This window comes from Cynocephalus volans, chromosome 18, assembly GCF_027409185.1.
Source record: "Cynocephalus volans isolate mCynVol1 chromosome 18, mCynVol1.pri, whole genome shotgun sequence".
Lineage (NCBI taxonomy): Eukaryota > Metazoa > Chordata > Mammalia > Dermoptera > Cynocephalidae > Cynocephalus > Cynocephalus volans.
The window spans coordinates 9,011,622-9,155,800 of record NC_084477.1 but is presented as its reverse complement, the minus strand read 5'-3'; the positions used below and the strand labels follow the sequence as shown (position 1 = coordinate 9,155,800).

Below are 144,179 nucleotides of genomic sequence, written 5' to 3'. Positions count from 1 at the left end.
TGTTCTGATTGCCTCTTGCCTCAGTTTAACCACATATAGTTTGGGAACAAGGAGGGGCCTGGGCAGCTGTCATGTTTCCCATTCGTGGCAGCCCTGGAGCCGAGCCTCCTTCTAGCAGAACAGAAGCCCTGGCCCCAGTGCCACTCTCAACCTGCACCATGCTATTCCAGAGGGCAGAAGGGTAGACAGCAGGGGCCCACTCGCATGTCCTGAGTTTCTGGTACAAATCCTCTTTCTATTTGGATTTAGCTGGGGACCTCGTTCACCAGCCCCTCTCTTTCTCTGCCTGGATTTGCCAAAATGCCAATCACCCGGATCTGGAGCCCACGGTCCACCCTCCACCGCATTTCCCCCCTAAAGTGGGAAGAGGTGCACACACACATGCGCGTGCGCGCGCGCGCACACACACACACACACACACACACACACACTCACACAATCCGGATGCACACACCATTTCCCTTCTCTCCGGGGTCACAGGCCTGTGGATCTCTTCCTCCCAGGGTCCATGGGCTCAGCACCCCCCACCCCACCAAAACCAGCTGTGCTCATCCCCAGCGTCCATAGCTGGGACTTCTGTGGGACAGTGTTGAGGTGGGCCTGCCAGAGAAGAGGGGACAGTGTTCTCTTCCCAGGACTGCAAACAAGCCTACCCACCTGCTCCAGCCAAGGAACCAGTGAGGAGAGAAGTGGGAAGGTCACGTTCACCCCACTTTCTGGGTTAGCCCTTGATGGGAAGTTTCAAGCAGGGAGATGGGGTGACGGTGGCTGGAACAGGCTCCTCGTGGGCATTGTCACCCAGGAAGGCCTGGGCACCCTGTGAGATCGTGTGTCTGGCCCTTTGCATAGGCTAACCTCCCTGCCGTTGTACACGGTGCCGTTTTTTAAAACAACAGATACAAAAACAAGAAAACTGGTTCTGTGTGTATCAGCCAAATTTATATATGGATGAGTGTTCTGTGATGTGCAGTGTTTTGATACCGTGATTGGCTTTGTTTGGGTCCCTCTTCTTCCTGTTCAGTCAATTGCTGTACATTTTCACTGTTCTCAGACCAGCTCACTCTCTGATCTTCTGGGGCTTTCTGGTCTCCTTTCTACCCAGACCTGCTGGGAGCCTACCCCACCCCAATCCAGCCGAGACGGTATTGCCAGTCCATTCCAACGACTGGAGCCCTTCTTGGATGAAAACTTCTAATGTCGAAGACCTAGGGAAGCTTCCAGACTTGCCCTGGCCCAAACCTTGCAGCCCGGGGCCTAGGCCTGCCTGTGGCTTAGCGTCCCAGCACCCTGGGGACCCAGGACTGTGCAGTCCAGGCCTGCTGCTGCTCAGGGGTCTCCACAGCGCCCTCTAGGTGCTTTGTAAGGTTCCGATTTCTCCAGCCTTCTGCCAGCTTTAAGAGTCTTTACAACAGCAGCATTACTGTACATGTAATGGAAAATACTATGTATGACCATAAAGACCTGTGTACATATCTCCGTGTAGATATTTATATACACACACGTGCTCCTGTTATAAATACATGAAGCATGTCATCTCTTTGGCATTCCAAATTTGTGGTTTTGTAAATCCTTGGAAATATGGCTTTGGAAATCTTTTCTTTCCTTCCCTCTTTTCTATGTAATAAACATTCACGTGACCTTTCTGGTGGTTTCTCAAATCCCTGCATCCTCTGGGTTTCATAATCGGACAGATCACTGGCTGGCACAGCATGCCCGGCCCCCCTCTCTCCTCAGCCTTTACTGCTGGTCTCCTTTCCAGCACGAAGGCTGCTCTTCTCCAAGGCGGGTCGTGCCCTCTTCCAGACCTCTTCCCGCATTCCCCTTCTCCTGGAGGCGTGTACAAGTTACTCCTCAAGTGGCTGCATCTTGGGTAATTTGATCCCTTTGTAACCAGGAATTTACTTCATCAAGTATCAGGACCCAGATTGGGTTTACCGAGAATAAGTGTGCAGGTGCAGTTCATTTTTTCTCTTGATGAGGGAGATGTGTGCGACATGCACATTTGACAAAGTCCCCTGTGTGAATGAGGATCTGGGTAAGACTGGTTGGGAGAACGTTTAACTAGCTGTTCAAGGATAACAAGGGACTGGTTGAACCTTGGCGAGAAGTGCAGTGCACTGTCTGCAGTCTAGCCAAACCCTTCATGAGTCATCGGATGAAGACCTAGAAAACTCATCAGATTTGTGGATGAAAGGGATAAGGATATTAGATGAACACATCAGAGTCCAAATCTTGACAGGTGGAGGCAACCTAACGAGGTGAAACCTGACAGTGTTAAACGAAAGAGTCGTGCGTGCTCGGAATTAAGAAACTTCCATGCTTTCTGTCATGCCTGGGGACCTGCTTGACAGACAGGTTGGTGTTCGTCAGCAGCGCGACGTGGCCCGCAGAGCAGATCATCTGATTTCAGATGCATGAGTTGCTGCAGCCTGGGGTCTAGAGTGAGGCCACCTCTGCAGCATCGTGCTCGGTGCATGGGGGATGAGCGCTGGACGGCAAATGTCCAGGTGTCATCCCCGCCCCCTGTAGCCCGAGGGAAGGGGCCCACCTCTTACTGATAGCTCAGGACCGTTGGGGACCTGCCATCCTGGACCACTCACCCAAGAGATGCTGCAATCTCAATGGCCTTGACACTGCTGCTGCCCTAAAGAGTGATTCCACTTCAAAGTGCCCTTTGGTGAGATTTTGAGCTCAACTGCAATGACCCCTTCCAGGCCCCAGAAGTAGCATGTGTGCCAGGGTCGACTTCAGTCACTGCTAAGACCAGGACTCAATGCCCAAGGCAGCATCATGACCCAAGTCATTCTAGAGAGCTTCTGATCCTGCGCACCTTCCGAATACTCAAAGTGCTCAGATTCAGCTGGAAATCCCAGCCTGAGAATTGTTTCTGCAGAGTCGACCAGCTGCAGGGGGGCTGTCGGAAGGCGGGATGGGAGATGAAGTTAGCAGCACCCCCAGCCCCACCAAGCGAAGGGCAAAAACCCCTCAAGTGCACCGAGATCCCCTCTCCTCTCACAGTCCCAACCTCTCATCCTCAGGAAGGGTGACATGGGTCAAGCCAGCCAGTGCCTCTTTTGAGGGTGATTATGTGTCCCGCACTGGGAGAGATCTGTATTTGCCTTGCCTGTGGCCAGTCAAAGGAAGGGACACATGAGGATGCACTGGGGACGAAAGGTGGGTGGAAGTGGGAAGGCCATGGTTGGGTATGGGGACTGGGATGTCAATCCATTCCTTAGCCCTCGGCCTTTGAGGAGGCGTGGAGCCCAAACCTGGGGCAGGGAGGGTCCTGGTGGTGAACCCGGGAGGAAGGGCCATGCGGGCTGTGTGCAGGGCCACCGAGCCCAGAGGGCCAAGACAGACCATTTCTGGGTTCCTACTTAAAGTCAGCCCCTGATTAAAGCCTTCAGGGAATGTTTATATAACCCAAGATTCAGTTTATACAACACATGTTAGGAACAAGTTGGGTGACAGTAGTAATAGCCATTGTCATTCGAACTGTGCTATATTGTCTACGAAAAACTTTCCTCCTTCAAGAAGAGACTCCAATTGAACCTGCATTTATTGGGTGTCTACCAAGTGCCAGGGATGCTCACGAGTGCTGTTTTAGCTTCACAAATCTATAGAATGGTTGAGATTGTTGTCTCAATATCTGAAGACACAGGCTCAGAGAGGTTAAGTAACTTGTCCAAAGACACACAGCTGGTTCGTGAAACAGCCGTCTTTAATCCCACCCTTGACTCCTCATATCCAGTCCCTTATGTACCATGGGACCTCTCGGTCAGGGACTCTTCCTTTCCTCCCTTCTTGAAAGACACCTTCTTGGACCCCTGCCTGGGAGACCCTTCCAGAAATGGTGGTTGCAGGTTGTTCGTCCTCTGTGAGGACAGGAGTAGGCAGTCCCTCCACCTGTACCATCATCTACTGCCCTTAGTACCTGCTCTGAGCAGACCCGCCTGGAATAACAGGGAGATGCCAGGAGGCAAAATCATGCACATTCTCTGCACGGGATAGGCTGGGTGTCCCTGGCACATAAGCAAGGACAGGAGGGGACGGGGGCCCTACTCCCACGTATGCACAGCTGGGGAGGTAGGACAGGAGGGCCACCACCCAGCCTAGCCCTCATGCCCCGTCACTGCTTGTCTCCCCCGCTAAGAAACAGGAGCAGACAGTGGCGAGCGGCCACCCGCCCACGTGTATGTCACAATGCCGCTGAACCAAGAAGACAGTGAGCCTGCTGTGTCCCCATCTGAGGAGCACCTGGATACAGACCTCTGCCCAGGAAGTGGTGGCCGGGCTGCTCCTTGAGTAGTAGACGTATTCCATGCACTGGGCTCCAGGTGGCTGTCACCGGGGCCACAAAGACCCTTTCCCATGTGACCGTTATGGGCTGAATTCTGCCCCTCTCCAAATTCATGGACTGAAGTCCTAACCCCCCCACCCCACCCCACCCCCCATAGCTCAGAATGTGACTGGACTTGGAGATTGGGCACTTAGAGAGGTAATTCAGTTAAAATGGGGTCATTAGAATGGGCACTAATCCAGTATGACTGGTGTCCTTATAAGAGAAGGAGGTTAGGACCCAGACACATACAGATGGACAGCCATGGGAGGCCACAGGAAGAAAGTGACCATCTGTAAGCCAACGAGTGGCCTCAGAGGAAATCAACTTACCAATACCACGATCTTGGACTTCCAGTCTCCAGAACCGTGAGAAATAAACTTCTCTTGTTTAAGCCACCCGGTCTGTGACACTTTGTTATGGGATCTCTAGCAAACTAATGCAGTGATGTAAACCAGGAATTACTGAGACGGTCACTTGGCTGGCAGCAGGAAGGGAGGGGACCCACAAGGAAACATGAGATGGAGCCATGGCAGGTCACCTGAACAGGGCAGGACTTTCATGGCTCAGGGGCCACAGCATGTCCCGGGCCCAGGAGTGCCTTGGACACCCAGTTTCCACCCACTTCCCAGTTTCTGAGCAGCTGCTCCTGGAGCCTTGTGGCTTCCAGTGTCCTTGGGATAAAACTGGAGACCCGAGTGATCAGGACATGAGCTGTCTTGTGAATAGCCCCTGTGATCAGGCTTCCTGTGCCTGGGGGACACTGAGTTCAGGGTCCCCTGAAGGGATCAGTCTGGGGAGAGTAGTCAGAGGAGCAGGGGGCCTATGCTCAGAGCAGGAGCCTGCAGCTGCCTCCCAGGCAGAGGGGTGGGTATTTATATGTTCATCAAAAATAGCTATGCTTAAAAAAAAAAAAAAAAAAGATTCTAGAAAGCAAAGAAACTTCTAAAACTAGGAATGTTATTAGTAGAGGAAATAAGTACTTTCCAAACACTCAGAAGCTGTCCCCATGTTCCAGGCCAGAAGGGAGCCCCAGAAGTCAGGGGACAGAGGATTCGCCCCTGCCGTTGGCTTCTGGGGAAACTTGAAACACGTCCAGAATCCTTTGAAAAAGCTGAGATGGTGGTGTGTGGATTCTATTACCAAGAAATCAGTTTTGCTGCTTTGAGCATCTATCCTCCAGCATAACGGTGCCTGCTGTCCCCTGTGTGGAATGCAGCCCTCCTCACCTCCCCCATCCAATGCCACCCAGATCCCCAGGCCCAGCTCAAGAACACGTCCACCAGGGCAAGACCAGACTGGCCTTGTCTGCTCTGCTCCCCAGCCCCGTTTTCCAGGAGCTGGAGCCTCCCTCCCTCACCCCACGTGACTATAGAAGGCTGCCAACCCCGGAGCCCACCCAGCCCTGGGCAAGTGTAGGCCTGTGGCCCCAGTGAAGCCAATGGCATGTCCTTCTCATTGAGCTAACCTGGAACGACCAGGGTCTTCCTGATATCTTTCTGACTGATGTTATGGGAAAGCGATGTTTCCTCCTTGGTCCCCAGGCTAGAGTTTGTAAGCCTGAAGCTACCTATGGTTACCAGACATCCAGGGCCATCTGTCGGAGAGTACAACCAAGACCAGGGTGGGAGGAAAAGGCTTTACTACTTGCAAGTGAGGGGACCACTGGCGATCGCTCCCAAAGCAGTGTCTCCCCGAACAAGGGAAAGTTCCCACTAACTTCCTTCCCAAGTTCTCACTGAGGTCCTCTCATGTAAATGAAGTCTATAAGCTTGTTCAATTTTGATTGGTTGACTATGGGACATACATAGGTCACCGGTCAGTTCTGAAGCCAAATTTGCATTTGGACCCAGGAAGGAATGTGGCCTTTCGGACCTCAGGAAGTTGTCACACAGGCTGAGCCTTGAGCCCTCGTCTAGTACAGGTTACTATCCATAGGTGGTGAATTGAGACTTCCTGTCGTGGCTGACTCATGACAGAAAGCAGGGGCAGGTAGGTGTGGAGATCCTGGCTCCTCCTCGGGTCCAAGTTCATCTCTGGGGCTCAGATTTCAGTTTCAGCTGATATATTTTGAGGGCCGTCTAGTATTTCATGGTTCATGACTTCCTGTCACCTCCTGCAAGAAAAGAAACTCAGAGCAAAGTGTTAGGACAGCAGATTCATTTCCTGTTTCACACCTTTTAGTGGCTGCAACAGCCTAGGCATTTAGGAGACCCTGGACCCTTGATTACCCTATGGCTGAGGATCCCAACTCATGAGCAAGAAGCCAACATGCAGAGAAGAAAGGGTGGAGGTGACAGCCGGAGGGAGAATGTCTTATTCTGTCATCCCCAAGGCCACTGCCAACCCTGCCCGATCTGCAGTTTAACTGCATGACCCATTCCTACTCCCCTCCCATCCCCTGTCCCTTTCTACCTTATCATAAACTGGTCCAAGTCATTTATCTTACTGGCAAAAACCAGAAGAAATCCCAGCTGAGTCCTTGCTCCCCCAAAGCTTCCCCTGACATTCTGTCTTCTCTGATCCCTTTGCTGTCCAAAAGCAACAGTCACCATCTACTGAGCTTCCACGATGTGCCAGACCCAGCCTAGATCATCACACACGTCACACACGTGCACACGCACCAGGCCTGGGCACATGTGATCATTTTCCATGAGTGACCAGTAGTGGAGACAGCACTCACATATTCCAAGATTTCATCCCCTCCAGCCCATTCTCCCACCCTCCCACTCCACCTGTCCCCTCCTGCCTCAAGTAACGGAGAACAGTATTTGGAAGAAAATAATGTGGATAGATACATGCACAACAATTTCAATGAACCACCCCCTTTTTAAAATATAAAAAGTTCCAGAAAAGATTAACATACATGCACAGACCTTTTGTTTTTTCATAAACCTGATGACAGGTGTAGACACACCTCGGTGTGGGTGCCTGCACTTGAAGGTGGAGCCTTCTCAGCACTTGGAGGACATCTCAGCCATGCTGGGAGGTGCCAGCTGGTTAATGAGGGACCAGGGAAAGAATATGAAACTGGGCCTCAAGTCTTAGTGCTTGCTGTTAAATAAGAATTATCGGAGGTGTAGGGGACATAGAAAATTGTAGTGGAATTGTTGAAAAATATAACTTTAGTATACGCAGTTCTGTAACAACATTTTAAGTAAAGCAGCTTCTAAGAGGCCATATAAAGTTCAGGCCTGAGCACACTAAACATTCCAAGGAAGGGAATGACCCCCACCCAGTTCCAGGAACTGACTAGTTCCTTATCTAAAGGCCACCTGGCCAGGCTCCAGGGAAGATAAACGATTGAGAAATGCGCTGTTCCTTATCGAGGTACCAGCCTGCTAAAGCCCACCTGTAAATCTAAAGGTGCTACAAATCTATCGGGGTACCAGCCTGCTAAAGTCTACCCATAAATCTAAAGGCGCCACAGATAACCAACAACTCATCCTGTCACAAGGGTCTGTCCAGAGAAACTGTATAAAAAGTGCTTGTGTTGTAAGCTCGGGGTCGCTTCTGTCCAGGAGACTAAGTGACCCCAGCATGCTGGAATAAAACTCCTCTTGCTTGATTGCATTGGTCTCAGTCTCATGGTCTTCGTGGAGTGAGCCGTCCCCGTGGGTGTGTGATTTGTGCGTGGTGCACGGGTCTTACAGAGGCCATTGTTTTGGACTAAATTCCTGCACAAGGCCCCAATGGACCAGACTGAAAAATCAAAATGGAGTCACCCCTGCTAAGTGCCAGTCACTTAGGCTGTAGTCCGACCTTCTGAGAAGTCAGGAGAAAGAGATAACAGCTAATTTCCCAGAATAGACCAGTTTAAACCTTCAATAGGTATGGTAATGAAGTTTCCTCTGCTCTAATCCTTACACAAAAGAGATAGCCTGAAGCAACCTGATGTTAACTAGTCAGTTATTTTTTGTTCTGTCTTCCTGTGCCCACCTTACAAGGAAATGACTGATTTGCTTTTTGTTCTTTGTGTCTGCTGTCTTCAGCCTTTTACTGTCGATAAAATCAACCTCCTGTGCTGGGCTCATTGGAACTTTTATTCTATTTTATGGAATAACGTGTTGCCTGATTCTAGAATTGCAATGAAAGCCAATTGAGATCTTTAACTAAATTTGTTGTAATTTTGTCCTTTGACAATACCTAGGTCTAAGTCTCTCCTTCCTCAACTGTCATGAAAACAGTCCAGAGGCTAGCATTCCAAAATCTTGGAATTCTCTGAGAATCCAGACCCTCAGCCAGTGTCCTGCCAGCCAGTCCCACTAAATCCTCCACCAAGCGGGGGCCTATGGCTGAAGTCACTTCACAGAGGGAGCCAAGTTTCTCAGACACGAAACTCTCCCCCAAAGAGTGCCAGCTCCTGTGATATTTTTATTTTCCTGATGCCAACCATGGCCCTGTGCCAGGCAAACTTAATTTCCTGGAAAAGATGGAATTAAAAGTAGCAAGCTGCTAATTGATATGAAGTACACCTGCCTATTGGTCCCCTCCCCCCACCTCCCACCTTCTACCAAAAATGGAAAATATTTTATGCGAAGAGTCCTCTGTATCTACCGTGGAAGCCAAGTTTGTTTCCATCAGTTTCCTGCCTGTTTGAAGGGTTGGTTACTTAGCCCTATAAATAAGCACAAGCCTAGGGGCTCAAAGAATTTCATTCGGACCTGAAAGGAGCTAGATAGAAAGACAGCAAACCTTTGCAAGAAGATGAAAAATCACCCTTAGGAGAGGGTGGTGACACTTTGGTGGCTTGATGAGGATTTCCAAAGTGTCTTGCAATTTCAGTGGAAGGGTCTAACTTAGCAGGATTTACTCTCACTTTGTCATGAGACCCAGGAGGCATTGTTCAATGTGGCCATAGGTTTTACACATTTACATGAGTCAGGTTGACATGAGTTAATTGTTACATAGGATGCAAAGTTTGAGTCAAGGTTTATTTTATTTTATATGCGGATACTGATGGATCTTGGATGTGACTGGTGCCATTTTACACACACTGAGCACAACATGGCCACCAGCCTTTCCCTTACGAGAAGCCTCATGGTTTCTGAGAAATAGAAACTCCTCCACATGGGTGCAACCTTCCACCTGATTGCATCAGCCAGACTTATCTTCCACACCAGCACCAAACCCCTCCCTGATTACATCAGCCTTCCTTACACCTATATAAGCTCTCCCACCCCAATACTGGCTGCTGCTCTCCATTTTGAGTGCATCCCGACAGATTCTTTTCCTTTAAAAAGCTTGATCACTACCCGGCATTTCAGCTCACTTTCTTTCACTTTGGTGCGAAAACCCAGGAAGGGTCCTGGCTGGGACCTTTGGATGATCCCCTCTCTTGGGTTGATTAGCCCCCTGGCCACCCTTCCCAGACCTGCCGAACTGGGTACCTCTGGGACTCTCTCCTGTTGCTGCTTCAAGACCAACACATCCAACATCGGCCTCAATTTAGGGTGAGTCAGTGGCTCTGTCCTACTTCTATGGGTTCTCCCAACTACTTTCTGTGACTACTGTCTACTTGCTACGAAGCCCAGGCACCTGGCCAAGGAATCCCTCCTGTGCCCCTCAGCTATTGGAGGATGCTCCTTTGGCTGGTTGGTGGCTCCTCTCTTGAAAAGAAGGTGTACATCAATGAGGATGCCCCTTGGTGTCACCCTTCTTATACTGGGACTGATAACCTCCTTTCTCACCCTCTAAATGGGATCCTCACAATCCAAACCTCCACACTCTATGCCCTTGGGCTATCTCCTGGCCAATTTACCCCTTGGCCTCCAGGGAGACATTAAACCTAAATGTCTCATTTTCTACTGTAATCCACACTCTATGCCTCTGGGCTGTCTCCTGGACAATCTCTTGGCCTCCAGAGAGACATTAAAACCTGAACACCTCATTTTCTACTGCAATCAGGTTTGGCCTAAATACAAACTAGACAATGGATCCCAGTGGCCAGAAAATGGCACTTTCAATTTGGGTACTCTCAGAGACCTAGACAACTTTTGTCACTGAAGCAGCAAAGCCAGAGAGATTCCTTATGTTCAAGCCTTCCTCTGTCTTTGATCTGTCATTCTCCCTGTCAAAACTGTCCTACATCTCAAATTCTCCTAGCTCATGCCCTACCTCCCCTCTGGACTCTGATCAATCTTTTGATCTGTCAGACCACTCTGCTCCCCGACCACCTCCATAGACTCCAGATCCTTCACCAGCCCCTTCACCTTTTCCCTCTCTTCCCCATACCTGGTCTCGAGACACTTGTCCTCAGCCACTCAACCCCTCTCCTTCTCCCCCTTTGTCAGTTGACAACCCCACCTCAGCTCCAGCTGCTTTATGCCTGCTTCGTGAAGTGGCTGGGGTGGAGGGAATTGTCCAGGTCCATATCCCCTTTTCTCTTTCCAATCTCTCCTAAATCAAAAAATGACTGGGATCTTTCCAGTCTGACCTAGACACATATCTCAAGGAATTCAGATATCTCACCCAGTCTTATGATCTCACCTGGCATGATATTTTTATGATTCTCACTACTACTTTGTCCCCCAAGGACAGGGAGCAGGTCTGGATAATGGCCCAACAACAGGCAGATGAGGTACATGCTCAAAATAACAGACGGCCTGTGGGAGCCATCACCGTCCCTCACACCGACCCAACGAGACCTCCTCAATGCAACTTTCAAGGTTTTTAACAATAGGGAGGAGGAGGAGAAGAAGGATTGTTACAAAAGAGATCAGGCCAAATACCAACTCCTGGCTGATGCTATCCAGGGTTCACATACTCCAAGGCCGGCTGCCTCTAGGGGCAAGCTGCCCAGAAATTGATTCAAATGTGGCCAACTAGGCCACTGGGCATGGGCCTGTCATGACCTCGGGCCCCCCCTGGGCCCTGTCCTTAAAGCAAACAGCCAAATCATTAGGGGGTTGACTGTCCCACTCGCCAGAGAGGGAGTGGTCCAGTCCCTAACCCACAACCTTTAGCTCCATGGCCATCCCTACTGGAGCATCTTGGCTTTGCTCAGGAGGAGGACTGGTGATGCCCAGGGCCCAAGGCCCCCCTGGTGATTACCACACATGAGCCCAGGGTAACTCTCCTCATAGCAGGTAAGCCGATCTCTTTTGTCATTGATACAGGGACCACTTACTCTACCCTTCCTGAATATGCAGGACCAACAGCCCCATCCTCTATCACAATAGTAGGGTTCATGGGATCAGAATACCACCCACAGATCACTGAACCCCTTTCCTGCACCCTACATCACACCCAATTCACACACAAATTTTTAATAATGCCTCAATGCCCAGCCCCCTTTCTGAGACAGGGCATCCTTTCCAAATTCAAAGCTACTCTTACCCTAAACACTTTAACTCCAGCTACAATACTCCTGTTATATGCTGCCCCAGACCTGGACCTTCCCCTTCCCCTCAGACAAGGTTAATCCTGTAGTAGGAGACACTTCTTCTCCCTGCATTGCTGTGCACCATTCCCCTATCCTTGTTAAGTTACAGAACCCCTCTTTGTCCCCTAATGTTCCACAGTACCCCATCGCTAACAAACACCTAATAGCCTTAAAACCCATCACACACAAACTCCTTTCTTTTCATCTCTATGGCCTATCCACTCGCCTTTTAATACACCCATCCTTCTGGTTATAAAGCCTAATGGTTCATACCATTTAGTTGGAGACCTCAGGGCCATTAATGTGGCCGTTTTACCCATAACCTCAATTGTTTCTAACCCTTACACTCTTCTATCCACAATCCCAACAACAAACTGTTTCTTCTCAGTACTTGACCTCAAAGAGGCTTTTTTTCTTCTCCCTTACACCCTTCCTGTCAAAACCTGTTCGCCTTCACTTGGACTGATCCTGATACACGTCGTTCCCAACTCCTCACCTGGACAGTACTGCCCCAGGGATTTTGGGATAACTCCCACTTCTCTGGCCAGGCCTTAGCTCAAGACTTATCTGAACTTCCTCCAACCTCTAGCACTTTGATACAATATGTGGATGACCTCCTCCTTTGCAGCCCCTCCTACGAGGACTCACAGGCCCACAGTGTTGCTCTCCTTAACTTCCTGGCCTCCAGGGGATATCAAGTGTCCCTCAGCAAGGCCCAAATTTCTTCTCCTTCAGTCACCTATTTAGGAGTCCATTTCACCCCCAACACCAGAGAAATAATGGTGAATTGCAAGAGTCTAATTTCTGAACTCCCTACTCCTACCACAAAGGGTGAAATCCTCTCTTTCCTGGGGCTTGCAGGGTATCTTCGCCTATGGATTCCCAACTTTGGTGTGCTAGCAAATCCACTTTATGTGGCAGCCAAAGGGGATCCTGCCATTTCCTTAGATCCCACAAAGCCCATTCATTCTCCTCACAGCCGCAGCTCTATCCCTCCCAAATCTATCTCATCCTTTTATCCTATATGTCACTGAAACCCAAGGATTGGCGTTCCGGGTTTTGGGACAAGAGGCAGGAGATATTTTCTCCCCAGTTGCATACCTCTCTGAACAATTGGACACCACAGCTCAAGGATGGGCCCCCTGCTTATGGGCTTTGGCGGCAGCTGCCCTTTTACCACAAGAAAGCTCTAAACTAACTTTTGGACAACAAACTGTCATTTGCTCCCCCCATCATTTTCAAAACCTCAGCCATAAGTTCATGTCAATTCTCTCCTCTTCCCACCTACAATTTATTCACCTTACCTTCATTGAAAATTCCAAGTTCACCTTTAAACCTTGCCCTCCCTTAAATCCAGCCACTCTCATCCCAATACACTCATGACCCTTAGAACACAATTGCATGGAGGCTTTAGACTTCTTTCTCAATCCCTTTCCACATATCTCCCCCATCCCATTATGTGGCCCCAACATACACGGTTCATAGATGGGGTGCTACCTCCACGCCTGCCCCCCGAGTGGGTTATGCCATAGTAAACCTAACACAAGCTACTGAGGCTGCCCCCCGCCCCCAACACCACTTCCCAACAGGCAGAACTCATTGCCCTCACCCGTGCTCTCACTCTAGCAAGTAATAAATGAGTTGATATACACACTGACTCTAAGTGTGCTCACCACATCCTACAGTCCTGCGTGGCCATATGGAAGGAGAGAGGATACGTGACCACTCACGAAGGGCCCATAAAAAATGGACATCTTACCAAGATACTTCTTGAGGCTGCACAACTCCCAAAGGAGGTTGGGGTTATACACTGCGGAGGACATCAGACCTCCAATGACCCCATAGCCCAGGGAAACAGACTGGCGGCTCTAACCACAAAACAGGCTGCTCAGCCACCAGGCCCCTACCCTTCCTCTCCTGCTCAGGTCCTTCTCATGGCCCCTATGCTCTTACCACGATACACACCCCAAGAAATACAACACCTCCAACGGTTGGGAGCACAGAGGAAGGGCAACGGGTATATTCTCGCTGGTTGCTGCGTCCTCCCTACTACAAAAGCTGAGAAAATCCTTTTAAATTTCCATAATTCAGTTCATATAAGCTATGAACCCCTACTACACCTTCTTCAGCCCTTATATTACTCTCCCCACATGGCCAAGTAGCTTAAAAAATCACTCAAAACTGTCCTTTGTGTACTCATTGCTCCAATCAAGGCGGCCTCCAAGTCTGGTCCTTTCCCACCCACCAGGCCAGAGGACACACTCCCATCCAGGACTGGCAAATTGGCTTTACTCACATGCCTCCCCACAAAAGGACACGCTATTTTCTATCCTAAGTAGATACCTTTTCAGGTTGGGTTGAGGCTTTTCCCTGCACTTCAGAGGATGCTACAGCAGTAACACATGCTCTCACCTCAGAAATCATCCCTCGTTTTGCCCACCAGCCTCCAGTCTGATAACGGCCCAGCATTCATTTCCCAGATTACACAACTCACAGCACAGGCCTTACCTATACCATACCAGCCTCAGTCATCAGGCAAAGTAGAAAAAGCCAATCACCTCATAAAAACATACCTCACCACGCTGTCCATGGAACTTGACCTCCCTTGGACCCAACTTCTCCCTTTAGCACTCACTCACCTGTGAGCTGCCCCCCACAAGCCTACAGGCCTCAGCCCCTTCAAACTTATGTCTGGTAGACTCTTCATTCTCACAGCTCTACCTTCTAGCTCATTGCCTTTAGCCCAGTATCTCCCTACTCTTTCACTCATTAGGGATCTTCAAGCCAACCTTCTATTACCTCATCCTTTCCCCACCACCCCACCCCCTCAGACTTTAAACTGAACCCAGGACAACAAGTACAAATTAAAACCCAAATCCCAAAGCCCCTCTCACCACGAGGGAAGGGCCTTATCCAGCACTTCTCACCACCTCCACAGCAGTAAAAATACTAGGAAAGGCCCCTTGGTATCACTTATCCTTGGTAAAACTAGCACCTCAGACTTTACCCAAAGAATCTGTTGACACCAAGCCAGACAGGTCCCTCTGCTCAACCCCCAACCCAACACCTCCTTGCTCTTCATCCATTGTAGGACCCAAAAAACTGAAAATCTCCATGACCTCCACTGTTCCCCCAATCCCAGAAGAAGGATGATCTTTCCCCGGGGATTATCCTCTCACTCCTGCAGGCCCGCTTCACGTCCTTCACACAGGAGCTGCTCCAAGACTGGTCCCGACCCGCCACCTCCAGTATCAAAGCCACCGTTGCGTGGGTAACTGAATTAGCCTGACAGGACGCCCTCTGCGATTCCACCCCCGGCAAGGTTACGTTCTACTCCTTTTTCCTACTATGCACCCTCTCAACCCCAAACCCTGGCCTTCTCTCTTCCTCCTGCTTCTTTTCCTCACAGAGACATATGCCACACCCTGTTGACAATGTATAACCAAGGTCTTGGTGGGTGGAAGGACACTTTCAAACCTCCCGGGTCTGCCACCCAGAATCCTCAGGGGAACCCTACAGGACACATTCACATGCCTGACATACGTTCCCACAACATGCTCTGACCAGACAACTGACACATCATGTTCTTAACGGGAATAAAAAAAACTACTGGATAGTTCCTTCCACAGGGGATTCTGCTGGAGTCCAGTGCCCCCCACCCCCCTGACAAAAAACGTTTCTGTTTCACCCAAACTATTCACCTAGGCTATAGCAATGGGGGAGGACTTCAGGACAAAACACGCCAGACCCCTAACCATGATGCGGTCCCAGCCTCTTTCGGTGATTCACGTATGCAGGCCTTCACCAATCAAAAGGTCACCAAATTGTTCCTGGGAGGAGGACATCAGCCCCTCAGAATCAGCGACCCTTCCCTGGAAGAATACAGCCTCCCCACACGAAACCAACACCCCGCCCCCTAATTGTTTCACCCGCCAACATAAATCTTTTATTTTTTTCTTATCTTCGCCCATCTCCAGCAGGAAGTAGCTTCAGAAGAATGAGACCTTCGCCCCTTTTCCCTTCTCCCTATACTTAAAAGGCGGGAATGATGGATCTTGGACGTGACTGGCGCCATCTTGGATGCCACCGGCCATTTACACACACGCAGCACAAAATGGCCACCAGCCTTTCCCTTAGGAGAAAGCTCATGGTTTCTGAGAAATAGAAACTCCTCCACCCCTCCCTGATTACATCAGCTTTCCCTTCAGCCTATATAAGCCCTCGCACCCCAACACCGGCTGCTGACCTCCATTTTGAGCACATCCCAGCAGACTCTTTTTCTTTAATAAAGCTTGATCGGTACCCAGCATTTCAACTCACTTTCTTTCAGATACTTGTCACTCCAGCACCACTTGTGGAAAAGACTATTTTCTCCATTGAGGTATTTTTGCATTTCTGCTGAAAATCAGTTTGTATGTAGATTTCTTTCTGAACTTTCTCATGTTCCACTGAATCATGTGTCTGTCCTTGGGTCAGGGCCGTGCTGTCTCATTACTGTTGCTTCACAGGTAAGTCATGAAATCAGGTAGTGTGGGTCTTGCAATTTTATTCTTCTTTTTCAAAATTGTTTTGACTATTGCAATCAAATGTCTACTGATTAGATCAGTTTTGAGAATTAACAAGATTGAGTCTTTTCATTCTTGAACTTAATATATTACCCTATAGATTTAGTTTTTCCTTGATTTCTCTCATCAGCATATTATAGTTTTCAGCACACAGATCCTGCTTGTATTTTGTTAGATTTATATGTAAGTATTTTATGATTTTGGTGCTATTTATTGTAAATGATATTATTTTTAAAAATTAATGTCCAGTTGTTCATGACTAGTATATATAAATATAATTGATTTTTGTGTATCCACCTTGTATCCTGCAACCTTGCTAAACTCATTTGTTAGTTTTGGTTGCTTTTTTGTAAGATTCTTTTGGATTTTCTAAGTAGAAATTAATGCCATCTGCGAATAGGAAAAAAATTTTATTTTTTTCCCTCACAATCTGCAAATTTTTAAAAATTTCTTTTTCTTGCCTAGGCTAGGGCCTCCAGGACAATGTTGAATAGGAGACGTGAGAGGAGAAATCTTTGCCTTGTTCTCATTGTTAGGAGAGAAGCATTTAATCTTTCATTATTCAGTATAATATTAGCTGCAGATTTTTTAGAAACCCTTATCACGTTAAGGAGCTTCCTCTATTCCTATTATACTGGCATTTTTATCATGGATAAATGCTGAACTTTATTAAATACTTTTCTCCATTTATTAATATGATTATATGCCTTTCTGTTTTAGTCTATTGACATGACGAATTACACTGATTAATTTTCAAATCTGGACTCAGTCTTATATCCCCAGGATAAGCCCCACATGGTCATGATTTATTATCCTTTTTAAATATTGCTGGTATGATATGCTCATGTTTTGTTTAAAATTTTTTTTTTGTCTATATTAATGAAGGATATTGGTCTGTCATTTTGTCAATGCGTTTATCTACTTTTGGTATTAGGGTAGTGCTGACCTCATAAAAGGAGTTGGAAAATGTATCCTCCTCTTCTACTTTCTAGAAAATTTGGTGTAGAATTAGTATTATTTTTGCCTTAAACAATTAGTAGAATTCTTCAGTGAAGCCATCTGAGCCTGGAGTTTTCTCTGCAGGAAGATTTTTAACTCCAAATTCATTTTCTTTAATAGATGTAGGACTGTAATAATCTGTTTCCTTTGGTTACAACAGAGTATCTAAAACTGGGTAATTTATAAGAAAATGAAATTTATTTCTTTATAGTTTGGAGTCTGGGAAGCCCAAAGTCTAGGAAACACATCTGGTGAGGGTCTTGTTCTTGGCAGGTACTCTCCACAGGGTCCCAGGCAACCAGGGTATCACATGGCAAATGAGCTGTGCAAGAGAGAGGTAAGCTTCTCACATGCCCTCCTTATAAAGCCATCATAGCCACGACCATGACCACCCATTAAACCATGAGTGGATTAATCCATTTGTGAGGGTACAGTCCTCACAATCTAATCACCTCTTAAAGGCCCCACCTGTCAATTACTGTAGTAGGATTTCCCACCCTCTTAACACTGTTACAGTGGGGATTAAGTTTCTAATACATGAACTTTTGGAGGGTACATTTAACCCATTGCAAGGATTATTCAATTTATTGGTTTCTTGAGTGAGCATTGGTAGTTTGTGTCTTTGTCCATTTTATTTGAGTTAAATTTGTGAGCATAAAATTGTTTGCATTATTTCTTTATTATTCTTTTAAAGATTCTATTGTTATTCTTATTAAGAATAGTCACCAGAATCAGTTTTAGAAAATTTCATCACCCCCAAAAGAAACCTCTTTCCAATTAGCAGTCAGTCCACATTTCCTCCCAATCCCCCTACCCCTAGGCAACCACTAATCTGCTTTCTATCTGTATAGATTTGCCTACTCTGGACATTTCATACAAATGTAATCATACAATATGTGGTCTTTTGTGTCTGGCTTCTTTCATTTTTATTCATTCATTTTTATTCCCAAATAATCCATTGTATGGATATACCATTTTTATTTATCCATTCAGTAGTTGTTAGACATTTGGGTTGTTCCTTTTTACTTTTTATTTTATTTATTTATTATTATTATTATTTTTTTTTTTGGCTATTACAAATAATGCTGGTGTGAAAATTTGTGTACAAAGTTTCGTGTGGACACATGTTTTCATTTCTCTTCTGTGTGTACGTAGTAGTGAAATTGTTGGGTCACATGATAATTCTATATTTATGCTATAGAGGAATTGCAAGACTGTTTTCCAAAGTGACTACACCATTTTACTCTCCTGCCAGCAGTGTATGAGGTTTCAATTTCTCAGCATCCTGGCCAACACATTGAATTGTTTTGGCACCCTTGTTGAAAATCAATTGACTATAATGTAAAGATTTACGTCTGGATTCTCAATTCTATTCCATTGGTCTATGTGTATATCCTTATGCCAGTATCACACTATCTTGATTACTGTAACTTTGTAGTAAGTTTTCAAATCAGGATGCATAAGTCCTCCAACTCTGTTCTTTCAAAATTGTCTTGGCTAGTCTGGGTCCCTTCATTTCCATTGAATTTTAGGAACAGCATGTCAATTTTTGTAAAGAAGCCAGCTGGAATCTTGATAGAGATTATATTGAATTTGTAGGTCTAAGTGGGATATATTTTGTTTGTTTGTTTGTTTCTTTTTTATTGGTTATGAATATTCATGAGATACAAAGCTGATTGTCACACCTCATGCCCAAGATGTGACGGCCAGATATTGTTATCTTAACAATATTAAATCTTCCAATTTGTGGAGGATACTAACATTCATAAAGCAAATGTATTTCACAGGGCTTAGCTTCCAAAGCCCTGTAGTTTCAGGTATAGCCTAACTTTTAAAAATTACATATAAAAATGTAGCTTACAAAAGACAGGAAACTTTCCCCAGGCTAAAGTCTCTTTAATAGATAAAGAATTGTAACACAGCAAAATTGCTGGCTCAAAGGGCAGATGTCCTTGGTGCAGATTAACCTACTGATTGATATGTTGAGAAAGTTACTTGATTGTTATGTAAATATACTGAGGAAATTGCTGTAGGAAAAGAAAAGTGTTTGCTAAGAACAGGCTTTTGTTGGTGGATCTACTTAACTTTTTACAAATTAATGAGTGTTGCCATGACAATTATCTTACTGTTCTTTTTGTAATCACCTATGTTCCTTTTCTATAACCTCCCACCCTGGAAAATAAATACTGGGAGAAGACCCCAGTCCAGTGTTATTTTTCCAAGGAGGAATGCCTCTCTCTTGAGGGTTCCTGGAAAATTAACCCCTTTGGGGCTTCTCACTGCTCAGAAGAAATGGGCTTTGAGTAATCCTTTGCATCTCCATCACCCAGGAGGAGAGAGGTGACACCAATTTGTGAACATGGGATCTCTTTCCATTTACTTAGGTCTTCCTTAATCTCTTTCAATAATGTTGTGTAGTTTCCAGAGGATATGTTTTGCACTTCTTTTGTTAAATTTATTCCTATTTAATTATTTTTGATGCTATTGCAAATGGAATTGTTTTCCCTATTTTCAGATTGTTCATTGCAAGTGTATAGAAATACAAGTGATTTTTGTTTATTAATCCTGTATCTTGCAACTTTTCTGAACTCATTTATAGTTCTAATAGTTTTATAGTTGATTCCTTAGGATCCTCTATATATATACAAAATCATGTTACCTGTGAATAGAGGTATTGTTACTTTCTCCTTTCCATTTTTTCCTTTTATTTCATTTTCTTGCCTAATAGCCCTGGTCAGAACTCCTAGTATGATGTTAAATAGAAATAAGAAATGATGCATCCTTGTCTTTCACCATTCTGTACAGCATTAGCTGTGGGGGTTTTGTTTTGTTTGCTTGCAGCTGGTGGGTACTGGGATCTGAACATGTAACAAGGCTGTACAATAACCAACTTAGTTAACTGGCCAGCCCACCTATGGGTTTTTATAGATGCCCTTTATTGGGTTGAAGGAGTTCTCTTCTATTCCTAGTTTATTGATTGTTTTTATCATTAAGGGGTGTTGAATTTTGTCAAATGCTTTTTCCATCTATTGAGACAACCATGTGGTTTTTATCTTTTATTCTACTGATATGGTTTATTACATTAGTTTATTTTTGTCTGTTAAACCAGTCGTACATTCTTGGAGTAAATTCCACTTGTTCAAGCAGTATAATCCCTTTATCTGTTGCTGTATCTGGCTTGCTGATATTTTGTTGAGGATTTTTGCATAATAGATACTGGTTTGCAGTTTTCTTGAGACATCTTTGCCTGGTTCTATCAAGATAATACTGGCCTCATAGAATGAGTTGGAAAGTGTTTTCCTCTTCTATTTGTTGGAAAAATTTGCAAAGAATTGGTATTAATTGGTCTTAAAATGAAACCATTGGGGCCTGAGATGTTCTTTGGGTACTTTTTTGATTTCTAATTCAGTCTCTTTACTTGTTATAGGCCTATTCAGATTTTATATTTGTTTCAGAGTCATTTGCAAAAGTTTTTGTCTTTCTAGGAATTTGCCCATTTCATGTATATTATCTAATTTGTTGACATACAGTTTTTCATAGTATTCTCTTATAATCCTACTTATTTCCATAAAGTTGGTGATAATGACCCTTCTTTCATTCCTAATTTTAATAATTAGAATCTTCTCTCTTTTGTTTTTTGGTCAGTCTAGTGAAAGTTTTATTAATTTTGTTTACTTTTTCAAAGAACACACATTTGGTCCTGTTGATTTTCTCTGTTGCTTTACCCTTCTCTATTTCATTAATCTGCACTCTAATTTTTATTATATTTTTCCCTGTAATTGCTTTGGGTTTACTTTGCTTATTGTCCAGTGTCTCAAGGTCGAAGATTAGGTAATGATTTGAGACCTTTATTTTTATTTGTTTATCTGTGTTTTGGGATTTTTTTGGCAGCTGGCCAGGACAGGGATCCAAACCCTTGACATTGGTGTTATAACACTGCACTCCAACCAACTAATTGGCCAGCTATTTTTTTTATAGGCATTTATGGCTATAAATTTCCTTGTAAGCACTGCTGATATAGTTATGTTTAGATCTATCATTCAGCTTTTTGTTTTCTATATGCCTCGGTAATTTTTTGTTCTTTAACTGGCCAGCCCCACTATTTGTTCTTTTATTCCTCCTTTATTGCTTTTATTTGTGTGAAGTGAATATTTTCTAGTGTAACATTTTAATTTCTTTAATGATTTTCTTTACTGTATGTTTTTAGTTATTTTCTTAGGAATTGCTCTAGGACTTACCACATACATATGAACTTGAGAGAATCTACTTCAGATTTATACTACCTTAATTCCAGTGAAATATAGCTTTATTCTCTCTTTCCTCTTTTTTTACACTATTATTGTTATGTATATTATATCTCTATATATTATAATCACAACAATATGTTATATATGGGTTGGCCAGTTAGCTTACTTGATTAGAGCTTGGTGTTTGTAACACCAAGGTCAAGAGTTTAGATCCTTGTACCTGCCAGTCACCAAAAAAAAAAAAAAAAAGAAAAGAAAAACAAAACAAACAAAAGCCCCCCCCCAAATCCACAATATGTTGTTATACTTATTACTTTATGTAATTTAATGTTTTTTAAAGAAACAGAGAAGAAGCTCAGTCCCTTTGGGGAGAAAAAACAGAGAAGAAAGGAGAGAACATATATATTTGTAGAGTTTGTTGTATTAACTTTCTTATTTACCATCTAGTTCTTTTTATTTGTTCCTGTGGATTAGAGTTAACATCTGATGTCATTTCTTTATTCTGATACAAGTTTGCTTCCATCCACCTATTTTGTGCTATTATTGTCAAATTTATCATATTCCTATATTTTATAGCTCTAACAATACATTTATATATATATAGTGTTTTATGCAATTTCTTTTTAAATCATTTAATAGAGAAAGGAAAAGAAATATGCATTTACACCGTATTTTACCTTTACCAGAGCTCTTTGTGTTTTTGTGAGGATTCAAATTAGTGTCTGAGATCATTGCTTTCAGCCTGAAGAACTTCCTCTAGTTGTTTGTTTTAATGTATGAGGCAGATCTGCTAGCAACAGATTTTTTTTTTTTTTTTTTTTTTTTACTGGGGATATTTTTATTTTACCTTCATTTTTCAAAGATAGTTTTGCTGGCTCTAAGGGGTTGAAAGTTTTTTGTTTGTTTGTTTTGTTTGTTTTCTGGTTGCTGGCCAGTATGGGGACCTGAACCCTTGGCCTTGGTGTTATAACACTGCGCTCTAAACAACTGAGCTAACCACCAGCCCAAAAGTTTTTCTTTTTTCTTTCATCATGTTGAATACATCATCCCCACTGCCTTCTGGCTTCCATTGTTTCTGACGAGAAGTCAGCTGTCATCTTATCGGCATTCCCTTACATGTGAGAAGTCATTTTCCTCTTGGTGTATTCAAATTGTTTTCTTTTTCTTTGTCTATGAGTATTTTTTCTATGAGGTGTCTGGGTGTGGGTCTCTTTGTGCTTGCACTACTTAGAGTTAGTTGAGCTTCTTGGATGTGCACATTGGTGTTTTCTGTCAAATTTTTGAAGTTTTCAGCCATTATTTCTTCAAATTTCTTTCTGATTTTTTTCTCTCTCTTCTCCTTCTGGTACTCCCATTATACATATGTTGGTGCCCCACATTTCTCTGAGGTCTTGTTTATTTCTTTTCATTCTTTCTTCTCTTTGTTCTTTGGACTGAATATTCTCTATCATCCTTCTGCTAGTTCACATCTTCTGTTGAATATTTAGTAAATTTTTCATTGTACTTCTTAACTCCAGAATTTCTATTTGGTTCTTTTTTATGTATAATTTCTATCTCTTTACTGATATTCTTTATTTGACTAGACTTGTCATATCTTTCTTTACTTCTTTAAGCATGGTTTTCTTTCTTTTTTAGGACATATGAGGATATTTCCAAAAGTTCATGGAAAAAATAGAATTAACAGATGATACAAATCTTTCCACGAACTTTTAAAAGTACCCTTATATTTATAATGGTTGCTTTGAAGTTTTGCCTGTTAAATCCAATCTTCTCACAGTGATTTCCATATATAAATTAACCTTCCTTTTTTCTTCATGTCTCATAATATTCTGTTGAAAAATGGCCATTTTAGGTAATATATCTTAGGATATATATATCTTTATATTTAAAATTGGTTTCTTTCAGACATTTGGTTGGTTCTTGCTTTTTTACTACTCTGGTCATCTCTGTACTTTAATTGGTGGATATATCATTTTCAATAAAAAATACAGTCCTAATAGTATTATTAGCATTTTAAAAACTGTAGTGATGTTGTATGGACTCTGTTAGCTCTAAGTCCAATTGTCCAGACAGAAACCAGTGTCCTCTTTAGACATTATATTAGTTCAGAGGGCTGAGGACCTGGACACAGCAGGGGGGATCTTGGGATCTCTGTGGCCCCTCCCCAGCCTTGCCAACCCCAGGGACATATGCACTATTGTTCTTTGGTGCTGTGGTAACCTAATTCCTTATATCTCATAGCTTGTGAACACCTTAAGGGCAGGAACTAGATTTACTTGGACCCCATAGTGCTTGACTCTGGGTAGGCTCCAGACTGTTAAAGTAAGAATTCAATGCCAGCCCCCTTCCGAGGAGATGCTCTGGCTGAATTCAGCACTGCACTGGGTTGGCATGGGGGTGAGCATGAGGAAGATGGTGGAAGTTGGGAAGGAATCCAGGGCCTGTGTCAGGGCTTGCACTAACCTAGTGTGCATGAGGGACTCAGTTACCACATGTTCTCTCCCCACTCCACACACACACACACACCTGGAGGAGGGGCACCTGGGTAAGGACATTTAGAGAATCCAGGACCCCTTAGGACCAAGGAGGGAGAACTGTGGAACTGAATGGGATGATGGAGGCCATGTATTGGAGTATGGATTTTAAATCCCAAACTCACATGTGGAAAAAAACCCATCTAATTTTATTTATTTTCCTATGATGGGATTTATTTTCTATCCACGACCCCTATTCTGTCTGATGTAGAAAAGTTAGCCCAGTCATTTCCAGGCAAACTTGATCAAATTCAGTGATGTTGGTTTGTTTATTGTCATTTTGGGTTGGAAACTGTGTCACATTCAGGATCGTTTTTCCTCCACCTCCCTTCCCCCTCGATTGATACTGAACTCAGGCTGGCTTTCTAGGATGTTGTGGGAGAGAGGGTCCCTTTCTCAATCTCCCCCTGTCCCATTGGCCTCTACGAGAAGTACCTGGCCTCTGCAGCCCTTGGGCCCAGACCTTCTGATATGTAGCTGACTTTGCACCTGATGCCCAGCCAGACGGTCCACAGAGCACCCTCTGCTGAGCGACCCTCACCCAGACCACAGGACCCTCTGCAAACTCTTATCTTTGCTCTTGTTCTTTTCCTTTCCATTCACCTTCCAGAGTTTTCTCATAGAACCGGGCAGGACTGGCCACTCTCTCACAGCCCAGGTGGACCTGGGACTGGCCAGATGGCCCTCACGACCATGCCTGCTCTGTTGCCCTATTCCAGCTGCACGGAGGATCTTGTGGGGCCACCAATACCCAGCATTCCAGTTGGTGGCAGCCAGAGCAGTCCTCTTGTCTATGGGTTCCCCACATCTCTTGGGACAGGGGCTCTATCATCATCACCCCAACCCCACCCCAGGCCCTGGCAGGCAGGACCCAAAGACAGGCAACATCCGCATTCTTTATGTTTCTCACCTTTCCCCAGCCCCTGGGAAGCTTGTCTCATGGGGGGAGGGAAGGGATTTGGATGCAAAGAGAGCACAAGAGAGGTCATTCAGGGTCACTGACAAGTCTCTCCCAAAGGCACGGAGGACTGTCCTGAGCCATGAGTGAGGGGACAAGGGGACACACTTGCTCCCACCCACCCTGGCTCGTGGTGCATCTGTGACAGTGTGCTAAGTTTTCACCAGTCCTCTGAGGCCCTGAGCGCCTGTCCCACCCCAGGAGCAGGGCTGAGTGTACCCCTCCACCACCATCCAAACTGGCCCAGGCCTGAGCCCCAGCCTCCTACAGACGTGGAAACTAAAGCCTGTGCAGACCCTCAAATCACAAGTCACAAATGCTTTTCCCCAGAGATGCTGGCATTTGGCAGCACAAGCTGGTGTGAGCTGGGCCCGTGAGCTGCAATGCCCACCTCCACCAGCCAGGGGCGGCAGACTCCTGGGCCCAGCAGGGTGGGAGGGGGCCCTGGGGGACTCTAGGTGGCTTCTGGAAGGAGCCTATTGAAGAGGAGCTCTCCATCTGTTTTATGGGGACCGATGGGATTCCACCTGTGAGCCTGGCTTTTGACCTTCAGGGGCAGCCTGTCCAGCCTCAGGCCAAACAGCACCTTGCCTAGGCCCACCCCTCGCCCTCTTGCATGCTGCTTCTGCTGCTGCTTTTTCTTGGTGGCTGGCCAGTCAGGGGATCCGAACCCTTGACCTTGGTGTTATCAGCACTGCTCTAACCAAGTGAGCCAATCCTCTGCTTCTTGACCCCACGCTGGCTAAAGTCCTCTGCACCCTTTGATCAATTCCCAGGACAGTGACCTCACACTCCCCAGGGGACTCAGGTCATGCTTGCTCCCTCCCATCATGCCCTGGGCCACTGCCTGCCAGCCTCCTGCACAGACCGTCGGGGTGGTTCCTGGGGTGATCGGGGCTCAGGAATGAGACCCAAAGGCCCAGGCTACGGGCTCCAGGGAGTGCCAGGAAATCCATTGAGGAGGTGCTGCTGGATTCTAGGCTTCCAGCCACCTGGAAGGTACAGGGGGACACCTCATGGTCCTACGAGCCTGAGGTTGACTCCGTATCACAGAAGGAAGCTGGAGCTCAAAGCACATGGCTCAGAGTGGCAGCGTCCAGTCTAGGCCTCTGCACCACACCACCTGGGTGGGTCTTCTTAAGCAGGACAGCAAACCAGACAGCCAATGAACTTGGGCAGATGAGGTCAGGTGGGTCCCCGTGACCCCTCCATCCCTCCCCTACCTTCTCGTTAGCCAATCACTATCCTCGAGGGCCACCAATGATTGTTTGAGGTCCTCAGATAGCTCCTTGCATGAACCCTTCATGGAACTGGCAGCAAAAAATGGACAGAAACAGCAGATAAGACACATTCAATACTATTTAAAACAAAACAAAACAGGTCCTTCATCTAAACTTCTTTGAGTCATGAAGACACAAGAGACAGGTGTGCAGCAGCTGCCAGAGGGTGAGAGGTCACTGCTTCTGAGTGGAACTTTGTCTGAAAAGGAAAAACAAAATACAACCGATATCAGTGCTTTAGAATATACCTGAGGCTGGAGCCTGTGATAAATCTTGCCTCACTAAGGGATATGGACTGAATTGCATCCCCCAAGTTTTATGTATTAGAAGCTTGATCCTCACTGTGTTAAGAGGGTGGGAAATCCTATCACGGTAATTGAAAGGTGGGGCCTCGATGAGGTGATTAGTGAGGACCAGGCCCTAATGAATGAATTAATGATGGTGTCATGGGCGTGGTTCTGAGGGTTTTAAAAGGAGTGCATGTGAGAGTCTCTCTCTGCTTCTGCCATCTCACAATGTGACACCCTGTGTCGCTAGAGCCACCACCAAGGGACAACCTCCCCAGATGTCTTCTCTGGACTTTGGACTTCTCAGCCTCCAAAACTGTAAGTAGTATACTTTGTTTTCTTTGAAATTACCCGGTTCCAGGTATAAGCAACAGAAACAGACTAATACACTAAGTATTTGTTTATCTTGTTTCATGAATTTTTTTCATATAAGGAGTACCTGGAGTTGTGGTACAAAATGCAAAGTGACATGAGGGCGCACTGCAGCGGGAAGCACAACACCCTGCTCCCAAGTCCCACAGGGGACTCTCCCTGGAAGCAAATGTCTTTCCCAGAGAAGTCCAGGCAATAACACAGTGTTACCAACGTCACTTTTCCCCAATTAACAAAACATCCCGGGGCATGTGCCTCAGTGCTGACAGCTGTTTCATTCATTTTAACATCTGCATGAGATGATGTATTTAGCCAGTCCCCACAAAGACACAGAGGTCGTTTGCAATCTTTTACGGTCCTGGAATGAATAAGCTTGGACCAATGTCATTTGATATGTGGGCTATAGTACCTGTAAATGAAAACCTAGACAGTTTTGTTGGGTCAGCGGGTATGGGTTTGACAAATTTGGAAAACTTATTGCCAAATTGTCCCCTGCAAAAGTTGCATAGCTTTTGAACGAGCTCATTTATTTATGAGTTGATGTATGATTCATCATTGCTCCTTATTTCATAGAATTTTAGCATGCACAAGTAGTTAGATATTTTTTTTCTTTGTAAGCAGATTTTGCTAAGGATTTGTGAGCTCCACAAACAGCAAGCCACTGCTCCTGGCCAACCCCAGACAGCTGTTCTAATCCTGACAAGGGCACTTCCAGGGCTGCTCGGGGTCACAGGGTCTCACCTGCTCACTGGGGCACATGCTTTGTGTCAGGCCTTCTCAATTTGATTTATCCCTTCATTCAAATAACATTTATTAAGCTGCCTGTATGGACAGGCCCTGGACTGCAGCTGAGGACACCAGGATGACCACAACTCAGAGCCTTCCACAGTGTAGGATAAGCACCCAAAGAGAAGGGCTCAGGGACATGGGAGGGGCACCAACCTCTGCCAGGAGTCGCAGAGGTAGTGACTAAAACAAAATACAGGTACCAGTGCATATTTCTGATCATGAAAGCCAGTTATGCTTGTTGGGAAAAGTTTGAATAAACAGAAAACTGTAAGGAAGAAAATACAAATCACTCATGATCCTATCACTCAAACAAATCACTGTTGATAACCTGATGTTTTTCTCTTAATTCTAAAACATCAGGACTAACTTGCACATACATGATATAGTGAAAATATGGATTAGGTCTTCCTCCCTGTCTCCTGGCACATAATTCCTAAAATCCTTAGACTCTCCAAAGTGCTGTCTTTTGTATGCTAATAAGTTGGCTGATGGCTGGAAGCCCCCCAGTAGCTTCAGGATGGGGGCCTGTCACAGGAAAGACCAAGATGGGACTTTTAGTCCCACCCGCAACCTCCAGGAAGGGGTGAGGGGCTGAAGGTTAAGTTGATTACCAATGAGCAAGGATTTAATCAGTCATGCCTGTGTAATGAAGCCTCCAAAGAAACCCAAGAGGCCTGGGTTCAGGAAGCTTCTGGACAGCTCCAGGTAGATAGAGTAAAGAACTGAGTTGGAGGACACCCAGCTGGTGTCAGCTGCAGCACTGGTCGCTTGCTTGCTGGTGGGGAGAAATCTCCACACGTTTGCTCTTAGAAGTCAGAGGTCTGTCTCCAGCATTGATCGTCTGTGAAGGCAGAGTGCGTGTATTTTCCGACTCACCCAACGTGTCATGCTGAATTCTGCGTCTCTTTTAGCGTGACAGTGTGAGAACTGCCCCCTATCCTCAGCCCCCCGGGAGCCCCCTACTCTATCTCGATGACACCCACCCAGGCCCGGCCCCTGCCTCCAGGCCCACACGTCCAGCTGCCCTTGGACATCTCCATCGGACGTCCCATGGGCACCTCTATCTGGATGCGTCCAAACTACCCCTCTCCACCTTTCACCCCTGATTCTGCCTCTCCCAGGCTTCCCCCGGGAGTGGCACCACCCTGCCCCCAGTCTGCCATTTTCAGGGCCCCTGCCACGGCCACATGTGCACGGGCATCCATGCCACCTCTTAACATCTGTCCTGCTCATTTCAGGGCCCTGCCTTGTCCCCTCTGATCATATAACCTCCTCCCTTCGTCTTCCCCTTCTAAGCCACAGGCAGCCAGAGCAATCCTGCCATGTGCAGACATGATCTCCTCATGCCCAGCTTAACAGCCTCCAAGGGCACCCTCTTGTCACTGGGAGAAAGTCCACATGCCTCACCCTGCTCCCCAGGCCCGTGATCCAGCCCTGTCCACCTTGTCAGCCCCACAGGGTCTCTCTGCTCTGGCCACCTGGAGTGAGTGACTGCAGACAGTGTCCTCCCATGTGGGCCTCTGTAGCTTTCACACCCTGTCCCTTCCACCCCCAAACTTCTGGATAATCCACACTCCGCCTCTACACTGACCTGGGTGACACTCCCCTGCAAAGCCTCTCTTGAGGGACATTCTGGTCCCTCTCCTGGGTCTGGCCTCCTCTTTGCCCCCCGGGGCCCATGTTTGCCCCACCATGGCACCCTTCACACTGCACAGCAGGTGCCTGCTTACCTGTCCTCCACTCCATGCCTTACACGTGGGTTCCAAACCTGGCTCTGGTATTTACTGGCGGTGCTTTGTCCCTCATGTTTTATGTATTAGAAACTTGGCCCCCACTATAACTGCTGAGGGTGGGAAATTCTATTATAATAATTGAAAGGTGTGGCCTTGGATAGGTGATTAGATGGCAGGATCATGCCACAGTGAATGGGTTAAATGACAGTCAGGGGCGTGGCTCTGAGGGCTTCAAGAGAAGAGCACATGAGAGGTTAGTCTCTGCTCTACTGTTTTCTGCCATGTGAGACCCCTGGGTCACTGTCACCACCAAGACCTTCATCAAATGTGTTCCCTGGACTTTGGACTTCCCATCCTCTGAAACTGTAAGCAATAAATTTCGTTTTCTTTACAAATTACACAGTTCCAAGTATTTTGTATAAATAACAGAAGAGGACTAATACAATCACCATCAGGCTAAAGATGTAGCTAAATTGGGAGAAGCCATGAAAGACAGGGAATTTCCTCCTGCCCAGGGCATTCCTGGGGTGCAGGAGAGGAGGCTCAGGGAGCAAAGGGCTTCCTGGCCAGTAAGGAAGTAAGTTCAGTGAACAAACATCACCTGGGCGCCTGCCTGCCTTTTCTTCGGGTACCTGGCAATGCACAGCACCGAGCAGCAGGGGGCAGCCTCGCGGTTCCAGCCTCCCCCATGGGCCCTGTCCTGATCTCCTTCCAGCACGTGTTCTCAGAAAGCAAGACTAAAATTGGGCATTTTTTTTCCATTCAAGTAAAACGGCTGCTGTCGACAGCAAATTGTCTCAGGAAGATACTGTTTGACCATAATTTGCAGGAACTATTTTTAAAATAATCCAAACACATGTTGCCACATTGAAAACCACAGAAAATAGTGTTGCACTTTTCCTCCAAAAAACTGCTTCACTCATTCCCAGCTGTGGAAAGGTACAGCATGGAAGGGGGACACAGGGATGTTAGTTAGCAACGGGGACAATGCTATGGACTGAATGTATCCCTCCCAAATTCATACTGGAAGCCCTAAGCCCCATTGTGACTAGACTTGGAGATAGGGGTGAAGAGGAGGGGATAGAATTTAAGTGGGGTCACAGGGTCTGGCTAATCCCGTAGGGCTGGTCCCCTTATAGGAAGAGGAAGAGACACCAGAGCACTCCCTCTGCCATGCGAGGACATAGCGAGATGGCAGCTGTCTGCAAGCCAGGAATAGGGTCCTCAGAACCTGAACCAAGCTGGACCCTGATCTTAGACTTTGCAGCCTCCAGGATTGTAAGAAAATAAATTTCAGTTAAGCCACGCAGGGAAAGCACTTTGGCCCCTTTTTATATTACTATTGTCATTATTATGTAAACTAGTTATTTTCTTGTTCAAAAAAATTAACCACAAGCCCTCACATCTTGCAAAAGCATGAAATCTGTCTCCTCTTTCCTTGTTTTCCATTCCCTCTCTCACTTCTCTGTTGAATGTGTCATCTCAGGCCTGTGCATGGTACACAAAATGCCAGGAGTGGGGCCACAGCTGTCACAGTGAAAAATTGAGAGAAATGACACGCAGGCTGTTTCTCGCTGTTTGCAGGAACTGGGATGCTTTTCTGTTTTTCTGCAGAAGGGCATACGAGCCAGCCTGTGAACTTGCGAGTAAACTCAGTTCTGCACAATCGGTCTGTTGGGGGGAGAGAAGACTGGGGTGTTGAGGCACCCAGGCTGTACTTCTGCAGGGTCACAGAGAGCCCAGAACAAACAGTGCCCCTAGAGAGATCAAAGGTCCCCACCCCAGCTCCCCCAGGCCTGCTGGGGAGCAGGTCCTGCCAGTTGGCCTTGAGGGATAGAGCCAGGGTTTCGGCTCTGCGGCTCAGCCCCCCTCGCCTACACAGATAAATAGACAAATGAAGAAATAGGCTCCCAGGGCCTGGCCAGACTTATAGTCACCAAAATCAGGACTCATGGCTTGACAATGAGTTGTCCCAGCAATCCTGTGAGGCAGCTGGGGCACGAGGACATACCCTGCTGCTCGAGAGACTCCCCGGACTGCTCAAGAATAGGTGTGCAGAGTCATGGAAAGATCTTGTGCTTTGGTTCAAAGCCTGGGTCTGTTGCGTACCAGCTGTGTGATCTTCAATAAGTTACTCAACCTCTCTGTGCCTCTGCCACCTTATGTACAAAATGGGGTCGACAAAGGTCATCTCACAGAGTTTTCACAAGGATTCAACTACTTAACCTTAAATCACCTGATATGGTACCTGGCACGTAACAATTTTTAATCATTGGTCACCATTGTTCTCAGATAGGAGTTGGCAAACTGTAAAGGGCCAGTAGTCAATATTTTAGGCTTTGCAGCCATTGTCTCTGTGGCAACCACACCACTCAGCTCTGCTGCTGCACCAAAGCAGCCACAGCCAATACGTAAATGAATGGGCACGGTTGTTTCCAATAAAACTTTATTTAAATCAGGTGGGCTGTAGTTCTAAGATGATACCAGGCAGGTCTCCAGTGCACAGAAGTGTCCTCGCAGTGGAGGAAGGACAGGAGGGCACACTTGCTCATCCAGAAGGTACTATTGGGAAGGGTTATCACAAGCCAAGGGTTCTTAAGCCGGGGCCCTTATGCCTTATGGGAATTTACCAATGGGCTGTCAATGGGTCCCTGAATTTGTGTGTAACATTGTTTGTGTACACGCATGTTTGCGTATGGGCGATTTTCTGGGGAGAAGGTTCACAGCTTCCTCTAAATGAAATGAGTCTCTGACCCCCAAAAGATGAAGATCTACTATGTTAAGCCAAGGGACTACGCAGACTTCAGTGAAGACCCCCAATGACCTTGGGTGCCTAATAGATGTGGGGAAGGGAGGTCACAGAGCTGGCCGGGCCACAGTCGCTTAGAAGCAGCTCGGGTCTCCTGGTCCCTCTCCCTGGGGTCTTCCCCTATTCACTGACTCTCAGACTGTTTCGAGGGGTGTTGTCTGGTGGTCCCTGCTCTGGAGACAGCCTCCTGTCACAAGACAGCTGAACACTCCCTGGCCAACCCCCTGTGGAGCTCCTAGGAAGCGCCTGTATTTTCTCTTCCCTCCCTCAACCTGCAGAATTGGGGGGCAGTTCCATGGGACCCCAGCTTCCTGCCTAGTCGGGTAAGGGGGTGAGGCCCTCAGTCAAGGACATACAAGGGGCAGAGTGGGGGTCTGGGCAGAGGGCTGGGGGCCGGATGGGCACTATCCTGCTGGTTTTGGCTGGAAGAGGTCCGGACCAAACTTGGTTTCTGCCACATGCTGGACTGGACCAGCTCAGCCACGGCTTGGGGGGCCTGCATGATCTCGGAGCAGATCACCAATCCTGCTGCCACCACCACACTGACCCACGAAGGAGCGTGGCACCTGTGCATGGCTGATGGGGCCTGTGACTACTGGAGAGGCTGGGGTGGTGCCACCCCAGAGGTTAGACCCTATGGGAAGACTGACCACTGGGAGAAGGAGCAGCAGGGGCTGGCACATGCCTTCCGACCCCTGCTTTCCCCAGGAGGACTGTCCCCAGACACAGCAGCTCATCCGGCCTCTCTGAAGTCATCCCACGAGACTGAGGAGTCGGTTGCACTTGCTGCTGATCAGTGGCCACAGGGACCCATTTCTAGGGAGCCCAGGATAAGAGACACGGTGCCAGAAGTGGTCCTGGAAAGCAACAGGGGACTGACCATCAGGTTTCCCAGGATGTAGGCCTGTCCAGGAGCAGGAGGTCATCCCAGAAGGCAGACCTCAGGGTGGTGCCCTTGGAGAGCAATGAGGCCCCATGGCTGGTGGGAGGAGGTGACATCGGTTACCACGGCTTGTACCTGTGGTTGATTGGACCGAGGTGCGGGGGACGATGAGACATTGAGGCCCGCAGTGGCAAAGGCCCCTGTGCTGTAGGGGGCAGCAACATTTATGACGCTGGGGGTGTGATCGGGCTGCTGTGACAGCACTGGAAGCCTTGCAAAAAGAAGACGGGAGGTGCAGGGCAGCCTCGCAGCCACATCCAAGAGGACTCCGGTCGGCCGTTCCCCCTCCCCAGGGCATGGGGCACCGGGGTGGGGTTGGAGGAGTATTCGCCATTCATACTTGCGGGGTGTTGCAGCGTCCTTCCTCAAGGGGACCCGGCCCACCTTGTCAGTGGTCTTAGGTCTGTGAGCTCACTTAGTTCTGGAAGAGTCTGCAGCCAACGTCAGTCTTCTCGGGTCTGAGCTGACAAGGCTGACCAAGACCTGAAATGCCACCATGGTCCTCTGGCTGAAAAGGGGCTTTTAGAGCCATGGGATAAAAGAGCTTTGGGGGAGGCTCATCTCGAGGATGTAGAACTGGGATAGGGTCACCTGCAGGCGGCAGAGGCTCACGTTTGCTCCTGACCTGGAGAGTAAAGACACTCCCCACCAAGGGTGACACACGTGATGTCACTTCTGGCTGCTTCCTAAGACCCTTGGCCTGGCCAGGCCCTGGGGGGACTGTCGAGGGAGGGAGGCAGTGCTCCACCCCCCAGCCAGTGGGACCAAGGCTAGACCCTTCTGAAGCTGGGGGGCCACGCTGGAGTGGCAGGGGCCCCTGCCATGGTCTCTGTCACAGGATAGAGGGGGCCTGCTGCAGTGCAGCTCCCTCTACCAAGGTCAGGCAGAGGTGGTCAGTGGGCAGCCTTGGCCAGCGAGGTTTCTGCAGAAGCAGCAGAAGGTTTCTGCAGAAAAACCCAAGATCCCATTCACCGAGTCAGGCAGGCCAGTTCTTTCCCATGCAGGGGTGATGTGCCCTCGTGGGTGACCGGGCTCCCATCCTGAGCCCCTCCTATCCTGAGCCCCTCCCCTGTGGCCTGGGGTCTGGCCCTCTCTCCATGGCTGGAATCTCTAGGTCTGTGGGTTCCAGGGTCGGGGGTGTAGAAGGCGAGTAGGTCTGTGGGCTGCTGGTGCCCCTGGTCACAGTGCTGGTGAGGAGACCCCAGTCTGACATCCAGGGGAAGGGAGGCACGGCAGAGGCTCCAGAAGTGTCACCCTGTGGTGTGGGCACCAGGAGATGAAGCAGGGGACTCTGGGTGGGCACAAGCAGACAATGTTTAATGGCTTCGGGGGGCTGCACATGGGTTGGGGGTGATTGTAAAACCCTGGGGTGGGGGTGACCACAGAGGAAGGGGCTTGTGAGGAAGAGAGGGAGCGATTCATTCCAGAAAGCATGTGTCCTGTGCCTACACGGGTCAGTTATTGGTAATGACAGGTCTAGAGTAAGACACTGGGGACAGTGGCCACAGTGGATACAGGACAAGACCCCTAGAGGAGAGGAACTGAGAGGCTGGGGGTGTCCACTTCAACTGTGGTCACCTGGGGCATTCAGAGGTGCCCAACTGGCAAACACTTACTGCTAGACACTGAAGAAGCCACAATTAGCAGGGTCAAGCCCCATGCCCAGGGGCAGCATTGAAACGGAGGAGACGGACCATGGTCTTGTCTTGTCTCTGGAATACTGGTAAGGTCCTGTGCGAGGCGGGGCAATGTGGCGAGGAGTGACTGGGGTGATCCTGCTGGAGCTGGGGCATGGGGCGGGGCATTCAGAGACTGCCTTGGATTGAGTGTCCCCCCAAAACTTGACCCCCATTGTGTTAAGAGAATGGGAAGTCCTATTACGGTAATTGAAAGGTGGGGCTTTGAAGAGGTGATTAGATTGCAGGACCGTGCCCTAGAGAATGGATTAATAATGGTGGTCAGGGGCGTGGTTCTGAGGGCTTTAAAAGGAGAGCACGTGAGAGTCTCTCTCTCTCTGCTCTGCTGTTTTCTGCCATGTGAGACCCCTGCATTGCTATAAAATCACCATCAAAGAAGACCTTCACCAGGTGTTCCCTGGACTTTGGACTTTCCAGCCTCTGAAACTGTGAGCAGTAAATTTCGTTTTCTTATAAATTATCCAGTTCCAGGTATTTCTGTCATAAACAACAGAAATGGACTAATACAGAGACCTTTCCAAGGAGGTGACATCTGAGCCAAGACCTAAAAAATCGTATCCCTGGATCTGCAGCAAGCCAAGCCTGAGAAGGAGGCTTTATTAGAGTGCACACCCAGGGGCCGGAGTGAGGCACAGGGCCAGGGAAAGGTATTAACCGGGGGGCTGCTGCTAAGTGCAGCTGGTCACCTGAGCCCTGGGACAGCCCTCTGAGAAGCCAGGCAGGCTGCAGCCATCACCTAGGTGGGTGGGGAAGGAAGAGGATCCATCCCCCTGGGCTTGTCCCATTGGTGAAAGGTTTGTACCATGGAGGACTAGACCCCTGAACTTCAAGGTTGTACAGGCACAGGCTTGAGCAGTGTCTCATGCCTCCAGGTCAACAAGGAGACCTTATGGCAGAGAACAACTCAGGTGCAGGGCAGGAGAGATTCCAGGTGCCACCAAGTCGTGCCTGTGTGGACACTGGCTGGCACCCACAGAGCTGGTTGCTGTGGCGCCAACAGGAACACAATACAGGTGAAGGCATGACTATCTGAAGTGTCACCACGTGCTAACTGGGGAGAGCACCCCGGGCAAAGAGACAGAAGGTGCAAAGGCCCTGGGGCTTTCATTTTCTATTTTTCCATCCTACAACTTTGCAAACTGATAAAGACAAGATGCACCTCCATCCCGAAATAAATAATTCTGAGTTCTGCAAATGAAGCCCACGGTGACCGAGCTGGGGAGAGGCCTACAGAGAAGTGGACTGTGAATCTGACGTGTGGCAGTGGTTTCTGCTCTCAAGGGTCTTCCCCGGCCGACCTGGCCAGGCGGCCGAAGCCTCTCTGGGCTGCTGCTATATGCCAAGTCATGTTTAGTGCCTAGGACCGGGGCAAAGCAGAGACAAGCTCCCTGCCGTGCAGACACTCCCTAAGGAGGACGACGGAATTGGTTTTGAATCCAGACAAATTCGGGATTCGAATTCCTGCTCCCCACTTAATACCCAGGTCAAGTTTGATCTCTCAAAGCTTTGGTTTCCTCATCCGTTCATGAAGTTGGTCTGGATAAAATGGGAACAGAGATGAGCATTCAGCCCACGCCTAGCACAGAGTAAGGCTCTGGAAGCAGCAGGGGTCCCAGAGACCCCCCAGCTCGGGAGGTGGGAGTGGGAGGAGAGATGTTTTGCTGCCATTCTATGTCCCTGAGCTACTGAGAAAGACTTCTCTGCAGATTAAAATGTTATCCAGTCCCGGAGATTGTAACAGCCCCAGTGCAGATCCTCCAGCTCCCAAAGCCCTCCCAGCCCACCCCTCAGCCACATATGGAGGGCTCAGGGTCAGAAGGAAGATACTACACACAGAACTGGTCTCCAGGGCCTTTATTCAGGAAGGTGGGGCATCCGCAGTCTTGGACAGGTTCTGTGCAGGGGCGTGTAACAGTTCAGTTTCCTTCAAGGTCCCATGGGGTGGGGTGCAGAAGAGGACAGCTCCTCTGAGGGGGGGTCCTCTCCTCCAGAAAAAAGGCACCGACAGGGTAAACACCCTAGAGCAAGGGGCCGGATTATATACACACGCAGGGTTGACCAGATCAGTGGAGCTCAAAGCTAAATACAGCTGACGGGGGAAAGAGCTATCTTGGGAGGCCAGGGTTGCTGCTGGGTTTTTTCCACCAAGTGGAAAACGAAGCACAGGAAGGCGAAGCTTTAAAGGAGACACAGAATCCAGCCTTTCAGTTGTAGTGTTTTGTGCAATTTTTAAAACCAATAAAATAAATATAACTTAAAAACTTCTTACAGGACACTAAAGGCGAGTCTGGGGAAAGCAGCCGAGGAAAGCTTCTGAGAGCACTAAGCAGTCTGAAGGCCCAGCACCCCTGGGGACCCCGTTCACCTGTGCACAGGTGCATTCAGCATGTCCCCCCTCCTGGCACCTGTATGGCCAAGACCCAAGGAGTCCCTGGTGGGACCAGGGCTGGGTGGGCCTGGTCTTTCAGACTGCCAGGGCAGGGGTTCTGAGAAATTCCATTCCAGGATCTATCTGTCCCACTGAGACAAGGGGGAAAGGGCCAGGGGGTGACAGATGGCTTGAGAGACAAAGGTGTGGGAGAGACCTAGCGTGGTAAATACAAAAAACAGAACAAAAATCCTCAGTAATACAGAATAACCCTAAAAAGATGGCATTTTTTTTTTATCACTCTCACAGATATAATGTAACCTGAAGGAAAGTATTGCCAATATGGGGTCCCATGGGCCACCTTTAATAAAGAAATTATTTGCATATCAGCACATTGCAAACAACTGATGCCTGCTTAAAGTGCTCGGAAAGTTTTATTCTCTTAAATAGGTTTCACTGGTCCCCTCTTAATTTTTATTCATATCGTTAATTTGCTTTAGCAAACTTTTTCCATTGAAAACTTTTGTCTAGTCCGTGCTTATGTAATCTTTATGTCTGAATTAATGACATCTGTCCCTTCCCCGACGATGTCTGAAGCACAGACCATCCAAGTCCCTTCTAACCTGCAAGTGATGCTAGCTCCGGAGACCTAGAGCTGGCTTTGGCTCCCTGACGCCCCCGTCCTGCCTGCCTTCCAGATCACGTGCTGTCACGAGGTCTCTGTGCTCAGCAGGGGCGGGAGTGTGACCTTTAGCGAGTCAGCCCACACCAGAGCTCACCACTGTTTTGAACGAGAGCCAGGAAGTTTAAGTGATTTCCTTTTTTAAAATCTGTACTTAAACATCCTCATATGTCCCATCCTCTGCCCCCACCAACTGTCACTCACCCAGCACAAAAGGGGAAACGTATGTGTCACATGGGCCCTGGGGCGCCAGGGTGGGCGGCCCAGGCAGTGGTCCCTGCTGGCATGCACACCTTGGTCCCCACCTCCTCCCTCTGGGTCCCTGAGGCAGGTCTCTCTGCACTCCTGCACCTCTGACAGCAAAGCCCCCAGGGGCCTGGGGACACAGCTCCAAATGGCAACAGAGCAAGGAGCTTTGTTCTTAAAGAGTCATGCCAAATTTACATTCCTCTCAATAACATAGACTTACTTGCTTGACAGTCAAACTAAGGCTTAAAAAATGGTTCCCTGTGAATCTTTGAGCAAGACAGAGACTCCAGGAAGAGATGTCCGCACAGCCCTGGCACTGGACCCTGGAAGCTACCGACACTCCATTAGGACCACAACTCTGAGCCCTTCAAGCCATGAGACTTACTTCAGAGGAAATTCAAAAATGATACCAGAATCCTGCCTCTTTCCTGCCTGGTGCTGGCCTGAACCCCCTCCTGTCCTCTCCCCATAACCATTAGTGACCTGGGCCCCATGCAAGGTCGACCAGCTAGCACCAGGGAGGAGAGCGAGAACATTCTCCCCCCAGGGCAAGAGATTCTGCAGGGCCCGTCTTCCCTGGGGGGCTGTGGGTGCCCCGACCCACTCCCACCCAGCCCCCTAGACCTTGCCACAGCAGGGCAGGGAGCGGGAGGCACAAAAAAGACCATGAACACGTGGCTCTGGGAGGGTGGGGTGGCATTCCTAGGAGCTCAGCTTTGCAGATTGTCCCCTCTGGATTGATAAGCGGCAGTTCCAGAAGGAAGAAAGAGCTCTTGCCTGCCCCCTTCTGGGAAGGTGGAGGTCACAGATCACAGCCAAGTTGGCTTCAGACTTCTCCTGGCTCCTGGGCCTGGTCCAGAGCTGGAGGGTTTCAATACCAGATGCGTGCAGGGGTCCTTGCTTTCAGCAGCTCTAGAAAGGCCACCACGCTGTCTCTGGGAGCCCCTGAGGCTGCTGATCCGAGGGTACTTTGCTCACGGCCAACAGGTGGCTCCCCCATGGTTTTGTGCCCCAACTACCAGAAAGCCCTACTTCCAGGCCAGGCACAAGGGACCCAGCCTGGCTGCTGGGCTCCCGATCAATCAATTGATTCGGAAGCATAGGCAGAAACGGGCTGTGCTTGGCAGCGATGGTAATGGCACCGGCCACCAGGGGGCGACAGGCCTCTGCAGGTAGCCACCAGGGGAGGGGGCAGGGGGGCCTGCGCCCAGGTCTAAGGGTCTTCTACAAGCAGGGCTCATCTGTCAGGGCCCCTCTGCAGCCGGGGGTCCCAGGGTCACCCGAGCTCCCTCCTGCTCTGAACCCAACTGGCTGCTACAGGAAATTGAGGCTGGGTTTGGGTATTTCTCTTCTAGTAGGTGATTCTATTTACAAAGCAGTGGAAATGTCACCTCCAGGTCTTTAAGTTAGGAAAACCACTAGAACGTCTCATCTCCTCTCTTCTTCTACAAAGTGTCTTATAGTGCAGTTCGGGAGGGTCAGTTCTGGGGCTTGAGCCCAGCCAGGGAGAAGTGAAGGAAAAGTTAAGAAGAGGAGCGCAGAGGGGGGAAGAGGCCAGGTGGGCGCACAGGTGGGCGCACAGGTGGGCACACAGGTGGGTGCAGGGCAGCCTCAGGCAAGCGGGGCGCCCTGGGACATCTCCGTCAGGATGTCAATGAGGTTGTTCAGCCCCGAGAGGTAGCCGTCCTCCCGGTTCCCCTCCTGCCAGGGGACATCATGCTGCAGAGTCTGGCCCTCGGGCAGGGGCGTGGTTTTTCCAAAGTCAATCATCCACACCTTGGCCTGTTCCTTCTTGTCGTGGACGAAGAGGAGGGAGCTGCCGATGACCTGCAGGGGGGCAGGGGACTGAGGAGGAGGCTGGAGCAACCGGCACCTGAGCCGAGAGCCCACGACTCCGCACCCTATTCTCGGCTGGGCAGCAGAGTGGCCCAAGTGGCCACACCGGGGACAGAGGACACGGGGCCACTCTCCTGCATTGGCTATGGCAGGGAGGAAGTCTGGGGTGGCAGGCCCACCCCCACCTCCAGCCTGCACACTTTGCAGCATTTCTAGACCACAGCTAAACCTTGGGGCCTCACCTTCCCCTCCTAGACCCTGACGCCTGCCAAACACCCTGAGTGATTGCTGGGCGAAAGTCCCCTCCCCTCAACAGCACAGCCCTTGTAGATTCTGGGCAGACAGGCCCCTGCCCAGAGTTCCCCCAGGGACAGTGGGCACCAAAAAGTCCCCCACTCCTGGGCAAGGTCAGAGCATTTGCGTGGAATAAAGCGCTTCCCCAAATATGACCACATCCACCAAACACTCCCCCGGGTCACTTGAGTGGGGCCAGAAGTTGGCAAGGGGGTGGCCGGAGGGACTGAGGTGATGTTACACTCCCAGGGCCTGGGAAGGACAGTGCTGAGCCTGGAGAAGGGACCTCCTCTGCCCAGGTGGAAAAATATCAAGCCCCAGCTGACCTGGCCTCTTTCTAGACCTGAAGTTTCCAGGGAGACTCCAGAAAGAGTAGAGTAAAACATACTTCAAGAAATAAAAGTGGAGGTGCTGGGGAAGGGAGGGAAAGCTTGGAGACCAAGCCTGGGGCACCAGAGGTGGTCGCAGGCAGCAGCCAGATCCTTCTGCGGGGGTTCAGCCCCTGTCTCCTAGAGGAAGGAGGCAAGTGAGAGCAGAGGCTCTGGCAGGCTGCAAAAAGACAATCCATCAGGCTGGGAATGCAGAGGCCCCAGGAGGAGCCAAGGGTCTGGGGGCCCAGGGGGAAAGGGCATTCTGAGAATGGCTGCACCAAACCAGCTGCTCCCGGCAGTCTGCCCTCTGGGTGCCCCACCCCCTCCTTACGGTGGTCCCATGTGGGCACCAGGTCAGGGCCACCTCATATAGTGGGATAGGTGTACCCTGGCCAAGGGGCAACTAGGGAATGAAATCTCTGCCTGGAGAAGGGCCGATCCCACCAGGTGCCCAGGGACCATCTGTCCTGAGCTCCTCCTGCTGAACAGGGGTGTGTATGTGTGAGTGTGTTTGTGTGTATATGTGTGTGAGTGTGTTTGTGTGTATATGTGTGTGCCTGCGTGTATGACCTGTGGGTATGTGTGTGAATGTGTGTGAATTTGTGTTTATGTGTATATGAGTGATTTTTGAGTGTGTGAATGTACTGTGAATGTGTATGTGTATATATGGGTACATGCATGCGATTTGTGTCTGTGATCTGTGTATGTGTGCACAAGATTTGTGAGTGCATGTGTGAATGTGTATGTGCACATGTGTGATTTGTGTGTGGTGTGTGTGTAGTGCATACACGGGGCTGGGGGCCCTGGACTCCTCCGTATCAGTCTTATAAACCCCTGCAGGTAAACTGCTGGTGATTCCCTCTCTCCGGTGTCTGCTGCCTCCTGCTCCTGCAGACCAGCATCTGCAAAGGCAGGAGCAGGTGAAAAGTTCCAGCCCTGCTCCGAGAGTGGCACCTGAAGACTGGGCTGCCCTCCTCAGGGTCTTCTCTGAAGATCTCGGGATGGTGGTAGGGGATTACCTGGCTACCCTAGCAGCTCACAGGGCTACTGCCCTACAACCCTTGGGGTGTGTGGGACAGAAGTCCTGCAACCGCTGATGACAGGAGCTGGGAGGGACAGAAAAAAAAGGGGGGGGCCATGGATCTCGGGCAGGACAACCCACGCGGTCACCCCAGGAAATGCACGGCCGCATTAAAACGTGGGTCCCTCATGCAGTGAGGCTGATCCTTGGTGGCTGCCTCTGGCTGCAGCCATCGTACAGACAGCCCTCAGGTGACGAGAACAAGGGGTCTGTTAGCGTGCACGGCTCTCTGCCCAAGCTGGCAAAGCCCAGTATCTACCTCGTGGCACTTGAAGAAGGGAGAAACCTCTAGGGTGGCTCGAATGGCTTCCAGACGGTCCCGGTAGGCGATCTGGGGACAGAAAGATGAGCAGATTTTTAAACACTGGGGGAAGGTTGGGGTGGGGTGGAGTTTAAGCCCCTTTTAGCTCATTAGAGTCACTGAACTTCAGGAATAGGAGTGACCTGACACCCTGGTCACTTACTCCTACCTCCTCATCTACAAATAAAGAAACTGAAGCCCAGAGAAGGTGGGGAGCTGGGTCCTGGTTCCACCCTTTCTCCACCCCACTCTGTCCTGTAATCGGGAGGTGCAGGGAGGGTCAGTTCCAGGACAGCCCTGCAGGCCTCCAGCGGCTCCTCCCATGAGGGCTCAGTTTACCCTGGAATGCCAGCGCTTCAGAGGCAGCGCCCTAAGAGCCAGGGTGACAGGGTGTCTTTCTGAACACAAACTTCAGTGCTCCTGACTTTCACAGGACAGAGTGAGTGGGAGACCCATGATGTCTCTGTCATTGGGCTCTCCACAGAGCCCTACAAACTCCATCAGAGCTGTGCTGGCACCTGGGGGTGCCTGTCCTTCCAAGGGGCCAGCTCTGTGGGTCTTACAACCTGGAGCCACAGGGCCCCCGGGGAAGCCCGTCGCACACGGGCACACAGGGTTCCTCAATGCCCATCGAATAACAGTGACGCAGCCTGGCAGGGCTGGTCGGCTCCAGGAATAAACCCCTCTCAGAAGTGCATTCTGTGGCAGGCATCTCAGATGGCCTGAAATCCTCCCTCGCAGGCCACCCAGGAACCAGAGGGCTTGGGTTACAGAAGAGCAGGTACATTCCCAATGCCTGCAGCCTCGGAGATTGCCAGGGGCCCAAGCCGGAAATGGAAGGGAGGGAGATTTCCCAGTCCCGGCTGGTACTGAATCTCCCTGGAGAAAAGGCTGCCTGGGCCCACCCCTCCCTGCTCAGGAGCACCCAGGGCCTGTTCAGAAGGTGCCTCTCATGGGGGGCTCCAAAGCCATGTCCCAGGTGTGCTTGGATCTCTGCCACAGGGCACCTTGCGCCTGGGATACAGCAGCATTACACACCCTGACTCAGCTGGGAGGGTCAGAGGTCAGAGTTCTGACCCCAGCAGGCATAGCATGTGTCCCAGCCTGCCAGCAGCCAACACAAAGGAAATCACGTTGTCACAAACTTACACCCCCCAACCCCAGGCTCGAAGAGAACGACCAGTTCTTGCTGGGAAGGCAGCGTGACCCCTGGCTGTCCATTCATCCTCACTGCCTGGGTAGAAGCCTGGCCAGGCCTGCGGGCACTGGGGGCACAGGAACCAGCAGGCTGCTGGCTGAGCCGGGCAGGGACCCCAGAGCCCACCTGGCCTCTGTGTCAGACAGAATCCCAGCTCCACCTTTTCCTAGTTGTGTGTCCTTGACCTCTCAGTTTCCTCATCTGTGAAATGGGGACAAGAATGTCTACCCACACCAGACGGCTGCTATGTGCATTTGACGAGCACCGAGCATAATCTCCAGCAACAGATGGTGCTTAAGAAATCAGCAATTATCACTCCTTAAGGACATGGAAAATGTTTTCTGGAACTGTGAGGTCGGTGGATAAGGGGGGGTCAGTGAGTGTTCACAGAGTTTTCCCTCCTACCCACCCAACATTGGGGGCGATCACATCACCTTCCAAGCAGAAGTTTGGGGCCAGGGCTTTCTGCCTGGCCCGGCTCAGGCAGGTGTGGTTATCCCTGCCCGGCCACCGTGGGACAGACCCCTTCTCAGGAGGCTCCTGACTCACCAGGATGTTTTGGTTTCCTTTAGTGAACTCTCTAAAGGCCTCGGTCACCTGCTCCCTCGTTTTGGTCTTCTTGAAGTCCCGGTTCACAGAGCCGTCTTCTTTCTGAGCAGAATGACACCCACCCAAGATGGGGTCAGCAGGGGGCCCGAGGACAGGGACTTCCGGTGAGCCCTTCCTGGCCCCCAAGCGGCTCCCAGGGCCAGTCGAGGTAGCCGGGTGCCCACAGATGACACAGCCCAGCCCAGGGGAGCTGGTCCCGTGCCCGGATGGGGGAGAACACAGAAGGTGGCAGTGGCGTCCCAGGCAGAGAAATTGCATTAGGAAAGGCCTGGAGGTGTGATGTGTGGGGCGTCTGGGTCAAGGACAGAGGAGAGTGGCCCGGGACCAGCCCCGTCCCGAGTGCAAGCAGCAGGACCTGGGGATGGGGTGGCCTCGACTCCCCACTAGCGAGCCTGGCCCCTGGAACTGGTGGCTGGAGGTCCCCGCTGTCCAAAGGCATCTTTCCTCAGGCTCCCTGGGCACAGACAGGAGAGAAGTGCTCCCTACCCCACTCTTATAACTTGAGATCTCTTATCCTAGGTCCCCTGACAGCCAAGATCTAGCACCACCCCTGCCATCTCTGCTCTCTGGTCCACCTGCTCGATGGGCTGTTCCTACCTCTGGACAGTGGACAGAGACCAGGAGTGCATCCTGCTTGAGCAAACAGCAAAGGGAAGGTGGAAGAAAGGGAAGTGAGTGTTTAGAGGAGTTGGAGCAGCGCAGGATTTGCACCCAGTCTGAGCGTTGGATGCAACACAGAGAGAAAGGCTGGTTTCCAAAGACAAGGAAGGGACAAATGGCTTTCTCAGCCCTGAGCTTGCAAAACAGCTGCCCCGGGAGACGCGAAAACATTCTCCCATACACTGGGCAGCGAGACAGTGGCAGCTGCAGAAACGGGCACCTAAATGCCATCTGGGCAGAGGCTGCTGGGTCCTCTGCGCTGCAGTTTGCTCCTGAGTCGGGACTCTCAGCACCCAGCCCCAACTCCAGAGCAGGACACTGGAGACGATGTGACCAGGACTGGACAGAGCAAGGGAGGCCCCACGCCTGCAGGGAGTGCCACCTGCTCTGGAGGGGCCTGCCCTCAGAGGCTGTTCCTGCAAACCTAGCAGCAAGGGGCGTGTGCAGGAGCCTGGGGACAGGGTGAGCACTCACACCTTTTCAGGAGACTGCAGAGAAAAGTAGCCAAAGGCAGTCTGCATGGCCCCCTTGCCCACACCCGCTGCCAGCCCTTGGTTTGTGGGCGATAGGCGGAACAAGCCTGCTTCCCCGGTGGGCATCCTGCAAGCCAGCTCCTGTCTGGACTTCTCAGTGTCGGGCCCGGGGGCTGCCTTAGGTCCTCGGCAGAAGGCTGACTGCTGGGCTGGGCTAGAAGCCACCCCTGCTCCAAAGCCCGAGACCTCTGTGTGACCATCCCACCTGCACCTCAGACTGAGGGACAGGCCAGTGTCTCCAAACGTCTGTCCCCAGGGCTGACTGCTCACACACTGGGCCTGTGCCTGGAGAAGCTCACAGTCCCCGAAGGGTCCCAAGAGCAGCCAGGGTCACTAGGGTGGATGCTGGTGTGGCCCCAGGTCCCTATCACCCCACCACCGGGAGCCTCACCTTGATACCCTCAATCCTGAACCCGAGGGTGGCCGTGGAGCTGATGGTCTCCCTCCACTGCATGTACCGCGGCTTGGTCACAGCCCGCTGGGCTTTCTCCTCCTCAGTCGGGGCTTCGGGGTCCACCTCAATCATCTTCTGGTACATGTCCTTCCGCAGACTGGGCTTCTTCCGGGCCTTGGTGAGCTCCTCCTCCAGGTAGGTCCTGCATGGACAGGGGGCGACATGAGGGTGAGGGCTGCTCATGGCTCACAGCAGTCCCCATCACCCCATCAGAGCAGGTCATGCCTGGCCCCATGGCCAAAGTCAGCTTAAGGCTCATCTAGGATGGTGACACGCTCTGCTCGGGCTGGGCCACCTCCTGATCCCAGGAGGAGAGGAGTGGCCTTGCTGGATCAGAGCACCTGTATCCCAAGACCACCCAAATCCGGGTCACTGAAACCCAAGTTCTCCTAGGGAGACCCCCACAGGGGCCAGCGGAAGGATGGGGCCTCCTGCTACAGCGAGCCTGGGAGGGGGACAGAGGGCTTCCTGGGACCCGTCCGTGAAGCAAGTGCTTCTGCAGCTGGCTCCTGTCTTGGGTGGGAGCTCACTCTGTCTTCCTGACCCCCTGCCCTGTCTCCCCAGTTCTCAGGCAACCTGGAGGCTGAGCCTGCCCTGAAGTGTCTCCAGTTCTTTCCAACGAGGAGACGTCATGAGCACAAAGCACAGTCCAGAAGGTGGCCCACGAAGGGGAGGACAAGGCTGGGAGCTCCACAGACTCTACTCTAACCCAGAGACATGCTTGGCTCAGCCCACCCCAGTGACACCAGGCCCCCTCATGCCGGAGACCCCAGCCCAAAAGCCTGAGAAAATGCGTCCCACTAAACCACTGCCCTGTCCTCTGCAAGAGCAGGCGGGGTCCACTGGCTGAACTGACGGGGGCCACATAGAAGCTGGTGGAGGACCACCGGCAGGGACAGTACAGGATGAGCAGCTCAGAGCTGAATCGCTGGCCCCGCGCTGCCAGGATGCGCCGCTTCCCCAGCACACCCCCCCACCACCTCCAAACTGGGGGGGAGTCACCCCTCCCCTGCTCCCCCCCTTTTTTATAAAAACGTAATGGCCCTTTACCAATTTCTTGCTAATGTCCTTCCCCCTCCCCCACCTCACCTCTGGTGGCCTCAGTTCTGTCCTCTCCTTTTGATTCAACAAATTATTGTGATTGTTGTATCTTTCTTTTTTTTTACTTGTTTATTTTTTCAGCTCACACTTATGAGGGCCTGTGGTATTTCACTTTCTGTGCCTGGTTTATTTCTCTTAACATAATTTGCTGTGAATGCCATGTTCCCCTTTAAATGCCCCTTCTCCCACCATGAGAGGCTCATTCTGCCTACAGCCCTGCAGGAGCCAGAGATCAGCAGTGCCAGTTGCAGGAAGGGGACGTTTCCTCCCCTCTGCCCTGCATGGTGGCAGCTGCCCAGAGGCCCGGATGCTGGCCCTGCCCTCCCCTGTGAGCCCCCTACTCTCCCTGTCTGTCCTCCAGGCCTTGCTCCAACACTTCCCACCACATCTGCCCCAAGCTGCTGGTTTGGGACCCAGAACAGACTGAATTTTAAAAATTCATGATGTCTTAAAAATGACAGATTTTCAGAAACCACTGTACCAACTGACATTTGCACTGAAATAAAAGAGAAGAAAACAAATCCTTTGGGTGGGAACTTAAGCCTGGTTGTTTAGGACCTTCCAGGAGGGGAGGGAGACTGTAAGGGGACAACAGCTTCCTGTTGGGCACTTGCATGCTGGCACAAGCATGCATGCACATACACGTGCACATGCATGCACATGCCACATCACACCAACGTGCACGCAGAGCCAGGGCACATGCTGTGTGCACATCTGCAGGTGTCCTGTGCAGTGGAGGAAGGGGCTCCCTCACAAAGGCTCCTGAGAGTGTGCTGCAGGGACCTGCAGGGCGGGTGGGCGGCCACACTTCTGCAAAGAGCTCTCAGCAGCTCCCCAAACAGGAAGCGGACCTCAATGGCAAATCCCTTTTCACGTGGGCCCTTCTCCAAAATGGGCCCCTGCAGCTCAACCTGGGCCAAGTTGAGCCCAGGAAAGGAAAAGAGCTCGGGAGAGATGCCCACAAGGTCCCCAGCTGGATGGGGGGGCGAGGGCCCACGGTAGGGGAGCCACAGAGGGGACGGTCAAAGCTCCATCCCATATAGGAGAACAGAGACCTGCTGGCCCAGTCGCTGGATGCTGGAAGAAGAGGTGACCAGGTGCAGAAAGTGCTCCTCTTGGAGGGCAGCAAGCCCACAGAGAGCCAACAGGTGGCAGGCCAAAGCCACCAACAGCTTCTGCAGGGAGGAGGTGCTAAAGGCCAGCTCCAGCCTCCACTGGCCCCTGGTCCACATGTCAGGAAGACAAGTGTGGCAAGTCACAAATCTAGAACACGCCCCAGAGCAAATGAGCACATGTCCACGTGGAGATGGGGTCCCAAGAAGCCCCTAGTTTAAGACTTCTAGTGCCTGCACAGTCTTGTCCTCAGCGCCACCCCTCCACCCCACCAGAGCCCTTCCATTTCTCTGTGACATGTCTCAATCCCTTGTGCCCCAGGACACTACTGGAGGTGGCCCTGGGCTCTAGCCTCCTTCCTCTGGCAAGGACAGGCCGCTCTCTGCGGTGATCATGGACTGCTGGTCTTGGGGGAGGCTCTGAGGCCAAGAGTTCTGGATCAAAACATCTTGGAGAAGGCCACAGTCCACAACCCGAACGCAACTGCCTGGCACGCTAGGGAGACACCGCGGAAGCTGGGTCCCACAGAGCCTCCTGGGAAGGGCTGGCCTGCAGCCGAGGGCCTGGTGCACATCTGCTTGGGCTGCTGCCTGACCCTGATGGTCACTTGACCTCTGGCTGCCAGATCCTCCTGCTCAAACTGGAACATACCCCAAATCCCAGGGAAGCTGTGGGAAAGCAGTGGGGTAATCTAGCGGGAGCACTGAGCACAGCACCGCGAGCACAGGAGGGTCGCTGGGACTCATGTGCAGGGGATATCGGGCTAGGGTGGGCACTGGTTCTGGGGGGACCTCCCTCCTCCCTGTACATGTATTCTCTCACCCCACTCCCTCCACCCTCAGGCCCCTGCTCAGGATGGGGGAAGGTGCCCCAACCTCCCCGGTCCCTCTAGGTCCCTCCCGAGGGCCCTAGGGTGCAGTGAGCAAGAAGCTGCGGGATTTGGGGTGGAAGAGGGGGACAGGCTGGCCCTGGCTCAGTCTGCAACAGAGCATCCGGGGCCACTGATTTCCAGGAATGGTTCGGCCAGGGTCCAGCCGAATGGAATATTTTCCATTCATTCCTGCTGCAACTTGAGCCCCCACCCCTGAAGGCAGGCTCAGTCCTGTTTCTGTTTGGGTTGGAAGGAAGGGCCATGCCTCCCCCTGAGAGAGCACATCCTGGCGCGCCAGGGGAGGGTCTTCCGGGGACAGAAGTGACTGTGGGGAAGGACAACGGCCACGTGGTGGCTGAGGGATGTCTATCTCCTCCCTGCCCCACCCCAGCTCCCTGTGAGCTGGGGACAGTGAGGGCCTTGGATGGCGGGAGGGGGGTGGCCAGGGACGGTGCAAAAGCCAGCAGGGGCATCTGCACTTCTTGTTCCCATCCCTGCCCTGAGGTCCAACCAGCAGGACAAGCGGCAGGATCAGGGTGGGGTGTGACTTCAGGATAGAACTCCCAGGAGGAGAAAAGAAAATTGGGTCGTTGGCCCACTTCTCTCCTGGCCTCTCTCTGTCTCTCTTGCACACGTGTGCACGTGCATACACATGTACACGCACATGCACATGTACACGCACATGCACACCCCTCTTTTTCAATCTCCTCTTCTAAGAAGTAAACCAGCTAAACCATTCCAAGCAGACCCAACGTCCGCTCTGAGCACCGGCAGCCCGGGCTCTGGCATCTGGCCTGGGCATCTGCAGCCAGGCCAGGCTCCCAGGGTGGGCATCGCTGGACCCGCGTGGGCGACAGTCTCAGCCAGGTCTCACCAGCCCTCCTCCTCCACGAGACAGGGAGCTGTGTGGGCGACTCTTGGGATGGAAGGACCGAAGTTCAAGAGGGGATAAGAAAACCCTGCAGCCAACACAGGGGCCTGTGCTCTGGGTGGCCGGGTCTCAGGCCCCCCTGTCCCTGTCCTGTCTCCTCCTGCCCACGCTTCCTTTTCCCGCGTCCCTCCAGGTCCTCCCCAGGCTCACCTCTCTGGGCGGATGTCAGGGTGAGCCTGTGCCCTGAGCCAGGAACGTGGGCTGGGGGCCGATTCTGCACCCTGGGGCCCCTGGAGCACCCATCGGGCCTCTGGAGCTCCTGGGCTTGCTCCTTATGACCCTTTTACGACAGGCACAGTCTTTTATTGGCAAACTAGCATGTTCTGCCAGCCAGTCCTCTTCCCACTCACCGGCACTGGGGTAGTAAGTCCCCTACTCCCGTGACCCTCTTGCAGCTCACATGTCACAAGTCACCGCCATGCTGTCTCACTCCTTGCCACTCCCCTGCGATCCCACCTGACCCTGATGGCAGCTCTCTCTGCCCTCTTTCTGGGCAGGCTGGGGACCCAGCCAGGGTTCCCTTTTCTGGCTCCACCAGCTATTGGCACCTGCCTCCCCCAGCTCACCAGAGAAGGGAAGGGGCCATCATGGGCAAAGCCAGGGTCCCTGTGCCCATAGTGGGAGGTGGCCAGGGGCGGGGCGGGCTCTGGCTGGGAAGTCCTGAGCGTCCTCTGGATGTCTGGTCTGGGCTCCAAGGGGCCGGGCTCACCTGATGCCCATCTTGCAGTCCATCACGCAGGGCGAGTCGAAGTCGGCCAGCAGGTCGTCCATCTGGTTGTAACGCTCCCCGTCCTTCACCACGTCCCCGTGGTAGGCGGGCACGAAGGGCCTCAGCACGTCTGCCATCAGCCGGTCCAGGCAGCGCTGCTCCGACTCACAGTGCTTCTTCAGGATCCTGCCATTGGCGGCCGCCTTAAAACTCCCTGCAGAGACAGTGGGAGGAGGCCCTTGGTCCCAGCCGTGGTGGGTGCGCAGAGGCACCCTCCCCCTCTGACACCCCTGACAGCCCCCTCCAGCACAGTGCCTGGGCCTCCCTGGAGATGCTGCAGCACTGGCTAAGCCTGGGCTGAAGGTGTCCCCAAGTCCCCCCGGCAGTGGGGTGAGCATTTCAAGAGGACTGGGTTCAAGCCCCAGTCCCCCACTCACTGGTTGTAACTCTGGGCTGGTTCCCCACCTTTCTTGGCCCCAGGCCCCTCACCTGAAGGTGGGGACACACCAGTGCTCACCGCTGATGGGGTAGCAGGGCTGTGTGCGGGATCCAAGCACCAAGACCTGGTCACTCCTTAGCTCCTACCATCATCCCACCCCCACCACCAACCCTGCTTCTCAGGCAGTGAAGGTGTCTCCTGGTCTCAGTAGAGAAGCCCTGACAGGAGAGACAGAGTGGGCTAGAAGTGGGGGTCTAAGGCCCGGCCCACCTGGGTGGCAGTCCATCTGAGCCACACCCTCAAGTAATATTTACAAAGAGTGTCCATCCACGTGCCTTGGGCTGGGCCACTGTGCTCGGGGATATAAAAGAAACGTGGGATTCTGTGCTCGCCTGAAAAGAACCCACACGCCAGTGAAGTCATGAAAGCCAAGTCCACGGTCTGTCCCTGAAATGTCTCAGGAGAACAATATGTGCCAAAGGGTCCCCACATGTGGGCTGGACGAAGCTGGGGCTTCGGCTCCAAGATGTCCCTCCTGCCCTGTCACTGATGGGGTGAACTGGAGACCACGCCCTAACCCAGCTCCCTAGCCACTGCCACCCAGCACTGGCACATGGTCTTGCAGTTGTGGGTGACCTGCCTGCATCTTCCACCAGCTGCAAGCTCCTTCAGGGAAGAGCTTAACCTTTAAAGTAGTCACCCCTAGGACGGTGGCAATGCAGGCATACAGTAGGCGCTCAATCATGCGGTTAGCTTTGCCTCTCTGTCCAGAGTGACAAATGGCAGACAAGATTGATGACTTCATCTGTTTTGCTGAATAAAATTGGAAGAGAAATTGAGAAAAGAGAGAGACGTGGGCGTTGAGGGGAGGGGATGGCACAGACCCTAGAGAGGACAGTTCTCCACGGTGCTTATGAGGCAGTGTCAAGGCCACATCTTACAACTGTGGCTGCAACTTCAGACTAAAAAGTCTTTCAGAGCGAACCTATTCTGGATGCTTCCATCCCCGGCAGCACCCAGGGCCAGGCCTCCCCTCCACATTTTCTGGGCACCTCCCCAGAGAGCCGATCACCCCACCGGAGAGTCCAGGACAGCCGCGTCTACCTGCGTGTCCCGCCAGCTGGATCCAGGGGTACTTCTTCTTGAAGGACATGACAAAGGGAGACCAGTGCACCATGTTTTTTATTTTCCTCCATGATTTGCTCTAGAAACAAGCAAACAGAAAGTTCTGCATTAGAAAGACAACTGCGACTTTCTGGTGAGGACAAATTCAAAGCAAGGAGTTCACTGCCTGTGGCTGCAAGATGACAAGAGCCACACCCACAGCAAGGTGCCCAGGTGGGCTCCCAGGACCACGTGGCCATCATCCATGCGGTGCAGTCGGAGGTGGCTTTGCCCCATTTTACAGAAACGCTCAAGGGACCTTTGGGCAAGGGTCTGAAGGTCAGGGATGAGAGGAGGGGAGGTCAGAGTGCCCTCAATCCAGTGCCCAGGCCACTTCCCCATCAGAGAACAACTACACCCACGCTGCCCTTTTTCACACCCCTTCTTGGGGGCCTCAGTTTCCCCTCTCTAGTGAGGAACAGACAGCTGGTCCACCAGGCCCCTTGGACTGATGGACACTCTGGAAAATGACTTCCTTCATCCCAAGAGCAATGTCCTCCCCTCCGTGGAAGGCTGAGGGCCACCATCACCCAGCTGCCACGTGTCATCTCATATGGTACTTGCAGATGTGATAGCAACAGAGGCAGCTTTTGCCAGTGAGTGGTTTGGGGACAGATTTTCAAGGGTGTCCCCAGGACAGCATCTCCCCACACAGCATCCATGCACATAGGGGGAGCAGTCTCCTCTTCACGTATGGCTCCTTCCTGGGATATTTCTTAAGGAGAAACAGCCAGGTCCATCAGTGCATGTGCGCACGCGTGTGTGCGTGTGTATCTGGGGAGGAAGGGCCCTCTGGGCAGAAAGGAGAGCTAAGATTGATTGAGCATCTTATTTTATTTCCACAACAAGCATTCAAGGCAGTTATTACTATTTCTGTTCGTAGAGCCTGAGCCTCAGAGAATTCAGTGATAAAGCTGGGATTTAAACCCTCATCTATACAACTACTTAAAAAAAAAAAATGCTTTTTTTTCCCCCAGCAAGAAACTTTTCTCTAGTTAACTTTAGTAAGAATGGGCTGTACAGAGGACAGCAAAGGCCACAAGCTCTGAGCTGCAGTGGGTAGAAGCAACCAGGAGTCCTGCAGACAAGGGAGCTGGGGGTGGGCCCTGAAGATTCTGATCCCCGCTCCCTGCCCCGAAGCGTACCGTGGAGACAGAGGGGACTGTGGATCCCAAGGTGAAATCAAGGTCAAATCAGCCTCCTTTGCTTTTTTTCTCTCTTTGCTGAGACTCAGCTGCTTCTATCATCAAGTTACAAGTTAAAATCTGTTTAAGGAGAGAAATTTTTCTCTACTGAACCTGGCCATTTTTATCCCATTCTGAAACCCAAACGCCGAAACGAATTCTATCCTTAAGCTGGGGGTCAGCGCTGCGAGGCCATGTGACCCAGGGGCAGGGCTTTTACTGACAAGGGTGTTTTTCCTAGATCCTTCTGATGGAGACCGCCCAAGAAGCCTGAGGACGGAGAGCAGTTCTTATCTAAGCACGCAGAAGGCCGCATAAACAATCAGGTAGACAATGCACTGGGGCACCAGTGGAAAACCTGACTGCATGAGATGCACCAGCAGGGGCTTGTCGGCTCCTGGGGAAGCCATGAAGGTAGGTCCAGAGGAAAAGTGCATGGCCGGTCTCCACCTGCTGGTCCCACGCCAGCAAGGGCTCAGAGGGCACGAGGCTCTGACAGGTCAGGGGTGGGAGGAAGGGGAGGTCAGAGTGCCCTCAATCCAGTGCCCAGGCCACTTTCCCATCAGAGAACAACTACACCCACGGTGCCCTTCTTCACGCCCCCTCTCGGGGCCTCAGTTTCCCCTGTCTAATGAGAGACAGACATCTGGTCCACCAGGCCCCTTGGACTGAAGGACACTGTAGGACTCTGGAAAACGACCTCCCTCATCCCAAGAGCAATCCCTCTTCCCTCTGAGGAAGGCTGGCAAGGGCCACCATCAACCAGCTGCCATGTGTCATTTCACACTGTACTTATAGACTCGGTGACAAATGAGCACTCATGGAGGAAGGATCCCCAACTCTGGAGAGGCTATGCAAAGACAGATGATGGCTGGGAAGGAAGGAGCTTCTGGGGGCTGCACCTACCAAAGGCAGTTTGGGGACAGACTCAAGGGAGAGAAAGAGAAGATTACAGCAGGCAGGGGGCTGTGGGAACAAAGACCCAGGGACGGGGACCCAGATCTGCGAGGACGAGGGTGAGCGGGCGAGGCCAGCAGCGGACAGAGGCCCAGCAGCCTTGACTTGGACTGTGCAGTGCAGGAGGCAGGACAACCGGCCCCTCCTGGCTCACTGGCTTTGAACGAGTTCCTGACCCACTTAGGGACCCCATTTTCTGATCTGTAAAATGGGAATAACACATTGATTCCCCTTCTCCCAGGAGATGAAGCTATTAGACCATGGGCAGAGTTTGTGGAAGAGTCCTTAGCCTTCTGTGCTCAAGAAGGGGACGCAAGTGTGTCTGGAGTTGCCCTGGAACGGTCAGTCGGTGGTGCACAATGAAGACCATGGCCCCGCGGGCTGGGTCAGCTCTCCAGGGGCCCACAAAGACACAAGGGGCAGGGGGCTGTGACACTGGGGTGGCAGAGAACAGATGCTGGACGAGGCAGCATGGCACGGGCCCAGCAGGGGCATTCCCGGACCGCTCTTCAGAGGTGAAAGACCAGACAGGACGGGTGCTCCAGGGTGGGGGGTCTGCTGTCAGTTCAAGGGATCCCAGAGCCTCTCCACATCTCTGAGCTCTGACGAAATGGGACATTTTTTGATTTGTTTTCCCTTTTCCAGAACCTCCTCCATTAAAAAGCATTTCTCTACCATGAAAATGGGCCCCCGGTGGCCAAGGCCACGGAGTCATCCCACCCCAAGGCTGCCCTGCCTGCACGAGGGCTGTGGAATATTCCACTTGCAAGGAATATTCTGCTGGCAGAGGCAGGCAGGGGTTTTCCCTGTGGTTTTAAATAGCAGCACCCAGACGGTGCCAAGCATCATTGCCAAAAATTACACAGAAAAGGCACTTTGCAGGTCCAGGCTGGGAAGAGGGGGCTGTAGGTTGACCCACATCCTCTTCCCCAGCCCGCAGAGCAGAAACAATAAAAGGGCAGGAGGGGATCTCAGAGACTCAATTCCCTTATGATGGTCCGGGAGACCGCAGCATCCACCTCAGGAACCAAACCTACTCCAGGCAGAAGCTGCTTTTCAGGAGTGTTGAGGGCAGGGTCAGCTATGGGTCTTCCCTGCAAGCACTTCCAAGACTTTTCCCCCAGCTAGCACAGGTAGCCCGACACCCCGACACCCCGGAGAATCCCAGCCAGAGGAACGTATCACTCTCAGCTCTGGCCCTGTCCCCGGGGGATTCTCCAGGCGGAATTCTCAATGGCAGCCTATCCCTTCTCTGTCGAAATCAGGCCACGGCCCCAGGTCTCCAGCATCTCAAGCTGAGCTTTGGGAAGTACAAAAGCAGCCTTCAAATGCCTTGAACGTGGTGTGGCAGGGGGCGCCTGGTCCCCTCCTCCCCAGGGGCACAGCTGGCTGCCTCCTGATTTCACTGGCCCTGCAAATCCACCGCCTCCTGATCCTCAGGGACATCCTCTGCGGACCCTTCCTGGAGTGTCCCCAAAGTTCCACATGCTTGACGGGTCCCCGCTGGCCTTTCGGCTGGGGGTCCACCTGTGGGAAGCTGAGGGGGTCACTGGTGGTGCTGTGACACTTGGCTATGTGCAGACCTGGGGCCCAGCCTAGCTGGTGAGTAAGCTGGATGCACTTCCCAAGTCTGCGCAGTATTACAGCGCAGGGGGACTTGCTGACGGCTGACATAGCTGTTGTCACCTCATCATTTCCATAGATGTGCAACACACATGCCAGCCCTGCTGCCAGCTCCGGGCCTGGTGTATGCATTCCTGGTGTATGCATTTCATGCACAGAGCTCTTGCCGTGGGACGTGCATGGTGCCAGGCATTTTACAGCCTTGCTCTGTCTAATCTTCATCACAACCCAATGATGGACAGGAGTATTTTCTCCACTTTACAGATGGACACTCCGAGGCTCAACAAGCTACTTCCCCAAAGCCATTGTGTGCCCCTGCCAGTAGGTACCGGCTCACACCAGGAACCTCAAAACCAATTCACCAGCTTCTGGTGCCTACCAGCCAGCGAGGACCCCCTCCATGAGGGCTCTTTCCAGCCTTGAGACAGCCGAAGAGGGGATGGGAGACAGACCGTGCAGGGGACAAGAGGCGATTTCTCTGAGACGGTTCCCCCGGGCAGCCAGGGTGCTGGCTCAGGAGTAATTTTCTGGCTGCTCCTTTAGTCAGATCAGAGCAGCTAAACGTTCCTAGACTCTGGGATTGGAATTCTGCACTTGTGATGTCCTTGGGAACGCTTCAACAAAAAGGAAAGCTCCCGAAGCTGGGGAGGCCGCCTAGCAGGGAATGGGCTGCGGTGTGGGCTGGGGGCACGTGGCACGGACTTGGATTCTGCACCAGGTGGTTAAACCGATTGCAGACCAGGCATGAGGTCTTTCAGGTACCCCCTTGGATTTGGGGGCTTGGATGAGAACCAGCTAGACAGATCCCTAGGCTACTGCACTCCTGGGTCAAATCAGCACTGGGCTGTGGCAGACCTTTTCTGACATCTGCTCCACCACCCCCCCACCCCCCATCGCAGCCCTGACCTCTCTCTGTAATAGGCAGTGGTTCACACTCAACTCCAACTGCACGGGGAAAAGAGGGCCCCAGTTCATTCAGACACATTAGGAAGGAAAGGACCAGAAAACAGCCCAATGAGGGGTGTGGTCCTTAAAAACTCAGAGAGACCTGGAGATCTCTGGGGTTGCTGAGGCTGCTCTAGATAGTTTCATCCCCTTGGCCCTGAGTTGAAGGACCTCAAGTATTCAGAAAATGTGGAGAGGGATTTGTAGTGGCAGAAAAAACCTGACAACAACCAAAACCCAACTCTCTTCACACTTGAGGTGGCAGGAAGTCAGAGGGAAGGGAGTCTGAGAACCAGCAAACTCCAGCCCAGCCGCCCCAGCCTGCGCTGCAGAGACCCTGTGGGGCAGGAAGGCCTCACCTTTGGGAAGCCCAGGGCATGACATGTCTGTCTCACCATTTCCTCTTTCCCTTTCCCCAAAATTTACAGTCTCAAGAGCAGATGTGAACCCATTCCCTAGAGGCTGGTGCCTATCTGGGGCAAACTTCTCAGCACAGGGAGCCTCGGAGCAGACCCAGGTTTCCATGACAGGGGAAGCTCTCATGAGGAATGCAGAAGTCAGAGCCCTCCCAGGCCTGGGGTTCATCATCCCCACTTCTGGCCTGAACTTGGAGTTGCCCGGAGCCCTTGAGAGCCCAGGGCAGGAATGAGCCTCTGGCCAATGGGGTGGCCAGAGTCCAGGCTGGGCCCAAGGTCAGACGCCTGGGCAGGGTCTCTGATTCTGTGTGTTTAGATCAAATCCCAAGCCTCCCGATGACGCTAATGGTTCCCCGGTAAATGCCATCCTCTGGCTGGTGGTCCCAGTTAGGTGTCCTCAGTCACGCTGTAGGGAAACACCGCCTTGAGCAAACACAAGGGCTGACCGGCATGACCTCAAAGTCTGGCCTTTGTCTGCCATAAAGGGGCAAAAAGACGGTGGGAATGGGGCAGAAAGGGGAGCAGGGGCCCAGAGTCCCTCAGCACAGGCTGTGGGGATGAGGGGCCCACGGCCACCCCACTCACAAACTGCTTTAGCTGCCATCAGGATGGGCTACATGATATGCGGGGCCCAGTGCACACTGGAAATAAGGGGCCCTTGTCTAAAACTTAGTAAGAACTTCAGGATGGGGAGGGTAGAGCATTCGCCAAGTGAGGACCCTTCTCGGGGCCCCCCTGTGACTGCACAGCTCTCAGGCACACCCAGGAAGCCAGCCCTGCCTTTGGGGAGAAAAACAGCCCTGCTATTTGGGGAGGGCAGGTGACCCTGGACCTGCAGTCCCCTGTGTCCTGACCTGTGCACTCTTCCAATAACCAGCAGCTCCTCAATGCTAGGGGGTGGCAGGGCTCGAAGCTGCAGGCACCTGCAGCTCTCCTTGGGGGGCTCAGAGTAGCAGGAGGGACAAGGATGGTGGCCAGTCCCCAGGCCTGGCCCTGTGGTGCTGTCCCAGCTGGTCATTGGGCCCTGCCCAGCCCAGCCTCCCTGAAAGGCGGATGGACGAGCCACCAGGACTAGCGCTGTCTGCTCCCCACCTCAGCCACGTGCCCTTGGGGGTCTGCGTCTTGTCTTCTTTCCAGCCACCTCCTGCCCCGCAATTTGGGGTGACTGGGAGAAGAAAGGGCAGTAATGTTGGGGGGGCAGGTGCTTTGTTGTGAGGGCTGTGGGATGTTTAGCAGCCCTGGGGACCCCCACCCCCGCCCACACACGGAACTCTCTGCAGTTCACCAATCTCGCTTTCTTTCCGGCCTGTGAGCTTTCGCAGGCAACATCTGGCTCCACACCCCTCTCCCCACCCCACCCTCAGACCCACAAGTGTGTCTGTTTCTGCTATTAGGGACTTTTCAGACGAATGGCCGCACTGCACTTAAAATGCAGCTCACCCAGCCCTTCCTGGGAAGCCTGCCCTGTCACCTCGCTGCTCCTCCTGGGGGCCTCCAAAGCACCCTGGGCACACCACTGTCCCTGCTCTTACCTGTGTTTACTGGTTTCAGAGTGAGTGGAAGCTCTTGCCCACCCAGGCAAACCCACTGAGGTCCCCAAGAGTCCACCAGGGTCAGGCAGGCCCACAGGCTGAGCCTCTCACCATCCTGAAGGAGGGAGACCAAATCCAGCGGGCGTGGGAGGGGCCACACCAGCCCCTCGGGAATCAGGTCAGAGGCTCCCAAAAAAGTCAGGTTTCCAGGCAGGTGCAAGCTCTACTCCATGTCCTTCCAGGGCCCCTAACCTTCTTCTGCCATCAGCCACAGCAGTGCCTGGCCTGTGTCACCAAAGCAGGCCTCCTGCAGATGGCTGCTTACAGTCCCACGCTCTGACTCCGCCAGGACCTTGCCATCCTGCAAACTAAGGTCCGAAGCAATATACTCCTCTCGCCTGACCTCACGATTTTGTTTCAAATCCTCTGCCTGAGCTGGAAAAGGAGGCCCTAGCGTTGGATTTGGTTTCTAGAAGCAAGCATGGTGAAGCAGAGCACGATTCAGGTTTTGGAGTTAGAATGAACCCTTGCCCTGCCCCCTCCCGGCTGCAGCCAGGGCAAACCTCAGTGTCCTCATCTGTAAAGTGGGCGTGATGCGGTTACCATGGGAACCCGAGGAGGGGATGAACACAAACAGGGGCTCTGTATACGGTCCCAGACTGGCAAACCTCAGATGCTCACTTCATTTTTTCCTAATGTGTCTAGTTGTTTTAAATTGAAATAATTTTTTCCTCCAAGGCACAGTAGACTGGCAAGACTCCAACTGGGCACTTCCAGAGGGCCAGATCATTGCTGGGTGGCAAATGAGCTCACTGTGTGATTAACTGTGTGCGAAGCTTCACCTCTGAAGCTCAGGCAGCTCTGGGCGCTTGCAGGGTGGCTCTTAACCTTCACCCCCAGGCTGCTCCCCAGGATCTGTAACTCGGGGAGAGTCAGAACCGGCCAGAGCCCAGGTGTCTCACCATGTTTCTGGTTCAAAAGGCTAATAAAGTTACAAAAAGGAGAAAGATTGGTTTCCCAAATAACCCCATTTCACGTATGTGAAACTCTACTAGGCACCAGCAAAGAACGATATTTTCGGGGTGAACAGTGAGATGGCTCAACAAATTTCATTTTATAAAGGGGGTTTACATACTCTTCTTAACTCCTTCCCATCTGACTTGTTCCCCCAATGTGCGACTTTTTCCTCCTAGCATTTCCCTTTTTATTTACATAGTTTGATCACTTGGACAACTTTCATTTTTAGGTCATTATAAAGAAAGAGTCTCCTATTTTTTAGAGTAAAAGAGATGAGGGGAAATCTCTAAAATATTAGAAAAAGGAAATGATCTCTGGACCCCGCAACTCTGCAAAAAGAGTATTACCAGACTAACTCTTTGCTGCGCGTGTGTGCATGGGTGTATGCGTGTGCACATGTGTTAAATGCTCAACAGATCAGCAGGCACGATGCTAATATGTCACATAATCCTCATTTACAATACTGGTAAGATGATCTCCATTTTGCAAATGATGAAACATATTCAGAGAGGTTAAGTAACTTGCCCAAGGTCACACAGCTTCCAGGTTTGTGCTATTTAATTCTGAGGCTTTGTTTCAGCCAAGAGGATTACTGGTCCCCCATCGTCTCTCCCTGTCCTGGGGTTATCTGCTTCCCCCTGGTTACAAAATAGCCTCACACAAACAGCAGGTGCTTTGTCCGAAGAGTGACCTTTCAGAAGGGGGAGACCTGAATAAAGACCTGCCCTACCCTCCCTCAAGTCTGTTCCCAGAATGTCCTCGTTGACACACACTTAGGGAAGGCACATTTAACAAAATGCTACAAGTGGATGAAGGACACCCCTGCCTGGGGAGGGTTCATTCTGTGTCAAAGCCTTTGTTCTGCTCTTGCAAAAGTCTGAGCGAAAGTCATTCAGTTTTCCATGTTTGGAAAAAATACTTTTTTCTCTCTTCTGCTGCTTCTTTTGGTCTTTCTAAAAAGGCAGTTAGGGTTTCCCTAGTGATCATTATTTCCCTTGCTGGGGAAAAGCCTGGTGCTTCTCCCAGGCTGCAGAGTGGAGGCTGTGGCCAACTTTGTTCATTGTATCCCGGCTGGCACAGCCCCGCCGTGACGGCAGCTGGGTGCGAGCCCAGGCAGGTAGGGGCCCTGGCTCAATAGCTCCATCCTGGAGCCCTGGTTAGAAACCTGGCTGGGGCCAAAAGCGAAACCCACCCCTGCCAAAAAGGAGCTGTGAATATGGAGGGGAGGAGGGGAGGGCCTTTCAAAACCAAGACACCGAGAATTGGAAAAATTAAGCCCAAGCACTTGGCAGGGCAGGTAGCTCTGGCTAAAAATAAAAGTTTAGATTTATGACGAACTGTCTTCCCTCTTCAACAAATAAGGACATCCCTCTAAAAACCAAGTGCAAAAACAATTTTTGAAAAAGATCCAAGGAGAACAGGGATGGTCAGCTCTCCCCAACCAGGACCTCCTGGTTGCTGCAGGCATGACAGGCAAGAAGGGGCTCTATGTGATCTCCTGGCGGGGAGAGCGGGGTGGATCTGTCCTCTCCATGCCTAGACAGGTCTCGAGGGCTGCTGAGCTCAGGCTGGAGGCTGGGACTGCAAGCCCTGGCCAGTTCCTTCTGAGGGACGCCCCCTTGGTCAATCGACTCCTAGCAGCACATTATGGGTGAAGCCAGGAAACCCTGAATGGCTGCCCAGCTGTCCCCTCCTGATGAGCTGCGTTCCTCCTCTTGCAACTAAAGGCCCAGGCTCCAGGCCAAGGGCAGCACCCAGACTGGCAGCAGGGGTCCTCCCATTGCAGCCACTCCCCATCTCCCACCAGAGGCTGCCCAAAGCCCAGCTGCAGGGGATGCCCAGGGCCCCACCAATGCTCCCTGAGCTCCCAAAGGAGGAGCAGCCAGGCATGCCATCTTCTGGTCCCATGCCTGCCCCTCCTCCAGCTTTCTGCACTGCAGGTGTCTGCCTGGAATTTTCCCCCGACTCCCTGTGTCTCCAGATCCTACCTCTCCCCTCCAGCAGATCCCTCTGGAATTTGCAAGCTGGCCCTACCTTCCCATGAAGCCTCTCGGGCCACCCCAGCACTATGCCATCTCCCAGTGGCAGGAAGGCTCCTGGAGAACTGGGAATGTGTCCTACCCCTTCTGCAGGACCCCCAGGCTGGATGCCCAGTGTGAGCCCAGTACTCCCTGCATCTGGCTAAGAAAACCCTACAGGCCCAGCACGCAGTAATGGCTCTGACCTGGAAGGTGAAACACACCTAAACCAAGGCTCATGCTGCTTCATGCTCACCTGCTCAAGCCTGGACTTTTCCAGATTCGTCTCCAGGCAGCAGGAGGACCATACTTATGGGAACTTCCTACTTGCTCTGCCTGGGGTCTCTCCACACCCCTGCTGCTCCAGGACACCTGGAGACCCCAGGGGTCTTCTCATATGACACATGAGGGTTTGGAGGCCTTTGCACCAGCTTGCTCTGCCCTGTTTGCTCATGTCCCTTCCCTCACTCTGGCCGTCCTGGCCGGCAGGTACTGTGTACAGCCAGGATGCTTGGGACACCAGCAGAGACTGCTCTCCTACCAACAACTCTGCTTCAGGGCCACCTTCCCTCCCTTCTCCTAACTTCATAGGACCTGGCATCAAAGGGGCCCACAATCATGCCAAACCAGTCTTTTTTTGGTTACCCAAGAATGGAGGTGTCCTTCACCCAAAATGGAAATGTTGCTAACTCTCCCTACCAGGCTGGGCCCAGAAAATGCTCCATCTCTGGCTAGAAGGTCACTAACTTGGCTCTCCCCTCCTCCTCTCTTCTGTATTCCATCCTCTTAAGAACTAAAAATAATGGAGGGCTGGAGGAAAGGAGAGAGAGGGAAAGCCACAGAAAGCGGAGGAGATGCTCTGGTGAGCCTGTCCTGCCTCGAAGGCTGCTGGTGCAGAGAGGCTGGAGCAAGCCAACAATAGGAGGAAATGGGGGGTGGCCCTGGGCCGGGAAGGGCCCGAGGGGTGGGCAGCCTCTCCAGGCGGACTTCCTAATGGATAAAGCTCAGAGGACAGAAAGGCTCGGCCTTTCCTCTGGGAAAGGGCTCCCGGGCTCTGCCCTGTGGTTAGGGCCACCTCTGCAATGCACACCAGGCCCACCCTCCCTTCCCCCCATCCGATTCCACTCCCCCCACAAAGATTTTATTTTTACTTTGGTAAATGCAAAAAAAAAAAAAAAAAAAAAAAAAGCAAGGCCGGGTAACAGAAGGTGGAAATTTACTGCGGGCCCTCAGTGTTCAGCAGACAGTAAGCACAGAAGTTCTGGGACCCTGAGCACTCCCACTGTCCTTACTGGGCCAACCTCTCAGAGGGGCCAGCCAGGACACCTGGCCCCACCTACACCCCAACACACTTCCACAGGGTCAGCTTCTCTGGCTTGGGGGGCTAGAGGTGCTTAGTACTTCCTTCTCAATCGCTGATAGCATATAGAACGTTCTAGTAACTGTAATAGATAGCTAATACGTATTAAGTGCTGACTACGGCCAGCTGGGGTGCTAAGTGTGTGATAAGTATTACGTATGTATGATAAGAGTATCTCAATCTATCACAGAGGTGCTCTTGTTATCCCATTTTCCAGATGGGAACACTGAGGCACAGAGATGTTAGACAACTTGCCCAGGGTTCCATAGATGGTAAGTGGCAAAGCCAGGGTTTGAACCCAGGCTGGCTGACTCCAGGATCCGAGCTCTTCACTGCTCTGCTAGCCTGCCTCATTTCTTGTCATTTTTAACATGTAACTTTATAGCCAGATAAACTCTGGTTTAGATCCTGTTACTTGCTGGTGGTATTAGGCAAGTTACCAAACCTCTCTGAGCTTCAGTTTCCCCCTTATCTGGAAAATGGGCATATCACCTATCCTGCAGGGTCGTTGGCAGGATCGAATTAAATTCTCCATGTGCGGTACATGCTACACAAACAGCAGCACTCAGTAAAGGTAGATGAGCATTTCATACCGTCATGTGAACTGCATGTCTGATCTCAGGCCCCCCAAGGGCAAGAGCCTGACACGTGGGACACAGCTCTCTCCTGACTCAGCAGATGGTAGCAGCAGGGTCTGCCCACCTCCTCTTCCAGCCCCAATCCCAGACTTTGAATCCCACCTTTCCACGAGGCAAGTGCAGAGGGTAAAGGCCACAGCTGGCAGGAAGCAGTCCCCAACTAACAGTCCCATTCCCTGCTAGAAAGAGTCTTTCAGGAGCCACTTTTAAGCCAGGTGTGGCAGGGGTACACAGATGCTAGGCAGCCTGCCACAGAAGCCACCAGCAGGCTCTTCTGGTCCTACAGACGCCCCTCCCCACCCCGATCTCCCCCAGGGACATGTGGTCTGAAATAAGTAACTCTGCTGGTTCCCTGGGCAGGACACCAGCAGCTCAGCCGGGTGGCCACATGTGGAAACAGCCATCTTTATCCCATGCAAGAAGATGACACTTAAAGAGCCAGAAATCTGAAAGGAACTTTTCTGCCGAAAGTTGAGGAATCTAAAATGTCACCTGCTCTCTCTCAACTCTCACAAGCACAGTCCTGGTGAAGGAAACAAACTTCTGTGTTAGCAGCTCTGTATTTAAAACTCCCTTGACCTTTCTAAGAGATTCCCCGAGATGAAAACATCCTCAGGTTATAAATTTAAAAACCTAAGAACACAGTAGAAGGGACAGGGTTTCCTCAACCTCTGGCTTGCTAAAAGTTGACCTCTCTAAGCCAAAAGCATTAATGGGCAAAACACTGCCTTTTAAGTAGCTTCTGGGAAGTCAGAAAGTGCTTGTGAGAGATTTGGTAAAGGGGGTTAACCTGGACTAACTCCAAAGCCAGATTTTTGGGAACTCCCACTTAAGGAATTTCCAACAAGGAAACTTTTCAGGAAGGACTTGAATACCACATGAAAACTTACAAGCAGTATCAAATATTTAGCTATATTTAGAAAATATTTCCAAGCAAGATACATCGGTGCAATTCATATTTCTGGCCAATTACACTGATTTGCCTGTGTCTTCATAGCGCTCGGCAAGTGGGACCTGTAGAGAGAACCAGAAACCCCGAGCTGCTTTCCAAAGAAGCTTCTGCACCCTGACCCAGCCATGGGTAACACACAGCTCTGCATTCTGCTCTGAGTCAACCCACTTCTCTGTCCCAACCAGAGCTGTTCAGGCAGAGGCCCTGTCTCGGTTCAGCAGTCGTGCACCTGTTCACGTGTAGACTGCTGAAGGCACAGGAAACGGGTTGCTAAAAAGGCACACCAGAGAACCCCCAAGGATGGGCAAGACTCATTGGCTCTCAGAAGCGGCTGTCCCCTGGGCCATCGTGATGGTATGTGTGACAGTCGGGACATGTGATTTTCATAACCGATCAACTCATCACCGTCCTGTGCGTCTCTGTCCACTGGGGCCCTGCCAGCAGTGGTGGGTACTTACTTAGCTCTTTCCTGTGCAGCCTGAGCCTCCCGGCGCCCCTAAGAGGCACACCGCATGCAGACTGGCTCCCAATTCTCCCAGAAGCAAAGGGGTGAACCTGGGGGGCCTGCTAGATCTGCTACCCTGGCAGCCTGCCATACCCCTTCATGACTATTTCCTCCACTTTTTGCTTTAGGCTACAACGATTTAACCTGCATTTTATACTGAGATATTTTGCAGCAGCTCTTGGGATGCGTTTTTGTAGAACTGAGCTGGAGATCTCCTGTGTCAGAGATTGGGGCAAAGAAAAGCTGCACGCAGGCCCTCTCTGTCTTTTCCCTCAGATTTACAGAGAGGCAAAACCAACAAACAGCCTTGGCATCTATATACGTGGCCCGGTTTTCTATCTAAAGGATTACAGAGCTCCGTCTACACAAAAGCCACCCTCTTGCCTGCGCAGCTCACAGAAGGCTCCTGGTTCTCTAAGATGCATTTCATCCCCTTCCTACTGAGTTAGGGGAAATGGAACATTACTGAGGGATGTGAGCATGTTATCTGCAAAATGTATTCTGGGGTGGTAGAGGCTGGGAAATGGGCTTAATGACACCCGAGGTCCTTCCAGCCAGGGATCCTGAACCAAAGGAACGAGAGAGACACATGGAGGAATGGCCTGCTCTCTGCAGAGTATAGGTGTCATCAAACTCAGGGCCACTAGGCTCAGGGGGCAGGAACTGAGTGCATGCCTTTGACAATCTTTGAAGGGAGCAAACCCACTGCACTGCGGCGTGCTGGGCAGTATGCATGTCCTGGTGGGGGTCAGAGAGTGGCTTCTGAGCTTGGAGCCTGGATGAGGCCCGAGAGCTGTCCTGGGTGAACAGAGACCTGAACATCGTGACCACAGCTCTCTCACAGGCTTGGTCCCTCTCAGGTCTCCGGGGACAGCCCACATTTAGGAACTGTAGCATCACTTCCAGAGAACAGAACCACCTGGCTGATTTCTTCCCCTTACATTTCAATGCTATTAGGGCACATCTGTCTGTCAGTGAAGTCACCAAGGAAAAACCCAACTGAAGACAAATATTTTCAAGCAGTTGTCATTTCAATCTTCGGAAAAGGAAGCGAGTCGATACACTGCCAACGAACCCCAGGATTCAGGGTGACCGAAGAGGAAAGTGGAGAGTATTTGCCCTGGGAATGCAGGCAGCTGAGCTATTTACAGTACCTAGTGCTCCGCAAGCAGGACGCAAGTGGAACAGAAGCTCCTGGAACGGTTTCCTTTTTCCTCTCCCCAAACTTTGTTAAGCCCATCAAGGCAGTTCCCCCCTAAGTCTGAATCTGGAGGAAGACCTGTAAGTGACAAGCGACCAGATGATGTAGAGCTTTGAGCCAGTGGCCACAGACTTATTTTGTTCAGCTACGATTTTTTTTTTTTTATAAATGAGTTGCCAACATTTTTAAAAAATCAGTCTTCGGGGCTGGCCGGTGAGCTCAGTTGGGTACAGCGCAGTGTTGTAACACTGAGGTCAAGGGTTCAGATCCCAGCCACACCCTCCCCCAAAATAAGAAAGAAATAAAAATCAGACCTCACACTAGTGGGCCTGCCATCTCAGACAGTGTCATGAATAGCAGCACCTTGAGACGAGCCCACTCTTCCCCTGTCACTAGGCCCTGATTATACTTATCAACTAACTCAACTCCCGACAGCATTCAAGTTTGGGCTGTCGGATTTAGAGAAAAAGAGGAAAGGTCCAACGAAAGCCAAAAGTCCTCGACTATAGCCTATTCACTGGCCATGTCAAGGTGGGCAAGTCACCTGCTTTGCTGAGCTGCTGTTTTTTCTATCTGCAGGTAGAGATGAACATACACAGCCAAGTCGCCTCTCTAAAACCTCAGGGAAGATCAGGCAGGAAAACAAGGCAGGTGATTGAAAACCCGAATGCATCCCATGTAAGGTCAGAGGTGACCCTTTAGGTTTAAAGGATACAATAAAACACCCAGACAAAGTCAGCCTCTCTAATGAGATTTGCAGCAGGGGACGGACGCATAAGAGTTGCTTCAGTGGTCCCCTGTGAGAGCTGAAACAGAAGCCGGGATTTCTGAGCCACCCAGACATGCCAGCCTGGCCCTGCTCATGCGGAGAAGTGGGACAGCACTTTGGTCACGGCTGAATGGTGCCTGGCTCTGGCTGACGTCTGCCTCTAATGAGCTAGAACAGAATTTCGAACAAGGGGCACCTGGCATTCGGGACTGCCAGCTGTGGCTCAGCCCAGGTAAGAGGACACTCACGGGAGCATCTGAGGAAGGCCCAGGAGGAAGCCTACCTTGTTGCAATGAGATTCAACACTTGCATGCTAAGGGGAACTCCCAGGGCATGGTGGCCTCTGAGGATATCACAGCTCAGTGGCCAACTGAACTTTTGAGTGTTGTCCCAAAGGCCCCTGGCTGTCCTCTCTTGTCCCCACCAGCCTGCCTAAAAGGAAAAAAAAAATGACAGAGAAGACCTGAGGGCCAGCTGCCAGTGGGCTTCTCAGGAGATATGGAGAAGTTTAAATGATAAAGGCATCCGTCCCTTGTCTGTCCCCAAGTCCTCCCTCAGGCAATGTGTGGAGAGTGAGCATCTGTGACATCAGAGAAGGGGCACCTCCCATCAAACCAGAGGTGCTGAGAGGAGGAAGCTGTAAGTGCTCACAGGTCAAGGAGCAGGAGGTCCCCTTGCTTTTTACCAGCTCTTTAGCAAAGCATCACACATGACAGATTCGGAACCCTGGTGGCCAGGGGCTTGAGGGGCCCTGGGCAGATAGGGCTTATGATGAGCCCTGCCCTGGCACCCAGAGCTGTGGCTGCTACTGGCAGGTCTGATAAGACCATGCTCATTGAATGAAGATCACAAATAATGTGGGAGACCCTAAGATATCCCCTGGGCGGGGAGCTAAGGAGACCCTGGTACAGGGCTCCCAGAATATCCAGCAGGTCACCAAAGTCCCCCAATCCTACCACCCTAACAACTCCCTCATCCCGGCCCTATCACCATCGCCCCGCTCCTTCTATCTCTCCAGGATGACAGCAGCCTGTCCTGCCTCCAGGCTGCCCTCCTGCAGTCTACTCTCTACTCCTGGCCTTGGAGGTCTTTCTAAATGTAAACCTGATCATGCAATTCCATCAGTCCCTCCCCTGCTTTAAACCTTCCATGGCTTCCCCAAAGCCTTCAGGACAAAGACCAAACCCTTTCATGTGACCTCTCAAGGGCTTCTGCCCAGCGGCATCCCTCATTCCCTAGGCTGCTGGAAAACTGACCTACTGTGTTTACCAGGACACGCCCCTCCCCTAACCTGCCCAGAGAACTCTCACTCATTCCTTAAACCATGCTCAGTCATCACCTCCTCTCTGCACTTGTCCTGGACCCTGTTTCCCCAAGCCCAATGCTCCAAAAAATTTTTTAAAAAACTAATTACTTTCCGCTCTGCAGTACTGTCCCACCAGACCTCGCACGTGCATTCTCTGCTCTGCTTAGAGTGCATTCAAATGACCTGGTTATACCACGAGTGTCTGCCCGACTAGAATGAGCATTCCTTGAGGGCAGGAATGGCTAATTCACTGCTGGTCTCCTGGGCCCTAGCACACTGCTTTCCAGGGTCAGGAACCAATAAGTGCATGTTACACTAAACAGTTGGGCGCTCCCCCAAGACCCGGAGTCTCCTCAGAATTCCAGCCATAACCATGGGGTCTAGCTTAAGGCTGGGGTTTTTGAACCAGGCAGGGAAGCCTCACACACACCCAAAGGCCAAGAACCAGAGGCAGCAGCCTCCGAGGCACAGCATGAGGACCAGCCCCTCAGGGAGAGAAGCGGAGAAGGAGAGCCCCAAAACCAGGATGCAGGTAGGCACCCCTGGACTGGTTCCCAGCCCCTCGCCCCATCAGGCCATCCCCACTTTCTGACATCAGTGCTGTCCCTGGCTGCACACGACACAGCCAGGTCTGCTTTCTCCTGTAGATCTGGGCTAGGGCTGGCCAGGGGCTTGGGTGCATGAGGAAGGCAGGATCCTCAAAGGTGGTGCTCTGAACATCAGAGCAAGAAGAGCTAGACTTAAGATCACTGTGTCCAAGTCCATGGTAGAGAATGCCCAGAGACGGGAAGGGACTTAGCCAGGACAGCTCAGCAGAGAAAGAGCTGGTGTAGAACCAGGACTCCCGACTCCCAGGCCAATGCTGTTTGCACTAAGCATGCTGCCTCTCCTTGGGGAGCGCCACCTCCAGAAGGATCCCACGCTCAGTGACAACAAGCCTGTCGTGCCATGCTCTCTCCAAGCCCAGCCCCCAGCCCCTTTCCTGTTGCAACAACCTGCCAACCCCTCTCCTGTCCATGAAATCCGGTGGCCTTTACCACCCATTCCCCCTCCTGCACACAGTACCGCTGGCATCCTTTGTAACCACTCAAATCCAGCACATACAGGACACTGCACACCTACACTGTGTTCCGGGCTCAGTCCTAAGTCCTGGGGAGCCACCATCCACTAAGGGGGATGAGCACGGGCCTAAAGAACAGCGCTAGAGGGTGGAAAATGGAAGGCGATTTTATAGAGGCCCAGATACCGGGCTACGGGAAATCAGAAGAGGAAGGAATTTACTTTGGGAGAAAAGGGGAATAAAGGAAGCTTCATAGAAAAAGTGGCAATTAAGCTAAATCTTGGAAGATGAGGAAGATAGGTAGGGGGTGCATGTGAAGGCCTGGGAAAAGCCTGAGCAAAAGCAGATAATCGAAAAGGACACATGGAACATTTAACAGCTCAGCTCAGTACCAACAGCCAGCGAGAGAGCAGCCTGCCCCAGAGGCAGGTGACAAGAGGGTAAAGTGTCTGCATGGAATTTTCTTTTTCTTATTTATTTATTTATTTATTTATTTTTGGTGGGGGGACTGGATGGTACAAAGATTTAAAACAATAATAAAACTGATGGGCTTTTTATTATCACCAGAAGCTGGAAGTTCTGATTTTACATATTCCAGCCTTTCCCCAACCTTTGCCTAACTCTAAACCACTGCTACTCCACTTTTGATTTTTAATAATATAGGTAAGCTTCACATTCACACGGACTTCTTACATATCCTTCAATAAACAGTGAAATTCTACACGGAAGAAAATTCATTCGGAGAACCCCCAGATACAAAGTCAGCCTCTGACACACACACACTCAGCTATCCGTGTTTCAAGAGCAAGTTCACAGGATTTGGCATCCAGGGAACTCACTTTGGGGTGGCTTGACCCCAACTCCTGTGGTTTTACATGTGTCTGAGCTTGAAGACCAGACTACAGATAAACGCTGAAAGTGCAGTCATTTTAAAGACAAAGGACACAGAGCCTGGACTCCTTCCGTCCTGCCATTCTCTGAGACCATGTGAAAGTTTTTATTCATGTGTGAAATTTTTCAATGACAGAGACATTTAATCAATCCTGAAGAACTAAAGACATGAACTGTGTTGCAATTTCTGGAATCTACTGTGAAGAGGGATTTTTGTGAACTTCTGTCAAATTTTCTCTATGTTTAATTTGTTCCTGTTTGTGTATCTGTTGCTTCAAGTGAAAGAAATTTCAAAATTAACATGATAAGAGGTGCTCTGTAATCACCTCTGAGGAAGATTGACAGATCTGGCTGTCTATTGAACACGATGAATATACAAAGAAGACTGGTTTTTATGGGGTCTGACAAATTTACAGAAGACTCATAAACAGAAACTATGGTGTTTTCATTCATGACTGATCCATACCAATACGTAAATATAATTTCTCTCTTTTTCCAAAATCAGCATTGATGTAATTGCAAATATTAAATCCATTTACTACCCACCCCCCACCCCTACCCCTTTGTTTTTTTTTACTGGCATGATCATATACACAAAATTCAATAATAGAAAAGTCTCACTGTCTGCAGTTCTTTTCTAGCTATTATTATTATTTGTTTTATTTCTTAGTTAATTGCTGAAAATGATTTTGTCATTACAGAAGAGGGGAGTGTTAAAAAAAAAAAAATTCATCTACTCCTGGTGCCAAATATGCTAGATATGCCACGGATTCAGCTTCCTGACAAGAAGGTTTTAAGAGGACCACAGAAGGTGAGGCTCCTGGAATAACTAAGCCAAGATCACCAAAGGCTTGACTGCCAAGCTAATGAACTTGGACTCAGTCTCTAGGTAAATGACAGCAAAAATTACCAAGAGCTTTGACGATACAAAATGCAAAACAGAATTCTAAAGCAATAACAGAGCAACTCGCAAACCAAAGCAAAGTCAAATAAACTGGAGAAAACATTTTATAAAATATATTATGGTTGAAGGGTTAATAAATTTCGTATACAAAGAATCCAAACAAATGGGTAAGAAAAACTTTAAGAGGCCAATAGATAACCTGGCAACATACACATGTAATATAATTCAACATGTATATCATGAAAATAACAATATACTGTTTTACTATCAAATTAGCAAAAAATAGAAAAATAATAAATACTAGCTCTGGTAAGGAGAAAACAGTGAAATACACACCAGTACGTTGCTGGGAGACTTCCCGAACGCACATGACCTTTTGGAAAAGCAGCCCAGAAATGCATTTCAGGGGACATAAAAATGTTTCAACCTTTTATTTAGTTATTTCACCTCTGGAAATCTACTTAAGGAAACACTCTAAAAGATGGAAAAAGTTACAAGAACAACAATGTTAATTATGCCATTGTTTATAATAACAATGGTATTGAAAATAACCCAACATCTAAAAATAGAGGAATGATTAAATACATCACAGGTACATCCTTGGGATTCATTCAGTCCTTAACTATAAGGATTAGAAAGAAACATGGAAATTTTTGCTATAATATTAGGCGGAGGAAAAGCAGGATAGACTATGAGAAATGTACATACTTTAAAAGGCTGAGAGGCAATATACCGATTTATGAGTAGTTGTATTAGTATGCATTTCTGTACATTAACTTTTTACTGACTTTGACGCACTATTCGACCCTTTGATTTCTTAGTTATTTATTATATTCTATTGTACTACATGCATACAAGTTTGGAAGCATCCTCCAATGGTGGAATCTAAATTAATCGATTAATTAATAACCAACAGAATCAATATGTTTAGTTACGATGGCAGGGTTGGGATGCTATAAGTTCTTTTTATTTTCAAAATTTCCGTAATTTGCTTTGGGAATTTAAAAAATATACAGCTCACCAAAGAAACAGGAAACATGCAGAAACTGCTACCGTATCTGACCCAGCTCCTTTGGTGATTCTTCCTGTACTGGATCTGAGAACACAGTCCCCTACCAAATGTCCCTACATCGGGGGGAGAAATAGGATTTTCTTCTCTCTCTGTGGGTTCCATGCAGTCAAGACTGAACACTGTTCCCTGAATGGGCTGACTGCTCTGTGAAGACCCTGTGGAACTCTAAAAGCCTGGGACCATGGGGGAGAGCCATTTAGATGACAGACAACTGGATAGTAGGTGGGGGTGGAAGGCCTTCCTAATATACAAAAAGCCTTGACAAGCACAGGAGTGGACAAGAAGCTTATGTGGGAAACCCTTCTACAAAGAACAAATGTAAGTAGTGAGCTCCTTGAGAGCAAGGACCGTGACATCCATTTCTGGACCCCTTTCTACAAACACAATGCCTAATAAAGGAACTCAATAAATGCCTTGCTCATGGATTCATTCGTTCATGCATTCATTCATTTATTCATTCACTGCTGGACAAATATTTGCAGACGTGCCACTGTTCCGGGGGCAGGGGACTTAGCAGCGAACACAACAACATCCCTACCCTTGAAGCAGCTTATATTCTAAGTGGAGGGAGGCAGATGATAAATAAATATATATCGCATCAGGCAGCAATAATCATTTTGAAGACAAAGCCAGGTAGGGGGAAAGGGAGTGGTGGGAGGGCAGGGGAGAGGGGTGTGCTGTCTTGAGAGGGCCTTTTCTGCAGGAAGTGAGGGGCTGAGCCATACGTGGGCAGAGGGGAGACACTGCAGGCAGACAGAGCAGCCAAGTGCACAGGCCTTGATTCCAGGGGTGCTGGGCAAAGGCCAGCAGGAACAGCCAAGTGGCTGGAACAGACTGAGCAAGAGAGTGGAATGAAGCCAGGTCAGCTCCTGCAGAGAGCTCTCGAGGCCTTTCTCAGGACTTTGGATTTTACATGAGTTGAGAAGGGACGCTGCTAGAGGGTTTGAGGGAGGGGTGTCAGGACCTGGCTTACGTTCTAAGAGGATCACTCTGCCGGCGTGGGAGTAGACCTGGGGAACAGAAAGCAGGGGATAAAGGGTGAAACTAAGGAAGATCAGTTTTGAGGCTCTGTTACCATCCAGGTGAAAGAGGAAGATGAATTTTTAAAAAACCCTCAACTTTAGGCCATGACTGTCTTCTGGTGTGAGGGGCCCAGCTCCTTCTCACTAATCTAACCTGGAAGTGTGATCCCTGTAGAAAGAAGGTACCTTCAAAGGCCTGAGGATCTTCTCCGTAGGGAGGGAATCTTAGTGTCAGAGATAAAGAGTCAGGTGCATGGCCATGGGTGGGGAGCACTGTGTCACCAGTACAGTGAAGACGTCTATCTCCAGCCTCAGTGGAAGGTGGTATCACTGAATGAATCCCAGATACGATTAGGTGGTGTAGCCACCACCTTAACTTCAGACTACAGCTCCTAAGACAGGTGTGAACCTAGACAGACAAACAGGAAGAAGGTTCTGGGTAGAGAGCCTGCACTTGGCTTCTGTACCCCAATTCCAGTAATTTGAAACAAAACAAAACAAAAACCTGCCACACTCAGAACGATGGCCCTTCCTAACCAGAATCCTGTTTCTAACAAGGGGTGAACATGCTTTAAACCGTACCAGGTGTATGACAAGGATATTCTTCTAGATATTAGCATTTAAATCAGGGATGAATTGGAGAAAACTGTGGAAACACAGGTTCTGTCTTGCTTAGGGGTGGAAAGATTTAAAGAAGGTTAACACAAGGGCCTTGGTTGGTCTAAAGATGATCATAGCAACCAGGTGGTGGTATCAGAATTAGTTCAGCCAAATCCCAACCTGTAGCCAAAGAGCCTCAACTCTCACCTATAGAGGGATGCTCCTAACTTCTCCAGATGTATGGAGACCTTTGATAGGTCCTCTGAAGCCTAGAGATATAGATTTGTAAAACAGGCATAGTACTGTACAGACGCGGATTGATACATACATACACATCACACGCTACATAAAGGGACTTCCAAAAGTTCATGGAACATTGGAATTAGCAGATAACAGGAACCCTTCCATGCACTTTTGGAAGTCCCCTTGTGTATTGACATTTCTTGGCCTTTCAACTTTATGACCTACCCACGTCAAGTAGGAAACACGACAAGATTGTTTGCAATTTAAGGTTTTGTATCTGGACTGTCTTGCAAGTCTGCCAGCATGCTGCAGGAAGCTCCTGCTTACTCTGCCACGAGATCTCTGCCAGATAGGCCCAGAGACCTGCTCTCTTATTGTTTGATTTAATAATGCCTAAAGGTTAAGCATGAACACTCGACGTTTTCCCCTTTTTTTGACTCAGTCACAGCACGACGGGGGGACAGAGCTGGGAGGTGTTTATAGCCCATAATGTGCCCCAGGCACCTCCATTTCCCACTTGAACCCAGTTGTCACCCTACAAATTCAGGGGTGAGCAGCTCTATACCACAATCACTTTCTGGTGACAAGATTCCATGGACTTGAGGGTGCTAAGAAAAACTGGGGTGGTTTCAGAAGAGGTCCCTGTAATGCAAAACCAGCAATTCCAAGTATTTTTTTTTAAGGATTAATGTATTTTTAAAATGCCTAAAATTAACACCTCTCTCTAAACCTTTTACTCACCCTTTCCTGATAATCCCCTTGCACCCTTCCAATTTCTTTACAAACCCTCTTTGCTTCCTTTTCCTCAGCCAAGTCCTGCTCTGCTCCCCACTTTCACCACTATTCCCAGGTCTACTCCTTTTACCATTCTTAAGGTCACCCATCGGTGACCTTCCTATTTACCCACAGGTGTCTGGCTGATCCAGTGTCCCCCCAGTAGTTAACGACTCTGCATTCCTCCTCCCTTGACTCCAACCCAGTTCCCTCCAAAATGGGAGCACAGTGACAAAGCTGCTAAAAGAGAACTGCACTTGACCTCTCTGTGGGTTTCCTGTTGCCAAGGCCACGGTGGCAGACTCTGAAAACTCTAAACCCAAAGGGAAGGACACCTATCCTTCAGAACCCCGTGGGGATGCGTCTAAAGATGAAAATAAAAATAAAAAGGAACCCGATGAGGTTCTCAGAAGGGAATACTCTGCTGTAACTGGTGTTTACCACATTCCACTGGCTGCTGAGGAGGAAGTGGTTGCTCTAACCCCGAGGGGGAAATACGAGCTTGAAACAGGAAAATGGAACTCTTACTACTTTCCATTAGCAGCGTTCAAGAAGCCGGCCCCACGTGGAAACGTTTGCACAGCACTCTCTGGAGTCCCTGAGATGCACATCAAGACAGTCCAATCACCCCCAAGCCCAAAGCACCAATCGGGACCCAGATACAGGTTCACTTTTTTCCAGAAACACCTCAGCACTGGAAAAATTCTCATCCTCACTTCCCTGATCACGAGCACGCAGAAAGGTCTGGTGCCCCCGGGAGCCAGGGGGAGAAGGAAGGAAGGAAGGGAAGAGGTCTGGACGGTGCACTGGAAAGAACACTGAGCAAGCCAGGGTCAGAGGACCCGGGCTCTAGTCTCGCTCTGCCATTTACTAGCCGTGGAACTTTGGGCAAATTACTCAACTTTCCTGCTTCTCGGTTTCTACTTCCTCTATAAAACGGGGACATTATTCACTGCTCTGCTCATGTCCTTGGGATGCCGTTAGAATCATACACAGTGGTGCACATGAAGCTCTAATGGGCTGTACAAATGCTGGCTGCTGCTCTCCCCAAGATTTTCAGAGTCCTGACCTCTTGCTCCTCAAACTCATCCCCCCAGCCACATTTCCACTTGGGCACTTCACGCACCCTTCTGAGTCCTACCTGTAATTCTACCTACAGTTCTGCAGAACGTCGGCAGAACATCCTACAGAGTCCAGCCAGACGCCAGGGAGAAACAAACCACCCTGCCCAAGCCTGGGCTCCATCCCACGTTCCCTGCAATCCAAAGTCAAAAAGACTTCATCTTCCATGGCTAATTTGCCTGCTTGGAGGATCAGAGCAGCCCCAGTTCTGAGTCATATTTTCCATTTAGTAAAATGAACATCTGGCTGCTGCGTGATGCCTTTTGTGGACGGTCTTCTAACTCGCAATTACCTGCAAGGTAATTCATACCACTCTAGCATGGTGCAAAAACAGGGTAGGTCTGGCCTGGTGAACGTCAGCCATCTGGGTTTCAATCTTACATGCAAATTCTAGAGAAGCAAAGGCAGGTCAGAAAAGCCACAACAGCAGGTCCACACATACCATAAAGAACTTGTGAAGTCTTTTAACCCAAGAGTTCAAAGGCATCCTGGTTCCCAGGAACCATCCTGCTGTTTCATCTCAGTGGGAGGTAAGATGGTTAAGGAAAGACAGACCTAGTGCCTCTTCCACCCACCCACCCCCACCCCACCACTGAGTGACCTTGACCAGGCCACTGAGCCTTGTAACAACCTTGGCTTCCACATCTGCTAAACAGGGATAATAACAAGGCATGTCCTGCCCGGCTCCCAAGGTTATTATGACAACCAAGTGAGAAAACAGATGTGAAAGTGCTTTACAAACCACAAAACACCATCCAAGTGCAAGGTTCCATTATCGAGCAAACTGCCTTGAGAATAACCCCGAAATCTGGAAATATTTTGATTCATTAATGGACTTGTACCACACCTTGATTTAGAAAGGACTAAGGGTAGCTTCCCAGAGGTATTCTTAAATATTTTTAAAATCAGGTTATCCAAGCAACTTGCAAAAATAACCCACTAAATTGGGTAGTAGAATTCTGGATAATACTTTACTTCTTTCCCTTTTATTTCAGCTTTTCAGCCCTGAAAATAACTAATATAACCATACTGTGTTGCCTTTTAGGTAAAAATTAAATATCTCCTCACACCCTTCTCCCTCCCCCTCTCTGTTCCTACTCGTGTCCCCTGAGCACCTTGGCAGCTTCTTCTCCAAACCTGCAAACTCTCTTTTCCTGGCCCCCAGGCTGGTCTGGAAGCCTACAGCTATTGGAAGATCTTGAGGCCAAAGGCGTCCCCATCGCCCTTCCAGGAGGGTGTTACCCCCAGGAACAGCAGGAGTTTCCAGGACACACAAAGGCTTATTCTGCTCACAAGGATATTTACCAAATCAGCCCCGCAAGAGTGTGCCAGGATCAGGGCGAAAGAGCAGAACTGGGACAGCCTTCTGATTCACTGCCTGGCAGATTCGCTTTCTCTATTATTAGCAACCCAGGCAAGATGCCACCCAGGCCAGGGAGAGACCTTTGTGTCAAGGTAGAGAAAGCAGGAAGAGGTGTGTGTGCAGGACAGAAGCAGGAGGAGCTGTGTGAGGTTTCCTCTGGAGACAGCTAGCGGGCAGGGCTGGGGTCACAGCAGTCTGTCCTTGCTTCTCGGGTCCCTACCCGCACTTGAACTCAGAAAAGCCCAGCCTGAATGTGGCTCAAGGTGTGCCTGCCCCCTGCCTCTCTGGGTCCAGCTAAGAGTCACTCAACACTATCCCCGCCGATGTCACCAGGCTTTGGGCTGTGCCAGAGGTTGCAAGATGGAAAAGCCTAGAGAAACAGAATAAGAGAGAAAGTTGGATCACCCCTCCCTCCACAGCTAAAATGCAGTTTACTGCGGACCCGATGCACATGAGTTCCCCCCACAAAATGACTACCATTTAAAGAGCACCTGTTACACACATCCTCTGCGGTCCTACACAAGGCGGGGTGTTATCTGCATGTTACAGACAAGAAAACAATCTTGCCCAGGAGAAAAACGTGGCTGACACTGATTAAGAGGGACAGGATTGAAGGGAAGGATGAGAGCTTCATCTTTACAGATCTTGTGATGTATTATTTCACTTGCTATATCAAGCTTGTATAGGCATTACTTGACTCCTTTGAAAAACATGAAATGAAGGAATTAAAAAATATATACATGTTGCCAATCAATGATAGAGTCTAAATGTAGACAAGTTTGTCCAAGTCCAGAATATACCTTCTGGCCACACCTCTACACTTGTCCAAACGCGAAAGCAGGACATGAAAGCTAACAAAGACTATTTATCTAACATCACTCATATAAAAAAATTTACAAAAGAACCAATCACTCAATGACACTTAGTTATTAAGCATGACAAAAATGGCCTATGGAAAATAAAATGATGCAAAATGAAAACTGTCTGACAGGCAAACTTAGGACAGGGTATAGGAACTGAGACTGCTACAATGTGTCGCAAGACCCCAAGATGTCACTTCAGGAGGGAAGAAAATAAAATCCCTTGCAGATGGTTGCAGACCCTCTACATTGGGTTGCCACACAGGGCAAAGGCTGAGTCCCTGGAAGGAAGCCGACGAGTCTAATCTGTCTAGTGGTTAGAACCACGGTCTCTGGAGCCGGGCTAATGAACTATAAATTCTGGCTCTGTGACTTAGGTGAGCTTACCTGTTCCCCATCGGTTTCCTCACCTGTAAAATGAGTTTGGTACGCCAGGAGGATTAATACGTACAGTGTCTAGCACTAAACACTATCTAAGTGTTCATTACTACTATCATCATTGTCAGTCCCCATCAGAGAGAAAAAGGGTGAATTATCTACTCCAAAAGAAGCCAGGACTGGGTTAAGGTTCTGGTGAGGTCCTTACAAGGTCTTGACAACCACGTTCACAACAGGCTTATTCTAAGCTGCTCTCTGCTCTCAGGAAGGGGGTTTCCTGTGTGAAGAGAGAGGCCTCCCAGGAAGTGACAACAGAAATGTCAATTAATACTCCCAGAAAGAGAAAGGTAGGCACCGAGTGGATGACAGAAAGAGGGGCATCCCCAGGGGACAGGCCCCAGCAGAGGTGCTACTGAAGGGAGGACAAGAGAGTGAGGCTGCCCAGAGAGCAGCCCTGCAAGAGTAGGCACGCTGGGGTGGGCACTCGGGCTAGGGGAGGTGCAGGGCCAACTCCTTCAAGGATTGGTGCTTATGCCTCCAAGAACGGGGTGCCTCTCCAAGGCAGAGCTCTCTGCCTCCCAGACCATCTCCTTGCTGGTGTTTTCTTCCAATGGTGACAACATCCATCCAGAATTTTAGAAAATGTCACCTTTTCCATTTGTGAAAGGAATTCGAATGTATCAAAATTCCAAAGAAAACTGTCCCTTTACTAATGGGACAGCCTGTCTCCTTTCTGCCTTTGATCTCATTTTAAATCTCTGACCTAAAAATCAGCTGTGATATTCAGTGTTCCTGGAGTTTGGGGAGAAGCTTGACTTTGGAGGCTGAAGGCCTGGCTTCTTCAGGTCCCAGCTCTGAAGCTAATTTGGCAGCCCCAAGCAAGTCATGTCACTTTTCAGTCTTGGTCCAGAAAACGGAAGGGTTAACCACATAAACTAAAAATACTACCGGCTCTGAAATTCCGTGGCCTTAGGATAGTCTCAAAGAAAACTGAATTGTGGGGACTAACCTAAGTCAATATTCTACTTCCCTTTTGAACTGGCGTTTAAGGGAGGAAGAAGATAAGAGGATAGAAATTTTCTTCCTTATCTGAGTAACTCAAAAGTGTACACTTAAGGGCCGAGCCCGTGGTGCACTCGGGAGAGTGCGGCGTTGGGAACGCGGCGACACTCTCGCCGCGGGTTCGGATCCTATATAGGAATGGCCCGTGCACTCACTGGCTGAGTGCCGGTCAAGAAAAAGACAAAAAAAAAAAAAAAAAAAAGTGTACACTTAAAATGGCATTTTGCAAAAAAATGAAAAATACAATAATTAAAAAAATTTAAAAACTGGCATTTTGCAGGAATAAAAGCAATTGCTTTAAATGCTTAGAAAAAACTCTTAACAGCGTCACTTCAGGTGACTTTCATGTATAGTCCCTCTGGATTTACCCAGTTATCTGCAACAGACGAGTAACATTTTTAAAACATAAAGGTTTTAAATCCTATTTTGCTAGGGAAAGGGTTAGAAGTCTCTGACTTCTGAGAGCCCCCTGTCACCAGTGTAGCTGCCGTCACTCACAACCGGAGAGATACCCGGAGACGAGTCAAGGCATGGCAGGAGGGGAAATGCGAAAAGCCCCCAGACCCTGTGGTTTTCCTACTGACACTGACACCTCTGCCTCGCGTCTGCGCCTCCGACCTGCTTCCGGAGACCAAGCACCTCCGAGGCGAGCACGGACTCCAGTGAGCGCGGGTTCAACTCTCGGGCCGCCTTGAACCGAGTTGCAGTACGGAGTGTACGACCCTGAGGACGGAGGACCCCCGCGACCACGTGGCTGCTGTCCCGTCCCCCACCTTTCCAAGTCTGGCGGGGGCTGGGGTGGGGCGGAGCATGGGGAGGGCGTGGCTGAGCGCAGGGGGCGTGACTGGGTGAGGGCGTGGCTGAGCGTAGGGAGGCGTGGCTGAACGCAGGGAGGGGGTGCTGAGCGCAGGGGGCGTGGCGGATCCGGGGCGGTGCTGAGCGCAGGGGGCGTGGCGGGGCGCAGGGAGGCGAGGCGGATCGGGGGCGGGGCTGAGCGCAGGGGGCGGGGCGGGGCGGGGCGGATGGGGGCGGGGCGCGGCGCGGCGCGGCGAGTGGCCCAAGTCAGCGCGACCTCGAAAGAGCGCCCCGCATCCTGAGATTATATTCGCATTCCTTGAGATTTGAAAAGCAGCTTGGAGATTCTGAGTCCCTTTTGCCAGAGCGGTGGGCGGTAGGGACACCGGAGGGCACCCGGGCACCAGCAGGAGGGACAGAAATGTGTCAGTTCTTCCCGAGAGTAAATGCTGCATGTTTTAGGGTCCTTGTCCGGGACCAGCGGTGAACGAGTTAGTGGAGAGTCCACTTTACCATGATTACTTGTATTAAGTTATCCACGATTCTTAATAAAAGGGAAAGCAAAAATCCCACGTTAGGGGGAGGGAGGAAAAGGGGGCCCGGGCTTTTCAGCAAGAGTATTTGTAAGGAGACCGGCGTTCGTCATAGGGACTTCTCAGAGGCCCGGCTCAGCTGGCTGGAAATGCGACTCAAGCCAAAGACGAGTCAGATGGAGGGAACTAAGCCGAGATACTGTCGTCCAAGAGACATTTTAAACGTCTTCTCTAGCCAGAAGGATTCAGCTTGCGCTCCTGCCTTGGAGGGAGAGCCTGCCTGCTCCTGGGGTAAAGAGACAGGGGAAAATGTCCAACGCCACCCTGGGGGAATGCAAGACCCCTTCCACCCAACACACACACACCTGGTGAATAGTCTAAGTGGGTATGTTCTTTCACATTGCTAAGAAACAGTCCCCAGATGTGAAATGGTCACCCTCTGAGGTCAAGCCATGGCACCTGCCAGGGCCTGTGAGCTGCAGTGTTCTCTGAAGTCCCCCTTCCCCCAGTTGGTAAAAATTACTCATGCAAACCTCGGTGGCTTTTCAGCTGAGCTCCTTGGTCAGAAAGTTAACTATCCACCTCTTTTCACCAGGTCAAACCCAGTGGTCTAGTGAGAAGACCTAATAGGGGCACTGCTCAGCCCACAGGCACTGCTGCCGCTGGTTCCCCAGAGAAGCCAGGTGGCTTCTTTCTTCCCAGCCTGTGAATAACACTCCCACCTAGAGCCTGCCCTTCTACTCTTGAGGGCTTGTACTTCATTTACCTTTGGGTTAACCAGCAAGTTTACTATTACAGATATCCCCATCTTTAAAATGGGGCAGAGAAGGAAGGGAAAGGAATTATATGTGTTGGGTGTGTACTCTGTGCCTGGCACTATGCAAGAGAGCTTGTATCCATTCTCTGAGTTTGTCTTCACAGCCACCCTGGCTGGCAAGGGCACAGAGCTGGTAAGCATAGAAAATTTGATAAATCCAGAGCCCAGATCCATCCCAGGCTGGCCATATGTTAGGCTGCTTTACTGCGACTGCCTGGGGCACACAGAAAAATACCTACATCAAGGTAAAAGTTTTGACTTAAGAATTAAACATAATCTTTTATTTTAAAACCGAATTTGCATGTTTTTGCGTTGTACAGATTTGGATCTGTGCTTTACCCTTCCCCACCTGCAACAGCATTTAAAGCCTCAGCCTGGGCACTGAAAAAGGGAACAAATACAGGTCTGCTAGCTGGCCATCTTTCGGGCAAGCCCACAGAACACAATTTCCAACTCTCCAGACAATACCCCCACATCTTCCTTTAAAACAAATGCCTATATTCCAGCATCTGTCCCTTAGAAGTCCAAGATGGGAGTTCAGATGCTGCTTATAAGCTTATAGGCCATTCAGTAAAACGTCATTTGCAGATCTATCTGGAAACAGTGTAGTAGTGAACGACCTAAAGGACTAGCTGAGGAATTTCTCAGGATCCTAAAGGATCCCAAGCAGATGCTACTGTCTCATCTCCACTGGTTAAAGGATCACCATCGGCTGAAGGCTTTTGGGCGAGTGCAGGGGCCTTAACCTTAGCTGCACAGCAGCATCGCCTGGGAGCTTTACAACCGTTGTTACCTGGGTCCCACTCCCAGAGATTCTGACTTAATTGGCTTGCAGTGCAGTCTAGCATAGGGATTTGTTAAAGATCCCATCTGTTTCCAAAGTACAGCCTTGGTGAGAACTACTGGGCTGGTGTTTGATCAGAGTGGCCCAAAAGAGCCAGGAAAATATAACTAACATTCAGCAAGCCATTCAGGGTTCTTGAGAACAGGGAACACCCAAAGGGACTTCTGTGTCTTGGCAGTGGACGGTGAGATGAGATTCATACTTACTTGGGGAGGGGCTGTGAAAACTACACGAAGCTAGAAGTGGTGTGGGAGGCAGGTGGGGCAGCCACTCCAGCAGCAAGCAGCCTCCAGTCACCTCCAGCCATTGTTTGCCACCTCTAGGCCCTTTTTCTCTAGCAAGTTCAGCCTCAGGAGGAGGGGAATATTTGCAGAGAGAGAGTCCAACTGTATTTGGCCACAGTTCTACCTCCCAAAGTGGGTGGCAATCAGACTGGATGTGTCACCTGCATTCTGTCATCCCAAGCAGCTCTGCCCAAGACAGGTCTGTCTGCCCACGGACCCACGCCTCCCTTCTCTCTTTCTTCCCACCATGACACTCTGAGGGAAGCCAGGCCTTAGAGGGGCAGCCAGCACTGCAAGCTGTCACCTGTTCTGTAGAAACTTGTGTAACCCTGGGGAGAAGAGACAGACTTGGAAATCACGGACAGATGCCCCAAGGCAGAGAGGATGGGGACTCCCAACCCTTCAACAATAGTTGCCCATTCACGCTCTGAGCGCCCAGCCAAAAACATCCTGCTGCCAACATGGTTATTTCTCTTTTTCCTCTTCTCTCCTTTCTGCTTTCACATCAGACTGATGGAGCTCTTTCACAAATGTTATTTCTTACGATGGTAGAGACTCAAGATGACCCCAACTCAACAATAAGAAAACAGAAGTTCAGACAGATCCCATGACTTGCTCAAAGTCACAGAATTCATCAGAGTTAGAACCAGAACCTGAACCCGTGTCTATGTCCCAAGAACCCATTTCTCTCCATCATGCGATGCCCCCCACCCCCTACCCACTTGGGAGGTCCTCCGGCTTGCTGTGTAGTATAAGCCATCTGTGAAATGAGGCGGGGTGTGGATATGGAACCAATCTAAGCTAGCTGAGCTCAAAGTCGCCCTGGTTTGATTCTCAGTTCTAAAACTGAGTTTGGGCAACACGTCATTCCCTCTCTTCTATGCATCTCTCCTTTCCTCATCTGAGAAAAAGGCAAAGCCACCTGCCCAAGGACAGAGTTAAAGGAGGACTCAAAATCAACCACCAAGCATCTTACAATGACTGCGCCCAGAACACAGCTTTCAACTTAACCAAACTTCACTTTAAAAAAACTAAAGAAATGAGGGTCTCACAAAGCATTTTGCAAAGAGAGTTTTGTTCATTGCTGGTCCAAAGTGGGAAAGGTTAAATTCCAGTCAAAGGCTGGGATATCCTACTAATTCTGAGGCATACCCCATATTGACAACCAACTGGCTATCTAGGTGTCAGGGAAATTTCCAATCCAAAGAGTAAATGAACTTGAACAAATAGAAAAACAGACCCTTAACAGCAACCGGTTCTCACCGCCTGAGAATTCCCTGTCACACTTGGCAGGTAGTATTGACGTTGGCACTGTTAGGAGCAAAACCAAGGAGAAGCAGATGGAACCGCACAAGTACCACAAGAAGGGAACGTGGAAGAAAGAGCAAAATCACCCTCAAAGAACTCAGAGCAGGAGAAGTGCTCGCTTATCTGTTGCCAGGCCCTCTCCATCCGGCCCACCTAGCACAGGCTTCCACCTGCCAGGGGACAGAGCAGTCAGCCTGCAGACCCCACTGTCCCCTCTCACTTGCCTGCATGGAATGCCTACATTTGGATTCCCAGAGCAGCCATTGTTCTTTCAGTAAGCAGAGGAGGGGAGAACAGAACGACACTTTCTTTGAACCAGGGAGAGGCACCCACAGGTGTAGTACATCCCAACCTGAAATCACACTTGTCCCAGAATCGGGAGCTCTAAAAGCCCTGCTTGTCAGGCACAGAGTCCACAATAGAGGAAGTCAGTGAACAACCCCTAGGAAGATCCGCTACAGGGGTGCAGATGAATGCATGCAAGCATCCTGGGCTTTATGCTTTTAAAATGATATTCTCATATATTATGTCATGTTTTCATCATGGAGGCTCCAGAAGGTAGGCAGTCATTCACGTCTAACTTACAGGTGACAAAACCCAGGCATAGAGGGCCCCAGCAACTTGCCTGAAGTTGCATGGGTGGGACCAGAGTCCCAATCTGCCAGGGCCCCTGTGCTGTCCTGCGCATGGTCGCACCCAGCCTCCCGCCCTGCACCGCTCCCATCCCAGGGTCCGCACTCCCTGGGCAAGGAACACTGAGCCCAGAATCGGCTGCTTAGCAGGACCTACACTCCCCGCTCCGTGGGAGTGGAACAGGGTTGGGAGAAATCATTGGTTTATTTTTCCCTTCTAAAGCTTGAGTAAACATTGAAACCAAGGTGGGGAGTGAAGAACGTAGCCTTCTCTGCCCCAGGAGGGAAAGAGACGGAACGCCACAATAAGAGATTCATCCAAAAGTCCCTGTCCTCAAAGCCACCTCTCTACACCTGGATCTGTTGATGCTTCTTTCAAAAGCGACATGTCCTCTTGTCATCCGCAGGATATTTTCATCCCCTTAGAATGCAGCACTTTGAAATCTAGCCTGTGCTGAGCCCAAGTGTTCACTCCCCAGCCCGTCCCTAAGCCCTGGTGACACGGGCCCACTCACCATTTCCCGGTCCCGCCACATTCTCTCAGATCTTTCAACTTGCAATCATATTTTTCTCCCTGTCCAGCCACCAAAATCCGGCTCAACAGCGAAGACCTGGCTTGCCTGTCCCCTCTCCTGCGGAGCCTTCACAGATGAGCTCTGGCTGAGGCCTCCCGGCCTGCCTCGGGGCAGAAGCTGTCACTCCCTGTCTGTGCCCACATGGCCCGGCCCTCCCTGCAGCTCCACCACACGACTCAGTGATCTGACTGCCTGTCTCTGTGACCAACGACACCTCCAGCTCGCCAAGGGCAGGCTCGGCTGGAATGTTTAGCATGTAACAGGTGTTTAGTTCACTGTTTACCAAATGAACACACAAGCTAACTAACTAAAAGCCCAAAGACACTGTACAAGGAAAAAACTTCCAGCTTCTTGGTCAGGAAGCTCTGGAGCTGGGAAAGTGAGGCAGCTGGCCACTGAGAGTGGGTGGCATTAGGTGAGGTTTTCCTCTGGGCAGGTAAGTCTGGAGCAACATGATGGGCTGATGGTGGTGCAGGCAGGGACAAGGGCTGGGTGCCAAAGGAAGGGGAGGGTTGAAGGTGCCAACCCAACATGAGGTGTTATTGCAGAAAACCCCAGATTAACAAGGCAAGTTGTCACAGGAAAGCAAATAGCCCATCTAGCATGGCAGATAAGGGCCCCCGACACAGAGCACTCCCAGGGGAACTCCAGCAGAACCCAAGGGAAAGCCACGTGGGCCAGCAGGCTTCCAAACCGGTTTTTCTGCTACAATCAGGCGCTGGAGGTGGGTGGGCAGGGGGCAGGGCACAGAAGCATCTGCCCTTGAACCAACAGTGAGGCTCTGGCTGGCTGCAGAATGTCTCCAATTCCCTAGCTGCTTACTGAGTCTAATTTCATTTCTGGGCATGTCTGGTACTGATTGGAAAGGAGGTCATAGTTTCAAAAGGAAGTGGGAAAATTCCCTGGGGTTCACAGAGATACCATTTCTGGATTTGGATCCCCTTGAGTGTTTCAAAGTGGTGGCAAGTCTAGAGGTGGGGATCCACCTTGGCCTTTGGGGAAATGGGGGAAATTCAAAAGGATCAGACCACTCAAGCCCCCTTAAGCTCAGCGGGAAAACCCAAAGTTCCTGCCCTGCCTCTCCCCATCCTCTAGGGCCCTGACCCTCCAGCCTGTGGTGTAATGTGCCCTACACCCCAACACAGCCCAGCCAGTGTGCTGCATACCTACCCAGCACCAAAAGGATATCTTCTGGCCATGTGTCTCCCGTCCAGCTAGGAGTCTTTTATGAAACATAATGTGTAGATATGCATGAGGCTGAGAAAAGACATCCCAAAAGGTTTGGTTGTGTGTGCCTTGGGGGCTCCACGTGATGGGAGGGGTGCAGCCGAGCTCCGTGCACAAGGCACACGGGGAATGTAAGGATTACTGCTCAAGATGATTTGATTGTGTTGGGACAACAGAAGTCCCTGGACTGGCTAGCCTCAGGCTGGGATACAACAGTCTGAAACCTCCAGGGAGTGATGTAACCTTGGACCAACTCCATGCCTCACTGATGCGACACAAGTCATTTGCTGCTGGGGGTTTCTAGTACATTTGTGGTCAATGAGCAAAAAGGAATACCTAAAAAAGGAATCTTTCTATAGCGTCATTTACACTTAGACTGAAGTAAGTTCAGCATGGGGCAAAATAAACTGGTCAAGAAGAGAAGGCAGAAATAGTGCAGAATGCTGCCAACTACTTAGACCACGAGATACAGAACTGTACACTACCCACGAAGAGAGTGTTTCAGAGTCATGTGTCTGCGGCTCCCATCCGTGAATGAAAACACAAATCTCACCCACTGTCCATACGCAGACACCAAAAGTGGGCCTAGAAAGAGGACACTTGGGCCTGGTGTCTTATTTGCCATCTGCTGTGGTTCCAGATCACACCCAGGCCCCTTTTTTCTGGCCTCCAGCTCAGGGGCCAGCCTGGGAAACACTCTGCCTTCTGTCCCAGGAACAGCTTTGTCCACTGAGACCATGGGTGCCACCTCCCGTAAAGAAACGTGAGCGAGTTCTGGAACAAAATCTGCTTATGCACTTGCCATCTTGCAGCCAACAAGAGTCCCAGCAGCTCCAGCACTGTGTCGAGCGCTTACCTGGAGACACAGCACCTTCCCACCCTGCCTCAACCCTGCCTGGCACAGCTGGGGCCACACGGGTGCCAGCTGGGGTGGGTTCTCCAGCCTGGGCGACACCATAATCGCTCCTCACTTTCAAGGGGCCACTTACATGTGGCCCTCTGCTCAAGACATCAAAGGCAGGGGTAAAAAGATGCCATCCCTAAGCCTCCCCAAGGAGCTCACTAACTCCCATAGGCATTTGGGGAGGAAGAAAGAGCTGCTCCTGCAAACGTCAGGAGTCTTTGCCAGGACCAGCCAAGAAACAGGAGAAAGCCCTCAATCGCCCTAAGTTCTCCTAGGAAAAACAGAGCAAAAGTGGAAGCCAATACCAAGTCTCAGACCCAAGCCCAAAGGCAAGAAAAAAAAATCGGGCTTAACACTTGGGATAAGGTTAACACTTGTGATAGGGCTGAGTCCCTCTGGAATGACAAACCAGGCTCAGGATGTTATTGTAAAAAAAAGATCTCTGCAGCCCTTGAGAGTTCTGCAGCAGCGCCCCCCCCCCCCCCCATATGTGACAGGTACCATGCTGGCACTGGAAATGTAAAGACAATTAGCAACCCTCAGGGAGCTGCTTTACAGAGCTATTCCTAGAGACTCAGAATGCAAACCCCCAGGCTCTGCTAGGACTGTCCCATTTGTTTAGGCCCCATGTAAGCCAAGAGAAGAGTCACCCCCCACTCTGCTATGGTTGGCACTACATAACAATGAGGGCCAAGAGGAGAAGAAAGGAAAACAGGTCCCCATTTCCAAAGCAACCCTTGACAGCAGCAGCCTCCGTACTAATGACGCCCATCACAATTAGCAGGCTGCTCAGGGCTGCCCAGACCACAGAGCTACAGCAACATTCAGATGTCCTGGAGCAGCCTGCTGACTTTTATGCTAGAACTTTCTCCTTTGCCTTTCACCTGGCATTTGGAACCCTACCACCAGTCCGGTACCCTTCTCTGTGCCTGAGTCGCAGAACTGCCCACGGAGCCTGGTACGACTCTCACTGATCAAACCAAAGACAGATGGACGGAGATGGAGATGGGGTTGGAGGGTCCAGAAAGAATGATTTGGACTCTCTTTGCTGCCATCACCATCAAGTTTCCCCCCACCACACAACTTTACTGACGTCTAGATTCCACGTCCCCAGCTTGGAACTGAGTCTGTGCCCTGACCTCCTCGGGGTACTCAGCAACTAGTGATCAAAACAGCTTTCTCCAAGGAGAGATGTTTAGCTTTACAAAAATTCCTAAAGCCACTGGGATACGTATTCTTGCCAAGACATCTGACAACTGGCCTATTTTTAAAGTTCCAACCAATAATCTCTTAAAAGCACTCTACATACAAAGAGGCAATGACTAAAAAATAATGAAGCCAGTATTAGATTTTTGGTTTTCAAATAAGCCAGAATTTACCCATCCAAATAAATGATACTCTCTTCAAAGCGGTCCCTTTAGGGGGCTCCAAACTTCTTCCACTAGTGCTGTGTTTGCTCAGAACATTTTTGGAAAGTCCTGTTGTGGGCCTTTGACTCCCATGGAGAGTCCAGGATAAAGTTAATGAGCATTCAAGCAGCAGCCGCTATTGTGTGTCCGGCACTGTGTCAGGCCTGGGGTGGGGTCCTGTAGGTAAATAAAACAAGGTCTCTCCTGGCAAGGTGAGAAAAAAGCAGAAAGGGAAAACCTTTTTTTTTTGAACACATACCGTGAACCAGGTACTGGGCAACAGCTTTTGATAGATCACATTTTATATGCACAAAAAAATCATCTTAAATGCAAAGACAGAGACTGAGGTTAAAATGACTTAGCCAAAGTCACACAACTGGGAAATTACAGGACTGGTGCTGGTCTGGGGCTGGCAGGCCCCCAAGCTGGTCCTCTGGCCACCCACTGCAGCACCTGCAGTAAACAGATCATGCACGGTGTGGGGTGCAGTGCGGGAGGCTGAGGCAGGCGGGGACTGGAGTGTGAAACTCGAAGCAGCTTCTCCTGTGTCAAGCACTCGCCTCCTGTTTACCCTTTCATCAGGAGTCTTTGACAAGCCAACTGGGCAGGGAGAGTTCCTTCAGATATAAAACAGGACTTTTTATACCCCTACTATTTACGTCAACTGAAAAAGATGGACAGACGCTCAGACACGTTTGCAGACACCTCCCTCGCTGGCACAGAGTCCCGGCTGTTCAACTCATCCACCTCCCAAGTAGGCAGGGAGGCCAGGCCTGCATCGGGACATGCCAAAACTAGTTTCTTACCCTAGCCAAACGGTGGAGGCCACCCAAGGGTCCACTGATGGTGGACTGCATAAACAAAAGGTTGTGCATTCATATAATTCAGCTTTAAAAAGAAAGGACATCCTGACACATGCTGCAACATGGGTAAACCTTGAGGACGTTGTGCTAAGTGACATAAATCAGACACAAAAGGACGAATAATGTATGATTCCACTTATCTGAGGTTGATTACCTAGAATAGGCAAATTCATAGAGGCAGAAAGTGGAAGGGTGGCTGCCAGGGGCTGGGGGAGGGGAAATGGCGAGTCAGTGTTTTACCGGGACAGAGTTTCAGATTGGGAAGATGGAAAAGTTCTGGAGATGGTGGTGACGGTTGTACAACAATGTGAAGGTACTTAATGCCACCAAGTTGTACACTTAAAAATGGTTAAAATAGGGCTGGACAGTTAGCTTGTTTGGGAGAGCACGGTGCTGATGACACCAAGGTCAAGGGTTTGGATCCGCATACCAGCAAGCCACCAAAAAAAAAAGATAGAGAGAGAGATTAAAATGGTAAATGTTAAGTATATTTTGCTACATTTTAAACCAAACAACAAACAACTTTTTTCTTCTCTTTGAGGATAAGGATGTATAGTCTCTTCCCCAAAGGAACCTTCATATGATCAAAGCCTTCTGGTTCTTTTTCCAGCCTCAGGTCATGAGGCTTCAGATGGAAGAGACTGGAGCCCAGCTGGGGAAGAGCCTGCCTGGAGAGAGCTGTGCATGCATGGTAAGGAGGCATTCTAAAATTACTCCCAGAAAATTCCCCAAACGTATATGGATGCCTTAGCCTGAGCCTGAATCAACAACAGGAAGAAAGGACCTAGAATTAGCAGACACCCCCGACCCCCGACCCTGAAATTTGCAAAACAGTATTTTGGCTAGTGCATTTGGTCTAAGAGAGCAGAGCAAAGCATTTTTATGGAGGAACAGTGAAAAGAGACTACTAGTCCGAAGACTGATGTCTTTAGGAAAACTTTGTTCTCTGACCAATTTCAACTTTCCCTAAGAAATAATCATGCTGTAATGCCAAGCAGTCTGTGGTGCCACCTCAGCAGTCCCACTCTGCTTCCAAATGTTCTGTTAACATTGCGCTCATGTCTGCCCAGCCTATCACTGTATTTGATGGGTTCAATTTTACACCAGCCCAAATCAACAACACATAAGAACTCAGGAAGCAGCATTATGTTGCGACAGCCCTAATCATGTAGGCAGATTGCAGTGGTCACCCAGGGCCTCACCCAGGGCCCACCTGGGGTCCACAGCACTCTTTTGTCTGGGCTCCGGGGAACCTGCTGAACCCCAAATGGGTGACCTACCAAGGGCCAGTGATAAAAAGTAACAGCCCTGGGAAAACAAGGACAAAAGGCCTGGGAGGGAATTGGTATTTATCAAGGTCCTGCTACATACAAGGTGCTATATCTTTATTTTTCATTGAGCTTTCAAAACCCTATAATTTGCAAGTTTTACAAATGAGAAAATGGAAGAAATTCACCAACATACCCCAGGAGTAAGTGAGGATTCAACTCTAAGTCATCTGACTCCAGAGTTGACACTCTTTCCATTACACTAGGCTGCCTCTCAGAATGCCTTTTAAAAAAAAAAAAAAAAATCAAATCAAATCCTCCTTGCTGGCTTCTAAACTCCTCCAAGTTTTCCATAGACCCCAGCTCAGCCCAACTTTCCATTTGGGTAAAAAGAACATCATCCCAGCTGCTATGTCCCAAGTCACATGAAATAACGGGAAGAGATTTTTCATAAACACACGTCCAAAAGCCTCTTTAAATAGATAATAAAGTAGAAATTATTTTTAAAGCAGTAAGCTTCTAAAGAAAGCCCTCCCGTTCTGCAGCCCTGGACGCCTTAACATAAACCAGTTCTGATTCTCACAGTTCAGCTGAGGCTGAACTTGGGCTCCAAAGCCCTGTCCTACTCTGGAGAGCCTGGTGGTCTGGGACAAGAGTGCTGGCTATTTCCTAAGCCAGCCACCGTAAGGGAAAACCACACCAAACCACTGCCGAGCTTACTCCCAAGAATGAGAGCTGAAGGTAGCACGGTGTTCAAGGGATTGATTCTTCAAATGTAAATTGTAATGTCCCCAAATACTCAGCTTTGAGGAATGTGCCAACAAGGGAAAGGAAAGGGAAACTCCCCATGCGACAACACTGCTCGTGCAAGTATTTTTGTGAGTGTGAATATACAGTCTCTCATTTTTCCTTTTCCTTCTTTGCTAATAAGCACTACAATCAACAGAAAACAAAATCTCAACATCTGCACATCCAGGCCAGCTATGGAAGCCAGCCCAACACCCAGGATCTTGAGAGACAGGAGCCAGGACAGCCCTGCCCCTGCCCACAACCAGATCCTAGAAGATACTCATTAACCACATGTGTTTCTTTGGGTGTGTGACTTACCTGCTCATGTCCTTCACCAAATTTCAGCTGAGATTTTTCTAATTCATTTTTAAGAGCTCTCTTTGTAATAATGATATTAATCTTTGTGTGTTTTTTTAAAAAGTAGAGGATAGAATAGGGGTTACCAGGAGCTGGGAGGGGTGAGGGTGGGGGGGATGATAAAGGGTGAACTAACGGGGACAAAATGATGTTATCTACCCTAAGTGAATTACTGTGCAAGATGATGCATGTATTGAAACAACACACTGTACCCCACAAAAATAAATATAAATAAAATTAAATTTAAAAAAAAATCTCAACATCTGGTTCCTAAGTCCATGGCTTCCACACTTTTTCTGGGCCTGAGGGCTTTTGCGTCAGCTGAAATCCCTGATAAGCTGCTTCTGGTCCGATCACACTGGAGTTCAGCAAGTCAGGAGCAAAGCAGGCATCTGAGGCCTGGCTTGGGTGCCGCTTTCCTCTGGGGACCTAGAAGCCCTTAAAGGTAGCACCATCACAAGAGCCCCTATTAGTCAGCTCAGCAGGACTACAGTTCCTGCTGGGAATCGGCAGGGCCAGGAGCCTACAGGCAGAAAACACAAGACACTGAGCTAAGACCACGTCGGGCATCTGGAAGGCACCAGACCTTCCACCATGCCCTCCTTTCCCTGGCTGGTCTAAACTTGAACTCTGTCAAGCAATGCTGGGCACATCTGTGCCACAGAGATCAGGGAAACTCCTGTCTAGAGTCATTATTCTAGAATTTAATTTCTCGATTTCAGAGCCTTCTTCTGTGAGTCTGTAGAGACCACTGCCTGTTCCCCACCAATGTTTTTTATTGTGACCCGTTGCAAGCAATCAGACTTACAGCATGGGCAGGATATTCCTCATATACACTGACACATAAGACTGAAAACAAAGTTTCACAAAACAGCTCTTACCATTGCTTTGTGCAATGCATTCTGGTATTTTCTATTCTACTCTAGTCTGTTCTATTCCATCCAAACATGTTGGCTGTGACCGTCTAAAATGACCCCCATTTGAAGGTCATGATCTGTGGTTTTAAAACTGCTGTGGTTCACTGGATCCAGTCCCACCTTTTGAGTTAAAGGTCTATGCTGACATCATGGTGAGACAGAAGGTTGATCTGTGTCTTATTCCCCTTTCCTGGATGACTCGAGTTGACCCCAAAAGCCCACAACAGTGCTTTTATAAGAGAGTCCAGATCATGCAATGGCCCCAGCCACAATGGGTCCTCACAACACACCTTGTCTTCAAGGACGGTCCTAAAAGAACTCATCCACGTGTTCACAGAACCATTGCTAATAACCTTTAAGACACCATGGAGAATATGAGAAGGGTCAGAGGACCAAAGATGGGTAAATATTTGCCTAATGTTTTGCCACACTGGATTCTAGAAGCTTCAGACTAGCAAACATATAGCTGAATTACAGAACAAGTGATTTGTGAGCACAGAGAGGGAAAGGCAGAAATCACTAAAAGTCTACATGGGTTCACCAAGAAAAAGTCTTAAAAACCAATTTCATTCTTCTTTGGATTCAGACTACAAAACCAGGAAGGATGCCATAGAGAATGTGTTCAGATTTCTTCAAATTGCATGAAAAGATAGAGAAATAAAATCTGCATCAAAGTCTGGCTGAATAATTCTGAAGCTGTTTGAATAACTATAACCCCTGGATGCTGTTGATAATGAACCCTTAAGAACCTTGAAGATTGTTTCTATTAGGACCCTAGAAGATTCCTTCCTGAGTCTAACCCTAGTCAGCCTTTTAATCGATAACTTCTTTAATCTGTGAAGAGCAACAGTCCTAATTGGTATGAACTGTCCTCAATAATAACCGATCAATGGATGAGCTGGGCATACATAAAGCACCTTACAGTTTTATCACATACTTTTTACATATCTTATCTCACTTAAGTCCCCCAAGTCAGGGAGCCAGGCGCAAACTCAGGCTCAGCCATTGGCATTTCTTAACCTCAGCAATATTGACACTTTGGACCAGGTAATTCTTTGCTGTCCTGTGAACTGTGTCAGCATCCCTGGCCTCTACCCAGTAAATACAGTAGCAGTTGTTACAGTTGTGACAACCAAAAATGTTGTTGCCAGACATCCACTTGGGGCCAAAATCACCCCCAGTTGAAAACCACTGGGTTAATCAAGCCCTGACCTGCTCTGATCAAGGTCCAGAGTTAAAAGTTTGCCAGGGCAGTGTTTGAATTTAGGCCTCCTTATACTTCTTACTCTTTCAAAGAGCTGGATACTGAATATGACAAATCACAGAAAACAAGAGTCAAAATCATCTTGATTGAAATGCTGGGCCAAAATCAATAACAAGAGAGTACGAAGGTCCACATTTCGGTTTTAAAGAAATCAGTTGTGCAAAGGGAGGCTTTGGTGATGGTTTCATGCAGTGTACAGAAGACTGGGGGAAGGGAGGGGGCCTCAACCTCTAGCTCGGGGATCAGCTGTCCTGCGTGACTCCACAGACGCCCACCTGAGCGGGGGCTGCACTGACCGGCAAGCAGTCCTGGTACCTCCCACACTCCTACCCAGACCAGCTGCCCTGGCACGGCCCCTGCCATCCTCTGTTCCTTCTCGGCCACTGCAGCAGACCCTGACACGACCTCTCCTGCAGATCGTGGCTCTGCCCCACCCTACCCCGCCCTTCAGGCCGCAAGTAGCTGGGCGTGCAGCAGAATTGCAGGCTAGATGGCAAGAAGCCCGAGGACAGAGGGAGGAGGAGGGACGTGGAGAAACCATGGCAGGGCCCACACCACCACTGCCAACCCCCAAACCCAGGAGGCACCACAGAGGAAAGAGCGGAGGAGGGAGAGGAAAGGGACACAGGATCAGGAAAGAGAGGAGCAGGGGAAAAGCCTGACGACCCCCAGCCCGCTACTACGAATTCTTCCCCTGCCATCCTGCTCTTTCCTGCTCCTCACCCAGAGCAGCCTGCTTAGCTCACCACCCACCCACCCATCACCTGCCTGCTGGGAATCTCCAGCATTCACTACACTGGGTTAAAATCCTGGCTCTACCTGTTATTATATTGCTTGATGGAATGCTTGGCGCAGAGAAAGTGCTCACCGGTGGCTGGTATTAGTTATAACGTACTAACTACCTGGCAGGTAGACAGTAACCCTATCTTACTATCTTGAGCACCAGCTTCTACCTCTTACAGGCTTAAAGAAGAAATGGCACAGGCCTGGCCCCCTGCTGTTATTACGAGCTTGGAGCATTATGGGCTGCTACTGTTTCTCAGGGTCCCTTTGGAGATAAAGTGATCGATAAGATGCCTGAATTTGTCCAGAGAATTCACAGCCAGCATCACCATGAGAAAAAATAACAAAACTGTACCTTCAGGTCCGGTTAGGGCTCTGAATATGTTCTATGTGTCTCCTCACACTCCCAAGATCACAGAGCTGAGACACTGCAGAGGTGATGTGTCCCCGGCCTCCCCCAAGGAACACAACCTACAGCACAGATCACATTCAGTGATGTCAGCTTCCTACAGGAAGGATGGGTACAGTGTCCCTCATTAAACAGAGGCTACAACCATGAAGTTCATGAGTCCACGCCTCTTGGGAACAAATCCTACCAGCACCCACCAAACAAACTGGTTCACTTTAACTTGGAATGTTATTACCTGAGAGCAACATAACATAGTTCACTGAACCAGAAACATGGGCAAGCATCAACTGTAAGTTGGTAGGTCCAGACAGAAATCTACTGACCCAAGCTACATGCCAGCTGCAATTTGACATTTCTGAATCTGTTTCCTCGTCTGAAAGACGATGGTAATAATGGTTGTTGGAAGGAGTGATTAAGGCACAATGCATTTAAGGGCATGGTACAGTGTTTGGCAAAGATTTGAGAAACGTTAAGGTTCTTTCCCTTTTCTCCACCAATAAGCCAATCTGAAAAGATCGCAGATACACGGTGCAGAAAACGTGCGGAATAACATCTCCCCTTTTAGACAAAGGCGCACTGGCAAGCAGACACAGTCCTCACATCAGCCATGAAGGGACCTGGTCTCTCTTCTCATCACCCCTGGAGTGATGGGTGCCTGGAAGTCAGGTGGGGGAATCTCTCTGCACCTGGTTCTCCAAACCATGGCTGGCCATTTCCACCAAGGGATAAGCTGAATTCGACATGCCTTGCATGTGAACTGGGCTTTATGCAGTTCCAAGAACTTGATAAGCATGTAAGTCATTTTCCCTCACCATGACTGCTTGAGCTAGAGAGGGTGGCTACAGGAGATGACACTGGCGACCTGCTCCAGGTGGCATGAGTGAAAGAAAGAATTCTCCCAGTGCCTCTGCACAGAATCCAGAACTCTCCATGTAAGAGCTGCCCCAGAAAGCAGCTCTGGCCTAGCCTGGCAGGTATGCTTTCATAGCTGGATATTAAGGGGTCCCTGAAAGGAGCCAAACCAACTTAGGGCAGCCCTGGTCATAGTCGCAGCTGGCTGCCCCCAGGCCTGGCAGGGCCTCATGCACCGTGTTCTCCAGACAGATGGAGTGACACTGCTCCGGGCACAGAACAGCACTGTGGGCTGAAAGGCAGCTTTGGATTTATCCACCCAACCGGTTCAAATCTTGTTTTCTGTCCCCTAAATGTCATGGGTGTAACTGTCAAGGAGCCAAGGGGAATCACCCAGATCAGTTCCTTAAGGGCAGAAACTCTGTTTGATTTCTCTTTGTTTCCACAGCACCTAGCCTGGTGCCTGGCACAGAGTGGATGTTCAGGAAATTTCTGTTGACGTGAGAGATGAGAAAGGTCACTGATTCCTTAAGATCCCTAAAGCGGCAGGTACAGCTCATTTCTGGTCTGAACAGGGCTGACCTTAGAGACCAGAGGGACAGGGCTGGGGTTGCCGACCGCATGGGCGATGAGAAACCTCTCTTAAGTGAGAATACGGATGCCGTGAGCCAGTTAGGGGAAGATTAACCTTCCGGAATCATAAGGCTAGAAAGTGTGTGCCTTGGCATTTAATTTTGCCTCTCCCCGAACATAAAGCAGGGGCCAACTAAACCATCCCTGGCATAGACACAGAGGCCTCGATGACAGGTATTGTTCACTTACATATGAACGGGTCATTACTAAGTCCCCAGAGGCTGGAGAAGAATGGAAAACTCTTTGGCCAACCCCAGAGGTAGGCAGAAGCTCATTCAGGTCAGAGTAGGAAAAGGACAGGCACAATCTGCAGGTCATGGAAAGCACACCCAGATGGGGTGACCCTCTCTCCTTCAGGCTGCTGAGCTGGAGCTTTGTGTCCCATCCTGCTGACTGCATCGTCACAGACCCAGTAAGAGCCCTGGATGGGCCAGCTCTGCTACCCTGCTCCTGTCTCAGGCTGGTAGCCTCTCCAACCTGTTGCATCTATATGCTGAAAATTAACAAGAGGGCTGAGCTCAGTGGCCCAAGAAAGAGCTAGAAAAGCAGTATCAAACCATTCTCACCTGGACAGTACTGGGAAGACCCAGGTCAGAGCTAGTGGGCAAGAAACAATGCCTTACGTTTTCCTGGGTTCCTTGAACTGTCCGTGGCCCTCCCTCCTCCCACCCCGACCACCTCCCATAAGGAAGCAGCCCTGGCCTTCTCACATGTCGATAAGGAGAGCCCATCAGGCCAAGGGGGAGGGAAAGTTTTCAACCAAAAGGAAAGTACTCAGGGGGCCACTTTTTCAGTAGGAAGGCTGAAGACAGCAGCCTCACGGTGACAGCAGTACTGTGACAGAGAAAGGTAAAAGAGAAGGACGGAGACGCTCAGGCTGGGGACCCAGAGGATGATCTCTGAAGGTCTCAGCATCACCAGGCACCAGGCAGGCTGTTGACAGCACTGATTCCTTAATACAGCGGCCTGTGCAGAGTAATGTGGAGCGGGAGCAGTGAGAGTCCAGATCCTGCAGCCAGGCAGCCTGTGTTCACAAACTAGAATTTTCTCCAACCCTTGAGAAGTTACTTAATCTCTCTGTGTCTCAGTTTCCTTATCTGAAGAATAGGTATATTAACAGCACTTAACCTCACACGGCCCTTATGAGGATTAAATAAACCAAAATATCTGAAGCACTTAGAACAATGCCTGGCACGTATTAAACACTCAATAAACATTAGTCAATATCATTTTTACCGGCACCTTTTTGAGAGTAGTCTCTACTGGAATACTCTCCATGGCGCTCAGTATAGCACAGCCTCATTAACTAAAAAAAAAATAGATACATAAGTCCCATTTAGCAGTATGCAAGGCAAATTACTTACATCATTCCGTCCCCACATAAATCCAATGCAGAGAGTATTTTTAAAGAAGATAAGTATCTTGCCTAAAATGGTATTAGTGATTGGCTGGCTGGGATTGAAGCTCCAGAGGCTGCCTCTTCTTCCCATGGTCTACACTGCCTGACTGCTGACTACCACCTTCCCCTGAGCCTCGCTACACTGAACAGAGCTGGCAAGAGAGGAGAACACAGGAAGAAATGCTGGGAACCTCGGAAGAAATTCACTGCCTTGTCAAGGCCTGTGTTTTTTTCTGGATCTGGGGTTGTCAGCGTTTGCAGGTTTCTTTCTGACTCTGGATTTCACATTGCAAAGGGCATTACATGGTGGCACACAGTGCATTTGATGAGAAACCAGCAAGCAGGCAGTGTGGAACTGTTTTTGTGGACAGGGACAAGACTTCCCACAATGTCCCAGTTGCCCAATGACACTGATTCTTCATGACAACACACCTCCAAGCACTTCCAGTGCTTTGGGCAGTCTGACGAGAAGCCAGCCACATGATCCATGTGAGCTGCAGTGAGGATCCCTGCTGTAGAAGCCCAGAAATCCTGCTTTTGGAAAAAGCATCATCTCAACAGAATAGGAAGTAAAATTGCAACAGGAGAATTCCTATAAAGCTCTGAGTGCTCTAACATCTTGCTAACAATGGCCCATACTTCAAAAACTTGACTTTCCCTATTTTCTCCAAGGACCTCATCTCTCGAGCTTCTCAGCAAACTGTCAGCACCACAGGGAGTAGGAGGGGTGGGAAGAGTCTTCCCAAAGGTGGCTGCTGACCGGCCTGAAATGAGCACACTTCGGGGGCACTCACGATCCCACCCGGTTGTGATCAGAGGCTCAATGTCATGACGGACTGACTCCTTCCAATGCTGACTCCTCACCAGCATCAGCACCATAGGCACTCCCTAACTGCAGAACAATCGGTACCAAAAAGCCATTTCCTGCTCCCCAATGGCCCTCTTATCAGAAGTCTTCCACCTTCCTCCCTTGCACACACAGAGAAGGCAGGAAATGCTTGCCTAGGACAGAGAAAATGCCAGAGAACAGAAAGAGACAAGAAAACTGCATCAGGTCTCTGTTGAGCAGGAAGACTATTCCCCCAGGAGAAAGATTAACCTGATGGCTCCCCGTTTCATCATGGTGAGGTACAGGAAAAGGATTCCCTTCTGCTCGGCTGCCTATACTTTTCTTAGGGCCTCACAGGCAACAGTCAGCACCATGCTAGAAAGAGATGACCCAAGCTGACCACTCTTGCACAGTAAGGCATTAGATCTAATTCAATCTGATTTACTTCAATCTTTTGGCTCTAAGAAACCCACGAATCACAACTCTTAGCAGTCCTTCCTGGGCAGGGGGTAATGCAGAGCCATGAACAGGGTGTCCCCCAACTTGGCCCTTCTGGGGCAGTGTGCTAACAGTTAGAAGTCAGTCTAAGGAAAGCCTGTCACGGTAGCCAAGAGACATTGCATTCCAGGAGAGGTTTCTCTGACCCCTGCTATTTTTGTACTTATCTATAACTGTTCTTTGCCCCAGTGCCCCCACCCCCAACCTCAAGGAACTAGGAGTTAGAATTTTTTCCTTCCTATTTAAACATTTTTTTTTTTTCCTCCGATGGATAATCTACATTGACCCTATCGAGGAAAAATCTGTGCTGGTGTAAACGCAGGAGGTGGTTTATTTTCATAACAGTAAAATATCTAAACCAAATATGCCCAGTGTTTCAGCAGCTTAAACATTGAGGTCTGACAAGGACCCGAGATTCCACTTCTCCTGCCAAGGGCTAAGTGTGTGTGTTTAAGTGAGAGAAAGTGATTCAAAGGAAAAATGGGGAATGTCTGAGTGGGTGAAGGGGGGAAAAAAAGTGCAGATACGGCTAGAAAAATACGATTGCACAATAATCCTATCTCCTAAACAGGAGAAAGACCGCGGGCCAGCACCCCTGGGTGTGAAGGGCTGCGCCTCTCCGAGGTCCGCAGTTGGGGACCCCAGGGACCCGGGGGACGGGCCTGACTTCATCTCTCACTCGACTTGTTTACAATTAACCGAGAGATACGCGGTCCTTCCGCCCGGGGAGGCCCAGTTCGGCTGGGGCGGTGCATTTCCTTCTCGAGGCTTCTCCCGGCTCCCCAGCTCCCCCGCACCCCCAGATCTCCGGCCCCTAGGATCCCGGGTCCCCCCGACCCCCGTCCCCCCCCCCGCCCCCCCGGCTCCCCGGCCCCTCCGGCTCCCCGACCCCCCGGCCCCCCGGCCCCCCTGACCCCGACCCCGTCCCCCGGCCGCCTCCCGCGTGGCCCCGCCCACCACGTCGCCCCCGCGCGGAAGCCCGCGGCCGGGGAGGGGGCGCGCCTCCCGGCATGCTCGGCGCGGCGTGGTCACGTGACGGGAGGCCCCGCCCCGTCGAGGCCTGCGGCGGGGGGCGGGGGCTGGGAGGACGCCCCGCGCGCGTGCTCGGCGCCCTGCAGGTGGGCCTTGGGACGACTGGTGTGCTTACGCCTCGGTTTCCGCGTTTGTAGAATGGGTACAATAGTCCTGTAGGGCTTTTATGAGCGCTGAAAGGGACACTGTAGGTCAGCAGGACCTCAGATCTTAAGGGTTCCTGCGTCCCCCTCATCCCCGGGAGCAACAGGTTTGGGTCCCATTCCTAGCTAATTTAGTTCAAGGACTGATGAAAAAAAAAATCATTTCTTTGGGCGACACTGTGCCCAACTTCACGGACAGTTTGCAAAGGGTACTGGTCCTGCATGCAAAGCTGTCAGTCCAAGCTTGTGTTTCCCTAGACCTTAGTCAGTGAGACGGCCAGGCTCTAAATACTATTTGTTTAGACCCCAGAAAGCTTTTCGTCATTCAGTCTTGAACTGAATTCAGTTTACCTTTGCAGTATGAAAAAAAAAAGAGGCTGCTAAACAGATAAGCCACATAAACATTAATAGTACAAGCACGTCAGAAAAATATTTACCATACCACACAATACCAATCACAAATTATTAACTCTTATTAAATTAGATCCCTAGTGTAATTATACGTGACCGAGAAAGTAATAACAAAACTAATCTTTTAAAAACATTATATAATCTAGACTAGCCACACCCCAACAGCCAACATAACTGGTCAAGGTTGTGAGAATTTCCTGTATAAAACTTCTTGTGTGCACTGATGAAGGTGTTATGAGGCTGGAGAGGAACCCAGTTTGTTTCTCTCCTGGGTGGTTATGAAAAATCGAACTGAACATGCCAAAATGGAAACTGTCTTTTTGGACAGTGCAACATTTTCTCCCTCTGGGGAAATGAGCAAAAAGATGTGACAAAAGCACAGCAGATAAAAATGACACGGGGCAAGAGAGTTTACAGTGGCTTGAAACAAAGCAGTGCATCGTCCTGGCAACTTTACAGCCAGGCGTTTTGCAGAGATCACCGGCTACTTAAACAGTGAGTGATGGACGTCCCACAACACTGTGCCTGGTTTAGGAGCCTCTGCAGCTGATATGGGAAAAGCTGACTTCACACAGCTCCAACTTCATTTGCAATCTCGAGCTGAAATGAACTTTCTTAAAGTCATAAACGCCTTGCACTGTGGAACAAACTCCTCATAAAACTTAGATTGCGATCTTAGCTGAACTTCTTCAAGTCAGAGGCTCCTTTGCACTGTGGAACAAACTCCTCATACAACTTATAATTTGAAAAGAAAGGTACTGGCATAAGTGTGGGCATTTAAAAGGAATCACAGCATTGCTGTTGATTGGCCAAAAGTGTTAAATGTTCAGAGATGAATTCCAGAATAGATAGGAAATAAGTGACTATGGTAGATCCAGAAGGGACTAAGAAAAGATAAAGGTCAGTGACCCACAGACTCCCCACGCTCAGGCCACTCCTCCACATAGCAAAATCATCCTAAAATTTTGTAAAATATTTAGGAGCTAGTCTTTTTTATCACTCATCTCACATTTTCCAGAAACATTCTGGTAGGGGGGGGAAAGAGATTCCAGAAACATAACACTGGCATTGAAGATTCTGCTCCTGTCCCTCCTGCCCCAAGCCATGTCAGCTTCTTGGGTGAAATCTAAATATGCAAAGTGCAGAGGTGCACATACCTTCGACCTGCCACCAGAAAGATTTGTACCCTGTCTTCCCAAGTATCCATCTGCTCACACGAGCATCAGCCCAAACAGCTTGTTCTCTCCTGTTCCGAGCTGCTAAAGAGCTTGGAGAGGAGGCTGAGGGTCAACAGGCAGAGGTTAACAGCTCAGGGGGGTAGCCACATGGGCAACACCTGAGCATATATTCCCCCTTCCTGTGAGGTGAAGGTCAAAGATCACTCCATGCTCATCTCCACTCTGCAAACCTGGAAGATTTCAATAGTCTCAGTCAGAGACAGTACAAAAATTTCAAAAAATTTAAATGATGAGCTAGAACGTGGTATCACTAGGTGCATTCAACCCTGAGAAATAACAAATGATAAAACAATAACTAAAAATACATGAGAGTGAAACCCTCTGGGCTGGGCAGTGGTTTCCTCCAAGTAAAGTACAAGAGACTCCCATGTGCCCACTTCCATCCCTAGGTTCCTTAACAGGGAACTTTCTAGAACGTGGGTCTTCTGAGCTGAGAGGGACATCAGAAATCAACGTCTTTAGGTTCTAAAACTGCAGACTATGGGCTGAGATCGAGACACGCTTCCAATTATAAATGTCCTGAAAGGGCAAAAAGGCTTGTGAAATGTGCCTCTCTCCAAGAAGATGGTGTGTGGCTTTCAACTTTCCAAAATAGCACAAGACCAAAAAGGGGTTAAAAAACCACCGATCTGGTCCAGTTCTTGGATTTTACAGATAAGGCCATGGAAACTCAATTGAGTGCTCCAGGTGACAGAGCTAATTATATGTCACCTTCTAAAGCTGGTTGGGGACCCGTGGGAGGAAGAGGAGGATACCATACGAGCTAGCAGGCCTTTTCCATTTCTAATTACAAGGATTCTATGAAATCTCCAGCCGCCACTCTGTCTGGCTTTCTGGGCCTGGGTGTGTCGGTCACCACTCTGTTGCCGAGGTGTACAGATGGCCAGGGAGCTGGGGTGGCTTCAGATGGCCAGCAGACAGCTGCTACCCAGGCACCGGCTCGTAGCCAAATTGCTTCCTGGGGCTCAAAGAGCAGTTTCCAAAAAGCCCAGTCTTCACTGGGTGAGGCACAGTTCTATCCTCTAAGGACCCACCACAAAGGTTTGTCGCATAAGAAAAATTAGTAAAACCGTGGCCTTCAAGTAACATACGGTCTCTATTTTCAGGCCAGGGCAATGAATAATTTCACAAGGGGAAAATAAGGAATCTATTCGAATAATTCAGAATAAAAACACTGTTGCAAAATGATTGCAATAATTTTAAGAGAAAATCATGGAAAGGACAAATATTTGTAAATAACGTATCTGATAGTTTACTGTATAAACGTGCTATCGACATGTGCGGTCAGCGGTTGCTCAATGGAGATAAAAGGCGGTTGACACAGGAGTAATGAAACATGTCGAGTCCCTCTTAAAAACTAAAGAATTACAAATTAAAACTTCGAGGGACAATTAGGCAATACCAAACTACAAATAAAACCCAGTGGTGGTGGAGAAACAGCAGCACTTAGACTTTGCAGATGACCCTGTGATCGGTTCAGTCTTTCCAGAGAGCAGCGTGGGAAGATTAAGTCACGTACACTCTTCTCGGGCTCTGACCCAGCAACACCATTGACAGAAACATCTCCCAAGGAAGAAACTAAAGGGAGAAAAAAAAAAGGGTAATTTCTATGAAAATGCTCACTGCTGCCTATGGCAAAACCAACTGCAACGAAAAATGGAAGCTGCCCAAAAAAGTAAAAGTGGGAGGATGTAAATTACATAGTAGTTCAAAGTTCAGACTAAGGAATCAGACTGCAGCTCGTGACTAGATACTCTGCCTCAGTTTCTCACCTGAAAATGGATTGTTCTGAAGTTTCAATGAGATAATCCACGTAAGGTTTAGAACAGTGCCTGCCACAAAATAAGTACTTGATAAAAGTGAGCTGCGATTAGTACTATATATCCATTTAAAATGGCAAGCATTATCTATGTCAATACATGATAATGAAAATGTGAAATGACGTGAAAATGATCAAATCAGAGGATAAATCTAGTACAGATTACAATTATGTAAAACAAAATCAGGCAGTTTAGCAAAGACCAAAGTGTACTCAGAATGAATTAAATCATTCACTTTGTCATGGTTATCATTAGCATCTTTCTCTTTAATGTTTAGTTTTTATTAAAAATCAAAAAGAACAAAGTAAAAAAAAAAAAAAAATCAGGACTGCGTCAAACAGTGTGAGGGACCTGATTTTGTGTGGTTGCCTACACTCCCCTCAAAGCATTTGGCAAAATGTGTGCTTCACAGAGCTACTCCAGGAGTAAATACTAATTGTTATGAGCCACTGCCATGCTGGTGGCTGACTTAGATGCAACCATGTGACACATTCTGGTCAATGAGACATAGGAGCCTGGAGCCCGCTGGAAGCCTGCTGAGAAAGATGTCTTGGCCTTAGACACCTGGAAAAGCCATCCCCTCTTTTTCCTCCATGGATGTTAGTGTGTCCTCCCAGGACATAGGGACCTGCAGCAGCCATCCTGCGACCACGAGAAAAGTCCACCTGCTGTGGAGACAGGGCAGAGAGATGCAAAGGACACAGGTCTTTGAATAACTTTGCTGCACTAATGAACTAGCCAGTGCTGGAGTTGCCTATGCTGGGACTTATTCATTAAGGTGAAATTATACATTTTGTTCATGCCAGTAGAGTTGGAGTTTTCTGTTATTTGCAGCTGAGGGCATCTTAACTAACGAGGCAAGGAGACTTAGCAACCTTCTGATGAGGGCCAGGCAGGCCCATCGACCTGGGCCAGGATTCTGCCAGGACCCCTCATGGTATCCCATCCTGGGAGAGAGCCTAGGGGAGGCAGGAGAAAAGCCTCTGGTGTTTCCATCCCCATTGTACGGAAGAGCTGCCCCTGACCTGAGGACAAGTCCAGATGGTACAGCAAGCAGGTGGCAGCGCTGGGCAGCAGTGCCCCTGATGTCTGACACTCTGCTAGGGGACCTCCAGAGGCCTCCTGGATTCACCCATGTCACAAAGACTGTGACCCCTGTTGGGGCAGGGCTGCCAGAAAAAGTACAGGATGCCTAGTGAAGTGTGAATTTCAGGTAAAAAAAAAAGAGTAACTTTTTAGTATAACCATGTCCCACGTGTTTCCTTGTCTTTGGTCCCGCTGCCCTCCCTCTCTGCCAGGCACCAGCCTAGGGACAAAGATCTCTGCCCATGTACCAGAAACAGATGGGCTGCCCTGTTTGGGCTACCCTGGGTGTGTCTGGCCCAGTGGCTGGAGGATGGCCAGTGTCTGGCCTCTCAAGGTCTCCGATGGGCCTTGGAATGTCTGATGCACATTTTATAGTAACAGACGAGCAATAGCTGATGCTTAAAATGCATGGGTCGGGCGGGCGTCACTGTGGTCCTGAGAGGTTTGGAAACTATGTAGCAGGCTGTGAGGGGACTGAGAGCGGGGGGACAGTGGCTACTGACAGCCAACTTCCCCCCACAAGAACTTCTTAGATGAAGCATAAGAGATGGCATTTGCCTGACCCTACTCTGTCTAAATATGAAACTTCCATGGCTATGGGCCAACGATGAGAAATGGCAGTGGGCAGGGCCGAGCCCTCACCTGTCCACTGTCTATAGACTTATCTTATCCCTGGTCAGGTTGTCCTCACAATGTCATACAGCATGATCCCCCCAAGCAGCCCAAGGACAATGTTTAATGCACGTGGTGCTGCACTATCTCCCTGTCACAAACAATCCCTTAATTAAGCTTGCTGATGAGAGTGGAGCCTCATTTCCTGGAACCTTGCTTTATGGTTCCTGTCTGGTATCCCTATGGCGTCCGCCAGCCCAGCACTGGGGACATCGTAAGGGCCTATGAAGAAATTGCTCCCTGACAACAAGACTGACAGCCACCGGCCACAAAATGCAGCCACATCTCAGCAACAGACCAATTTGTCTTCTGTGCCTCTGTGTCCTCCCCCTGCCCCCACCCCAATTCTCTGCTTCCTCTAGGAGGTGCTAACAGGTAGCTGTGGAAAAGAAGTTTGGGCTGGGGCGGCTGGTGGCTGTGACCTTCAGGAGAACAGAAGAGAGAAAACAAAGGGACACACCTGTGTTCCTGGCGATCCCTTTTTATTACTTGTCTTTTTTCTTTTTAGACACGGGAGGGAAAAACTAAACAGAAAATACTAAACAGGTAAGAACGAGGTAAGGAGAGTCAGCTACGTAATTTGCAGGGGCCCCACGCAAAGTGAAAACATAGCGCCCTTGTTCAAAGCAGAAAAAAGTGCCACGAGGGGGACGAAAATAGCAAACTGTTTCCTTTCTTCCCCAGTCTCTCTCTCTGGACCTGATGTCATGTTTCCTATTTGCTCTTTAATGCCGTGCTCTCTGGAGCACAGGATACTTTCTGGGTGAGTGCACACCCCCATGGGACGTGGGGACCTGGCCCTTTGAGTCTGGCCACTCAAGGTGTCCCTTCCCTCCAGGTGCCAGGCCACAAGCAGAGAGGGCTCTTCTTGCCACAGACCCGCCAGAGGTCGGGCAGCACCCAAAGCGACAACAACAGCCTCCCTACCTGGACACGCTCGGTATCTGGATCTGGAGTGAGTCAGACGCTCATCCGCACTGAGTGGCGCACTTTGTGACCTTGCCTGCCTGGGGTGGGGATGGCCACCATGCCCTACCTTGGGATGCCAGGGGCATCAAACTTATCCCTCCCCAAAACCCTTGCCCAAGCCCCTGATGGAGTCAGGAGCATCTGCAGTTGCCAGGGCGGGGGGAAGAGGGAAGCCAGGTAGGGCCAGAGCCAGGGGGCTCGTGCATCATTGTCCCACTGGACTTCACATACAAAACATGACTGCAAAGAGAGTTGTTAAGAAGTTCAAGTCAGCGACTGCAGAGCATTCACCCCCGAAGTCAGGGCCCTCCAAGCGTGGGGCCTGTGCAGCCGCACTGGTCACCACCCACGAAGCCAGCCCCAGAGTCAACAGGGTTTCCTAAGACATGGAAAAGAATGAAAACAGAATAAACTGAACCGCCCCCAAATTCTCCAATTAACCGAGGGTGCCCACTGCTCATAAATAGGCTGAAAAGTGAAACTTCATCACTGACAACAATTAGGCCAACACCCTGTCCAAGCTGACAGGACATTGCTCAGACTAACATCCTCTGCCTCCTTCCCATCCTCCCCCCTAAAATATCCTTTGACTCCAGCTTGATATCCTCTTGAGATTTTGCCAAAGTAAATCATTCCTTGCGGTGGCTCCTAACCAGGTGCAGCACCTGTCCCTGGCCCTACAGGGTGTTTGGAAGTGACTCTGTGTATGTGTGTTACACAATGGCTGAGGGGGTTACTGCACTCAAGGGCCAAAGATGTTAAATGACCTTCAGTGTGCTGGACAGTCCCACACAATGAGAACTGTCCTGCCAAAAATGCCAATCGTGCCCCACTGGGAAACACTGCCCAGGGAAACCTCAAGTCACCAATGCTCAAATGGAAAGCTACCCACATGGACCTTTTATCGTTTGCTACAAGTGCCACGCAGAAGTTCCTCAGGAGTGTCACCACTTAGCGTCCCCCATGCCATTTCCATCCCCAGCCCAGAGACACCATGGTGACAGGCAGGAAGGAGAGATGGGCTCCCCAAACTCAGCAGGGGGAAGCTTCCTGGCCATCTCTGTCCTTGTCTCTCTTCTCAAGCAGGCTCTGCAACAGGCCTCCTTGCAGGGAGGGCCAGAGCTGGGGAGAAGGTTCAGGAAAGCTCCCCCCCCGCACCCCGTGGTGTGCAGTAAGCCACAAGGGTGGAAACTCAGCCAGAGCGAGATAATCGTCTTGGTTTTATATATAGCACCTGTGTCTTCCGGAGACCTCAAAGCCCAGGGTAAGAGCAGGGTTGCAAGCACCTTCCCCCCACGGTGAAGGTGGGCATGCTTGCTGGAAGGCAACCCCTGTCTGAGCCCTGCCACCACCACCACCCCCCCCCAGTTCCCAGCAGGCCCTCCCTGGGGGCTGTCAGCCCTCCAGAGGGCCACCACAGGCTGGCTCCTCGGCCTTCCTGGTCACTGTGGGCACCGTTCCGATGCTGGAGTAAATGAAGGGTAAGCGAGGGTTCACGGCCACTCTCACTGAGTGGACAACTGAGAGAGAAGGCGAAGGACACCAAGGCTGTACATCACCCTACAAGGCCTCCTGTAGGCAAACAAGTTCCCAGAGCCTGTACCTTTGCAAGCACTTCCTGCTCAGCTGCATGCAATGTGCCCATTTCACAGCTGAGAAAACACAGGCGTGGAGGGGACGGTGGCTATGGTAGAGGCAGCGCTGGACCGGGAGTTAGGGCCTGGTGCTCACCCGGGCCCACGCATCCCAGCCTATGACCTCGCACCACCCTGCTGTCCCCTGTCCCAGCTCTCGGGCTCCTGCCTGTCACCTGTCATCTGCTCCTGTGCATACTGCTTAAACTCCCAGAAGGGTAACGTGGGCCTTGCTGCCCTAGGAGTGAGAAAGAGCAGTACAGACTGTGGGTGTGCAGATGTTAGAGCCACGGGCATCACAGAGCGCCCTGGAGCAGCTACCAGAGGAGGGAGGAAACATGGGCTACCCGGTGTGGCAGCGATCGGCAAACCACAGGACGGTCAACAACGGCCCCCCAACTGCACACGACTTCCACTGCACCCCTCTCTTGGGTGCACGTGTGCACACACACACCCACATACACACATAACACATTTACATACAGACACATACAGACACAGCCACACATATACATATATACATACATACACACATATACACACGTATACATACACACGCACATATACATGCATACACATATAGACACACCCACACACATACATATATATACACACATACACATATACACATACACACATGCATACATACACATATAGACACACCCACACACAGATGCACAGATGCACATATATGCATACATACACATGTACATATATACATATACACACACACATATATATACATATATACATATATATACACACACATATAGATACACACACACATACACACATGCACATATATGCGTACATACACATGTACATATATACATACGTACACACATACACACACATATAGACACACCCACACACATACACATATACACACAGCCACACACATCTATACACACATCTATACACATATATACATACCCACACACGTATACACACACATATAAACACACCCACATGCATATACATATACACACACCATGCACACACACACACATGCACACACACACAATCCATACATACACATATACACAGAAATGCACACACACCCACACACGCTCTGATAAGCCCCTGGAGGGGAGGGCGTCTGCACGCAGCTGCCTGGCTGGGGCTCTCGGGGTCTGCAGTGTCCCCTCCCCGAGCTCCCGCGGCTGCGTCCCCGCGCTCCCGGCCCACACTGGACATGTGCGCCCTCACCCTGGCTCCCGCCACACATGCTGAGAATCCTTTCAGAAACAGAGTGGAAACCAGTTTGGAGAGAATACTTTATTGGGGCGGGAAGTGGTAAACGACTGCTATTTTTATTCCTGTTTTTCTAGGACTTCTGTGCCCCCTCTGTGGAGGGGTGACAAGGACTCGTCCTCCCCACAGGTTTCCGGTTTCGTCCCATTTTAGATCCACCGCAGCCAGGCTCCCTCCCTATCTCTTCAGCCCATGACCGGGAATTGTCATGGCCTGAGTGAGTTTCTAACCAGGAGGACGCTCCTGGGTTCAGAAGGAATTTGTTTAGGCTTCTAAAGCCATCTCGAGTGCTCCGGCTTGCTACTGTGGCGTCTCTTCCATCTCAGAAACAGCCCCATAAATTTACAGTCCGCAGAGGCCACCACCCTGCTGCTGACACCTGGCTCGGGCTTCAGAACTCAGAGTTGCTCTTTTTACTACAGTGACAGCTGGAGCAAGCACCCTGGTGTCCAGCGAACTACCACTGTCCTGAACAACCACCCCTCATTAAAGCCACCCCCCACATCCAGGCTACATGCACTTCAATACATTCTCCCACTCCCACCCCCAATGTCCTAACTGAAAACCAGAGCCCATGACCTTGTGTGACCTGGTCTTAACCCGCAAGGACCTTCTTTGACTAATTCTGAGAATTAAAATTTTTTGGAATCCTAATCATCTGATTTTCTCTTTTTGCTCAGCAATTTCTCATTGAGTTTAGCAAAGGGCCATTCTTTCAGGCCGAGCTAGGAGGCTCTGGGAGAGACCACGACGCAATGTACACACTTGCACGTTACAGGCACGGGTTTCTGACATCAGAGTAGACATGAGTTCTGTCCCCCAAATCTTTCCAGTTCTTTTCCCGGGCGTGTGGCAGGACTCTACTCCCCTGTCCCCTTGAAAGTAGGTGAGAACATGAGACTTGCTTGGCCAATCAGATGTGAGCGGCAGGGATGAACGTGACTTCTCTAGGCTGAAGCTTTAGGAGTCCGTATTTGATTTGCAGTACTCTTGTTCCCTCTGCCACGGTGACCAACCAGCACCATCTGCCTGGGTCATGGCGTGAGGACAACATGTAGCAGGGCCCACAGCCCACCCAGATCAGGCTAATAGAGCAAAAGCAAGAAATAAACCTTTGCTGTTTCCAGCCGCAGACCAAGGGGTTGTTTGTTACTGCAACATAACCTGGCTTATCCTGAGTAACACACACCTTTGCTTTGAAGTGAGAATTCTATAGCTGCTGTGAACCTGGTTTGCTGTTTGAATGGAGAAAGAAACTTAGGGTCCATAGAAAATCACCTGTCATCTTCTAAAACTGCCTCATTTTCTCATGCTTTCATGCTTTTGTGCATGTGGGACCTTCTACTCCAAATTTTCTTCCCCTTTCTATAACCAGGTGAATTCCTCCAAAATTCAACTCAAATGGCACCATATCTGAGATTTCTCTCCTCCACAGTCCCAGACATCTGTCCTCTGCCTCCAGCAGGAATCTGGACTTATCACTGTAAACATGCTTACGTTGTACTCAGCACTCAGCAAGGAAGATAGTATAGTCTGGTGGTCACAAGGCCAAGCTCTAGAGCAGTAGTTCTCAACCAGGAGCACTTTATCACTTTGGGGACATTTGGCAATGTCTGGAGACTTTTTTGGTTGTCACAGTGGGGTGGGGGGTGCTACTGGCCAGGGATGCTTCTCACATCCCACAGAGCAGCCCCCCACAACTAAAAACTATCTGGCCCAAAATGTCAACATTGCCAAGGTTGAGAAACCTTGTTCTAGACTAAGGAGGTCTGGATTCATATCCTGACTCTGCTAGTACTATGATTTTAGGCATGTCACTTAACCTCGCATTCAAAGCCTGCCACATAATACATGCATAATACATGTTAGGTATTGAAATTTACCTCCTCTATTGAACTGAAAATTCCTAGGTATGGACTGAGCTTTGCATATAGGTATCCCTACCTGCCAGCACATAACATCTTTGTGAACTGTACAAGGAAAGAGTTGTTAGTTCACCCCATCCTGCAAGCTAGCTAGTTGCAAGCAGTAGATAAAAAAAAATCCCCTCTGCTGGGTACCAAAAAGGCAAAAGTCTGTGCATTCTGTTCAGTGACACCTCTGCTGGTTTTAGTGTGAATATTTGTTATGTCTGGTTCACTGCAAAGTACAAATGCAGGTAGAGTAACTCTCAGCCAGAATATTTAAGAAACCAAAAGATCAACCCATGCAGCCATCCTGGAAGATCACATGTTCACGGGAAATAAAATTTTATAACAATGATGCTATCTGGAGAAGCGACTTGAATCAAAATGAACTAGTCGCCAACAGCCACACACATTTAAAGTATCCAAACACAAATACAAATATCTCATTTTAATGGGAATCAGAATGTAACACGAGATTTTTTTTCTTTTCTATTAAACAACTTCTAATCAGCATCAAACCTAGGTTTTCAAAATGTACCAAACCAGAAAAACATTCCGAAGCAAACTGTCATTGGATTCAGTTACATCTTTGCTCTTGGGCCCAATCAAATGAGATGCGCTCACAATTCTCATGGGCCTGGGGACGGGGTGGAAAGCCCCTGACCATCTGTCTTCATCAGACTATTTCCACACCTTAGGCTCAGGGGATACATGTAAAAATCCTCTGCTCATTTTCCAAAAATCCCTCAAGCCCACGTAGAAAACAGTACTTTCTTTGTAATAGATTGTTTGTACAAATTCACTGAAGGAGATTTTGCAAATATTATACTTCATTATACCAAGGAAGAAACAACCGTGCTAGGAATGCTTTTCTTCGCCTGCTATGAAACCCGTGTACATATCAGAGAGAAAAAGAAACAAATTCATTCTCAAGCAGATGAGATCCACCCGCTTCCCAATGGACACCAAACCCTCCAGCAGGTACTCAGACTGGTCGCGATCCCATGAACGCTCAAGGCCACTTTCTGATGCCACCTCCTGCGACAGCAGGAAGAAAGCCAGAGACACAACACTACCAAGAGGCCTAGGACAACGGGGTGAAAGGAAACTCAGTGCTGGCTTTACCGAGAAAAACTACCTCAGTCTCAGCTCTTATTAGCAGTTCTAAAGGATATGCAGAATTTTTCTTTTTTGTTTAATGAAAATCAAAAAGGGGAAGCGTCTCTGGGACGTTCAGAACCCCACCACGTGGCAAAACTAAACCCAAAGCACAGACCTAGGCTGGAGAGACCCAGAAGGAAATGCCATGGCAGAAAGGGAGGCTCCCGCAGAGCAGGGCCTGCTCTCTGTCACCATCTTCCAGACACGTCTGCAGGGAGAGCAGGGGAGGTGGCCAAGAGACACTCCACATTTCTTTCTTTGTTTTTCTTTTTATTTCCAGGCCCAGCCATCCATAGACAACTTTCCTTAAATACAGCACCTACCTGTGAGTCAGCCTGGGTGAGTTCCTGTGGAGACAGGGCTGGGAGGTGACAGTGTATGGGCTGGGACCGCCATGTGGCTTTCTGCATACCACAGCACCCGCCAAGGGAGTCCACCAAGGGGCACTACTCTATTTTGGAGTCAAAGAACATTTGGGGCAGGAAGGGACCTCAGAGATGACCGAGCACCTCACCTGAAGCCGTGAGAGGCCACCAAGCCCACGTGGAGGCCTAAGGCCTGTGACACTCTCCCACTCTCTGTTTTCATAGCACCTCGGTGGAATTTTTTTTTAGAAGCCAGATCATTTCACAGAACGGGAGGGTAAATCAGCTCATGAAAAGGTGTTCGACATCATTAGCCATTAGGAAAAAACAAATTAAAACCACTATGAGATAGCCCTGCATAGCCACCGAAGTGGCTCAGATAAAACACAGGGACAACAGCAGCGCTGGTGAAGACATAGAGAAACTGCTGTGGGTGTGTGAAATGGTACAGCCACTCTGAGAAACAGCTTCTTTAAAAAACTAGGTAAATAGGGAGGTTCCCCATGGGCCAGCAACTGTACTCCTGGGCATTTACCACGGAGAAATAAAAGCTTACTGTCACACAAAGCCAGTACGTGAATGTTCACGGCAGCTTTATTTGAAATAGCCAAACACAGATGTCCCCTCCTAAAAGTGATAGTTTAATCAGAATCTCAGAGGAGCACAAAGCCATGGCTCTGTGTGCGTGTGTCCAACTTCAAATTAAGGAATCCCAGAGAGCCTGGCAGTCACTCCATCTCGGCTGATGGAACCCTGTGGCCAGTCACTCGCCACCCCACGTGGCTTTCATGATGTCACACTGGGGCCACTGCTTCACGCGGTGACCTCTGGTATGCTTCTTTCTAAGGAGGTGTCATAGCCTCCCCAGAGTTCACACCCTTCTGTCCCAGCTCTGTCTTTTCTTGCAGGTAAGGAACCCCAAGACAATCCCCAATTGAAAGCCTGGGCCTCCTGTCTCCAGCCCCTTTGAAATTAAACTTTCTCCCGTAGATCACTCATGTCTCCTAATTTAAATGAGGCCCGTAGGCAGGTAACACAACTTGAGTGCATTTGATTCCAATTTAGATGCTAACGTTCTAAGCCCACGATAGGTTTTCAAACCTGAGTCATTTAAAAGGGTCAGTGGACTTGTGCCTGGGAAGCCCAGTTCCAGAATGCCCGGGTGCTACACAGTGGAACAGTGTCCAGCAAGCCCCGTGCCATGAAAAGGCCCATGACACTCTCTCTGGGTGGCCTGAGACGGATCTGTGCTCTGCACCTGCTAAGACCCCCTGTCCTGTGGGCAGAATTGCCTTCCTCTCCCTGCAGGAGGCAGGCAGAAGCCTTGGGGACCTGGGCTGCAGAATTAGCGCCTGGCTGCTCCCAGCCCTGCCTGCAGCAGTCAGGGGCCTGAACCTTTCCTGCCCTTCAGGGTTAGTTCTCTCTTCCTCCCACCAGCCTGGGGGCTGCCTCCAGAAGCTCACTTTTGCTACAGTTGCATGTATCAAGTCCCTGTTTTTAAACAAAGGCCCATTCATTTCCAAGGAAAAGAATCCACTGTTAGTTCCACCACTGCTAATAGAAAATTGATCTTTAACCAGACTAAATGCTACTCTGGGGCAATGATGTGAACACACTCTCTTCCCCCACCCCCACCCCCAGGGTCTAATTATTTCCAAGGCAACAATCAACCCTAATTCCCTCAACCATCTCCCAGGTGTAGGAGTCCATCTTTCTCTGCATTGAATACAATAAACCCCCAATCCTCCTAAAACACAAGGTCCCAAACTAAACTCAGTGCTCACTCTGCACAGGGCCCCCCACCTTCCTCTCCTCTCCAGGAGACAGTGATGGGTGGCAGAGGACGCCAGCAACTTGGGAGACACAGATGAATGAGTTCGGGTCCTCGCCCTGCCACTGACTAGCTGTGCACTGGGGCTGGTGACTTCATCTGTCTGATTCTGAGCCTCCTTCTAGCTGGAAAAGGAAGAAAATAATACATACCTTGCAAAAATTAAAGTAATTAGCGGAATGTGCCTGGCACATAATAGGTGCAGCTGCTATTATTTTTATTATTAGTATGCATTCTGAGACTGCTCAGCATTTTTAACAGCTGCACGACATAGTTAATTCATTTTGAATTTGTAGGAAAATTTCATAAGAAATTTCAGTGAATTTCATAAGAAATATTGATGAGCCAGGTCTTTTCCATCCTATCCCTTTGTGCAATTGGCTTTTTAAAAACCTGTATTCGGACTCACATTCCCTTCTACGATACCCGGTCGTGGGGTCATACTCAACCATTTTCTGAAGTTCTTGAATTTTCTTTCTATAGTCAGTGTCACATGTTCTCAAACTGCAGTTGGAGGCCAGCCTATGGTCCCCAGCAACCCGTCCCCCTGGTACATTCAGGGCACCTCCCTTCAGGTGATTAACCCATACGGATCCTTGGGGCTCCCTGTCACTGCCGACACCTGGGAGACTCTCCTGCCTTCCTCTAGGGATGGAGTATTTGAAGACAATGGTGACAGCCCAGAAAATCTAGGGCAGTCCAGAATGCCAAAGACGGGATGCCTGGAAGGACCTCAGGATCTGCAGGATTTTGCTCAGCTTTTTGATGGTAACCAGCAGTCTGCATGAGGCTGGAGGCTAGAGACGGCTCTCAGGAGAGGGCAGGCTGATTTTTAATGCACAGTTAATACCACAAGGTAAACAGCATCCCAGACACCGCTCCATATAGCTTTAGCCTCAGATCAAAACTAATTACCGTCCTGTGTATATTTCCAGGTTGTAGCAATAAGAGAGTTACTGTCCAGCACACTCGCCATCAGACCAACTCTGAGGTCAACACTGCCACATGCTAACAAGTTCTTTTTGTGGTTTCACTCCTCCTAGACAGCAGCCCCTCCATCCTGCCAAGGATAGAAGGAGACCAGGGGTTCGGGAAATGGCAGTGCAGGCTGGACCTGGGACACATCTCTCCAGAAGAGGGACCTGGGACACATCTCTCCAGAAGGGGCATGGCCCCCAAATGTCACCTGGGGAGCCTGGAAGCTCTGTCCTCATGCACCTAAATGCCATACTGGGGTTTGAGAAGGTTCATGTGGACCACCTGTGGGCAAGAAAGGAGATGCAAACCCCCAGGGTTAACAGTGCAGGCTGTCGCCCCGTATTACAGCTGAAAGGAAAGACAGACTTCCACATCATACATCACACAGCCAATGTGAGCAGAGGCGGGGGTGCCTGGGACTCTGTGATGTCTGGTTGAGGGACTGAGCTGCTCGGATGGGAACTGTCCACACAGCCCTGCTCCTGCCATGTCTGCACAGGTTCCCACAGGCCTTCCTGAGACTCAGGAGCGAGCTGGCATGCTTGGTCCAGTCCCCTCCCAGGTTGTCCTTCCACTCCTCTCCTGCACCAGCCCAGCCCTGGGGACAGCAGCCAAAGTCAGCCATGTGACTTGACAAGTGCTAGGCAGGCCTCTGCTGCTCAGTTCAGAGGAGGTTGGATATGCAGAGTGGGCTTCAGACACCCCAGAGTCACCTGTCCCCAGAGTCCCTGCGATTATACATGTGTTGGGGCCTCATCGGGTCTGCAGGAAATTAAAGCATGTCTTTAATCTCCAAAAGAGCCGGTTTTAATAAGCATGTGCCCAGCCTGGGCACCAGATGTGGCACAGGGAAGAGATGACAGCCAATTACATCACACACGTGTTCAGAGACCTCCCTGGTGAGAAGAGCCACAGAGATACAAGGTAGTGTCCAGTCCATGTGCTACGGTGACTCTAAAAGATGCACCAAGAAAAGAGGAACAAAGAGGGGGGAGAGAAGGGGTGGAACCTTCCACACCCCCAAATGCTAGGCCTTGTGTGCCTGGATGACCTCAGCCAGATTCCACCTCCAGAACAGAATAAAAAGAGGCTGGTCCCCAGGGTGTGTAACCTGACGCCTCCTGCCCGCAGCTGAATACAGTGGCTTGTTTTTTAAACTTCACATTCTGAGCCCTGGTCACAAAGTGAGGCCTCTCCTGCAACTGAGGAACCTCCTAGGAAAAATCAATTCCTGTTGCCTATTTTGTTCATCAACCTGTACATGAGACGCCGTGCCTCGGGCCACTTGGCGAAGGCAAGTTCAAGCACCCACTTAAAAACTCTCTTTCCAACTGGGAGGAGGGGACAAGGGGGGCTACCTCTGTTTCCGTCTGTCCTGTGCCTGGGACTTGAGCTGTAGTAAGTATCTCATTTCATCTTCACAGTGACCCGGGAGAGCGAGTCATCCTCATGCTAGATGAGCAAACTGAGGCTCGGAGAAGTTCAGTCCCTGCCAAGGTCGGGACAGAGTGAGGGTGTGAAACAGAGTAAGGCTGGGCCTTGTGAACCAAGCTGACTCCATTTTCCCTGCAGAGGACACTTTGTTATTTTTCCACTCCTCGGTCATGAGACCTCTCAGGGCAAATGATCATCCCATGGGCTGCCCTGACAAAATAGACTGAGAAAATAGAGAAAACAGATATTTAGTAAGTTGCAAAACCTCTCCCCAAGGCTTGTTTACTATAATTGTAAAAGTTACAGATTAACCTTAAGACCCTTTTAGGAATTCCCACCTGTGCACAAAGCATCAAGGTGACTGCTACAATGACCCTCCTGGGGTGACAGTGCTGCACAATGATGGACAGCATTGCCATTTTGGACCTACTGAGCATGTGCCCATGACACAGCTGGGAAGGACAGAACGGACCACCTCCAGGGACGCTGGCCTGTCACCCCTTAATTCCTTTCCCTATAAAAGACCCTGAACAGCTCCCCTCGGGGGGCTTGCCTTACTGTAGCTACCTCCCTCATGCATAAGTCTATCTCTTCTTTTAATAAAGCGTTGCTTGCTTTACTGTTGGATACGTTGTTCATTTCTATGACTTTGGAATCTGAGAGCCTAATTTAATCACTGGCAAAAACTGGAAAGCTTTGGGCACCTGAGAGGACTCTAGCTGCAAAAGGCAAGTGGCCACTGGGACTATTTTGCTCCCAGGTCTCTGCTGCTGGTGGATCTCTCCTGGAGTCCCTGGCCTAAATTCTGATAAGGAAATGCTTTATTCTCTTTAGCTTTCTCTGATTTTCCCAGCCCTCTTCTGTTTGGTTGGATTGTATCCACTTCTGTACAGGTGCACCCTGGAGGGCTCCTGACTATGCTTTGTTTTTCTGATTTAAATCTAGTCGTTACTTTTCTTCTCTATGCTGAAAACAGTGGGGAGAACAGCTTTCATCAATTACTGTTAATGGAATAGGTTGGCCCCGCCATTGGGACTAAGTAAACTGGACCCCACTGCTCCTTTCTTCTCTTTGTTTGCTTGGTTAGACATTTAGCTGAGTACCAGTAATCTGAATAAACCTTCCAATCCTTGCATCAACTTTTAGACTTCCAGGTCATTTGTTTAAGGTGAGAGAGTAAGCCGAGCCTGACCTGTTGGTAACAGGTGTACTTCAGGTCTGGCTGGCTCAAGCCCCACACTCCCCAGCGGGCCATGCTTCCTCCAGCACACACCTCCTACAACCCTTAGTGTCAAAGAGCTCCCAGACCCCGCTATGTCTTCAAGGGGCATCCTGTTTCACCGTCACCTATTCAACGAGAATGGCGGAGGTGGCAAGTCCAGCATAAAGTGCTGAGAAGTGACACCACAGGTGCCTCTGGGGTCCCTGCAGTTATTGATTATTCAGCAGTTACTATGTCCAGACACCAAACTAGGCATTTCACATATTATCTCATTTAAGGCAGGTATTATCAGTCCCATTTTACAGATGATGAGATGGGGACAGAAAGCTAAGACATTTCTGTAGGGTCACACAGTCAGGAAGTCGAAGAGTTTAGACTCAGCCCCAGCACTGCCCTGATTCCATACCAGGTCTCTCTACCCCGTGGTGCTATGTTACCCACTCCCGCCCCCTCCCCCACCACCTCCAGGGCTCTTGCGTAGATTCAGGCTCAGTAACACTGAGCAGAAGCTTTCCCTCCCAAGCTTTCCAGGCCATGTCCCTCTGGTCAACTGGGGTGGGGATGGGATAGCCTGAGGCTCCACTACAGCCTCCCGAGAGCACACAAAGAATGTAGCCACCCAAGCTCTACATCTTTTACCAGCTGAGTGTCAATTACATGGTGTCCAATGCCCCATATCAAGGCCTTGGTGGGGGGGGGGGAGGGGGGCCCTCTTTCATTCCAATCTCCCAGAGCCTTTGGATCCAGACTAATCGCTTTGACTGACCACATCCAACAGAGGTAGCAAATTCCTCAAGGCCTTTACCCCAGACTCCTTCCCCAGTGGCCGTTGACCAAATCCGATTCCTCTACCCCCTGTTCCACTACACAGACTGAAGCTTTCTGCATTTCACATGCCAACACCGATTCATTATTTATTAACTCATATTTAATGACTGTGCTTGTTCAATGGTGATACAACTGGTTCTTGAGTTTCGCAAATCTCAAGTATGTCTGTTGGCATTGGCTTTGTCTTAGGGGGCAGATCCCTAAGGAGGACAGGCATGGCATCAATTAGTATCTGCAGACAGACATGTTAAAGTAAATGCCTACTGTTTGGGCAGCCACTGGGGTGCAAAATGCCCTTCCTTTCATGGGTGGCCACCAGAAGGGAGATCCAGCTCCATGAGAAAGGAGGCAGAGGTTTCTGGAATTACAGGGACTGGCCACACATGAGAGGCAGTGTGTAGTTGTTGAATGGAACATCTGCTTTAAAAACTCAAGACTTTGTTGTCGAGCTGCCGTAGGAAGTGCCCAGGGCTCTCCCAAGCTGGGGCAGTGGGGGGCCTCGGCCACGCCCGCCTGACACATGCAACCAGCTCAGAGACCACCACCAAGCCACAGCAAGAAGGGCCCCAAGTTCCCAAGCCGGGATGGTGGGGGGTGAGGGCTTTTGCCACACCCCTCTGACATCTGCACCCAGCCTGGCAATGACCCAACCCCTGCTGGAATCCCCCTGGTCTCTCCTGTGGGAATAAGGGGGGGCGCCACAGGACTCAATCCTGCCATCCCCCTTCCTCTTCCTTCCATCCCATTTCCTTCCCCTTTCCCCCCTCCCCCTCCCTCTCTACAGCTCTGCAACAACGTCCTAGAATGTAAGAAAATAATAGTATTGATTAAAAAAAAAATAGAGAGAAAAAATAAATCTTATTTTTAAAAAAATAAATAAATAAAATAAAAACTCAAGGCTTTGCTGAATTCTTTCACTGCCCGGGACACAGAAGAGAAAAACCACTACAGGGGGCTGCAAAAAAATCAATGTTCTCATAATGAATCCTCAAACTCTAGATGGAGCACAGTCTCCCCTCAATGATTCCGGAGCTACTTCCTGTTCAGGGAACATCAGACCCCCTCCTTGCTCGCCCCAGTCTTCCCTTGCTTCCATCTGATCTGCTGAGGGAGCAAACCACAGCCTGGGAGCCTGCATCCACGGTCCACGCTGGCCGAGACGGGCTCTCAGGCAGGAGGCGGCTACGCTGCTGCCCCTGGGTGGAACCAGCATGCTATCCAGAATGTCCACTCATCCCTGCCCCCTTCCCACACTGCTACTGCAGAAAGAAGTAGGTCCGCTGTGGGCAGACAGTCTATAGCAATTTCTCTTTAAGCTACAAGGAGATCGGAACACCTCACACTGGTGTGGTGCTTGCCCTTCTCTGTCCTTTTTTGGAAAAAGTTTAAAAGCACTGTCATAGTACTCATTATTAAAGCTAATTTCGGCAGGAAGTAATACATACCCTCCCCAAAGGACTCTATATACACTATCTCACTTGAGACTCCAAAGACGATGTGACGTAGGAAGACTACCAATGCACCCATTTTTACAGATGAGCATATCAAGGTCCCAAGAGACCAAGGGCAGACTCAGAGTCACTAGACTTTCCAGCACAATGCACTCCTACAGGTCTCAGAGGAGGCCCCGAGTCTCCTGAGTTACTTAGAATTAGCAAGCTGCTGAATACTAATGCGTGCTTAATGCTGTGATAATAATGACGATAGAGGAGAAAAGTTAAGAAAAAGAGGAGAGAAAGTGGAAACTAAACCTTTACGGAGACTAAAATATCAATTAGGACATATTGCAAATGTCTCCTATCCTAACAAATCTGTATAAGTAAGGATTTTTTAGTAGTTTCTCAAACCCTAATGGTGTCCTTCTAACATCCCAGCTTTAACACACAACAACAATTTTCCTACCCTTGGCTCAGCAATCTGGGTCTCAGGACTAATTGTCCCTAACAAAATCTCCCAGCCATTTCTTAAGCTACTGGCAGGCGGTTGGATTTTCCACTGGACATTGTTAAGAGATTAAACTGTTTATCTCATTGTCATACACAGGCCTTTTCAGTTTCCTGCTAATAGATTCAGGTTAGATAAGGATTACAAAAGTGATACTCCCAGTTCCTCACCATACCAGCCAGCACCCCTTCCTTGTATAGTCAGGAATACATATTTTATCAAATCTATTATTCAGATCGCCAATTTGGAAAAAGAAAATATCACACATCCATGCATAAGCAGAGGATTAGACAAACACCAGCTCCTATACAACTGGGGACAAAGCCCGTCATGGGACGTCCTGCTGAATTATACATTTTACAATTCAGTCAGTCATCAATTGTCACAGAGAAAACAAAAACAAATTGAGCTGAGCCTGGAAAGAATGTCAGGGAAATTGGAAAAACATTTGCTGAGAACTGCCTGGGGGTGCAGTGACCTCCCTTGTCATTGCCCAGGTCCCACCAACTGCAGCATACCAAGAGAGATTGCAGACTGAGCTGGGTGGATGGCCTGTCACCAGGGAACCAAATCCCTCCATCCTGCGGCAGGCTGAACACTCCCCGGAGTGCAGAACAACATTAAACGCAGGTCATATAAAACGTATTGCAGCTTCTTCTTGGAAAACAATACAATCAAATTATTCACTCTGAGTAAATGGATGGGTGGGTGAGGGGAGCAGAATGCCAAGGGGTAAATAAAAAAACTGCAGTCCGTGCCCAAAGAGCCAAAGAGAAAAGCACCTTGCTCACACCCCCCCTCCATGCATTGAGGCCCACCTTATAAAGGTGAGCAAATGGACCACCCATTCAAAGGAGTTCTTGGCCAAGGACGGGCCCTCACCCTGAGTCATCAATATATACTATTATCTCTGGGTTAGGCAAACCCTGATCTTGGTTACCAGGTCAACGGAAGTAATCTCAGTGCCTTTGTTTGAGATGCTGTATCATTCCATGTTCCCTTTCCACCCAGAACCTTACCACCAAAGTAAAATGTTAGATGCACGGGCTAACAGTGAGCTTCAAAAGCGAGGATGCTCCTTAGCTGAAAATTCACCCCCAGCACCCCAGGAGGAGGGGGACCTTTTTGGACTTATTTGGGGATGAGGAAATAAAAACATCTCCTCTCCCCGTCCCAAATCAAATCACCCAGAAAAATGAATTGCCCAGAGTCCTTTCGCCTCCTTATTCCTTAGAGTTCCTATTTTTTGGTTATTTAACAGCTGGTTTGGAGCAAAAAGGAAGAAAACATTTCAGGAAATAAAAAAATATAGTATTGACTACTGGCCTGCAGAGATACTTTTGTTGAATAGGTTTCCATTAAGCAATATCAAGTCAATAAAATGCCCAAGTAAAGGCTCAACGGAGGGGAAAGATCAGATTTCTAATACTGAATTCTTAACGGAATCGTTGAGAAACGCCAGGCGAGTTAGTCAAAAGGCCGAGTGAGACGATTATCACAAGTCAGTCCTGATCAGACAAAGCTCAGAAGACACATCAGAGTGGTCCTCCCCACACAAACACTGTGCCAATGTGTGTCACGGCTGACCTTGTCCCTTGAGGCCTGTACGCAGTGTGCACTTCTGCTGACCAAGCTACTCACTCCTGCCTCTTTGGGTCTAAGCCTTAAAGACCTCCCCAGCCCTGCAACTGAACGAAAGGAAGCTGCACTGGGAAACAGAGACCTAAGTACGACCAGCCTATTCTGAAAGGTCAATGAAACACGCTTCAGGAGACTGTTGTTCCACGATAGCCTGTGGATACTGGTCTTGGAGAATTTCACTTCATTCCAGCCTTTTTGGCTGAGGCAGAATCAACTTCCAGGATTGTACTGGGATGAAAGAGGAACTGAAACAAAATCCCAGGATTGCTGCAGAGCATTTTTTCCAAGAGACCCAGTGAATTTTCCAGACGCTGGTACTCACAGTGTCTCCCAACTGCACATCCACTAACATTTATTGAGCCTCTACTATGTGCCAGCTGCTATACTGGGCACTTCTATACACACGACATCACTAACTTGTCACCACTCCATGAGATCACGCCTGCTCTCCCCTCATTTCAGAGGGCTTGCAGGCCATGTAGAGTCTGGGACGTCATGCCAGCTCTCCCAAACCCCAGCCAGCATCTTTACCCCTGTGGCAGCAAGATCACATGAATAACCAAGACCCTCACCTCCCTGCGCCTTCTATGCTGTCTTTATTCATTTTTCAGATGGTTCAACATTTCTTTTATGGGTAGATCGTGCAGCAAAGACACCTTCTCTCATTCATTCATTCACCCATTTCTTTAACAAAGGTTTGTAAAGCACGTACTGTGTTCAAAGCCAAGGTGTGTTCAAAGCTTATCCACTAAGGGAGTTTTTTAGGTGGAAAGAAGGATGCAAACACAGGTCCTGTAACTGTATTGAACACTTTCTGGCTTGCTCTGCTCATCTTTAAAATGTAGATATTGGAGGAAGTGATCTCTAAAGCCTCTCCCAGACCCAGGCTTGGATAATGTCCATTACGTAAGGTGTAGAACAGTTATTATTTTTTTAATAGCAAACATTAGGAAGCCTAACTTCCTAATGAGATCCTAATGAGATTTATGGTGTCTTTCAGCCAAGGAGACTAAAACTGTCTCTAAATAATAGTTCATCCTGGAAAAATGGATCAAGGGCTGCTGTTTTCACCAGAAAGATGGGGTGAAGGAAGGGGGCCCAGTGAGAAAATGATGAGGTGTCTGGGATGACTTTGATGAGACTCAAGGTTGACTATAGGGGCATGGGACCAGGTTGGCAGATTTCTCCAGATGTCCAAGGGAGCCCTCCACAGTCTGATGGACTGGGCCCATGAGTCTGAGGCAACTGTGGCTGTTTCCTCTCCATGTCACTGAGACCACCTGTAGCACCATCATCACTTGGTTCAGTAAATTAATAGTATGCAGTCAGAGGAAGGACACCCAATCTCGGAAGAATCGGTCACGCAAAATCCCAATGCCGCCGGTTGGCACTCTAAAGAACTTTTCATGTGATCAAAGATGTTATAGGTGAATTTGGTGTGATTTTGTAAACAATGAGCTCCCCTGATTCATGAAAAATACATCATTCACAATGCCAATTCTACCTCGTAAGGGGAAGAAAATCACTGCCAGGCATACTTGTCATGGAACTGAGAGAAAGATGTGTATAACCTGCAATGTCAAGATCTCCTCTCCTGCTAAAACCCACAGAACCTTCCACGCTGGCGGTGAGGCCACAATACAATTTAGAAGAGTTCCTGGATTAATGCCAAATCACCCATTGACGATCTCATACCTACAGAGTTTTTTCTACCAAGATATAAAATTCTTTCCATTAAACACTTTAAAATTCTATCTTTATATAACTAAGTTGAAACCTGACAAAATAAAATTAAACTAAATGATGTTATCAAAACTCCTGGGAGTATAAATAAACTACATAGAACTAATCTAATCTGTAACTACGTTTAGCAGGTAGGTGCCAACAAAATCAGAAAAGTGACTCCATAGCAATTCAGGGCTTAAAAACAAAAGTTCTAAAACTGATTTATGTAACACCTGAAATACACTTTTCTAAAAGCAGGAATCACCTGTTTAATATGTTTTCTCATAAAACCTAAAGGCTAGGTAAGACTTGAGCTCTATTTTTGCAAAGCCTGAACACTTGCATGAAAAGTGACAATGCTGAGATGCTTTTTCTCTAAACCCCACCTTTATTTGAAAGGATTTTAAGCTGACCGAATACTGTCATCTTTGAATACTTTTATCTATGAAGTGACCTTTTGGCTCTGTGTAAGGCCAAGCTTCAGTTTCCAAACTTAAATATCTGAGGGGACCAAAGACACCCCCCAACTTTGTTCTTAAACAGAAAGCTTCTTTTACTTTTCAAGTTAATGTTCTGCCATTCTACCAGCACAGTCTAAATATCAGTCTACTTCTTAGTGAAGATCTTCGGTCTTGTACTGATGATTTATTTTAATGATGCTCTTTCAGTGTGAAATGACAAAGAACCATTCTTTTGGTAAAGAGATAGAAGACAGGCAGATTAATCAGCTGAGCTGGTCAGGTAAAGCCACAAAATTAAAAGTGCCCAGTTTTGGCCTCAGTGCCACACCGAAGAAATCTTGTCGTACTTCTGGACACCCTGATGTATACTTCACATACACCAGGTTTTGAATCAAATGACTAGAATTACATAGTCACTGGGAGTTACTAGACAGACCTCATGAGATCATTCTTAGGCAATATGCACATTTTAAAAGGAGAGAACTGAGCCATAGAGGCAGAGCCTATGAGTGTGTCCTTGTGTCCCTTTGCCTTTCTGGGTCTTGGTTTCCTCACCCCTAAACAGACCAGACTGACACCCGGAACCTCACATAAATGACTCGGGGTCCTCCCAGATCTGAATGCTGCTGAGGTCTTGTCTTGCCAGAAAGATCCTTTCTACATACCTGAGAGAGAAGGAAGCCCTATCTTAAGAAAACAGCATGTGCAACCTGAACTCATAACCCCACAAACCTGCACCTTCAACACGCTCATCCAGAAAAGAATTTTTCACTTATGAGTACTCACCACTAGATAAGTGACCCTCCAAGGCTTTTTATATTTTAGTTTGATTTACCCCAAATATAAAATTTTTACACACTTTTCCAAATCACGTTAAACTGTTTGAACTTCTTACTATGTATATGAGTTAGGTTTTCACTAACAAAAATAAAGCTAGTAAATATAACAACAACAACAAAAAGGCCAAGGAAACAAAATTCCGATGGTCCTTAAAAAATAATAGGCACCGAGAAGACAAGGGTTTTGTACTATATTTCTTTAAATAACCTCCAGGTAATTAGGCCAGTGTTTTTTTGTTTGTTTGTTTTTTGTACATATAATTGATACTACAATGTTGGAATAAATGAATAAAATCTATTTTAATACAGTACTTTAAGCCTGGTGTTTCAATGGTCCAAATACTCTTAAATGGAATTATATAAGGCAGTAAAGAACTGCTGATTAATTTTTAGTTGTCTGAAAGAACAAGAGAGAACACCGTCCTTGCTCTGAGCAATTCGGTTCTGTTCAGATCTCAGAGAACAGTAGGTGTGAATGTATCTCGGTGCAAGTCACTGCACCCAAGGTGTGTGGCACAATTCCAAGCATATTTCGAGTGTGTGACCCTCTATAAGCAGATAAGCCTCCATCCACCCCAGCTGCACACCGCATCGCACACTCATTCCTTGGCAGGATCAAAGAATGTCCTGCAGGAGACATGAAAAGTGTAACTCTGTGGGAAGGCAGGGTGACACAAAAAATAACTCTCAGTGTCTAGCATGGGTCTGGGGGCCAGGCGTTGGCTGTGGGACTGGAACGCCACACAAGCCATTTCAGACCTCTGTGTGTGAATAACTGTGAGCAGGTGTGAGGGCGGGCGTGAGCATGTTCGAGAACGAGTGTGTGCATGTGTGAGCATGTGTGCAGCTGTAGTGCAGAGCCACCATGTACACAGCAACAGCAAAGTTCAGAAAAGAACATGGTATGGGCACTGTGGGACCTCAGATGCTGCTGGCTCAGGTTTTATCTAAGGGACACTGAAAAGCCCAGCCACCAGGCCCAGTCGATCAAGATGTCTGGTCTTCTGTAGACAAAATATCACTCTCAGGTAATCAAGTGATTTTTTTCACCCAGTGAGCAGATGTTTTGGTGTTACAGATAAGGCTCCAGTATAACAATCTGTCCAAGAAGAAGAAAACTTTGCTTATCATGCAAGCATTCAACCAAAGCTCAAAAGTCCCTAGGATCCCATAATTTCCAGTTGGTTACCAGCCGCCCCCACCCCCCCAACTCCCATCAGTCTCATGTGATTCAGAGAACATCACTGGCAGGGGATTTTTCCCTGGCTCTGCTCTGTGGGTGTGTGAAAACATGTTTAAAGGTGGGAGGTAAGTTGGACAACAGGACGACTTCATTTCTACATCTGGATCTTTTAGCTAACTTGAAAACACCACTTAATCCTCTGGTTTTCTCAGTAGGCATCCCTTTGGCAAATGAAAAAAAAAATTATCACCTGTTATGATTAATCTCCCCTTTAACTCACTTCCAAACAAGAGCCCTTTTCAAACATCGGGACGTACAAACTGTTTTGATAATCAGCCAATAGGAGCTGCTAATCCACCACCAGAAAGGGCGAATGGAAAGTTGGAGAACAAGTTAAAGCGACTTTGGCTGCAATGCCTGTGCGCCAGGGTTTCAAAAGCCAATGGGAAGAGTGGGGCAGAAGACATCTCTTATACACTAGGCCTCTAACTGCTGGGCAGGAAGGCAGAGAAATCTGGACCACACCTTCAGAGAGAAGCATTTCCCACCTGCCCTTTCCCACCATCCCCTTCCAGGTGGACCACCCCTCCTCTAAAGGTGGTGTGCCTTTGCCTGACAGCAGGTGCAGGATGCCTGGGGCCCTACCCTGGCCACAAAATGCCAGGCTGATTGAGGCCAGATTTTGCATAGACATTTGCCTCCAGATCTTTAGCAGAAAGCTCGGTTTCAGGAAAAGAACTACCTGGTCTTTGAAAATTCAGCCTGTGATTTCCAAATTGGGAATCAGAGAGAAATATGCTTTGGAGTCCAAAATACCTCAGTGAAGGAAGTACAGTAGAAATATAAAGCTCTCAGTTGTGGTGAAGAAAGTTATTGAGGTACAGTGAATAGTATTTGATATTCAATATGAAATTGGAAGGCTGCCTACTATAGTAAAATGCAGACTTTCCCCCCAAGGAGCACAACGCTGAACTAGGAAATTCCCCATAGTCTCTGGAAAAGTTAAGAGAAAGTCCAGACCACTTCAGAAGTGCTAGTTTCAACTATTATGTCTTCCGTAAGATACTCTGATCCTCCTAAGAGCAAGAACAGCCTACAGCTGAGATTAACCATGTCATAGAAATAAACTCCCGTCTTTTGCCATAGCCAGAACCAGATGTCAGTATGATGAACCAAGACAAATGAAAACGTACCTGAAACTACCTGTACCAGCCAACAAGCATATCCATTAGGAGGTATCTACCCACATACCACCCAATTCAATCTAATATAACATCCTGATACTAAAGAAACCGCCAGCTTAGCACAGAGCATGGTTTTCATTTTAATTCATACATCGAACTGCACCTTAGTGACGCTGACCACACTAATTTTGCAATGTCCTGACCTGACTTACTGAGGCTCAATGGTTCCTCACCCAATAAACTGGCCACAACCACATGTACAGGGTTCAGGGCCCTGTCAAAGAATCACATCACTCGTTTCCCTGGACCATTAGCAGAAGCTGAGTTAATCTGATGACATCTTTGTTGGTTTTCCTCGGCCTGAATGAATCACAGAATTAAAGTGCTTCACCTGATAAAACAAAAGCTAACTCAGCAGTTCTGTTCGCTATCTTTGGGGATTAATCAGGAAGTTTTTGGTGACACTCATGAATATTACCTTCCCAAGAAAAGTAATGACCTACAGCAAGTACTTTGAAAACTTGTTTTCCAAGATGTACATGGATACAGCAGTAGAAGGGACTCGGATTCACTGTGCAAGATACAAGCGCATGGTCAGTGCCTCCTCCACGTACTTTTCTGGTCCCCTAGCAGACACACCTGGAGAGAATTATTAGTTGTGACTGCACCAGGGTCCTGGTCAAAGTCTTCAGGACTCGGCAGAAAATGAGAAAAACGGGACACATAGGGCATCAAAGGTCTGCTGAAAGTAGCATGAGTTCTAGAAAAATCTCAAGGCAACACTTACCACTCTGGGCTTTTGCTGGTCCAGGGTATGCAATAAGGCTGAGTTGGGGTCTAGAGTGCGCTCAGGGTCACTGGAGATGTCCTCCTCCGAGTCCTCATAGGATGAGAAGCCCGTGGAGGAAGCCGAGGAAGAGGACAGTTTCCTTAGGGGCAGGTTGCCCTGAGGGCTTCCCTGCACCTCCTCCAAGCCCCCGTCCTCCTGGGCGCCCATGTCTGTAATGATCACGGCAGGTATGTTGCTGGGGCTGCAGGCCTCTCTGGGAGAAGGCTTGTCGTGAGCCGGGGGCAGAAGTTCCAGGGTGGGGCCGGGGTTTCTGTCCTTCCTCTGGGTTTCCCAAGTCCCCTCCGCTTGTACCCCTGTGCCACACGTCCACACCAGATTGGCTTCCACCACGGGGCCCAGCCAAACCCTGGAGCTCCCAGGCTGCACACCCACCCTGTCCCCAGGAAGGCACTGAGGTTCTTTCATGTCTTTTGCTGCTTCCCAACAGGGCAAAGCCTCCAGCATTCTGCCAGAAGGAATTCTCACCTCCACCTCCCTGGTCCCGGGCTGTGCTAGGCCCCCAAGCAAGCCCAGCGTTGGAGACCTTTCCTCTGCTCTGTCGGAGGGCTGCCGAGGACCCCCCACCACTGGGGCCCCACCTGGGGCCTCCCTGGGGCCTACGGAGCCCAGATCTCCAGACGGCCTGGACCAGTGCAGAGCATCGGAGGGCTCCGAGTTTTCTGCATTCACAGTCTTCTCCTCTGGCCTTCCTCCCACTTCAGACGCCCCGGAGCTGGGCATGCCACAGGGCAGATTTCCTTTCCTCATCTTCCCTGGGGACTCTCCACCGCGGGGCCGTCCCCTCTCGGGGGCTGGGCTTGTCCCACTGCCCAGAAACTGCCCCTGCCTCTCTACAGAGGCCACCCGGAGGCGCGGGTCCTCAAGGTCGATGGCCCTCTCAGACCGCTCAAACGATGCAGGACGCTGTGGGCGGTGTGGCCCAGTGGATGTGGCTCTGGGTGCCACTTCTGTGGCCATCACTAAGTTCTCTCCGACCAGCCCCAACGAGGGAGCTTGGCAGCTCTGAGTTCCCGAAGGAGCAGAGACACTCTTGTCAATTTCCATAGCTACGGGTGAGCCGTAGTGGGGACTGGCAGGGACGCCGTCCTCGATCCTCACCGAAGCGGCTGGACCTTGAGCCCCAGATCCCGTCGGGGCGGCCCGGCTGGGGAGAGGTGCCACTCCGTCCTTGTCCTTGGAGGGGCGTAGGCTGGGCCCTCTCCTCCTCCCAGAATCGGCCTCTGAAGTCTCTGGACATTGCTCCCCCCAGGACTTTGTCCTCCGTTCGTCGCTCGGGGCGCACTGGGCCAGCCCCCTTCCAGGGGGCTGGCTGCTGCTGCGCGAGGGGCACGGAGAGGGCGAGCGAGCCCTGCCCGGACGCGGGCTGCGGGGCGCCTGCACGGCTGAGCTCTGCGCCTGGATGTGCGCCTCGAACATGCCCACTTTCTGGTTCACCTGCACGTTCTGCAACTCGCGCTGCAGGATCCGCAGCTTCCTCTTGGTCTCCTCCGGCCCCGGAGGGGACAGGGTACCGGCGGCCACCACCTGCTGCCCGTCCCCGCGCAGGCGGCCCGCCCAGCTCCGGCTGCCCACGCTGCCGCCGCTGCTCTCGCCGCTGCCGCTGCTACTACTGTTCAGCCTGCGCCGGCCGCTCCGCCAGCCCCCGGGGCTCCGGGGCTTGTCGGGCGACAGCAGCTCGGCGGGGGGGAAGAGGAACGAGGCGCCTGTCCCGGGGCTGAAGACGCTGCCGGGGCTCAGCACGGGCCTCCCCGGGGGCGGGGGCGTCTGGCTGCGGCTGGGCGCGGGGTCGCCGCCGCTCTTGCCCTGCTTGGCGCTCTTCATGATCACCAGGCTGTTGAGCGCATAGCAGTACACAGCCATAGTACTGGGTCCTCCGCGCCGCCCGCCGCCGGCGCCGCCTCCTCCCGCAGCTGGCGGCTCAGCCCCGGAGGCCCGGCGGCCGCGGCTCGGCGCGCAGAGGGGGCGGCATGACCCGGGCGACGGGCGGGGGGCACGACCGCGGGCTCAGCCCCCGCCCACAGCTCCATCCACCGCCGTGCCCCTGCGGAGACACAAGGAGAAAAGTCAGGACCCCGGGGGACGCAGGGGAGGGGGCGCCCACCCGCGGAGCCCAGATGTGTCCCGGCGGGGGGTCGTGGCACGTCTCCCCGACCCATGTCCCCGCTGCCCCAGCCGTGGGGGGGGTGGGTTCCCCCGGTGCGCTCCATCCGCCCCCCCGGCCCCCGACCCAGGGCTGCGATGCGCTTTGGGGTCGTTTCAGATTCCAAAGTCTGAGAGTCGTCTCCGGAGCCACGCGGACGGCAGGGACGATGTGCAAGAACTGGCTTCCTAAGTGGGCCACCGGCTCCGGGGCTTCCCGGCCTGAGCAAACACTAGCTACGGAGGGGAACCCGGCAGCTCCCGCCCTGGACATCGGGGTCTCCCTGCTGCACCCTCTCGGGACATCAGAGACCAACTCTCCCCAAACCGCTGCCAGCGCCGGATCCGGGAGGGCGCCTGGGTGCCCGCCGTTTACCTTCCTGACCCTGGCCTTGGGTCTGTGTCTGTCGGCCTAGGCAGGCCGGGTCCACAGCCGGAGCACTTTCCAGCACTGGCCCGGTCGCCTGTCCCTAACAAGCGTGTTTTGTGTGTGCCGAGGTTCTGCACGTCCCTTGTACCGGAACCAATCTTCGCTGGCCCCCTGCCGTCGCCCACCTCGGATGGTGGGTGGGTGTGTGTGTGTGTGTGTGTGTGTGTGCGTGTGCGTGTGCGTGTGCGTGTGCGTGTGCGCGTGTGCGTGTGCGCGTGTGTGTATGTGTGTGCTCAGTGTGTGTGTGCGCGCGTGTGTGTGTGTGTGTGCGCGTGTGTGTGTGTGTGTGTGTGCGCGTGTGTGTGTGTGCGCGTGTGTGTGTGTGTGTGCGCGTGTGTGTATGTGTGTGCTCAGTGTGTGTGTGTGCGCGTGTGTGTGTGTGTGTGCGCGTGTGTGTATGTGTGTGTGCTCGTGTGTGTGTGTGTGTGTGTGTGTGTGCGCGCGTGTGCGCGCTCTGAGTCCCACCCTCTGCGCGCCCCGTTACCGAGGACGCGGCTGCCCCCCGGACTCCGGGACCCGCACCCCCTCGGAGGAACTCCGGGCCACGCGTGGCTGCAGCCCGGGTGCCCAAAGCCAACCTCCCGGGGCCGGCGCTCTACGTCCCCGAGTGCAGGGCTCCTCCGCATCCCGGGCAGCCTCGGCCCAGTCCGAGGACGCCTGCAGCGTGCCCGGGGAGGAGCCGCGGAGCAAGCCGCCCGGAAGGCGGGCTGGAGAAACGCCGCTTCACGCCAGCCTCTGAGATCAGACCCCCTGCTCCTGTCCCCTGCCCACCCCTCTGCAATGCTGCAGCACCCGGAGCTCAGATCGGCTCCAGAGCAGAGGGAAGGGAAAGAGGGTGCGGAGCGAATCCAAAGCCACCAAACTTACCTGCAGTTTCTCCGATCGCCGGGTCCTGTGCAGACTACATGCCCGGAGACGCAGACCTCGTCGGGACGAGATGGCTTTACCAGTAAAAATGCTCAGAAATGATTTCCGCAATAAGCTATGGGAGACACAAAAAAGGGCGGGGGAGTGCGGAAAAGACGGAAAAGAGGGCAAAGCGCCTCGGCGCAGGGGACCGGCGATCCCGGCGGTGGCGACCCCAAGCCGGCCCTGCACGCCTTTCTCGGCCGTGGAGATACTACCCTGTCGGTGTCTGCTCCGGGCTTCTTCGGTGTTTGTTCAATGTACGACTACAAAAAAAAAAAAAAAAAAAAAAAAGTTGGGGGAGGGGAAGGGGAGGAGGGAGCAAGGCGGGGGCTTGGGGAGGAGAGCAGGAAGGAAGTTGTGAGCCTGTCTGGGGTTGGACTCAGCGGAACAAGTTTTTCTTTTTTTCTATTGCTTGGCAAGACCGAGGAAGGGAAACACTTTTTTTTTAAAAAAAAGTTTCCATTGTTAGCTAACAACAACAAAAAAAGCCTTTTAACCAATGCGGTTTAAAGATAGACGATTCATTTTCCACCCCTGCATCGAGGCTTGCCGGTGTCTAGCTTTATGAAATTATTTTTGAAAAATGTTTTTAATAGCGTTTGGAGTGTGCGTTTTAAACAAAGCAAATTAGGGGGACCATTTGAGCACGGAAAACGGGCTAACATCCTATATAAACGGTTTGTGTTCTTGTGCAGAAATATGCAGATTCAAAGGAGGTACGTTGTGGGCACCTCGTTGCAAAGCAGCAGATTTGAAGTGCATCACGGTAGTCTTTGGAAGGCTGGTTGGGCTGTGAGCAGCGGATGGTTTTGCAGTGCAATCGCTAGATGTATAAACACCTTTACCTTGCACATTTATGTATAAATGCACACAGCAAATGGGACATTCGCATATTTGTGCCCTTAATTCTCAAAGTTGTTTTAAGAAAAAGCATAGTGAAACGAAGAAGGCTTGAGCAGTGTGTGAAACCCCTTTGCTCAGGCTCTTGTAGACTGGATCATTTTCAAGAGCCTTCCTCTAACCCCATCAGCAAAAAAGGGGGAGGCGACATCAGCCTGCATTACAGGGCAGGGGATCGTACCCCACTTAAGCTCTGGCACTGCACGTGCTCAGCATAGTTCCCTAAATCTTAAACTACAGCATTTAGTGGAAAGAGAGAAAACACAGCTGCAAGGCTCAGGAGATTTGAAAATCCCAAACCCGAATGGGTCCTTATATCCCGACTACCTAAATTCAGACGGAAATTTTGACTTTGCGTGTAGCAAGCAGATCTCTTGCTTGTTTATGTAACAATACTGTGAAGTGAGCAAAGCAACCTGCTACTCAACCAGGAAAAGACTCTTTAAATCTAAAACCAAGAGATCTTCGAGCCAAAAATTCCTGGGAACCAGACACTGTTGAATCCTTTCTAATTTTTTAAATGATGCCATGGAAGGATGGAACCCAATTCCCCTCTGGCCCAGAGTTTATGCAGGTGCTGACTCAGGCTTCGGGCTCTTTCTAAGACAGAGAAGCCTTTCCTTTCCCCTAATTTGGTTCCCCAGCAGCAAGATAGAGCTGCCAGTTCTCAGGAGACTTGCTCATTGGAGTTTATTCCAGGAGAGGTATCATGGTGGAAGCAACTGAAGAGCTAGCAAGACATACACCGAGCACGGAAACTTAACTTCTCAACCCCTGGGGAACCTCACTGTCACCTCATGGCCAAACACCACCAGCCTGCCCTAGTTGAGAGACTCAAGCTTCCTGAACGTGCAGCCAGCCTGAAAAATTTTTGGTCAACGGCAGCCAGCAGCTGTCAGGTGTGACACGGAGGAAGAGATTCCTGCCTTGGGCTGGAGGTAGGACTAGATGATAATGGTACACTCTGAAATTCTAGCTGTGCCACCCAGAGCCGCAGGGCTTGGAGAAAAGAAGGAACAAAACCTACATGGAAGCCAGTATGATAGTCTTGCATCCTGGAGCAGAATCTAGTTGCCTTCCATGATTTTAAATGAACATAAGAAAAAGAATTTATATAGCACTTGTTATTTGCCAGACACTGTTCTAGGCTCATTATAAATATGTACATATTTTTATCCTAATGACAACCCTATGAGGTAGGAATCCCCATTTTATGGATGAAGAAATCAAAGCACAAAGAGGCCAGTCATTTTGCCCCAAAACCCACAGCTGGTGAGAGGCAAAACTGGGATTTGAACCTGTACAGTCTAGAATCCGTACTTGTCACTGGTTCTCTGCATTCTATACTAGTTATCTACAACTGCAAGGAAGGTTTGCCTAACTTTTCAGGGTCCCCATTTGCCCACTTTTGAAAAGGCATCTTAAAAAACCAAAGCTATGAAACTATAAGAACAGAAAGGAACTTCAACTGGAGATAGAGCACCCATGAAAAACCTATGGCTAGCATTATACTTCACGATAAAGGACTGAACATTTGCCCCCTAAGATCAGGAACAAGGTTAGGATGTCTGTTCTTGCCACTTTTACACAACATTGTACTTGAAATCCTAGCCAGTGCAATCAAATGAGAAAAAGAAATAAAAGATATCCAAATTGGAAAGGACAAAGTAAAACGATTTAGATGATATGATTGTCTATGTAGAAAATCCTATGGAGTCTACAAAAAAGCTACTAGAACTAACAAGTGAGTTTAGCAAATGTATTAGTTTGGTAGGCTACCATAAGAAAGTACCACAGACTGGTTGGTTTAAACAACAGTAATGTATTTTTTCACAATTCTGGAGACCAGAAGTCTGAGATCAACATGTTGGTGGGATTGGTTTTTTCTGAGGCCTCTCTCCTTGCCTTGTAGATGGCCATCCTCTCCCTGTATTTTCACATGGTCTTCCCTCCATGCATGTCTGTGTCCTAATATTCTCTTCCTATAATGACGCCAATATTATTGGATTAGGGCCCACCCTACTGACCTCACTTAACCTTAATTACATTTTAAAAGACCCTCTCTCCAAATACAGTCACATTCTGAGGAACTGATGATGAGGACTTCAGCCTATAAGTTGGGGGGAGCAGGGGGAGACACAATTTAGCCCATACAACAAAGTTGTAGGATACAAGATCAATATACCCAAATCAATTGTATTGCTATATGTACAAGACCTGTAGAGAGAAAATTATAAATTGCTACTGAGAAAAACTGAAGACCTAAATAAATGGAGATATATATCGTGTCCATGAATCGGAGGACTCAAGATTGTTAAGATGCCAATTCTCCCCAAATTTATCAATAGATTCAATGCAATCACTGTCAATACCCAGCAGGGCTTTTTTGTCTTTTGCTTTTGTTTTCTAAACATCACAGGAAATGCAAATGATCTAGAATAGTCAAAACAACTTTGAAAAAGAACAGAGTGGAAGGGCTAACACTGTCTGATGTCAAAACTTATTATAAAGCTACAGTAATCAAAACAGTGTGGTATCATCATGAAGGTGGACAATTAGATCAATGAGACAGAATAGAGTCCAGAAAGAGACCCGCATATTTGTGGGTAATTGATTTTTGACACAGGTGCAGAAAAGTGGAGAAAGAAGTCTTTTGACAAATGGTGCTGTAGCAATTGGATAGCCACATACAAAAAAAGAAAGAAAGAAAGAACTTCAATGCATATCCTCTACCATATATAAAAATTAACTCAAAAAAGCTCATAGATTTAAATGTAAAACCTAAACCATAAAACTTTTATAAGAAAACATAAGAGAAAATCTCTGGGACCTTAGTTTAGACAAATATTTTTTAGACACAACACCAAAATTGATTGAACTACATCAAAATTAAAAACTTCTCTTCAAAAAATATTGAAAAAAATGACAAGATAAGCCACAGACTGGGAGAAAATATATGCAAAGCATAATAATCATAGCAGCTTTATCTGAATTAGCCAAAAACTGGAAACAACCCAAATTCCATCAAGAAGTGAATGAATAAACGAACTGTAATATATCTATACAATGGACTACTATTCATCAATAAAAAGAAATGGACTATTGATATACTCACAACATGGATGAATCTCAAAATTATGCTGAGCAAAAGAAACCAGACAAAAAGGAATACCTACTATATGAGTCCATTTATAGAAAATTCTAGAAAATGCAAACTAATCTATAGTAACAGAAAGCAGATTGGTGGCTCACTGGAAGGGGGATCTGTGGGGAAGGGGCAGGAGATAGGGAAGACAAAGGGACATAAGGAGACTTTTGGAGGTCATGTCCATATATGTTCCATATATATGTCATATCCATATATAATCCATATATGTTCACTATCTTAATTGTAAGAAGGATTTCATGAGTGTTTACATCTGTAAAAACTTATCAAATTGTAAAACATTAAATTTGTGCAGCTTATTATATATTGATTATAACTTAATAAAGCTGATTTTAAAAAATAAATCTATGGACAGATATAGCCTTTGAAAAGGATACTATTCTTTCCCCTCCCCACCCCCCAGGCCTCGTGCCAAGCACAGTGCCTGACGTCATATAATATCACTTCTGGGTAAAATGTTGAATCATTCATTCATTTGCTCACTCATTGTTTCATGGAATAACTGTGTGCCCCCCTTCCACTTTATATATAATTCTGTTAAATTATTTGCTTCAATGTGTAATAATCTTTAATCTTCCTGTCTTTGTTTTCTACTAGATAGTGAGCTTTTCAAGGGCTAGGACCCTGGTTTATTTATCTTCCTAGACTTAGGTTTTAGTTCCACACCGCGTGGACCTATGCATGTTTATTAAGTTGAAAAACATACATAGATAAATCAAGCAACTCATCAAATCGCTATGCAAAAGGACCTGCTTTCCCAGACAGCAGGAAGTGCTCTCCACCGCTGTGCTTGGCTGGTGCAAAGGTCTCCATCAGCCTTCCCCTTACGCTACACCCCTTGCATGAAATCTTAGTTCTAAAATGCCCAAAACACCACTGGCACAAGGCACGGCTCAGGCCAAGGCGTGCCCCGAAGGGAGGTCACCACATCTACTCCCATCAAGCACAGACTGAGGTCACAAATAAGGAAGCAGCATTGTACTGCCCTTGACCTCTGCCCTGCTCCTGGGCATCTTCTTCACTTTTTCCTCTCATCTTGCCCTTGATCTTGGCAACATAATCATCATTCATTCATTCACTCATTCATTTATTCATTCATGGATTGGGCAATTGGCTATTGAGTGTGTCTGGCCCATGGTAGGGGCTGGGGATACAGTGGTAAAGACACAGTCTCTGCTCTCCTGTCTAGGGGGAGATCCCCGAGCTAAACCAGAACAGGCGGTGTCCTCCTTCAGCTGCTGCTGGGGAGGGCAAGAGAGAGACACGGCTTAGATGGGTCTTAGATAGGCCCCTCTACTTATCATAACTATATTCCCTTGGGCAAGTAACTGAAACCCTCTGAACCTCAGCTTTCAGATCCATAAAATGGCAGGCACTGCAATACCCACCTCTGTAGTGTTCTCATGAAGATCTATTAGATAAAACACATATTAATTACTCCAAAAGATGTGCTCTAAAAAAAAAATAGGCTTTCCACCCCCTAGTATCTCATACCAAAAAAAGATCCAAGACTTAGGATTGTTAGCACAGAATCTGCCTTACACATAACAGGTACTCAATAAATAGTTGCTTCTAGAACAAGCTTTTCCTTATGACATGCTGTCTTAGCTCCTATGGACAGTACCAGTAATAGTGGAGGGGCCTGTAGTCCTGCCAAGCCGTTTCTCTCTGTCCTACCTTCAGAAACTCTGAAGTCTAATAACATCCAGACAGCCATGTCCATATTCAGGCACAAAAACCTACATGAAAGATGCCTCTTTGCTGTCTACATGCACTTCCAAGACAAGCTGCCTGCCCTGCTCCCTGAGGGGAAATGCTGGGATCACTCTGAGCCCATAGCTAATTAGATCAGGGGGGACAAGGTGCCCAAGACAGCTAAACCACAGGCTGGCTAAGGACCTGCCATGAAATACGAGGTGGTCCACTGGATTCCTCTCATGGGACTTGGGTATCCTTTTTACAGGAACTGAGCAGAAAGATTAGGTGAACTCGAGGCACATGAGGCCATGCATGCGACCGTAAGGGAGAAACCAGGAATAAGCAAAGGATGTCCAGGCGAGTAGAGAGGGGAGTTACAGAACAGATATGTCAAGACAAGAGAAACCACAGTGCCTGACACAAGCCATGGAGAAAGAAAGACAGGGAGTCGCTTCACAGGTTGGTGGCTTTCCATTCCCAAGAGGCCTGGCGGGGATTTGTGTCTGCCCTTAGATTTTGTGACATTCGTCAGCTTCCTTAAAACAAATTTGCATTCACTCATGCTTAGTATAGCTCCATTCCTTGCAACCAAAAATGTCTTAACCATAAGGAAGACACATGCTCAGGGTTGACCTGCTAGGCCACTAGCAAATTCCCAATTTGGAGAAGCAAATAATCTATTATGTGGTTTGGGCTTACTCTCCAGTGGGGACGCCAACCAGACGTTCCAGAAAGGATGAATTTTATAGTTTGGGAGGTGGGACCAGAAAGGCTAGTTGCTGAAGAGTTACACGCTGTGTTTCCCAGTGTGCCCTGGACTTGGTGGAGCCTCCCTGATTAACCATGGATCTGCCTCCTTGGTTTTCCCCATTAACTTGAGCTTTGGGGGACCAACTCAGGCCAAGGAAAACTGAGAGAGGATGAGGAACCAGAGCACTCATTCATTCGTCTGGAATGGTCTAGTCACTTGCCCCGGGGAACTCGATTTTGTGTTTCTGTAGGAGGCCACATAGTTGACTTATTAATTCTCCTTTTTACTACAGCACGATCCAGGCTTGAGATCTGAGAACACTCATTCTGCCCTCTGCGTGATCCAAGAAACATGCTGACAAATGTCTTTCCCTCTTTTTCATTTTTTTCCTCCAAGAACCTTAATTTATCTTTATCAACCATTTATCATCTTTCCACTGCTACAGGAGAGTGTAAGAACCTTGGGTTGGCACTCAAGGGTCTGTACAACTTTACCCAACCTATATCTCCAATGTAATTGCCCACCTCCCACCTTCCAGATCCTGCTCTCTGGCTACTCCGCCTTCCCTGCATGTCTTGATCTCTGTGTCTTTGCTTACTCCCTTCTCTTGGACTTCTTTTCCCACCCACGATCGTTCCAGCTCTCCCATCCATCCTGCGATGTCTTCCTCTTAGGAACCCTTCCCGGACGGCCTGTCCCGCAGTGGCCACCTCCTGCTCCCATCCAGACCCTCTGCACCATCACTGTCATTCAGTACCCCTCCTCCCGCCCTGCACTGGTAGTGAACTTGAAGGCAGACAGCAGCTAGGGCATTTCTATGGACAACTCCACCCTCCCCCAGGACACCCCCATGTTATAATCACTTTTTCTTCATTTACTCATCCATGCATTAAACATTCACTAAACACTCCCCTGGCTATATGCTCTGTTGTAATCTGCTACCTTCTGTCTTCTTCTCTTAGAAGTCTGATTCCCATTTGCATCTGAATCATCTGCTGTATAGAAGGCACTTGATAATGTTTGTTGAATGATCCATATCTCCAACTCAGGCCAGGGCAACAGCAGAAAGATCTACTATCTCTCCTAAATCCAGAGGGTATTTTGTCTTGGTGCTAGAAAGGGAAACCCAAGTCGATTGGAAATATTTCTGCAGCAAAGCATTAGATACACAGACACACAGTTGGATTGGCTTTGTTGAAAATCTGACTCAGGCACAGAGACCCAAACACCGTGGAATAACCATTATCTGAGTCAGTGGTTTTTTTATAAATATATATTTTTTCATTGTCTGCAAACAACCATGAACTGATAAGAAATGGATTGAAAAGATGTGATCCTGCTTTCCATATTTAAGTGTGAATTCAGCCAACATAAACAGTCATGTTGAAATGCTTTGTCAAGTCTTCATTTTAACTGAAACTAAGTCATTTGCTGTCACTTAAGATACAGATTCTATGTCCCTCCTCCAGGGATCCTCTCCTGTTGGCGACTGAAAAGGCTGCCCTTGTTTTAAGTCTAAAATGGTGAAGGGCTGAGGAGCAGCCTCCAACCCTTTTCTGGGTAATTGGATTTGTGTGACATCTGTGGATCCTCTAGGACTAAAATAAGTGGTGACAAAGAGCAAAATGGACATGTAAGTTACACAAAATCTACAAAACGTTTTCTTTGAGGTTTTGATATAGTGGGCCTTGTGTTTGAACGATCTTAATCAGGAGGTCCAAGAGAGCCAGAGAGGGCCTTTGAGTCCACCTTGTTCCATCATTTAAGATTTTAGGAGGGAGAAAAAAATGTTAAGTTACACCCTAGGTCTCTAAGAACAGACTCTCAGAAAAGCTCACCATGTACGGTTCGAACACAAAATAGATGGCTATCTCTAGCAGAAAGGGGAAGTTTCTCATCCTCCCATTTCTCTTTTCTCTTACAAGAGGGGACCACACCAGCAACAAAAGATGATATCTGTCCTGCTTGCAAACCACCCTCAGTCAACACTTTGGGTATCCACAGAGCGTCTCCTGTATGTCCATGAACGCAGCCTATTGAGCTTTTGTCTAACCCCTGCGCACCATTGGGTGTTGCTATTAACACTGTTCATTTATTCATCAAACCATTATAGGGTTTTCCAGGCAGGGAAAAGGGAGAGGAAAGAATCTGAAGAGAGATTGCACTTGTCTTCAGATAACTCACAGACTAGAAGGGGAGCCAAGCTGTAAAATAACCCAATTCAGTGTGAGATGTGGTGTAATCGCTCTCAAAGTACCAACAGAGCATGGTGGTTGACCTTGGTCTAGGGGAGGAGACGGGGAGGCTTCAGGAGAAGGTGATATTTCAGCAGCCATAAAGGATGAGTAAGAGTTCTCCAGGCAGAGAAGAGTCTTCTAGATGGTGGCACAGCACGTGCAAGTGGCCTGACTCACAGAGGAGCAGGTTTGAGGAGTGGTGAGTCCATGAGGTTGGAGTAAAGATTGAGGGGGAGACCATAGTGGGGGGAAAGGACCTGGAATAGCAGTTCGGGGGCATGTGGGGAAGTTCCTTAGCTGCTATACTAAGTAGTTTGGATTTTCATTAAAAATGATGGGGAGCCACTGAGGAATGTTAAGCTGGGAGTGACATAATTCTATTAGCATTTTAGAACAATCTGCAGCAATGTGGTGGATATATTGGAGGGGAAAGGGACAGAGCCCAGCTCAGTGGGGACACAAACATTCATAGAGCTCCTGTGCTGGACATGAGGACCTCAAAGGTGACTAAAACACCTACCCTACCTTTCAGGAGCTTGCAACTGAGTGAGGGATTGTATTCATTATCTATTGCTGTAACAAATGACCAGAAACATAGCAGCTTAAAACAGTACACATTTATTACCCTGCAGTGTCTTTGAGATACAGTATGGCTTAGCTCTTGTCCTCCCCTTCAGGCTATAGTCAAGGTGCCAGCCAGGGCTGGGGTTTCATCCGACCAGGGAAGGATTTGCTTCCAAGCTCACATTGATGGTGGTGGGATTCTGCAACTTGCAGGCTTTGGCCATCTTCAGTTCTTTGCCACTTGGAATTCCTAAACATGGCCACTCACTTCATCAAAGTATGTAAGCTAAGAGGTTAACAGAGAGAGCTGCCAACAAGACAGAAGTTGCAAGCTTATATAACACCATCACAGAAGTGCATCCCATCACCTTTGCTATTCTCTGCTGCTTAGACACAAGTGCCAGGGCCCACCCACACTGAAGGGAAGGGGGTTACAGAGGGCCATGAACACCTGTAGGCAGGTGCTATGGTTTGAAAGTGTTCTCCAAAAGTTCATGTCAGAAACTTAACCCCCAGTGCAACAGTGTTGGGAAGTGGGACTTAATGAGAGGTAATGGGGTCATGAGGGGGAGCCTTCATGCATGGATTAAGGTCACCGTCATGGGAGTGGGTTAGTTATTGCAAGAGTGGGTTGTAATAAAGTGGGTCCTGCTCCTGCTATGTTTCTCTTCCACATGCAGTCGCTTGCCCCTTCCGCCTTTCTGCTATGGGGTGATGCAGCCCAAAGGCCCTCACCAGATGCCAGTCCCTTGATCTTGGACTTCCCAGCCTCCAGAAGTGTGAATGTAATTCATTCTAATTACCCAGTCTGTGGTATTCTGTTATAATGGAATGAGACAGCAGGAATACATCAGGGCATTTTGTTAATTTCTGTTTGTTTTTCAAGCATGACCATAATATTTCATGTGGCATTTTAGAGACTGTTTCTAGTGAGGGAGACAGATTTTAAGCTAGCTCAGAATAATGAGGGAAAAATAAGGTAGCCGTAATCTGTAAGGGCTGTGAGATCAAAGAGAGGTTATCTGGACCGATCTGGCGATTAAGAAGATACTTCCTCAAAGAGCTCAATTAGGAGGCCATTGCTGTGGTCTTGGTATAAGATGATGAATACCCGAAGTTTTCCTATTCATCATTATATTCTTGTTTTCCACAGGGGCCTTGGGTAAAAATTCCACAATGGACAGATTTGAATCCCAGCTCTGCCACTTACAGCTGTGTGAATTTGGAAGTTAGGTGGCCTCTCTGAGCATCACTTTCCTAATCTGCAAAATTAGGATACTGCTGCTTACCCTGTAGGGTTCTTGAAGGATTAAACGAGATGGCATATAGAAAAGAACCTAGCACGGGCCCTGCCACATCCGAACTTAGCCCATCACTAGGGCCACATCGAAACAAAGGCCAGTACTGCAGACCCAGATGGACCTTAAGGCCTGTTCAAGGTCACACCCAAAGCAAACCATGGAAGAGCTAGTCCTCAGGCTTTTTCTTAGAGGGCTATGGCCAAGACTCTCCCAGATACACCCAACATCCAGGTCACCTCAGTGGCAAAGGTGGGAGGCCCTCGCATCTCCATGGTGTGGACATTCTGTTCATTTGGGAACCACCTGATAAATACTTGCTAACCCCACTCTAGGTTTGGGCTCCAGGAATACATCCCCCTCTCTCCAGCAGCTCACCAGGGCCTTAAAATGGGTGTTTCCTCTACCTCTG

General features: G+C 49.5%; 1 protein-coding gene across 1 annotated transcript; it reads right to left on the bottom strand.

Moving 5' to 3' along the window:
• Positions 1–36,775: 36,775 nt before the first annotated feature.
• On the bottom strand, positions 36,776–131,535 carry ITPKB (inositol-trisphosphate 3-kinase B). Its single transcript, XM_063082766.1, has 7 exons — positions 129,613–131,535; positions 51,841–51,940; positions 50,298–50,511; positions 45,510–45,714; positions 43,866–43,967; positions 42,077–42,148; positions 36,776–40,062 (listed from the first exon to the last, which is right to left on the bottom strand). Exons 1-7 carry the CDS (start codon positions 131,533–131,535, stop codon positions 39,847–39,849), a joined length of 2,832 nt encoding a protein of 943 aa, XP_062938836.1. The 3' UTR covers positions 36,776–39,846.
• Positions 131,536–144,179: the final 12,644 nt, after the last annotated feature.

Coding starts and splice junctions, on each gene's coding strand:
- ITPKB (XM_063082766.1), bottom strand. CDS start 131,535: ATGGCTGTGTACTGCTATGCGCTCAACAGCCTGGTGATCATGAAGAGC. Junction 50,512..51,840: donor CCAGCTGGCGGGACACGCAG/GTAGACGCGGCT, acceptor CTGTCTCTGCAG/GGAGTTTTAAGGCGGCCGCC. Junction 40,063..42,076: donor CCTTCTTCAAGTGCCACGAG/GTAGATACTGGG, acceptor GCCCCCCTGCAG/GTCATCGGCAGCTCCCTCCT.